Source organism: Phyllobates terribilis, unplaced genomic scaffold (assembly GCF_046119375.1).
Source record: "Phyllobates terribilis strain yellow unplaced genomic scaffold, ASM4611937v1 Scaffold_415__1_contigs__length_1637097, whole genome shotgun sequence".
Taxonomy (NCBI): domain Eukaryota; kingdom Metazoa; phylum Chordata; class Amphibia; order Anura; family Dendrobatidae; genus Phyllobates; species Phyllobates terribilis.
Genome location: NW_027363175.1, coordinates 75,837 through 220,015, shown reverse-complemented (window position 1 = coordinate 220,015; position 144,179 = coordinate 75,837).

Sequence of the window (144,179 nt, the reverse complement as noted above, 5' to 3'; positions counted from 1 at the left end):
GCGCAGATGGACTGCTATGACATCCGGGGGTCTGCTGAAGCCTCCGTGCCTGTCATCATAAAGCTTCATTTGGGCTGTAAAGAAGACCGTGATTTTGCTATATGGAGCATTACTGTGGTATCGCTGTATATAGCACAAGCAATCAGATAATGTATACAAATGCAGTGAAAATTAAAAAAAAAAAGTGTAAAATATTAAAACTCCACACGTTCAACTCACCTCCCACTAAAAATAAAGACAATAAAAATATACACATTTGTGGTATGGTCTCTTTCAGAGAAATACAATCTATCCAAATATAAAAAAAAATAAACTATCAGTGAACACAGAAAAAAATTCAAAAAGCCAAAATTGCATTTTTTTCGTTCGCCACAATACTACAGAAGTCCTCTTGCCCTTCAAAAAATAAGCTCCACACAGCTCCATCAACCCGAAAAATGAAAATGTTACGGGTCTCAGAAAAAATGGTGACACCATAAAAAAAAGTTTTTTTCTTTTGCCAAAACTCTTGGAGAAGTTTGGTCTTGCTGTAATCACACTGAGGAGTAGGATCCTATTACCAGGTCATTTTCACCACACTATGTACGCCGTTAAAACCCTTCCCAGAAAAACAGGGTCAGGCTTTTTTTTTCCTCGCACTTTTACTGCACTTGGACTTTTTTTCCCGTTTTCTAGTCCTATGTGGTAAATGAATGGTGTGATTTATAAGTACCGCTCATCCTACAAAATAACAAGACCTCACACTATGTGGACAGACATGAAAAAGTTATAGCCCTTGGAAAAAGCCAAGGAAAAAACAGAAAAAAACCATCAATTGGTTCTGTTGGGAAGGGGTAAAGCTGAAGAAACGCATGTAAGAGCAGAATATGGAGGAAGGTGAGATATCACAGGCTGGTGGATACTACCTGCTCCATCGCTGGCAGAGTAACCCATCCCCATGGAGGCCGCTGAGATCTTCTCTTGTAGAAACGGATCCAAAATCTATAAAACATGGGGAACAGTCAGCAGAGGGTTTGGTGATTGGCTCATATTGGCGATATACCCAGGGGCATTACTGGGCACAGGGAAGATTGGGAATGAATAGGATTGGCTGTTAGATATGTGATCTCTTCAATTAAAGGGGATGTCTAGTTGGAACAAGTTCTCACTGATCTCTGGATAGGTGATGACTCTTAGATCGGTGGGTTTGGCCGCTATGACCCAATCAGCAGAACAGCACTTATAGATAGAAGTGAGCGAAGTGCAAATGTTCAGCCACCGGTCCGTTCATTCTCTATGGGGGGCGCTGTACTCAGCTTTCTCCTGCATAGAGAATGAATGGAGCGGTGGTCCGGGGAGGGTCTAGCAGGGATTAGTTGGGTTCCCAGCAGATCTAGAAGTTGTCACTTATCATGTGTTGGGGAATAATGACTTCTCCTCTGATAAATGTGCTGATTCCTGTCAGTTGTGGTCGCTGAGTGCGTGTGATGGGATGCGGCTCCGTCCGTTATATTATATCACGTCTTATACCTATAATCTCGCTGATCGCAGGTGTCTGTCTTCACACTCAGATGAGATGGAACAAACTGACCATATAGGACTTTTTTTTTTTTTCTTCTAATTCAAACCGAGCAATCCTATTGGCTGAGTATGAATGCAGTTACCATGGTGACAGAAGTAGCTGCAGATTTAAAGGGACAAGATACTAATATTGTACTAAAGTGTATTTTATTATATACTTCACATAACTGACTGGGTACACCTTGGTGCTGGTGGGATGGCTTTTTTTTTTTTAATCAATAAACATGTTTACTAAGTACCCTATATTATATATATTTCCTATTGCTTTTTACTTACTTATAGCAGGGTATATGTTCATATTGTTTCTATCCTAAGTTTGTCTATTTTCTAATAGATGGTGGCAAACTTCTTCCTGGCCTTTGAAGCACAGCTTTCAATTATTCCTGTCGTAAACAAGGTAAAAAGCTTCGAGCCGAGCGCGATCAGACTCCTTCAGTCCCGCAGCAGGTAAATCTGTGACCATCGCCGGCACTCCTGCTGTTCCTAGTACCGATCCCTCTATGAGCGGCTGTGCAGTAATGAAGGCTGGATTCACCCCAAACTTGCTCGTCTCTTTTTTCGATTTCCAGTTCTGGTAATTAGTGATACACATGTGTATATCCAGCGGTCAACTCAAAACCTATGTATGGAAAATCAATTGTTTGCTGTATGTGTGGCACCCCAGGGGTCTGGTTCCACAGTAACAGCAATGTTATGTCTGAGAGCAGGTGGGAGGTCTCTTGGTCAGGAATCCTATGCATGCCACACCTCCTGCCCAGTCCTGGGAGGGGAAGAACTTCCCCTGTATAAACCTGGGGCTGAGGCAGGGTTAGAGAGTGGAGAGGGAGAGTTCAGCCAGGAGGGCTGACAGGGAGCTGTGGCTCCGGCTGGGCCCAGCTCCTGGGCCATGCCAGAAGTAGAGAAGAAGCAGAGAAAAGAAGCAAATATAGGAAGAAACAACAGGAGCTCTGTGGGAGCAGTGTTACAAGGAGTCAGGGGCTGGCAGCTACAGAGCTCGCCCTGACTGAGAAGTTATCACCGGACCCGGAGTCCGAGGCTGTGGGGACTAACTCCTATCCAGCAGCAGAAACCGACCGGCAGGGGATTGCAGGTCCTCTGGCCCAGAAACCCGAAGGCCCTGAGTCACCGGCCATACGGGTGAGCACCACACGGTACACTCAGGACGTGGGCTACTTATACCCGCCTCTAGCAAGGTAGCCAGAAGAGTATCGTTAGTTTGGGAGGCCTACAACTCCGCCTGGCCAGGGGAGATCCCATCTGCTCAAGGACTGACCAGGCCCCAATCGCTAGCCAGTACTCCGGGAGGGTCTATCTTTGTCACCAGTAAAGACCCTGAACTACACAGTACCGTCTCCGAGTGGTTCCTGCTACCCCCATCATCCACGTCGGCTGCCCTGAGGCCATACCCCTCCCGTTGGGGGTTATACTATCACGCTGCACAATCCTACCACCGGCCTCAGCGGTCTGCCCTGCAGCAGCAGCTCCCTGGCTGCACTCAACGGGTGGCGTAGTCGTCCAACATCTACCGCTAAAACAGCGCCACTTAGTCTGACTCCCTGGGCACGGACCGGATCACCGCCACGAGACTACAACCCTCAACAGATCCGGCTCCGGGTAAGCTCCCGCGTGCGCAATGCAGCGCGACACAGGCCCAGGGGCGCGTCAACTTTTGGCGTAGTCGGCAGGATTTCGTGCCCGCAACCACCAGGTACTGCGTGCCTGAAAAAGACTGTTCAAACTTACCTGTGGTGAAGATTCCCGCCATCCAGCGCCATCTTCCGCTTCCTTCCCGCCATCGGTGGAGTTTTCCCGCCATTCGGCGCCATCTTCGGCCTTCTTTCCGCCAGCCATGGAGTTTTCCCGCCATTGGACGCCATCTTGAGGACGCCGCGCGGGAAGAAGAGGGGCGTGGACTCCGAAAGCGCGCGAGAAACTGAAGCCCCGCCTTGCGTCCGGACGTTGCGTAAGGTCCTGGAAGGAGCCCAGCAGACGCCGACGTCACAGGAGCGCGACGGAAGGTCCTCAACCCTGACGATCCACTGCGGAGCCGCGGCCTACGGAAGAGGATCATCGCAAGGTAGGCCACGGTCCACTAGGGGGGAGGAAGATGTCGGATACGGAGGAGAGCTTCACTGCCTCAACCCCCGCCAGCGCCACCGCTGCTGCAGTCATGCCTTTCACCATGCCCTATATCCCGGGAGCGGCCTGGCTACCCCAGTACTCAGGGGAGTCACATACCCTGCATGACTTTAGAGAAAAGCTGGATAGCCTCTTCCAGGTGTACCCCCTCACAGAGGAGCAAAAAGTGAGCATCCTGGTGGCCCAATTAACCGGGGCAGCCCAAAGGGAGGTAAAGTCCTGGCCACCTGGGAGGAGGACTGTCGCAGAGATACTAACCCAGCTAACCGAGGAGGAGCTGCAGTACTACCAATACGAGGAAAGCCAAGAGGACCCGGACTGGTCTGAGGACTACCCTCAGGAGGGAGCACAAAGAGGACATAGCTACTGAAGGGAAGTAGCGTGAATAAAGAGCTGTAAATAGTTACCCGTAAGGGTACAAGGACTGCTGCTAATTAAAATATGGTCCCCGTTGGGATTAGTGAATTGTTCCCCATGTGCCCCTATCTTAAACCAGGCTGAGGACTGTGAGCAGCCATTCCTTATCCCCACTGGCCGAGGACTGAGAGCGGCCATATCCTGTAAATAATTATGTGTTTCTAGTAATTTATGTGAGTCTTTGGTGGATTTGCCGGGAATCCTTTGTACATAGTTGGAGCGTAACCCAGGACGGACTAAAGACTGTTAAGGACTCGGGGCAGGACAGACCCCTACCTGGTTACGTCTCCCTGTTTTGGTGAAATGGACACCTTGCTTTTCTTCAAAACTGCACCCGGTTGCGGACACGCCGTAACCATCTTTATGTGTTTTTCTTATTGTATTATTATTGTTTATACCTTGTTATGTTTTTCTAAAAATATGTTTAGTCCCGGAGTACTAAATTTCACTAGGGGGGAATGTGGCACCCCAGGGGTCTGGTTTCCACAGTAACAGCAATGTTATGTCTGAGAGCAGGTGGGAGGTCTCTTTGTCAGGAATCCTATGCATGCCACACCTCCTGCCCAGTCCTGGGAGGGGAAGAACTTCCCCTGTATAAACCTGGGGCTGAGGCAGGGTTAGAGAGTGGAGAGGGAGAGTTCAGCCAGGAGGGCTGACAGGGAGCTGTGGCTCCGGCTGGGCCCAGCTCCTGGGCCATGCCAGAAGTAGAGAAGAAGCAGAGAAAAGAAGCAAATATAGGAAGAAACAACAGGAGCTCTGTGGGAGCAGTGTTACAAGGAGTCAGGGGCTGGCAGCTACAGAGCTCGCCCTGACTGAGAAGTTATCACCGGACCCGGAGTCCGAGGCTGTGGGGACTAACTCCTATCCAGCAGCAGAAACCGACCGGCAGGGGATTGCAGGTCCTCTGGCCCAGAAACCCGAAGGCCCTGAGTCACCGGCCATACGGGTGAGCACCACACGGTACACTCAGGGACGTGGGCTACTTATACCCGCCTCTAGCAAGGTAGCCAGAAGAGTATCGTTAGTTTGGGAGGCCTACAACTCCGCCTGGCCAGGGGAGATCCCATCTGCTCAAGGACTGACCAGGCCCCAATCGCTAGCCAGTACTCCGGGAGGGTCTATCTTTGTCACCAGTAAAGACCCTGAACTACACAGTACCGTCTCCGAGTGGTTCCTGCTACCCCCATCATCCACGTCGGCTGCCCTGAGGCCATACCCCTCCCGTTGGGGGTTATACTATCACGCTGCACAATCCTACCACCGGCCTCAGCGGTCTGCCCTGCAGCAGCAGCTCCCTGGCTGCACTCAACGGGTGGCGTAGTCGTCCAACATCTACCGCTAAAACAGCGCCACTTAGTCTGACTCCCTGGGCACGGACCGGATCACCGCCACGAGACTACAACCCTCAACAGATCCGGCTCCGGGTAAGCTCCCGCGTGCGCAACGCAGCGCGACACAGGCCCAGGGGCGCGTCAACTTTTGGCGTAGTCGGCAGGATTTCGTGCCCGCAACCACCAGGTACTGCGTGCCTGAAAAAGACTGTTCAAACTTACCTGTGGTGAAGATTCCCGCCATCCGGCGCCATCTTCCGCTTCCTTCCCGCCATCGGTGGAGTTTTCCCGCCATTCGGCGCCATCTTCGGCCTTCTTTCCGCCAGCCATGGAGTTTTCCCGCCATTGGACGCCATCTTGAGGACGCCGCGCGGGAAGAAGAGGGGCGTGGACTCCGAAAGCGCGCGAGAAACTGAAGCCCCGCCTCACGTCCGGACGTTGCGTAAGGTCCTGGAAGGAGCCCAGCAGACGCCGACGTCACAGGAGCGCGACGGAAGGTCCTCAACCCTGACGATCCACTGCGGAGCCGCGGCCTACGGAAGAGGATCATCGCAAGGTAGGCCACGGTCCACTAGGGGGGAGGAAGATGTCGGATACGGAGGAGAGCTTCACTGCCTCAACCCCCGCCAGCGCCACCGCTGCTGCAGTCATGCCTTTCACCATGCCCTATATCCCGGGAGCGGCCTGGCTACCCCAGTACTCAGGGGAGTCACATACCCTGCATGACTTTAGAGAAAAGCTGGATAGCCTCTTCCAGGTGTACCCCCTCACAGAGGAGCAAAAAGTGAGCATCCTGGTGGCCCAATTAACCGGGGCAGCCCAAAGGGAGTTAAAGTCCTGGCCACCTGGGAGGAGGACTGTCGCAGAGATACTAACCCAGCTAACCGAGGAGGAGCTGCAGTACTACCAATACGAGGAAAGCCAAGAGGACCCGGACGGGTCTGAGGACTACCCTCAGGAGGGAGCACAAAGAGGACATAGCTACTGAAGGGAAGTAGCGTGAATAAAGAGCTGTAAATAGTTACCCGTAAGGGTACAAGGACTGCTGCTAATTAAAATATGGTCCCTGTTGGGATTAGTGAATTGTTCCCCATGTGCCCCTATCTTAAACCAGGCTGAGGACTGTGAGCAGCCATTCCTTATCCCCACTGGCCGAGGACTGAGAGCGGCCATATCCTGTAAATAATTATGTGTTTCTAGTAATTTATGGGAGTCTTTGGTGGATTTGCCGGGAATCCTTTGTACATAGTTGGAGCGTAACCCAGGACGGACTAAAGACTGTTAAGGACTCGGGGCAGGACAGACCCCTACCTGGTTACGTCTCCCTGTTTTGGTGAAATGGACACCTTGCTTTTCTTCAAAACTGCACCCGGTTACGGACACGCCGTAACCATCTTTATGTGTTTTTCTTATTGTATTATTATTGTTTATACCTTGTTATGTTTGTCTAAAAATATGTTTAGTCCCGGAGTACTAAATTTCACTAGGGGGGAATGTGGCACCCCAGGGGTCTGGTTTCCACAGTAACAGCAATGTTATGTCTGAGAGCAGGTGGGAGGTCTCTTGGTCAGGAATCCTATGCATGCCACACCTCCTGCCCAGTCCTGGGAGGGGAAGAACTTCCCCTGTATAAACCTGGGGCTGAGGCAGGGTTAGAGAGTGGAGAGGGAGAGTTCAGCCAGGAGGGCTGACAGGGAGCTGTGGCTCCGGCTGGGCCCAGCTCCTGGGCCATGCCAGAAGTAGAGAAGAAGCAGAGAAAAGAAGCAAATATAGGAAGAAACAACAGGAGCTCTGTGGGAGCAGTGTTACAAGGAGTCAGGGGCTGGCAGCTACAGAGCTCGCCCTGACTGAGAAGTTATCACCGGACCCGGAGTCCGAGGCTGTGGGGACTAACTCCTATCCAGCAGCAGAAACCGACCGGCAGGGGATTGCAGGTCCTCTGGCCCAGAAACCCGAAGGCCCTGAGTCACCGGCCATACGGGTGAGCACCACACGGTACACTCAGGGACGTGGGCTACTTATACCCGCCTCTAGCAAGGTAGCCAGAAGAGTATCGTTAGTTTGGGAGGCCTACAACTCCGCCTGGCCAGGGGAGATACCATCTGCTCAAGGACTGACCAGGCCCCAATCGCTAGCCAGTACTCCGGGAGGGTCTATCTTTGTCACCAGTAAAGACCCTGAACTACACAGTACCGTCTCCGAGTGGTTCCTGCTACCCCCATCATCCACGTCGGCTGCCCTGAGGCCATACCCCTCCCGTTGGGGGTTATACTATCACGCTGCACAATCCTACCACCGGCCTCAGCGGTCTGCCCTGCAGCAGCAGCTCCCTGGCTGCACTCAACGGGTGGCGTAGTCGTCCAACATCTACCGCTAAAACAGCGCCACTTAGTCTGACTCCCTGGGCACGGACCGGATCACCGCCACGAGACTACAACCCTCAACAGATCCGGCTCCGGGTAAGCTCCCGCGTGCGCAACGCAGCGCGACACAGGCCCAGGGGCGCGTCATATGCATCTCATTTGTAGGATGCACACTTTTCATTTCATTATGGAGCGGAGTAGGAGGAGACTTTCATTACTGTTCCCTTTACTTCCTCCCTGCTGATAGGAAATGCCATGCTGTTTGCTTGTGTCCTGTGATTACAGCAGCCTGCAACAGTTTTCAGCGTGCACTCCCCGGCTCAGGCATCAAGCAGTAAATGATAACATTAAAACGCTGCTACCCCTTTGTTAGTCACTTTTTTATCTTCTTCCCCTTCTACGAATGCTATAGTCCATTATTCTAGAACTGCTCTGAAAATGGTTCTCTCTGGAGTGTTGGGATTTGGGTTTAGGGTGGGTTATGGGAATTGAAGTTCAGATACTTTGTTCATATTTTTACTATGGAATTACTATGTCATGTATGTTACTTGAAAGATGGAATATTTGTAGTTGGAGTTTTTCAATAAAAATGATTTGATTAAAAAAAATGAAATTAAAATTCCTCTGTTCTTGAGAAAGCATAGGATTTTACTAAGAGGTAAATTGCACGTTCCTTGTTTTCCAGCCGCTTTACATTTTTGCTAGTTTTGTACGATTACACAATCCCTTTTATAGGCCAGTGCCAGTTGTACATCTCTCCCTAAACTCTTGTTCACACTATATTTTAAGGCAGTTTTATTCTATGGTTTCTAGATGTTGTCCAGCTTTGATAAATAATTAGTATTTATACTTTTGCTTTTAGATAGACTTGAAGAATGCAGATCCGGAAAGGGTGGAGAAACAAATTGAGAAGATGTTTGACGTTCCCGCTAGTGACTGTATCCGGGTACGATGCGCTCCACATCAAAATCATTCCTGTAGGCAAATTTAACTCCGCTGTCTGCACCTTGTCTTTTATTTTTTTCTACAAAATGTGGCTGGAAAAGGGGCAATGTAGCGAGGAATTGACATCAATTTTTGGTGTTAAAAAAAAACAACTTTTGTGATGCATCATTTTTGCGCAAAAATGTGCAGCTTCCTATTTTACGGCACTCTTGCAACTTTTAGAAATTGGGCTTGGTAAGCTACACAGGTCTAAGAACGACCCATTGGGGTTTTAGGTGTTAAAAAAATGATCATATGAAAGATTTTGTGATCTGCGGTTACATGATTGTAATAACAACATTAAAGCCCCATTCAGATGTACAGGTTTTATCCATGAGAAACTGAGCAGAACGATATATAGGTTTGTGGGAGAAGATTCAGTATAAATTGTAATTTATTCATTAGATTTGAGAGTCCTCAGTGGTTGATACCATCTTTTCCGTTAGCCATTAAAAGGTAACAAATTGCAAGCTTTCCAGACTACTCAGGCTTCTTCATCAGGCAGACCTGAGACCTGAGTAGTCTGGAAAGCCTGCAATTTGTTACCTTTTAATGGCTAACGGAAAAGATGGTGTCAACCACTGAGGACTCTCAAATCTAAATACTCTTCTATCTACTGGCTAATACGCTACAAAGATAGATGTTTTTCCTGTATCAATTTATTCAGTGGAATTCTGCTGTTTGTACAGATGAGTCCAGTGGGCGGTCCTACTAGTGATTGACAGCTATCTTTGCCTGCATGGTCATACAGGGAACTGTCAATCACTTAGCTGGACCGCCCACTGGACTAGTGTACATACGGCAGGACTTTTCGCTGCATAAAATGCCAGTTTTGCTGACTCTCTTCCCACAGATTTGTCTATCAGTCTGATCAACTTCTCTGCTCTACAACACCCCCTACAGATCTTATACCATTTCAACATGACAGGTTCCTTTAATCACCTGCAGATGACATAAGTAGCCATGTTCTGTGTGGCTTACGGAGGGGCTTGATTGCTTGTCAGCTTCAAACAGGTTTCATTTCTTCTGATTCGTTGTAGCCGAGTTCTAAACTGTATTAAGAAATTCATTTCTCTGTTTATTTCTATTAGATGTCGGGGAAGCTTGGAACAAATGTGGAAAGTGTTCTTCAAGAAGTTGTCAGGAGGCTTCCACCGTGAGTACGGACTAATGCGGCTCTATCCATCTTCTCTTTTTTAAAGGGAACCTGTCACCTTGGAAAATGCTATGTACCTGCAGGTATAGGGTTAATCTGCAGATAAATATTGTTACAATGCTGCCCGGCCGCCTTATTGATAGTGTAGGTATCGGGAGAAAATTAACTTCTTTCCTCCCTGCAGCCGCCGGCCTTCACTCATTGTTGTGCACGGAGCGGCTACAGTCTTGGATCACAGCACCGCTCGCTATATCAGGGGCGACAGCTGTAAACCCGGCCTGGATTTTGATTGACAGCTTGCTCTGCACAGATGCGCTGCAGAACCACTTAGAATCTGAGTGAAGGGGTAGTATGTTCACAGATAGAGAATATGGCTCATCCACGTGCAGATCTGCTCCACGTCCGATTACATATTTGTGGGAGAAACCCTAGTGGCAGCCTCATATTTCTGACATGGATCCTCTAGCACTATTTGTGAACCTGCGGCTCCCAGCATAACTTGATGAGAGACCGTCAGCCTGCTGGGACCTGTAGTTTCACTACAGCAGGAGTGTCACAAGCTGCGGACCTCTGCTCACTCCAGCACTGGTCGGCATTTTCAGCACGTGAACGTACGCTATGCTTTCTGGAGACACAAGGGTGTAGATAATTTTATCAAACCCTTGACTGTAAGTTTGCTGAACCCTAAGTGGATTATATTGTTCCCACAGTTTCAGTTTTGGACCATTTAAGGGGAATTTAAAGGGTTCTGGCCACTGATTTTCCTTAAAGGGGATCAGTATCCCTGTATGTCTTTGTATATACTTGATAAAGACCTATAACAGGTCGAAACGTTATGTGATGGCGGAATAAACTTTGTCTTTTGGAATTCATCACTCTGGACTGAACGCTGTTTACTTACCTTTATCCCTCTTAACAGGATGTCTTATTCTTGTGTTTTAGTCCCAAGATTGAAAAGGGCAGCCCTCTTAAAGCCCTGCTGTTTGACTCCACGTTTGATCACTACAGAGGCGTCGTAGCAGCATCGCCCTGTGTGGAGGTGACGTGTGTAAAGGCAATAAATCGTGTCTGCCCACTCTGGCAAGTGCTATGAAGTCAATGAGGTTGGCATACTGACCCCAGAGGAAGTGCCAGCCGAAAAACTAAGGTTTTTTTTAATAATTTTATTAGCTTTTCCCTCTGTCTTCACCAATCAGCCCTCTGTATTGATGATCAGATCAAAGATCTAGACAGGGATTGTCTCACGCTGCATCTCCTTCCTGATTGTATCACTGAGAAGACAGAAGCTGCCCCATCCCATTCTCCAAGAAATGCAGAACCCAATGCATCTGCTGTCCGTGATCCGCTTATTGTCAGAGGACATCATTAGGGACTGCATTTTCTCATTGCTTAAGAAATTGTTAATTGCTGAATAATAAAACTGCAGCACCGCTCCATTTAAAGCAGTGTTTCCCAAACTCCAGTCCTCATGGCCCCCAACAGGTCAGGTTTTCAGGATTTCCTCAGTATTACACATGTGATGAAAGTATCATCAAGGAATCAGGAATTCTCTCACCTGAGCAATACTATGGAAATCCTGAAGACATGACCTGTGGGGGGCCGTGAGGACTGGAGTTTGGGAAACACTGATTTTAAAGGGACTGTCAGCACAGAATGACTGTTGAAACCAAGTACAAGCGCTCCGTGGATCACGGCGTGGGCCAATCCTTTATATACACCTTCCCACCTGCTTGTTTTACCTCTGTCTCCTTCCTTCTCTGGTTCTATGAAGCCAGAGCTGTCAATCAAAGAAGAGGAGGGTGTGGATAGAGGGAAAACAAGCAGGTGGGAAGGTGTATATAAATGATTGGCCCCGTCATGAAGCACCGAGAGTTGGGACTTAGTTTGAACAGTCATTCTGGGCTGACAGTCCCTTTAGGTGGACGAGATCCAGATGCAGCTCATTTCACCGCGTAAGGCTGTGTGCCCACTATGCGTTTTTTAAGCGTTTCCACAGCGGCAATTCCGCCGCAGGAACGCTTAAACGCTTGGTAGAAGGTCTGAAATGTTCCCCAATGATAATCCGCATGTGCTGTGCACATGCTGCGGAAATTTCCGCTGCGGATTATCATTGAGGAAAAATCCGCAGCACTACCAATTATTTTGCGTAAGTGCGGCGTTTTTGCCGCCATTGACTTGCATTGAATTGCTTAATATCCGCATGACTACATGTACACATGCGGATATTAAGCGATTCTATGTGCGGATGGTACCTGGGTCTGGAGAAGAGGAGACTCTCCTCCAGACCCGGGTACCATAGTACCTGTTAAAAAACAAAGAATTTAAAATAAAAAATAAACCTTATACTCACCTTCTGATGGCCCCCGGTCTCCTTAGTGATGCGTCCTGGCTCCCCGGCGGCTCGCGATGGTCTAAAAGGACCTTTCATGACGTCATTTAGTCATGTGACTGGTCGCATCGGATAAGGAGACCGGGGGCCATTGGAAGGTGAGTATAATGTTTTTTTACATTTTTTACCATTTTTATTCTTTTTTTTAACTAACTTGGTCACGCTATATAAAATCCATGCCGGTTGCATGGATTTATATAGTGTGACCAAGTTGTCAAGCACTTTTCCATGTGATGCTAAAATCGCTTGGAAAGCGCTTGACAACCCGCATGCGAAATCGTATGTGCAAAACGCGTGACAAACGCTTGTCCCTGGCTGAAAAAAACGCATGTAAAATCCACATGCCAGGGAGATACAGAAACGTTCAGGAAAAAGCCGGAGCATTTCTGCATCGTGGGCACATAGCCTTAGAGTGCCGCTGTGCAGGCAAAGACAGCATCCCCCTCTTTCTGAGAATCAGTGGGGCTTGAAGGGGTACGGCCCCCCATCAGTTATAAAGCCATGTCATATCATCAGTCATATGAGTGTTATGTGGCAATGGCATTGTCTTGACAGCCAAGGATCCTACTGAAGGCCTCCATGTCTTCCATGATTGTACAACTATGAAGCCCGTCCCATAACTGGGATTAATATGAGATTGGTCATTTTACTCTACACTGTAGCGGTAAAGCCATTGGATGTTTTCGGTGACCTGAGCCTGCAAAGTTAAATTCTCCCGTTACATCATTTTTGGCTTCACCACATCTGTTCGTGTTAAAACTAAAAAAAATATCTTCTAGAAATCCTATCGAGTGGATGATGGAATGAAAAAGAAGAAAAAAGATGAAGCGGCAGAATCTCTGGAGTTTATTTTGTTCACTTTGCCTCACCAAGAAAAGTAATAAAAAGATCAGAAAACATTTATAAAAACTACAGCTCTAACTGCAAAAAAAGCCCAGATACAACGAATCTACTGGAAAAAAGCCCAGATACAACGAATCTACTGGAAAAAAGCCCAGATACAACGAATCTACTGGAAAAAAGCCCAGATACAACGAATCTACTGGGAAAAAAGCCCAGATACAACGAATCTACTGGAAAAAAAGCCCAGATACAACGAATCTACTGGGAAAAAAGTCCAGATACAACGAATCTACTGGAAAAAAGCCCAGATACAACGAATCTACTGGGAAAAAAGCCCAGATACAACGAATCTACTGAAAAAAAGCCCAGATACAACGAATCTACTGAAAAAAAAAGCCCAGATACAACGAATCTACTGGAAAAAAAGCCCAGATACAACGAATCTACTGGAAAAAAAGCCCAGATACAACGAATCTACTGGAAAAAAAGCCCAGATACAACGAATCTACTGGAAAAAAGCCCAGATACAACGAATCTACTGGGAAAAAGCCCAGATACAACGAATCTACTGGAAAAAAGCCCAGATACAACGAATCTACTGGGAAAAAAGCCCAGATACAACGAATCTACTGGAAAAAAAGCCCAGATACAACGAATCTACTGGGAAAAAAGCCCAGATACAACGAATCTACTGGAAAAAAAGCCCAGATACAACGAATCTACTGGAAAAAAAAGCCCAGATACAACGAATCTACTGGAAAAAAAGCCCAGATACAACGAATCTACTGGAAAAAAAAAGCCCAGATACAACGAATCTACTGGAAAAAAAGCCCAGATACAACGAATCTACTGGAAAAAAGCCCAGATACAACGAATCTACTGGAAAAAAGCCCAGATACAACGAATCTACTGGAAAAAAAGCCCAGATACAACGAATCTACTGGAAAAAAGCCCAGATACAACGAATCTACTGGGAAAAAAAGCCCAGATACAACGAATCTACTGGGAAAAAAAGCCCAGATACAACGAATCTACTGGGAAAAAAGCCCAGATACAACGAATCTACTGGAAAAAAAGCCCAGATACAACGAATCTACTGGAAAAAAGCCCAGATACAACGAATCTACTGGGAAAAAAAGCCCAGATACAACGAATCTACTGGAAAAAAAGCCCAGATACAACAAATCTACTGGAAAAAAAGCCCAGATACAACAAATCTACTGGAAAAAAAGCCCAGATACAACAAATCTACTGGAAAAAAAGCCCAGATACAACGAATCTACTGGGAAAAAAGCCCAGATACAACGAATCTACTGGAAAAAAGCCCAGATACAACGAATCTACTGGAAAAAAAGCCCAGATACAACGAATCTACTGGAAAAAAGCCCAGATACAACGAATCTACTGGAAAAAAAGCCCAGATACAATGAATCTACTGGAAAAAAGCCCAGATACAATGAATCTACTGGAAAAAAAAGCCCAGATACAACGAATCTACTGGAAAAAAAAGCCCAGATACAACGAATCTACTGGAAAAAAAAGCCCAGATACAACGAATCTACTGGAAAAAAAGCCCAGATACAACGAATCTACTGGAAAAAAAGCCCAGATACAACGAATCTACTGGAAAAAAAAGCCCAGATACAACGAATCTACTGGAAAAAAAGCCCAGATACAACGAATCTACTGGAAAAAAAGCCCAGATACAACGAATCTACTGGAAAAAAAGCCCAGATACAACGAATCTACTGGAAAAAAAGCCCAGATACAACGAATCTACTGGAAAAAAAAGCCCAGATACAACGAATCTACTGGGAAAAAAAGCCCAGATACAACGAATCTACTGGAAAAAAGCCCAGATACAACGAATCTACTGGGAAAAAAGCCCAGATACAACGAATCTACTGGGAAAAAAGCCCAGATACAACGAATCTACTGGAAAAAAGCCCAGATACAACGAATCTACTGGGAAAAAAGCCCAGATACAACGAATCTACTGGGAAAAAAGCCCAGATACAACGAATCTACTGGGAAAAAAGCCCAGATACAACGAATCTACTGGAAAAAAAAGCCCAGATACAACGAATCTACTGGGAAAAAAGCCCAGATACAACGAATCTACTGGAAAAAAAAAGCCCAGATACAACGAATCTACTGGAAAAAAAGCCCAGATACAACGAATCTACTGGAAAAAAGCCCAGATACAACGAATCTACTGGAAAAAAGCCCAGATACAACGAATCTACTGGAAAAAAAGCCCAGATACAACGAATCTACTGGAAAAAAGCCCAGATACAACGAATCTACTGGGAAAAAAAGCCCAGATACAACGAATCTACTGGGAAAAAAAGCCCAGATACAACGAATCTACTGGGAAAAAAGCCCAGATACAACGAATCTACTGGAAAAAAAGCCCAGATACAACGAATCTACTGGAAAAAAGCCCAGATACAACGAATCTACTGGGAAAAAAAGCCCAGATACAACGAATCTACTGGAAAAAAAGCCCAGATACAACAAATCTACTGGAAAAAAAGCCCAGATACAACAAATCTACTGGAAAAAAAGCCCAGATACAACAAATCTACTGGAAAAAAAGCCCAGATACAACGAATCTACTGGGAAAAAAGCCCAGATACAACGAATCTACTGGAAAAAAGCCCAGATACAACGAATCTACTGGAAAAAAGCCCAGATACAACGAATCTACTGGAAAAAAGCCCAGATACAATGAATCTACTGGAAAAAAGCCCAGATACAACGAATCTACTGGAAAAAAAGCCCAGATACAACGAATCTACTGGAAAAAAAAGCCCAGATACAACGAATCTACTGGAAAAAAAGCCCAGATACAACGAATCTACTGGAAAAAAAGCCCAGATACAACGAATCTACTGGAAAAAAAGCCCAGATACAACGAATCTACTGGAAAAAAAAGCCCAGATACAACGAATCTACTGGAAAAAAAGCCCAGATACAACGAATCTACTGGAAAAAAAGCCCAGATACAACGAATCTACTGGAAAAAAAGCCCAGATACAACGAATCTACTGGAAAAAAAGCCCAGATACAACGAATCTACTGGAAAAAAAGCCCAGATACAACGAATCTACTGGAAAAAAAAGCCCAGATACAACGAATCTACTGGGAAAAAAAGCCCAGATACAACGAATCTACTGGAAAAAAGCCCAGATACAACGAATCTACTGGAAAAAAAAGCCCAGATACAACGAATCTACTGGGAAAAAAGCCCAGATACAACGAATCTACTGGAAAAAAAGCCCAGATACAACGAATCTACTGGGAAAAAAGCCCAGATACAACGAATCTACTGGGAAAAAAGCCCAGATACAACGAATCTACTGGAAAAAAGCCCAGATTCAACGAATCTACTGGGAAAAAAGCCCAGATACAACGAATCTACTGGGAAAAAAGCCCAGATACAACGAATCTACTGGGAAAAAAGCCCAGATACAACGAATCTACTGGAAAAAAAAGCCCAGATACAACGAATCTACTGGGAAAAAAGCCCAGATACAACGAATCTACTGGAAAAAAGCCCAGATACAACGAATCTACTGGGAAAAAAGCCCAGATACAACGAATCTACTGGGAAAAAAGCCCAGATACAACGAATCTACTGGGAAAAAAGCCCAGATACAACGAATCTACTGGAAAAAAAAGCCCAGATACAACGAATCTACTGGGAAAAAAGCCCAGATACAACGAATCTACTGGAAAAAAAGCCCAGATACAACGAATCTACTGGAAAAAAAGCCCAGATACAACGAATCTACTGGAAAAAAAGCCCAGATACAACGAATCTACTGGAAAAAAAAAGCCCAGATACAACGAATCTACTGGGAAAAAAAGTTTTATAGCTTTTAGAAGGCAAGGATAAAAAACAATTGTAAAAGTGAAGATTATCCCACATGCACTTTGTCACCCAAGGATCTGCATAAACTGCAGCCGGCCCATCTCAGCACCACTTCTTTTGTTTGTGCTTTTTCCTTATTGCTTTCTGTGTCTTTTTAAAAGGGTTTTTCCATCATTTTTTTAAAGTAATTTTTTCCGATATCCAAAGCATTTAAAATTGTGTACGACCCTGTGCAGGATATAATAGAGCGACATTTTAGCACACTAGGAATATTCTTATAGTGCCACTAGATGGCGCTCTAATCCTGCATGCAGTAGTGATGCTCCTGTCTGCTGCTTTCTAGGAATATACATGGATGTTTGGTGCCCAGGAGAGAGCAGAGCTGAAAGGGGAATCTGTTATTAAAGCAAATAAAATGTCAATATTGTGTTATGGAAAGTTCTGCAAATTAAAATACAATTTTGTGTTTTTATTGCCATTCAATACAAATCTGTTGTGGCCGTATGATGGTTCTCAGCTGGTTACAGTGCGATTAGCAGAGCTCTCTGATGTGGTATTTAGGCTCTGGGAAGTTATAACATATATGTTGATAGATCCAAAATAGTTTTACCTCCAAAATTCAGTGCTGTCTAATGTCACAGCATTTCTGACTTAAATGAATGTAACTAGATGAAATACTATTTTTGCTGCATGCAGCCACCACCAGGGGGAGCTGTTGACATGTGATTATGTACAGCTAGTATTGGACCCACCCGCAGCAGTAGAAGTCTGTCTCCAGTGAGCGCCCTCTAGTGCCAGCTGTATATAGCTGTAGTGAACTCATGCAGTGCTGGGTCTCAGAGCCGTTGCTGCCTTCTTTTATGGTAGATTTGTACCTGATATTCAATGTAGAATTTGATGAATCTGCACTAATTGTGAATATATATTACTCTCATTGTTTCGTAGATATGCTGGGCAAGTAGGTTATCTAATGGCTGGGATGAAGGACGCACAGGAAGCACAAATAGGAGACACTCTGCATTTACTGAAGCAGCCAGTGGCTCTGCCCGGCTTTAAGCCTGCGAAACCCATGGTGTTTGCAGGTGAGTTGAACCCTAATACAAATTAAATGGTCGCTGTACTTGATCTCATTCGATAGATAATGTGCAAAATCCTTTTATAAAGTTCAATTAAGTTGGAGTTACTTTTCAGGGGTTAGATAACCTAAAAGTGTCGGCTGGTAGGGTCTCCCTTCTGTCTAAGTGTAATTTGTCTCTAGCAGCAGAAACCCCCCTATATGGATTACCGGAAGTGGGGCTTGGCCTTCGTCTCTCTGCTCCTGCCTGTCAAACTGTATATGCAGGCATAACAGAGATTCAGTCTTTCAGTTAATTGTAGGCATCTCATTAAGCAATGGCGGAAGCAATACGTGCTGAGTAATGAGAGAAAGGATGTCCCGGGACCTATAGTGCTGACAGAATGCTGATAAAGAGCAATCGTCCACTCCAAAAGAGTGGATGGCAAGTTACAGAGCATGTGTATTGGTACTGTTCCAGGACATACTGTTTTATCTACAGTCCATTTAGAATCAAAACTCTGTTCTACATAATATTGTACATGGAACAGAGTATTATGCCAATGTAACTGCAACACGCATCGAAGTCAAAATCTCAGCAGAATTACACCTATAGCCCCCTCAGACTATGCAAAACACCAATTGAGCTTTAACAACTTCAGCTCAAGTGCTCAAAAACTGTGTAACGGGGTCAGAAAGCTATTGTACAGTATACAGTATATATTTTATTAGCGTAATATTAAAACCTGTATTACAAGAGCACTTAGTTCAAGATTCAGCCTCCAGATGGCGTGACATCAGAGATTAGACACATCTGCAAGAGCGTCCTCAACAATGAATGTATAGTCAATCACAGGGACTAGACGTGTAATGTATCAGTACAACAGTATAACGAGTGTTGTGTAGAGATGAGCGAACCCGAACTGTAAAGTTTGGGGTTCATACCGGACACCTAGTGTCCAATGCTGAACTCCGAACACTGACAAGTCCGTTTTAAGAGTGAGAGACCTCCTAGCCCTTACTACGACCATTTTACAGCATCAAAGTTTGTGTCTGCATTGACTTCTATGGGGTTCGGGTTCAAGTTCTGGAACCCGAACCAAACTTTGGACTAAAGTTTGGTCAAAACCGAACATCCACGGGGTTCGCTCATCCCTAGTGTAGTGTAAATTCTACGTATTTTGCGCCTGAGTACCAGTAATGAGGAGATCCTTACCCATTATGTGCCTGCCACTCTCCTAAACACGCGTTTCACTTTTTTAGCTTCTTCAGAGGGACACAGAGTATACCAAACACTGCCCCCCCAGGCACCAGATGTACCCCACTGTATCCATTCCTTTAAGGCTAAAGTTACAGCTATAGAATAGATTGACCTTGACAATTCAAGTGCTTTCTTGTGGGAAGTATGTGCACCTCCCGATCATTTCAGTGGAGAGCGACCATTCCCAGCCACCTCTATTGAGAATCCATGACCGGCACAGGCGCTGTACCCTCGCCTGTCACACTTTAGTAATCCTACTAATTCCTTGTAACAGCCAGGAACGCCTCCATGATTGGATTAGGAACGGTGATCACAGAGTAGATAAATGCCAGAGAACCTTTATTCTGCAGCCGCATTTTTCATCCCACTAGACTCGGCCTATTTTACAGAAGCCGAGATAATTGAGGAGAGATGTAAGGAAGGAACCTCACGATCCTCCAGGACTAGTCAGCTCAGAGCCGTGACGTGTGGACAAGGTTTTTCTACATTGTGGGGAATTTAGGGAGCGCTGCAGCAAGGGGGTTGGCAATGACACGCCACCCTGATACATAATGCATGGACTGTCTCCTCTCATTTGTTCTTTGAAGCTTGTTTTTCTCGTGAGTGATGCTCGGCGCATGAGAAAAGCCCAAACAATTAACATCAAAAGGGTTTTCTGCGATTTGTAAAATCCTGCGCCCCGCTGATCCCCCGCTGCGGCTCCCCATAGGTGGATTATAATGAGGGCAATCCGGGCTACCGCCCGGGGCCTCGGGTCTCTATGGCCGGATTGCCCTCATTATATGTGCAGCCCCGCGGCACATACCGGCAGACAGTGGCAGGGGGGGGCCCCGGACCACTCCCCCAGCAGCGGTGCACAGCCGCTGCTTCTTCGGCCGGGCCAGCACTGCAGCAGTTAACTTCCCTCTGCTGGCCCGGCCGCGTCACTGCTAGGAGACACGACCCTGTGCGCGGCCGTGTCTCCTAGCTGTGACGTCACGCAGTGCGCGCCCGGCCTGCACTGCTACTTACCACCGGAGAGGAGCAGGAGCCAGGAGGACTGGAGCCGAGCCGGGGGATGGTGAGTGTGTGTGTGTGTGTGTGTGTGTGTGTGTGTGAGTCTGTCTGTGTGTATATGTATGTATGTATGTGTGTGCAGGCAGATATCATTGTGTGATGTCGGTTTATATGTATTTTTGTGTTTCAAATGTGTTTATGCGTGTATGTATATGTCTGTATATGTTTGTGTGTGTGCGTGACTGCGTGCGGCCTCCTGCTGAGTATAGATGGCGCCGTGTGGCCTCCTGCTGTCTCGGGGGGGGCGCCGTGCTGCCTCATGCTGTGTATAGATGGCTCCGTGCGGCCTCCCGCTGTGTATAGATGGCACTGTGTGGCCTCCTGCTGTCTCTGGGAGGGGGCGCCGTGCGGCCTCCCGCTGTGTATAGATGGCTCCGTGCGGCCTCCTGCTGTGTATAGGTGGCGCCGTGCGGCCTCCCGCTGTGTATAGATGGCACCGTGCGGCCTCCCGCTGTGTATAGATGGCACCGTGCGGCTTCCCGCTGTGTATAGATGGCACCGTGCGGCCTCCCGCTGTGTATAGATGGCTACGTGCGGCTTCCTGCTGTGTATAGATGGCTACGTGCGGCTTCCCGCCATGTATAGATGGCTCTGTGCTGCCTCACGCTGTGTATAGATGGCTCCGTGCTGCCTCACGCTGTGTATAGATGGCTCCGTGCTGCCTCACGCTGTGTATAGATGGCTCCATGCGGCCTCCCGCTGTGTATAGATGGCACCGTGTGGCCTCCCGCTGTGTATAGATGGCACCGTGTGGCCTCCCGCTGTGTATAGATGGCACCGTGTGGCTCCCTGCTGTGTATAGATGGCACCGTGCGGCTCCCTGCTGTGTATAGATGGCACCGTGCAGCCTCCTGCTGTGTATAGATGGCACCGTGCGGCCTCCTGCTGTGTATAGATGGCACCGTGCGGCCTCCTGCTGTGTATAGATGGCACCGTGCGGCCTCCTGCTGTGTATAGATGGCACCGTGCGGCCTCCTGCTGTGTATAGATGGCACCGTGCGGCTCCCTGCTGTGTATAGATAGCTACGTGCGGCCTCCCGCTGTGTATAGATGGCTACGTGCGGCCTCCCGCTGTGTATAGATGGCTACGTGCGGCCTCCCGCTGTGTATAGATGGCTACGTGCGGCCTCCCTCTGTGTATAGATGGCACTGTGCGGCTCCCTGCTGTGTATAGATAGCTACGTGCGGCCTCCCGCTGTGTATAGATGGCTACGTGTGGCCTCCCGCTGTGTATAGATGGCTACATGCAGCCTCCCGTTGTGTATAAATAGCTACGTGTGGCCTCCCGCTGTGTATAGATGGCTACGTGCGGCCTCCTGCCGTGTATACATGGCTACGTGTGGCCTCCCGCTGTGTATACATGGCTACGTGTGGCCTCCCGCTGTGTATAGATGGCTACGTGTGGCCTCCCGCTGTGTATAGATGGCTACGTGTGGCCTCCCGCTGTGTATAGATGGCTACGTGCGGCCTCCTGCTGTGTATAGATGGCTACGTGCGGCCTCCCGCTGTGTATAGATGGCTACGTGTGGCCTCCCGCTGTGTATAGATGGCTACGTGTGGCCTCCCGCTCTGTATAGATGGCTACGTGCGGCCTCCCGCTGTGTATAGATGGCTACGTGCGGCCTCCCGCTGTGTACAGATGGCGCAGTGCGGCCTCCTGCTGTGTATAGATGGTTACGTGTGCTCAATATTGAGTCATAAAATTACCTGCCAGGGACATGCGGATGTGAAGCGTTCTTCACATGCATTTCCGCATGCGGGTTGACAAGCGCTTTCCAAGCGATTTTAGCATCACTTGGAAAGTACTTGACAACTTGGTCACACTATATAAATCCATGCAACCGGCATGGATTTATATAGTGTGACCGTAAAAGAATGGTAAAAAATAAATATATAATTACCTTCTGATGGCCTGCCGACGTCAGCGGTCGCGTGACCCGTCACATGACTAAATGACGTCATGGCAGGTCCTTTTCAGACCATCGTGAGCTGCCGGCAAGCCAGGACGCATCGGATAAAGACACCGGGGGCCATCAGAAAGTAAGTATAATATTTATTTTTTATTTTATTCTTTTTTTACAGGTTCTATGGTACCCTGGTCCGGAGGAGAGTCTCCTCTTCTCCAAACCCGGGTACCATTCGCACATTGAAACGCATGGAATCTGCATGTACAGATGCAGTGATGCGGATTCCATGTGTTCCAATGCAAGTCAATGGCGGCGAAAGTGCCACGCTTCCGCAAAATAATTGTTATTGCTGCGGATTTTTCCGCAATGATAATCCGCAGCGGAAATTTCCGCAGCATGTGCACAGCACATGCGGATTATCATTGGGGAACATGGCAGACCTTCTACCAAGCGTTTTTTAAGCGTTTCTGCAGCAGAATTGCCGCTGCGGAAAAGCTTAAAAAACGCATAGTGGGCACACAGCATAAAAAAAATTATTATAATTAATATTGTGCCAAATTAATTTCACGTGAACTATCACATGATCTATCACAGGGGATCATGTGACATGTCATACATACAGGTATATGTGCATGTGTGTGTGTGGTGGGGGGGGGGGGAGGGCCGTGCCTTCTAAACTGCCCGGGGCACTTGCTACTCTTAATCCACCCCTGCGGCTCCCCCACACCCACCACCATGCGGCCATACAATAATATAGTATTCGGACTATAAGACGCACCCCCCACTTTCCTCCAAAATTTTGGAGGAAAAAAGTGCATCTTATAGTCCGAAAAATACGGTAATTATTAAGAATAGGAGATTTATTTTTTTTTTTAAATGTAGGTACGATTCAATTATTCCCAAGATCTCACCCCATGGATGGATCCTTTGTATTTGCAATTGGTGGAGGAAGGGCATTGCTAACAATAGGAATTCCAGAGAATGGAGGACTTAACTACAACTCCCAGTATGTCCTTAGCAATGGTAAGGAGATACTGGGAGTTGTTACCAGTCATCATCAGACTGTGGACCGTATAGGAACCAATGTACTGATTAGATGCAAGCAGTGGAACTATTAAACGTTTAAAAAGTAACTTACATTTTGGGATATATATTACATGATTTAGGTCCTATAATTTTGAGCAGATTAGTGCGAATCTGAGACCCTGATCACTCAGAAGATCTCTTAGAAGTGAAGAGGTGAGGAGACATGACTGTGACTTTCTGCTGCATTTGCTCCGCTCAGTGTACTCTCCTATCTACTGAGCTGCGCTCTTCTAGGAGGTCTTTTAAGCAAAGGAGCAAAGGATTGGGGTCCCCACAAATCTGCTCAGAATTAATGTCCCTAAATCACATTAAAAACATCCCAAAAGTTGATTTACTCTTTAAGGTTAATTTACACACACACACACACACACACACACTGTATACGGCGTACGCACCACACACACACACTGTATACGCCGTACGCACCACACACACACACACTCTGTATACGCCGTACGCACCACCACACACACACACTGTATACGCCGTACGCACCACACACACACACACTCTGTATACGCCGTACGCACCACCACACACACACACTGTATACGCCGTACGCACCACACATACACTGTATACGCCGTACGCACCACACATACACTGTATACGCCGTACGCACCACACATACACTGTATACTCCGTACGCAACACACACACACACACACTGTATACACCGTACGCAACACACACACACACTGAATACTGCGTACGCACCACCACACAAACACACACACACACTCTGTATGCGCCGTTAGCACCACACACACGGTATACGCCGTACGCAGCCTCTTGCGTGGTACCACCAGCAGAACACTGTCGCAAACACGCCGCCGCCGGGATCAGCCGAATGATTCACTGACTGCCGCCATCTTTGTACAGGAGGAGCGCATGCGCAGTTTTAATGTGACCGCCGCTATCTGCCTGCACAAAGATGGCGGCAGTCTGATTTACTGCGAGGGGAGACAGCTCAAACGAGAGAACACATGAGGGAAGAAGACAGCAGAGGGGTGGAGAGAGAGAGCAGACAAGGGGGAGAGCACATGGGGTACACAGGTCAAAGAAGAGATCACATAAGAGGAGAAGACAGCAGATGGGGGAGAGAGAAAGTGCACGGAGGGGAAAGAGACAGAGCACAGGGGGGGAGACAGCTCAAACGGGACAGCACATGAAGGGAGAACACAGCACAGGAAGGAGAGAGACAGCAGATAAGGGGGAGAGCACATGGGGTAGACAGGTCAAAGAAGAGAGCACAAAAGAGGAGAAGACAGCAGATGGGGGAGAGAGAAAGTGCACAGAGGGAGAGAGACAGAGCACAGGGGGGGAGACAGCTCAAACGGGACAGCACATGAGGAGAGAACACAGCACAGGAAGGAGAGAGACAGCAGACAAGGGGGAGAGCACATGGGGTAGACAGGTCAAAGAAGAGATCACATGAGAGGAGAAGACAGCAGATGGGGGAGAGAGAAAGTGCACAGAGGGAGAGAGACAGAGCACAGGGGGGGAGACAGCTCAAACGGGACAGCACATGAGGAGAGAACACAGCACAGGAAGGAGAGAGACAGCAGACAAGGGGGAGAGCACATGGGGTAGACAGGTCAAAGAAGAGATCACATAAGAGGAGAAGACAGCAGATGGGGGAAAGAGAGAGTGGATAGGTGGGTGAGCACATGGGGGGGAGAGATTCTCAGCACTGCAAAGCCTGCCCCCATCGTGACATTACTGCCCTCCCGATGCGATAGCATCGGGCCTCCATCTAGTATATACAGTACAGACCAAAAGTTTGGACACACCTTCTCATTTAAAGATTTTTCTGTATTTTCATGACTATGAAAATTGTACATTCACACTGAAGGCATCAAAACTATGAATTAACACGTGGAATTATATACTTAACAAAAAAGTGTGAAACAACTGAAAATATGTCTTATATTCTAGGTTCTTCAAAGTAGCCACCTTTTTCTTTGATGACTGCTTTGCACACTCCTGGCATTCTCTTGATGAGCTTCAAGAGGTAGTCACCGGAAATGGTCTTCCAACAATCTTGAAGGAGTTCCCAGAGATGCTTAGCACTTGTTGGCCCTTTTGCCTTCACTTTGCGTTCCAGCTCACCCCAAACCATCTCGATTGGGTTCAGGTCTGGTGACTGTGGAGGCCAGGTCATCTGGCGTAGCACCCCATCACTCTCCTTCTTAGTCAAATAGACCTTACACAGCCTGGAGGTGTGTTTGGGGTCATTGTCCTGTTGGAAAATAAATGATGGTCCAACTAAACGCAAACCGGATGGAATAGCATGCCGCTGCAAGAAGCTGTGGTAGTCATGCTGGTTCAGTATGCCGTCAATTATGAATAAATCCCCAACAGTGTCACCAGCAAAGCACCCCCACACCATCACACCTCCTCCTCCATGCTTCACGGTGGGAACCAGGCATGTAGAGTCCATCCGTTCACCTTTTCTGCGTCGCAGAAAGACACGGTGGTTGGAACCAAAGATCTCAAATTTGGACTCATCAGACCAAAGCACAGATTTCCACTGGTCTAATGTCCATTCCTTGTGTTCTTTAGCCCAAACAAGTCTCTTCTGCTTGTTGCCTGTCCTTAGCAGTGGTTTTCTAGCAGCTATTTTACCATGAAGGCCTGCTGCACAAAGTCTCCTCTTAACAGTTGTTGTAGAGATGTGTCTGCTGCTAGAACTCTGTGTGGCATTGACCTGGTCTCTAATCTGATCTGCTGTTAACCTGCGATTTCTGAGGCTGGTGACTTAGATAAACTTATTCTCAGAAGCAGAGGTGACTCTTGGTCTTCCTTTCCTGGGGCGGTCCTCATGTGAGCCAGTTTCTTTGTAGCGCTTGATGGTCTTTGCAACTGCACTTGGGGACACTTTCAAAGTTTTCCCAATTTTTCAGACTGACTGACCTTCATTTCTTAATGTAATGATGGCCACTCGTTTTTCTTTACTTAGCTGCTTTTTTCTTGCCATAATACAAATTCTAACAGTCTATTCAGTAGGACTATCAGCTGTGTATCCACCTGACTTCTGCACAACACAACTGATGGTCCCAACTCCATTTATAAGGCAAGAAATCCCACTTATTAAACCTGACAGGGCACACCTGTGAAGTGAAAACCATTTCCGGTGACTACCTCTTGAAGCTCATCAAGAGAACGCCAAGAGTGTGCAAAGCAGTCATCAAAGCAAAAGGTGGCTACTTTGAAGAACCTAGAATATAAGACATATTTTCAGTTGTTTCACACTTTTTTGTTAAGTATATAATTCCACATGTGTTAATTCATAGTTTTGATGCCTTCAGTGTGAATGTACAATTTTCATAGTCATGAAAATACAGAAAAATCTTTAAATGAGGTGTGTCCAAACTTTTGGTCTGTACTGTATATATATTACATATTCTACAAGCAGGGCTTGTGGATTGTCCATTATTATAATATACAACATATAAAGTGCAGTGCAGGAGGGGAAGGCGAAGGACATGACTAATCCCCCCAAATATTAATGATAGTGTGTAAAATAATCACAGGCTGCAATTACCCACAATGTTTTTTAGTTTTGTTTTTTTAAACAATTAATATCAACTTTTTCTTGTGGTTGTAAATGTGAAATAACAGTGAGAGCCATGATGACATCACAATGCACATGACATCATAGACATGACAGCTGGAGTAGAATGTATGAAGCTCTGCACCAGAGCCATCTTGTGTCACTAGGATCTGACAGCTGGAAGGGGACGAGTCCAGGTAGGGAGCACATTACTTTTAAGCTTTGGTATACTTATAGCGTATCCCCCGGATTTATCATGGATCTCCAGAAACACTCTGTAATAAGACATTTTCAGGACCACCCCTTACCTAAATGAGGAGTCACTGATGATCTGTTGATATGAACAAGTATGGCAGCTAAACCCCCAGCACTGAGCTGCTATATTGCTGGGGAAGCAGCGTTTTCCATGCCCCCTATAGCAGGAGGATGACAATGTGATGATACATATTTGTTGGGGGTCTTCCAGCTCTTTGCACTGGCTCCCCACTATGGCAGACTACAATGGCGCTCGCCCCCTATGTCACCCCTATGCTCTAGTAAGGCATGTAGATAGGGGGGCTCAAGTTGGGACATCTTTATGGGGCTCCATTTTTGGATCGTTTCGCCATTGACGTGGTAGAATTACAGCACTTTGTAACAGAAATTTAGTAGCGTATGCCATCATTCTCTGTTGTCAGCTCTTTTGCTCCTGTGAATTCGGGGGGACATTGGAGTTGTAGGTTACTGGGGTCAGGACTGGCAGGATGGGGTCCGGGGGGTTATTTTAGTACATAGAGCAGTAGGTAATATAGATAAAATAAAAGGCTCCTTTTAAATGTGCCTCATAGAATTATAAAATGAGGTCGGGGTTTTGTCTTTTTATTGAATTAATTTGTTGTTGATGTTGTAAACTGGATCCATAAAAAGCAGTGAGAGTTTTAATGACATCACAGGGCGCGTGACATCATCGACATTCCATGACTTCACAGATGAAATAGAATGTGCACATTTCTAAACCTGAATCATTTTATGTCTTTAACCCCGGACAGCTTGAAGGAGACTGGTCCAGGTAAGCGTCTCTTCACACAATCTTGGGGTCCTGTTTACACATCATGGAGCTGGGGGTGTTTGTGGTGAAGTTCAGCACTGCACCATTTTGCCCCCCAAAAAATCAGAGCCAACACATCTGTGTCATGTGCTTATTGCTGTGATTGTCAAGGTGATGCCTTTAGGGATCGCTGACACTGCTGAGTAGCCGGCATATAACTCGGATGAGTATAGCACTCACTCCAATGTTATACTATGGGGCAGTGCCAACTAGTGTTTATTTTCTCATGCCAAGTCGGCATGAGAAAAAAATTGCTGCATGCTGCAATTGGCAGAGTATATCAGACGACGCGCCCATACAAGTCTATGGATCCGTGAAAAACATCGGACTGCACTCAGATGTCATCCGAGTGCAGTCCAATATACGCCGGCTGACACACAATTGAGAAGATGGAGAAATTAAATGCTCCATCTTCTCCACACCTGTGATCCGAATCTCGCATGCGAGAGAATTGGATCACAAACACAATATTGTTGATATTTTCCATTGAAGTAAGGCCCCCCTAAGGCGAAGGTCTGGACAGTAAGAAACCCTTCCAGTGTCAATGACCACCTAATGGTTCAAAAATATCTACCCCACTTTTTGCTATAAAGTGTAGATTGAGCGTCCCAGAATGCCAAAGGGGATCCAGAAACCAGAATATTTAATACCTTATTTCAATCAGACTTCACCAATCTTTTTTTTTTTTGGTTTGTCCCATAGGGCGGAACGTTAAGTCGTCTGAAGAAACGCAGTGAGAAGGCATTCGTCTTGACTAGCGGAGAGGTTACTCCTTTGCTACAGGAGTCTGACAGGTAAGTGGACATTTTATCTCATCCATCAATTCCTCCCCTTGTAGATTTATTGCAGAATTGCCGTTTTAATCACCCAAAAAGCACATTGACCGGATATTTAACCAACTCACCACTTAGTTCAATCTAGCAATTTTAGGACTTCAATCCTGAAATACTTATTGGGTATAATGGCTTCACCGACTTAATTTCTAATATGTCCATTTTCCAACTTCAACCAAGCGGATATGCTGGTCTTGGAATATTTTCACTAGAACCGGTATAACTACGTCCATCATGCTCCTCCAGTTAGGAGGATAGACTGGGACATTGATGGTTTATCAGCCCCACACTGGCGAATCCAGATCCAACTTCCATTAGGAGGGCAGACTGGTATACGGTGGGGAAAAGAAGTATTTAATACACTGCCGATTTTGCACGTTTTCCCACCTACAATGAATGGAGAGGTCTGTCATTTTTATCGTAGGTCACTTCACCTGTGAGAGACCAAGTTTAAAAATAAAATCCAGAAAAATCACATTGTATGATTAACATTACATAATTCATTTGCATTTTATTGCATGAAATAAGTATTTGATACAATAGAAAAATAGAACTTAATATTTGGTACAGAAACCTTTGTTTGCAATTACAGAGGTCAGACGTTTCCTGTAGTTCTTGACCAAGTTTGCACATAATAAAGCAGGGATTTTGGCCCTCTCCTCCATACGGATCTTCTCCAGATCTTTCAAGTTTCGGGGCTGTTGCTGGGCAATATTGAGTTTCAGCTCCCTCCAAAGCTTTTCTACTGGGATCAGGTCTGGAGACTGGCTAGACCACTACAGGACCTTGAAATGCTTCTTATCGAGCCACGCCTTAGGTTGCCCTGGCTGTGTGTTTCGGATCATTGTCATGCTGGAAGACCCAACCACAACCCATCTTCAACGTGCTTACTGAGGGAAGGAAGATACATGACCCCATCCATCCTCTCTTCAATACATTGCAGTCGTCCTGTCCCCTTTGCAAAAAAAAGCACCTCCGAAGTATGAGGTTTCCCCCGCCATGCTTCATGGTTGGGAGAGTGTTCTTGGGGTTGTACTCATCCTTCTTCTTCCTCCAAACAAGGTGAGTGGAGTGGACACCAAAAAGTTCTATTTTGATCTCATCTGACCACATGACCTTCTCCCATGCCTCCTCTGGATCATCCAGATGGTTATTGGCAACTTCAAACAGGCCTGGATATGTGCTGGGGTGAGCTCTGGACCTTGTGTGCCCTGCAGGATTTTAATCCATGATAGCGTAGTGTGTGACTAATGGTAATGTTTGAGACTGTGGTGCCAGCTCTATTTAGGTCATTGACCAGGTCCTCCCATGTAGTTCTGGGCTGATTCCTGACGTTTCTCAGAATCATCCTTACCCCACGAGGCGAGATCTTGCATGGAGCCCCTGACCGAGGAAGACTTAGTCATCTTGTGTTTCTTCCATTTTCTAATAATTGCGCCAACAGTTGTTGGCGTCTCGTGAAGCTGCTTGCTTATTGTCCTGTAGCCCATCCCAGCCTTGTGTCTTTTATACAGGTAATAAGTTCAAACAAGTGCAATTAATACAGGTAATGAGTGCAGAGTAGGAGGGCTTCTTAAAGAAAAACTAACAAGTATGTGAGAGCCAGAATTCTTGCTGGTTGGTAGGTGATCAAATACTTATTTCATGCAATAAAATGCAATTTAATTATTTAAAAATCATATAATGTGATTTTCTGATTTTTAGATTTTGTCTCTCACAGATGAAGTGACCTACGATAAAAATGACAGACCTCTACACTCTTTGTAGGTAGGAAAACTTGCAAAATCGTCAGTGTATCAAATACTTATTTTCTCCACTGTAGTGCTGTCCAACATGACACCATCAAGCTCATCTTACCACTCCATACCAGGAGGGTAGATTGGGGCATTTACAGTTTAATCACTTTGTGTCCACAAGGCCATCTCTTCCAACTAGGAGCCTTAACTGGACTTACAGTGGTTTTATTCAGCTTATTGCAGCCATGTCCAGCTTGCACCTCCAACAAGGAGAGTAAACTGAAATGTAGATGTTTATCAACTTAAATGCTGAGCAGTCCATCCTATGACACCGGACCAGGAGGAGCAGCTGGACTTACACTGGTTTTGCTCAGCTCAGCCATACCCAACTTACAAATCCAACTTAAAGGATAACCTGGAAACTAAATGGTTAACCAACTTAAACGCCAACCAGTCCAATTTATGACTCCAGACCCCGAATATTAATTGAACTTACAATGATTTCATGTGTCTTATGACCAGTGGCGTAACTAGAGTCTGAATATATATATCCCGAATATGTCCCCCATTCTGCCGCTGTTCTTTATTGTATAAAAAAAAAACTAAGCCATTATACTCACCAGGGGTGTACATTCAAGTCATGGGGCTCCAGAGCATAAGTATAACGCACTCCCCATAGTCCTTCATATAGTATAATGCATCCCATAGTCCTCCATATAGTATAATGCATCCCATTCTCCTCTATATAATATACTGTTCAGCCCATAGTCGTCCATAAAGTATAATGCACAGCTCCTAGTCATACATGTAGTATAATGCACCCCATAGTTTTCAATAAAGTATAAAGCACCTCCACAGTCATACATAGTAGTATAATGCACCACATCATAATATATAGCAGTATAATTCACCCCCATAGTCATATATGGTAATATAATGTACCTCCATAGTCATATAAAGTAGTGTAATGCACCCCATAGTCATATATAGTAGTATAATGCACCTCCATAGTCATATATAGCAGTATAATGCACCCCCATCGTCATATATAGCAGTATAATGCACCTCATCATCATATATAGCAGTATAATGCAAGCCATAGTCCTATATAGCAGTATAATGCACCCCCAGTCATATATAGTAGTATAATGCACCCCATAGACATGTACAGTAGTATAATGCATCCTCATAGTCATATATAGTAGTATAATGCACCTCCATAGTCATATATAGCAGTATAATGCACCCCCATCATCATATATAGCAGTATAATGCACCCCATCGTCATATATAGCAGTATAATGCAAGCCATAGTCCCATATAGCAGTATAATGCACCCCCAGTCATATATAGTAGGATAATGCACCCCATAGACATGTACAGTAGTATAATGCATCCTCATAGTCATATATAGTAGTATAATGCACCTCCATAGTCATATATAGCAGTATAATGCACCCCCATCATCATATATAGCAGTATAATGCTCCCCATCGTCATATATAGCAGTATAATGCAAGCCATAGTCCTATATAGCAGTATAATGCACCCCCAGTCATATATAGTAGTATAATGCACCCCATAGACATGTACAGTAGTATAATGCATCCTCATAGTCATATATAGTAGTATAATACACTTCATAGTCATCCATAGAAGTATAATGCACCCCCATCGTCACATAAAGCAGTATAATGCACTCCATAGTCATATAAGGCAGTATAATGTACCCCCATATAGTTTATAAAGTAATATAATGCACCCCATAGTCATATATAGCAGTATATTGCACCTCCTGGTCATATATAGTTGTATAATGTACCCCCATAGTCATATATAATAGTATACTGCACCCCCATAGTCATATATAATAGTATACTGCACCCCCATAGTCATATACACTAGTATAAAGCACCCCATAGTCATATATAGTAGTATAAAGCACCCCATAGTCATATATAGTAGTATAAAGCACCCCATAGTCATATATAGTAGTATAATGTACCCCCATAGTCATATATAGTAGTATAATGCACCCCACTGTCATATCAGTATAATGCACCCCCATAGTCATATATAGTAGTATAATGCACCCACATAGTCATATATAGTAGTATAATACACCTTCATAGTCATATACAGAAGTATAATGCACCCCTATAGTCATCCGTAGTAGTATAATACAACCCCAATAGTCATCCGTAGTAGTATAATACAACCCCCATAGTCATATATAGTAGTGTAATGCACCTCCATAGTCATAAATAGTAGTATAATGCACCACCATAGTCATAAATAGTAGTAAAATGCACCCTATAGTCATATATAGCACTATATTGCACTTCAGTCATATATAGCAGTATAATGTACCCCCATAGTCATATATAGCAGTATAATGTACATCATAGTCATATATAGCAGTATAATGCACCCTTATAGCCATATATAGTAGTATAGTATACCCCATATTCATATATAGTAGTATAATGTACCCCATAGTCATATAGCAGTATAATGCACCCCGTAGTCATATATAGTAGTATAAAGCACCTCATAGTCATATATAGTGTTACGGGTCCGGGGTGTGGAACCTCTGTGCTATGGTGCAAGGAGGGACCCAGAGGGGCGTAACTAAGTATCAACCCGGACCGACCCTGGTCGTACGGCGGCTAACGACTCCGTGACCAGGGAGGGACCGAGCCGAGGGACCAGGTGCTACTCTGGGGATGACCTTGTAAGGGAGCAGGTGACCTTCACGGTACAGATGGCAGGGACTGACCGGAATAGCAGGTAGGCACAGCAGGCAGGCTGGCGAGCAGGAGTCTCTAGGTGGGCTGGCAGGTGGTCACGGCAAGTAACGGCAGGAGTCTCTAGGTGGTCACGGGAAGTGACGGCAGGAGTCTCTAGGTGGGCTGGCAAGTGGTCACGGCAAGTGACGGCAGGAGCCTCCAGGAAGGCACGGCAGGTAACAGGCAGGTCACAGGCAAGTGCTCCCAGGTGAGCGGGCTGACAGGCACGGCAGGTACCAGGCAGGCAACAGGCAAGTGCTCCCAGGTGAGCGGGCTGGCAGGCACGGCAGGTAACAGGCTGGTGGGCAAGACTGGTAGTCAGGCTAGCAGCGGGACCTGAGGGCTGAAGCAGAAGTCAGAAACACTGTGCAACAACTTTTGCTCGGGCACCTCCATTTTGGAGGAGGTGCCTTATATATGGGAGGACCCTCGGCTATTGGCCGAGGACTCCTTAGGACGGCGCACGCGGCCCCTTTAAGAGGGAGGGAGCGAGCGCGCCCTAAGCACAGTGCCCGGGGAGCTGCGCGCGCCGGCTGCAGGAAGAGGAGCGCTGGTGAACGCAGAGCGGGGAGCGAGGAGGTGAATGGGACGGCGTCTCTGCCTAGCAGGGGGCAGAGACGCCGATGCTACATATAGTAGTATGGCAACTTATTTAAAATAAATATTTAAATACTCTACCCACCTTCCCTTCACTCCCGCTCCGCAAGTCCTGTTGTGAAGCAGGCAGCTGACTTCGGCCTGTGACGGGAGTGCATGACGTTACTGCCATGCGCCCCGTCATGTGCTGGCCTATGATTGGCCGACAGAATGCATTGTCGCTAAAGGACCCAATAGGTATGTCCACAGCAATACACTTCAACTGGATGTGCGTAGGAGGACACACATCTAATTAAAGGTTCTGCTGGTGTCGGCGGGCCCCTGATCCTCCGGGCCTTTGTGACTTGCTGTGACCGCAGTCGTTACTCCCCTACTAATCACAACCATGACCAACTTCAACTAGAAGGATAACTGGGACATAAATATTTTGCTAAGTAAAATGTCGACCAGTCCATTCTGAGACTCCCGACATCAGACTTAAAATAGCTTCATTCTGTTTAAAGCAACCATTTACACCTCCTACCAACAAGAGGCCAAACTGGGACATAGATAGCACATTGAACAGGTCTGCCTTTATCATCTAAGTATGAGGGATGGACTGGAAATTTGTTGGCCTCACCAGCTACCCTCAGGACTGTACTTTATTAAGGCACCTCCTTGTTGTTTGATAGGATCAGCCGTTATCACCCGGAAGTCATTCTTACCAATATCAGCAGAATTGCTAGTTAATGAAGCATTGAGACAGTAAAGAAAACAAGCCTACAAACCACAATCGGCTGACATACTACTGAAAGTAGCCCGGGGCGGGCGGGCCCCACAGTCCGGACCCGGGGCGGGCGGGCCCCACAGTCCGGACCCGGGGCGGGCGGGCCCCACAGTCCGGACCCGGGGCGGGCGGGCCCCACAGTCCGGACCCGAGGCTAGATCCGGGACAGGCGGCCTAACAATCCAGACCCAGGGCGGACGGGCCCCACAGTCCAGGCTCGGGGAGGACGGGCCCCACAGTCCAGGCTCGGGTTGGACGGGCCCCACAGTCCAAGCTCGGGGCGGACGGGCCCCACAGTCCAGGCTCGGGGCGGACGGGCCCCTCGGTCTAGTCTCGGGGAGGACGGGTCCCTCGGTCCAGGCTCGGGGAGGACGGGTCCCACGGTCCAGGCTCGGGGAGGACGGGTCCCACGGTCCAGGCTCGGGGAGATCGGGCCGCACGGTCCAAGCTCGGGCGAACAGGCCCCAAAGTCCAGGATCGGGGCGGACGGGGGGCCCCACACTCCAGAGTCGGGGCGGGTGGGGGGCCCCACAGTCCGGACCCGGGGCAGGCGTGGGTCCCCACTGTCCAGACCTGGAGCTAGACCCGGGGCAGGCGGCCGCAAAGGCCGGACACGGGGCCGATGGGCCCCACACTCAGGACACGGGGCTGGCTGGCCCCACAGTCAGGACACGGGGCGGGCGGGGGGCCCCACAGTCAAGACACGGGGCGGGCGGGGGGCCCCACAGTCAGGACACGGGGCAGGCAGGGGGCCCCACAGTCCGGATGCGGGGCTAGTCCCGGGGCAGGCAGCCCCACAGTCCAGGCTCGGGGCTAGACCCGGGGCCAGCCGGCCCCACAGTCCAGACCCAGGGCGGGCGGGGGGCCCCACAGTCCAGGCTCGGGCGGACGGGCCCCACAGTCCAGGCTCGGGGTGGATAGGCCCCACAGTTCACGCTCGGGCCCCACAGTCCACGCTCGGGGCGGACGGGCCCCACAGTCCAGGCTCAGGGCGGACGGGCCCCACCGTCCAGGCCCGGGGCAGACAGGCTCCCCTTTCCTACTCGGGGCGGGCATGTCCCACAGTCCAGGCTCGGGGCGGGCGTGCCCCACAGTCCAGACACAGGGCTAGTCCTGGGGTAGGTGGCCCCACAGTCCAGACCTGGGGCTAGACCCGGGGCAGGCGGCCCCAAGTGCGGACACGGGGATGGGCCCCACAGTCTGGACTCGGGGCGGGCGAGCCCTACAGTCAGAACACGGGGCGGGCGGGCCCCACAGTCAGGACACGGGGCGGGCGGGCCCCACAGTCAGGACACGGGGCGGGCGGGCCCCACAGTCAGGACACGGGGCGGGCGGGCCCCACAGTCAGGACACGGGGCGGGCGGCCCCCACAGTCAGGACACGGGGAGGGCGGGCTCCACAGTCCAGACCTGGGGCTAGACCCGGGGCAGACGGCCCACAGTCCGGACACGGGGTGGACGGGCCCCACAGTCCGGACACGGAGCAGGCATGCCCCACAGTCCAGACCTGGGGCTAGACCCGGAGCACGCGACCCACAGTCCGGACACGGGGTGGACGGTCCCCACAGTCCGGACACGGGGGGAGCCACAGTCCGGACATATGGCGGACGGGCCGCACAGTCCAGGCTCGAGGCGGACGGGCCCCACAGTCCGGACACGGGGCTAGTCCCGGGGCAGGCGGCCCCACAGTCCAGACCTGAGGCTAGACCAGGGGCAGGCGGCCCCACAGTCCAGACACCGGGTGGACGGGCCCCACAGTCCTGACATGGGGCGGACTTGCCCCACAGTCCAGACCCGGGGCAGGCGACCCCACATTCCAGACTCGGGGCGAGCGGGGGGCCCCACAGTCCATACCCGGGGCGGGCGGGGGGCCCCACAGTCCAGGCTCGGGCGGACGGGCCCCACAGTCCAGGCTCGGGGCGGACGGGCCCCACAGTCCGGACACGGGGCTAGTCCCGGGGCAGGCGGCCCCACAGTCCAGACCTGAGGCTAGACCAGGGGCAGGCGGCCCCACAGTCCAGACACGGGGTGGACGGGCCCCACAGTCCTGACATGGGGCGGACTTGCCCCACAGTCCAGACCCGGGGCAGGCTTCCCCACAGTCCAGACTCGGGGCGAGCGGGGAGCCCCACAGTCCGTACCCGGGGCGGGCGGGGGGCCCCACAGTCCGTACCCGGGGCTGGCGGGGGGCCCCACAGTCCAGACCTGGGGCTAGACTCGGGGCGGGCGGCCACACCGTCCGGACCTGGGGCGGGCGGGGGGCCCCACAGTCCAGACCTGGGGCTAGACCCGATGCAGGCGGCCCCACAGTCCGGACACGGGGCGAACGGGCCCATAGTCCGGACACTGGGCAGCCGCAGTCCGGACATGGGGCGGCCGGGCCCCACAGTCCAAGCTCGGGGCTAGACCCGGGACGGACGGGCCCCACAGTCCAAGCTTGGGGCGGGCGTGCCCCACAGACCGGAAACGGGGCTAGACCCAGGGCAGGCGGCCCCAAAGTCCAGACACGGGGTGGATGAGCCCCACAGTCTGGACACGGGGCGGGCGAGCCCCACAGTCAGGACACGGGGCGGGCGAGCCCCACAGTCAGGACACGGGGCGGGCGAGCCCCACAGTCAGGACACGGGGCGGGCGAGCCCCACAGTCAGGACACGGGGCGGGCGGGACCCACAGTCAGGACACGGGGCGGGCGGGACCCACAGTCAGGACACGGGGCGGGCGGGCCCCACAGTCAGGACATGGGGCGGGCGTGCCCCACAGACCGGAAACAGGGCTAGACCCGGGGCAGGCGGCCCCAAAGTCCAAACACAGTCAGGACACGGGGCGGGCGGGACCCACAGTCAGGACACGGGGCGGGCGGGCCCCACAGTCAGGACATGGGGCGGGCGGGCCCCACAGTCAGGACATGGGGCGGGTGGGCCCCACAGTCAGGACATGGGGCGGGTGGGCCCCACAGTCAGGACATGGGGCGGGCGGGCCCCACAGTCCAGACCTGGGGCTAGACCCGGGGCAGGCGGCCCATAGTCCAAACACGGGGTGGACGGGCCCCACAGTCCGGACACGGGGCGGGCATGCCCCATAGTCCAGACCTGGGGCTAGACCCGGGGCAGACAGCCCCACAGTCCAGACCTGAGGCTAGACCAGGGGCAGGCGGTCCCATATTCTAGACACGGGGTGGACGGGCCTCACAGACCTGACATGGGGCGGACATGCCCCACAGTCCAGACCTGGGGCTAGACCCGGGGCAGGCGACCCACAGTCCGGACACGGGGTGGACGGGCCCCACAGTCCGGACACGGGGTGGACGGGCCCCACAGTCCAGACACGGGGTGGACGGGCCCCACAGTCCGGACACGGGGTGGACGGGCCCCACAGTCCGGACACGGGGTGGACGGGCCCCACAGTCCGGACACGGGGTGGACGGGCCCCAGAGTCCGGACACGGGGCGGACGGGCCCCACAGTCCGGACACGGGGCGGACGGGCCCCACAGTCCGGACACGGGGCGGACGGGCCCCACAGTCCGGACAAGGGGCGGACGAGCCCCACAGTCCGGACAAGGGGCGGACGGGCCCCACAGTCCGGACACGGGGCGGACGGGCCCCACAGTCCGGACACGGGGCGGACGGGCCCCACAGTCCGGACACGGGGCGGAAGGGCCCCACAGTCCGGACACTGGGCGGACGGGCCCCACAGTCCGGACACGGGGCGGACGGGCCCCACAGTCCGGACACGGGGCGGACGGGCCCCACAGTCCGGACACGGGGCGGACGGGCCCCACAGTCCGGACACGGGGCGGACGGGCCCCACAGTCCGGACACGGGGCGGACGGGCCCCACAGTCCGGACACGGGGCGGACGGGCCCCACAGTCCGGACACGGGGCGGACGGGCCCCACAGTCCGGACACGGGGCGGACGGGCCCCACAGTCCGGACACGGGGCGGACGGGCCCCACAGTCCGGACACGGGGCGGACGGGCCCCACAGTCCAGGCTCAGGGCGGACGGGCCTCACAGTCCGGACACGGGGGTAGTCCCGGGGCAGGCGGCCCCAAATCCGGACACGGGGCGGATGAGCCCCACAGTCTGGACACGGGGCGGGCGAGCCCCACAGTCTGGACACGGGGCGGGCGAGCCCCACAGTCAGGACACGGGGCGGACGGGACCCTCAGTCAGGACACAGGGCGGACGGGCCCCACAGTCAGGACACAGGGCGGGCCCCACAGTCAGGACATTGGGCGGGCGGGCTCCACAGTCAGGATACAGGGCGGACAGGCCCCACAGTCCGGACACAGGGCTAATCCCGGGGCAGGTGGCCCCCCAGTCCAGACCTGGGGCTAGACCCGGGGCAGGCGGCCCACAGTCCAGACACGGGGTGGACGGGCCCCACAGTCCAGATATGGGGCGGGCATGCCCCATAGTCAAGACCTGGGGCTAAACCCGGGGCTGGCGTCCCCACAGTCCAGACCTGAGGCTAGACCCGGGGCAGGCGGCCCCACATTCTAGACACGGGGTGAACGGGCCCCACGTTCCGGATACGGGGTGGGCATGACCCATAGTCAAGACCTGGGGCTAGACCCGGGGCAGGCGGCCCCACAGTCCAGACCTGAGGCTAGACCCGGGGCAGGCGGCCCCACATTCTAGACACAGGGTGGACGGGCCCCACAGTCCTGACACGGGGCGGACATGCCCCACAGTCCAGACCTGGGGCTAGACCCGGGGTAGGCTGCCCCAAAGTCCGGACACGGGGTGAACGGGCCCCACAGTACGGACACGGGGTGGACGGGCCCCACAGTCCGGACACGGGGTGGACGGGCCCCACAGTCCGGACACGGGGTGGACGGGCCCCACAGTCCGGACACGGGGCGGACGGGCCCCACAGTCCGGACACGGGGCGGAAGGGCCCCACAGTCCGGACACTGGGCGGACGGGCCCCACAGTCCGGACACGGGGCGGACGGGCCCCACAGTCCGGACACGGGGCGGACGGGCCCCACAGTCCGGACACGGGGCGGACGGGCCCCACAGTCCGGACACGGGGCGGACGGGCCCCACAGTCCGGACACGGGGCGGACGGGCCCCACAGTCCGGACACGGGGCGGACGGGCCCCACAGTCCGGACACGGGGCGGACGGGCCCCACAGTCCGGACACGGGGCGGACGGGCCCCACAGTCCGGACACGGGGCGGACGGGCCCCACAGTCCGGACACGGGGCGGACGGGCCCCACAGTCCGGACACGGGGCGGACGGGCCCCACAGTCCAGGCTCAGGGCGGACGGGCCTCACAGTCCGGACACGGGGGTAGTCCCGGGGCAGGCGGCCCCAAATCCGGACACGGGGCGGATGAGCCCCACAGTCTGGACACGGGGCGGGCGAGCCCCACAGTCTGGACACGGGGCGGGCGAGCCCCACAGTCAGGACACGGGGCGGACGGGACCCTCAGTCAGGACACAGGGCGGACGGGCCCCACAGTCAGGACACAGGGCGGGCCCCACAGTCAGGACATTGGGCGGGCGGGCTCCACAGTCAGGATACAGGGCGGACAGGCCCCACAGTCCGGACACAGGGCTAATCCCGGGGCAGGTGGCCCCCCAGTCCAGACCTGGGGCTAGACCCGGGGCAGGCGGCCCACAGTCCAGACACGGGGTGGACGGGCCCCACAGTCCAGATATGGGGCGGGCATGCCCCATAGTCAAGACCTGGGGCTAAACCCGGGGCTGGCGTCCCCACAGTCCAGACCTGAGGCTAGACCCGGGGCAGGCGGCCCCACATTCTAGACACGGGGTGAACGGGCCCCACGTTCCGGATACGGGGTGGGCATGACCCATAGTCAAGACCTGGGGCTAGACCCGGGGCAGGCGGCCCCACAGTCCAGACCTGAGGCTAGACCCGGGGCAGGCGGCCCCACATTCTAGACACAGGGTGGACGGGCCCCACAGTCCTGACACGGGGCGGACATGCCCCACAGTCCAGACCTGGGGCTAGACCCGGGGTAGGCTGCCCCAAAGTCCGGACACGGGGTGAACGGGCCCCACAGTACGGACACGGGGTGGACGGGCCCCACAGTCCGGACACGGGGTGGACGGGCCCCACAGTCCGGACACGGGGTGGACGGGCCCCACAGTCCGGACACGGGGTGGGCGGGCCCCACAGTCCGGACACGGGGCGGACGGGCCCCACAGTCCGGACACGGGGCGTTCGAGCCCCACAGTCAGGACACGGGGCGGGCGGGACCCACAGTCAGGACACGGGGCGGGCGGGACCCACAGTCAGGACACGGGGCGGGCGGGCCCCACAGTCAGGACATGGGGCGGGCGGGCCCCACAGTCAGGACATGGGGCGGGCGGGCCCCACAGTCAGGACATGGGGCGGGCGGGCCCCACAGTCAGGACATGGGGCAGGCGGGCTCCACAGTCAGGACATGGGGCGGGTGGGCCCCGGGGCGGGTGGGCCCCACAGTCAGGACACGGGGCGGGCGGGCCCCACAGTCCAGACCTGGGGCTAGACCCGGGGCAGGCGGCCCATAGTCCAAACACGGGGTGGACGGGCCCCACAGTCCGGACACGGGGCGGGCATGCCCCATAGTCCAGACCTGGGGCTAGACCCGGGGCAGGCGGCCCCACAGTCCAGACCTGAGGCTAGACCCGGGGCAGGCGGTCCCATATTCTAGACACGGGGTGGACGGGCCTCACAGACCTGACATGGGGCGGACATGCCCCACAGTCCAGACCTGGGGCTAGACCCGGGGCAGGCGACCCACAGTCAGGACATGGGGTGGACGGGCCCCACAGTCCGGACACGGGGTGGACGGGCCCCACAGTCCGGACACGGGGTGGACGGGCCCCACAGTCCGGACACGGGGTGGACGGGCCCCACAGTCCGGACACGGGGTGGACGGGCCCCACAGTCCGGACACGGGGTGGACGGGCCCCACAGTCCGGACACGGGGTGGACGGGCCCCACAGTCCGGACACGGGGCGGACGGGCCCCACAGTCCGGACACGGGGCGGACGGGCCCCACAGTCCGGACACGGGGCGGACGGGCCCCACAGTCCGGACACGGGGCGGACGGGCCCCACAGTCCGGACAAGGGGCGGACGGGCCCCACAGTCCGGACACGGGGCGGACGGGCCCCACAGTCCGGACACGGGGCGGACGGGCCCCACAGTCCGGACACGGGGCGGACGGGCCCCACAGTCCGGACACTGGACGGACGGGCCCCACAGTCCGGACACTGGGCGGACGGGCCCCACAGTCCGGACACGGGGCGGACGGGCCCCACAGTCCGGACACGGGGCGGACGGGCCCCACAGTCCGGACACGGGGCGGACGGGCCCCACAGTCCGGACACGGGGCGGACGGGCCCCACAGTCCGGACACGGGGCGGACGGGCCCCACAGTCCGGACACGGGGCGGACGGGCCCCACAGTCCGGACACGGGGCGGACGGGCCCCACAGTCCGGACACGGGGCGGACGGGCCCCACAGTCCGGACACGGGGCGGACGGGCCCCACAGTCCGGACACGGGGCGGACGGGCCCCACAGTCCAGGCTCAGGGCGGACGGGCCTCACAGTCCAGGCTCAGGGCGGACGGGCCTCACAGTCCGGACACGGGGGTAGTCCCGGGGCAGGCGGCCCCAAATCCGGACACGGGGCGGATGAGCCCCACAGTCTGGACACGGGGCGGGCGAGCCCCACAGTCTGGACACGGGGCGGGCGAGCCCCACAGTCAGGACACGGGGCGGGCGGGACCCTCAGTCAGGACACAGGGCGGACGGGCCCCACAGTCAGGACACAGGGCGGGCCCCACAGTCAGGACATTGGGCGGACGGGCCTCACAGTCCGGACACGGGGGTAGTCCCGGGGCAGGCGGCCCCAAATCCGGACACGGGGCGGATGAGCCCCACAGTCTGGACACGGGGCGGGCGAGCCCCACAGTCTGGACACGGGGTGGGCGAGCCCCACAGTCTGGACACGGGGCGGGCGAGCCCCACAGTCAGGACACGGGGCGGGCGGGACCCTCAGTCAGGACACAGGGCGGACGGGCCCCACAGTCAGGACACAGGGCGGGCCCCACAGTCAGGACATTGGGCGGGCGGGCTCCACAGTCAGGATACAGGGCGGACAGGCCCCACAGTCCGGACACAGGGCTAATCCCGGGGCAGGTGGCCCCCCAGTCCAGACCTGGGGCTAGACCCGGGGCAGGCGGCCCACAGTCCAGACACGGGGTGGACGGGCCCCACAGTCCAGATATGGGGCGGGCATGCCCCATAGTCAAGACCTGGGGCTAAACCCGGGGCTGGCGTCCCCACAGTCCAGACCTGAGGCTAGACCCGGGGCAGGCGGCCCCACATTCTAGACACGGGGTGGACGGGCCCCACAGTCCGGATACGGGGTGGGCATGACCCATAGTCAAGACCTGGGGCTAGACCCGGGGCAGGCGGCCCCACAGTCCAGACCTGAGGCTAGACCCGGGGCAGGCGGCCCCACATTCTAGACACAGGGTGGACGGGCCCCACAGTCCTGACACGGGGCGGACATGCCCCACAGTCCAGACCTGGGGCTAGACCCGGGGTAGGCTGCCCCAAAGTCCGGACACGGGGTGAACGGGCCCCACAGTACGGACACGGGGTGGACGGGCCCCACAGTCCGGACACGGGGTGGACGGGCCCCACAGTCCGGACACGGGGTGGGTGGGCCCCACAGTCCGGACACGGGGCGGACGGGCCCCACAGTCCGGACACGGGGCGTTCGAGCCCCACAGTCAGGACACGGGGCGGGCGGGACCCACAGTCAGGACACGGGGCGGGCGGGACCCACAGTCAGGACACGGGGCGGGCGGGCCCCACAGTCAGGACACGGGGCGGGCGGGACCCACAGTCAGGACACGGGGCGGGCGGGACCCACAGTCAGGACACGGGGCGGGCGGGCCCCACAGTCAGGACATGGGGCGGGCGGGCCCCATGGGGCGGGCGGGCTCCACAGTCAGGACATGGGGCGGGTGGGCCCCACAGTCAGGACATGGGGCGGGTGGGCCCCACAGTCAGGACATGGGGCGGGCGGGCCCCACAGTCCAGACCTGGGGCTAGACCCGGGGCAGGCGGCCCATAGTCCAAACACGGGGTGGACGGGCCCCACAGTCCGGACACGGGGCGGGCATGCCCCATAGTCCAGACCTGGGGCTAGACCCGGGGCAGGCGGCCCCACAGTCCAGACCTGAGGCTAGACCCGGGGCAGGCGGTCCCATATTCTAGACACGGGGTGGACGGGCCTCACAGACCTGACATGGGGCGGACATGCCCCACAGTCCAGACCTGGGGCTAGACCCGGGGCAGGCGACCCACAGTCCGGACACGGGGTGGACGGGCCCCACAGTCCGGACACGGGGTGGACGGGCCCCACAGTCCGGACACGGGGTGGACGGGCCCCACAGTCCGGACACGGGGTGGACGGGCCCCACAGTCCGGACACGGGGTGGACGGGCCCCACAGTCCGGACACGGGGCGGACGGGCCCCACAGTCCGGACACGGGGCGGACGGGCCCCACAGTCCGGACACGGGGCGGACGGGCCCCACAGTCCGGACACGGGGCGGACGGGCCCCACAGTCCAGACAAGGGGCGGACGGGCCCCACAGTCCGGACACGGGGCGAACGGGCCCCACAGTCCGGACACGGGGCGGAAGGGCCCCACAGTCCGGACACTGGGCGGACGGGCCCCACAATCCGGACACGGGGCGGACGGGCCCCACAGTCCGGACACGGGGCGGACGGGCCCCACAGTCCGGACACGGGGCGGACGGGCCCCACAGTCCGGACGGGCCCCACAGTCCAGGCTCAGGGCGGACGGGCCTCACAGTCCGGACACGGGGGTAGTCCCGGGGCAGGCGGCCCCAAATCCGGACACGGGGCGGATGAGCCCCACAGTCTGGACACGGGGCGGGCGAGCCCCACAGTCTGGACACGGGGCGGGCGAGCCCCACAGTCAGGACACGGGGCGGGCGGGACCCTCAGTCAGGACACAGGGCGGACGGGCCCCACAGTCAGGACACAGGGCGGGCCCCACAGTCAGGACATTGGGCGGGCGGGCTCCACAGTCAGGATACAGGGCGGACAGGCCCCACAGTCCGGACACAGGGCTAATCCAGGGGCAGGTGGCCCCCCAGTCCAGACCTGGGGCTAGACCCGGGGCAGGCGGCCCACAGTCCAGACACGGGGTGGACGGGCCCCACAGTCCAGATATGGGGCGGGCATGCCCCATAGTCAAGACCTGGGGCTAAACCCAGGGCTGGCGTCCCCACAGTCCAGACCTGAGGCTAGACCCGGGGCAGGCGGCCCCACATTCTAGACACGGGGTGGACGGGCCCCACAGTCTGGATACGGGGTGGGCATGACCCATAGTCAAGACCTGGGGCTAGACCCGGGGCAGGCGGCCCCACAGTCCAGACCTGAGGCTAGACCCGGGGCAGGCGGCCCCACATTCTAGACACAGGGTGGACGGGCCCCACAGTCCTGACACGGGGCGGACATGCCCCACAGTCCAGACCTGGGGCTAGACCCGGGGTAGGCTGCCCCAAAGTCCGGACACGGGGTGAACGGGCCCCACAGTCCTGACACGGGGCGGACATGCCCCACAGTCCAGACCTGGGGCTAGACCCGGGGTAGGCTGCCCCAAAGTCCGGACACGGGGTGAACGGGCCCCACAGTCCGGACACGGGGTGGACGGGCCCCACAGTCCGGACACGGGGTGGACGGGCCCCACAGTCCGGACACGGGGTGGGCGGGCCCCACAGTCCGGACACGGGGCGGACGGGCCCCACAGTCCGGACACGGGGCGGATGGGCCCCACAGTCCGGACACGGGGCGGACGGGCCCCACAGTCCGGACACGGGGCGGATGGGCCCCACAGTCCAGATATGGGGCGGGCATGCCCCATAGTCAAGACCTGGGGCTAAACCCGGGGCTGGCGGCCCCACAGTCCGGACCTGAGGCTAGACCCGGGGCAGGCGGCCCCACATTCTAGACACGGGGTGGACGGGCCCCACAGTCCGGACACGGGGTGGGCGGGCCCCACAGTCCGGACACGGGGTGGGCGGGCCCCACAGTCCGGACACGGGGCGGACCGGCCCCACAGTCCGGACGGGCCCCACAGTCCGGACACGGGGCGGACGGGCCCCACAGTCCGGACACGGGGCGGACGGGCCCCACAGTCCGGACACGGGGCGGACGGGCCCCACAGTCCGGACACGCGGCGGACGGGCCCCACAGTCCGGACACGGGGCGGATGGGCCCCACAGTCCGGGCTCGGGGCGGACGGGCCTCACAGTCCGGACACGGGGCTTGTCCCGAGGCAGTCGGCCCCAAAGTCTGGACACGGGGCGGATGAGCCCCACAGTCTGGACACGGGGCGGGCGAGCCCCACAGTCTGGACACGGGGCGGTCGGGACCCACAGTCAGGACACGGGGCGGACGGGCCCCACAGTCAGGACACAAGGCGGGCCCCACAGTCAGGACATTGGGTGGGCGGGCTCCACAGTCAGGATACAGGGCGGGCAGGCCCCACAGTCCGGACACAGGGCTAATCCCGGGGCAGGTGGCCCCACAGTCCAGACCTGGGGCTAGACCCGGGGCAGGCGGCCCACAGTCCAGACACGGGGTGGACGGGCCCCACAGTCCAGATACGGGGCGGGCATGCCCCATAATCAAGACTTGGGGCTAAACCCGGGGCTGGCGGCCCCACAGTCCAGACTTGAGGCTAGACCCGGGGCAGGCGGCCCCACATTCTAGACACGGGGTGGACGGGCCCCACAGTCCGGATACGGGGCGGGCATGACCCATAGTCAAGACGTGGGGCTAGACCCGGGGCAGGCGGCCCCACAGTCCAGACCTGAGGCTAGACCCGGGGCAGGCGGCCCCACAGTCCGGACACGGGGCGGACGGGCCCATAGTCCGGACACTGGTCCGCCGCAGTCCGGACATAGGGCGGCCGGGCGCCACAGTCCAGGCTCGGGGCTAGACCCGGGACGGACGGGCCCCACAGTCCAAGCTTGGGGCGGGCGTGCCCCACAGACAGGAAACGGGGCTAGACCCGGGGCAGGCGGCCCCAAAGTCCAGACACGGGGCGGATGAGCCCCACAGTCTGGACACGGGGCGGGCGAGCCCCACAGTCAGGACACGGGGCGGGCGAGCCCCACAGTCAGGACACGGGGCGGGCGAGCCCCACAGTCAGTACACGGGGCGGGCGAGCCCCACAGTCAGGACACGGGGCGGGCGGGACCCACAGTCAGGACACGGGGCGGGCGGGCCCCACAGTCAGGACACGGGGCGGGCGGGCCCACAGTCAGGACATGGGGCGGGCGAGCCCCACAGCCAGGACATGGGGCGGGCGGGCCCCACAGTCAGGACATGGGGCGGGCGGGCCCCACAGTCAGGACATGGGGCGGGCAGGCCCCACAGTCAGGACATGGGGCGGGCGGGCTCCACAGTCAGGACATGGGGCGGGCGGGCTCCACAGTCAGGACATGGGGCGGGCGGGCCCCACAGTCAGGACACGGGTCGGGCGGGCCCCACAGTCCAGACCTGGGGCTAGACCCGGGGCAGGCGGCCCATAGTCCAGACACGGGGTGGACGGGCCCCACAGTCCGGACACGGGGCGGGCATGCCCCATAGTCCAGACCTGGGGCTAGACCCGGGGCAGGCGGCCCCACAGTCCAGACCTGAGGCTAGACCCGGGGCAGGCGGTCCCATATTCTAGACACGGGGTGGACGGTCCTCACAGACCTGACATGGGGCGGACATGCCCCACAGTCCAGACCTGGGGCTAGACCCGGGGCAGGCGACCCACAGTCCGGACACGGGGTGGACGGGCCCCACAGTCCGGACACGGGGTGGACGGGCCCCACAGTCCGGACACGGGGTGGACGGGCCCCACAGTCCGGACACGGGGTGGACGCGCCCCACAGTCCGGACACGGGGCGGACGGGCCCCACAGTCCAGACAAGGGGCGGACGGGCCCCACAGTCCGGACACGGGGCGGACGGGCCCCACAGTCCGGACACGGGGCGAAAGGGCCCCACAGTCCGGACACTGGGCGGACGGGCCCCACAATCCGGACACGGGGCGGACGGGCCCCACAGTCCGGACACGGGGCGGACGGGCCCCACAGTCCGGACACGGGGCGGACGGGCCCCACAGTCCGGACACGGGGCGGACGGGCCCCACAGTCCGGACACAGGGCGGACGGGCCCCACAGTCCAGGCTCAGGGCGGACGGGCCTCACAGTCCGGACACGGGGGTAGTCCCGGTGCAGGCGGCCCCAAATCCGGACACGGGGCGGATGAGCCCCACAGTCTGGACACGGGGCGGGCGAGCCCCACAGTCTGGACACGGGGCGGGCGAGCCCCACAGTCAGGACACGGGGCGGGCGGGACCCTCAGTCAGGACACAGGGCGGACGGGCCCCACAGTCAGGACACAGGGCGGGCCCCACAGTCAGGACATTGGGCGGGCGGGCTCCACAGTCAGGATACAGGGCGGACAGGCCCCACAGTCCGGACACAGGGCTAATCCCGGGGCAGGTGGCCCCCCAGTCCAGACCTGGGGCTAGACCCGGGGCAGGCGGCCCACAGTCCAGACACGGGGTGGACGGGCCCCACAGTCCAGATATGGGGCGGGCATGCCCCATAGTCAAGACCTGGGGCTAAACCCAGGGCTGGCGTCCCCACAGTCCAGACCTGAGGCTAGACCCGGGGCAGGCGGCCCCACATTCTAGACACGGGGTGGACGGGCCCCACAGTCCGGATACGGGGTGGGCATGACCCATAGTCAAGACCTGGGGCTAGACCCGGGGCAGGCGGCCCCACAGTCCAGACGTGAGGCTAGACCCGGGGCAGGCGGCCCCACATTCTAGACACAGGGTGGACGGGCCCCACAGTCCTGACACGGGGCGGACATGCCCCACAGTCCAGACCTGGGGCTAGACCCGGGGTAGGCTGCCCCAAAGTCCGGACACGGGGTGAACGGGCCCCACAGTCCTGACACGGGGCGGAGATGCCCCACAGTCCAGACCTGGGGCTAGACCCGGGGTAGGTTGCCCCAAAGTCCGGACACGGGGTGGACGGGCCCCACAGTCCGGACACGGGGTGGACGGGCCCCACAGTCCGGACACGGGGTGGGCGGGCCCCACAGTCCGGACACGGGGTGGGCGGGCCCCACAGTCCGGACACGGGGCGGATGGGCCCCACAGTCCGGACACGGGGCGGATGGGCCCCACAGTCCGGACACGGGGCAGACGGGCCCCACAGTCCGGACACGGGGCGGATGGGCCCCACAGTCCAGATATGGGGCGGGCATGCCCCATAGTCAAGACCTGGGGCAAAACCCGGGGCTGGCGGCCCCACAGTCCAGACCTGAGGCTAGACCCGGGGCAGGCGGCCCCACATTCTAGACACGGGGTGGACGGGCCCCACAGTCCGGACACGGGGTGGGCGGGCCCCACAGTCCGGACACGGGGTGGGCGGGCCCCACAGTCCGGACACGGGGCGGACCGGCCCCACAGTCCGGACGGGCCCCACAGTCCGGACACGGGGCGGACGGGCCCCACAGTCCGGACACGGGGCGGACGGGCCCCACAGTCCGGACACGGGGCGGACGGGCCCCACAGTCCGGACACGCGGCGGACGGGCCCCACAGTCCGGACACGCGGCGGACGGGCCCCACAGTCCGGACACGGGGCGGATGGGCCCCACAGTCCGGGCTCGGGGCGGACGGGCCTCACAGTCCGGACACGGGGCTTGTCCCGAGGCAGGCGGCCCCAAAGTCTGGACACGGGGCGGATGAGCCCCACAGTCTGGACACGGGGCGGGCGAGCCCCACAGTCTGGACACGGGGCGGTCGGGACCCACAGTCAGGACACGGGGCGGACGGGCCCCACAGTCAGGACACAAGGCGGGCCCCACAGTCAGGACATTGGGTGGGCGGGCTCCACAGTCAGGATACAGGGCGGGCAGGCCCCACAGTCCGGACACAGGGCTAATCCCGGGGCAGGTGGCCCCACAGTCCAGACCTGGGGCTAGACCCGGGGCAGGCGGCCCACAGTCCAGACACGGGGTGGACGGGCCCCACAGTCCAGATACGGGGCGGGCATGCCCCATAATCAAGACTTGGGGCTAAACCCGGGGCTGGCGGCCCCACAGTCCAGACTTGAGGCTAGACCCGGGGCAGGCGGCCCCACATTCTAGACACGGGGTGGACGGGCCCCACAGTCCGGATACGGGGCGGGCATGACCCATAGTCAAGACGTGGGGCTAGACCCGGGGCAGGCGGCCCCACAGTCCAGACCTGAGGCTAGACCCGGGGCAGGCGGCCCCACAGTCCGGACACGGGGCGGACGGGCCCATAGTCCGGACACTGGTCCGCCGCAGTCCGGACATAGGGCGGCCGGGCGCCACAGTCCAGGCTCGGGGCTAGACCCGGGACGGACGGGCCCCACAGTCCAAGCTTGGGGCGGGCGTGCCCCACAGACAGGAAACGGGGCTAGACCCGGGGCAGGCGGCCCCAAAGTCCAGACACGGGGCGGATGAGCCCCACAGTCTGGACACGGGGCGGGCGATCCCCACAGTCAGGACACGGGGCGGGCGAGCCCCACAGTCAGGACACGGGGCGGGCGAGCCCCACAGTCAGTACACGGGGCGGGCGAGCCCCACAGTCAGGACACGGGGCGGGCGGGACCCACAGTCAGGACACGGGGCGGGCGGGCCCCACAGTCAGGACACGGGGCGGGCGGGCCCACAGTCAGGACATGGGGCGGGCGGGCCCCACAGTCAGGACATGGGGCGGGCAGTCAGGACATGGGGCGGGCGGGCCCCACAGTCAGGACATGGGGCGGGCGGGCTCCACAGTCAGGACATGGGGCGGACGGGCTCCACAGTCAGGACATGGGGCGGGCGGGCCCCACAGTCAGGACACGGGTCGGGCGGGCCCCACAGTCCAGACCTGGGGCTAGACCCGGGGCAGGCGGCCCATAGTCCAGACACGGGGTGGACGGGCCCCACAGTCCGGACACGGGGCGGGCATGCCCCATAGTCCAGACCTGGGGCTAGACCCGGGGCAGGCGGCCCCACAGTCCAGACCTGAGGCTAGACCCGGGGCAGGCGGTCCCATATTCTAGACACGGGGTGGACGGTCCTCACAGACCTGACATGGGGCGGACATGCCCCACAGTCCAGACCTGGGGCTAGACCCGGGGCAGGCGACCCACAGTCCGGACACGGGGCGGACGGGCCCCACAGTCCGGACACGGGGCGGACGGGCCCCACAGTCCGGACACGGGGCGGATGGGCCCCACAGTCCGGACACGGGGCGGACGGGCCCCACAGTCCGGACACGGGGCGGACGGGCCCCACAGTCCGGACACGGGGCGGACGAGCCCCACAGTCTGGACACGGGGCGGTCGGGACCCACAGTCAGGACACGGGGCGGACGGGCCCCACAGTCAGGACACAAGGCGGGCCCCACAGTCAGGACATTGGGTGGGCGGGCTCCACAGTCAGGATACAGGGCGGGCAGGCCCCACAGTCCGGACACAGGGCTAATCCCGGGGCAGGTGGCCCCACAGTCCAGACCTGGGGCTAGACCCGGGGCAGGCGGCCCACAGTCCAGACACGGGGTGGACGGGCCCCACAGTCCAGATACGGGGCGGGCATGCCCCATAATCAAGACTTGGGGCTAAACCCGGGGCTGGCGGCCCCACAGTCCAGACTTGAGGCTAGACCCGGGGCAGGCGGCCCCACATTCTAGACACGGGGTGGACGGGCCCCACAGTCCGGATACGGGGCGGGCATGACCCATAGTCAGGACGTGGGGCTAGACCCGGGGCAGGCGGCCCCACAGTCCAGACCTGAGGCTAGACCCGGGGCAGGCGGCCCCACAGTCCGGACACGGGGCAGACGGGCCCATAGTCCGGACACTGGGTGGCCGCAGTCCGGACATAGGGCGGCCGGGCGCCACAGTCCAGGCTCGGGGCTAGACCCGGGACGGACGGGCCCCACAGTCCAAGCTTGGGGCGGGCGTGCCCCACAGACAGGAAACGGGGCTAGACCCGGGGCAGGCGGCCCCAAAGTCCAGACACGGGGCGGATGAGCCCCACAGTCTGGACACGGGGCGGGCGAGCCCCACAGTCAGGACACGGGGCGGGCGAGCCCCACAGTCAGTACACGGGGCGGGCGAGCCCCACAGTCAGGACACGGGGCGGGCGGGACCCACAGTCAGGACACGGGGCGGGCGGGCCCCACAGTCAGGACATGGGGCGGGCGGGCCCCACAGTCAGGACATGGGGCGGGCGGGCCGCCGCCCGGCCCCACAGTCAGGACATGGGGCGGGCGGGCTCCACAGTCAGGACATGGGGCGGGCGGGCTCCACAGTCAGGACATGGGGCGGGCGGGCCCCACAGTCAGGACACGGGTCGGGCGGGCCCCACAGTCCAGACCTGGGGCTAGACCCGGGGCAGGCGGCCCATAGTCCAGACACGGGGTGGACGGGCCCCACAGTCCGGACACGGGGCGGGCATGCCCCATAGTCCAGACCTGGGGCTAGACCCGGGGCAGGCGGCCCCACAGTCCAGACCTGAGGCTAGACCCGGGGCAGGCGGTCCCATATTCTAGACACGGGGTGGACGGGCCTCACAGACCTGACATGGGGCGGACATGCCCCACAGTCCAGACCTGGGGCTAGACCCGGGGCAGGCGACCCACAGTCCGGACACGGGGTGGACGGGCCCCACAGTCCGGACACGGGGCGGATGGGCCCCACAGTCCGGACACGGGGCGGACGGGCCCCACAGTCCGGACACGGGGTGGACGGGCCCCACTGTCCGGACACGGGGGGACGCGCCCCACAGTCCGGACACGGGGCGGACGGGCCCCACAGTCCGGACACGGGCGGATGGGCCCCACAGTCCGGACACGGGGCGGACGGGCCCCACAGTCCGGACACGGGGCGGACGGGCCCCACAGTCCGGACACGGGGCGGACGGGCCCCACAGTCCGGACACGGGGCGGACGGGCCCCACAGTCCGGACACGGGGCGGACGGGCCCCACAGTCCGGACACGGGGCGGACGGGCCCCACAGTCCGGACACGGGGCGGACGGGCCCCACAGTCCGGACACGGGGCGGGCGGGACCCACAGTCAGGACACGGGGCGGGCGGGACCCACAGTCAGGACACGGGGCGGGACCCACAGTCAGGACACGGGGCGGGCGGGACCCACAGTCAGGACACGGGGCGGACGGGCCCCACAGTCAGGACACAGAGCGGGCCCCACAGTCAGGACATTGGGCGGGCGGGCTCCACAGTCAGGATACAGGGCGGGCAGGCCCCACAGTCCGGACACAGGGCTAGTCCCGGGGCAGGCGGCCCCAAAGTCCGGACACGGGGCGGATGAGCCCCACAGTCCGGACACGGGGCGGGCGAGCCCCACAGTCAGGACATGGGGCGGGCGGGACCCACAGTCAGGACACAGGGCGGACGGGCCCCACAGTCAGGACACAGGGCGGGCCCCACAGTCAGGACATTGGGCGGGCGGGACCCACAGTCAGGACACAGGGCGGACGGGCCCCACAGTCAGGACACAGGGCGGGCCCCACAGTCAGGACATTGGGCGGGCGGGCTCCACAGTCAGGATACAGGGCGGGCAGGCCCCACAGTCCGGACACAGGGCTAATCCCGGGGCAGGTGGCCCCACAGTCCAGACCTGGGGCTAGACCCGGGGCAGGCGGCCCACAGTCCAGACACGGGGTGGACGGGCCCCACAGTCCAGATATGGGGCGGGCATGCCCCATAGTCAAGACCTGGGGCTAAACCCGGGGCTAGCGGCCCCACAGTCCAGACCTGGGGCTAGACCCGGGGCAGGCGGCCCACAGTCCGGACACGGGGCGGACGGGCACCACAGTCCGGACACGGGGCGGACGGGCCCCACAGTCCGGACACGGGGCGGACGGGCCCCACAGTCCGGACACGGGGCGGACGGGCCCCACAGTCCGGACACGGGGCGGACGGGCCCCACAGTCCGGACACGGGGCGGGCGGGACCCACAGTCAGGAAACGGGGCGGGCGGGACCCACAGTCAGGACACGGGGCGGGCGGGACCCACAGTCAGGACACGGGGCGGACGGGCCCCACAGTCAGGACACAGGGCGGGCCCCACAGTCAGGACATTGGGCGGGCGGGCTCCACAGTCAGGATACAGGGCGGGTAGGCCCCACAGTCCGGACACAGGGCTAGTCCCGGGGCAGGCGGCCCCAAAGTCCGGACACGGGGCGGATGAGCCCCACAGTCCGGACACAGGGCGGGCGAGCCCCACAGTCTGGACACGGGGCGGGCGAGCCCCACAGTCAGGACATGGGGCGGGCGGGACCCACAGTCAGGACACAGGGCGGACGGGCCCCACAGTCAGGACACAGGGCGGGCCCCACAGTCAGGACATTGGGCGGGCGGGCTCCACAGTCAGGATACAGGGCGGGCAGGCCCCACAGTCCGGACACAGGGCTAATCCCGGGGTAGGTGGCCCCACAGTCCAGTCCTGGGGCTAGACCCGGGGCAGGCGGCCCACAGTCCAGACACGGGGTGGACGGGCCCCACAGTCCAGATATGGGGCGGGCATGCCCCATAGTCAAGACCTGGGGCTAAACCCGGGGCTGACGGCCCCTCAGTCCAGACCTGAGGCTAGACCCGGGGCAGGCGGCCCCACATTCTAGACACGGGGTGGACGGGCCCCACAGTCCTGACACGGGGCGGACATGCCCCACAGTCCAGACCTGGGGCTAGACCCGGGGTAGGCTGCCCCAAAGTCCGGACACGGGGTGGACGGGCCCCACAGTCCGGACATGGGGTGGGCGGGCCCCACAGTCCGGACACGGGGTGGGCGGGCCCCACAGTCCGGACACGGGGCGGACGGGCCCCACAGTCCGGACACGGGGCGGACGGGCCCCACAGTCCGGACACGGGGCGGACGGGCCCCACAGTCCGGACACGGGGCGGACGGGCCCCACAGTACGGACACGGGGCGGACGGGCCCCACTGTCCGGGCTCGGGGCGGACGGGCCTCACAGTCCGGACACGGGGCTTGTCCCGGGGCAGGCGGCCCCAAAGTCTGGACACGGGGCGGATGAGCCCCACAGTCTGGACACGGGGCGGGCGAGCCCCACAGTCTGGACACGGGGCGGTCGGGACCCCAGTCAGGACACGGGGCGGACGGGCCCCACAGTCAGGACACAAGGCGGGCCCCACAGTCAGGACATTGGGTGGGCGGGCTCCACAGTCAGGATACAGGGCGGGCAGGCCCCACAGTCCGGACACAGGGCTAATCCCGGGGCAGGTGGCCCCACAGTCCAGACCTGGGGCTAGACCCGGGGCAGGCAGCCCACAGTCCAGACACGGGGTGGACGGGCCCCACAGTCCAGATACGGGGCGGGCATGCCCCATAATCAAGACTTGGGGCTAAACCCGGGGCTGGCGGCCCCACAGTCCAGACTTGAGGCTAGACCCGGGGCAGGCGGCCCCACATTCTAGACACGGGGTGGACGGGCCCCACAGTCCGGATACGGGGCGGGCATGACCCATAGTCAAGACGTGGGGCTAGACCCGGGGCAGGCGGCCCCACAGTCCAGACCTGAGGCTAGACCCGGGGCAGGCGGCCCCACAGTCCGGACACGGGGCGGACGGGCCCATAGTCCAGACACTGGGCGGCCGCAGTCCGGACATAGGGCGGCCGGGCGCCACAGTCCAGGCTCGGGGCTAGACCCGGGACGGACGGGCCCCACAGTCCAAGCTTGGGGCGGGCGTGCCCCACAGACAGGAAACGGGGCTAGACCCGGGGCAGGCGGCCCCAAAGTCCAGACACGGGGCGGATGAGCCCCACAGTCTGGACACGGGGCGGGCGAGCCCCACAGTCAGGACACGGGGCGGGCGAGCCCCACAGTCTGGACACGGGGCGGGCGAGCCCCACAGTCAGGACACGGGGCGGGCGGGACCCACAGTCAGGACACGGGGCGGGCGAGCCCCACAGTCAGGACACGGGGCGGGCGGGCCCACAGTCAGGACATGGGGCGGGCGGGCCCCACAGCCAGGACATGGGGCGGGCGGGCCCCACAGTCAGGACATGGGGCGGGCGGGCCCCACAGTCAGGACATGGGGCGGGCGGGCCCCACAGTCCGGACATGGGGCGGGCGGGCTCCACAGTCAGGACACGGGGCGGGCGGGCCCCACAGTCAGGAAACGGGGCGGGCGGGACCACAGTCAGGACATGGGGCGGGCGGGCCCCACAGCCAGGACATGGGGCGGGCGGGCCCCACAGCCAGGACATGGGGCGGGCGGGCCCCACAGTCAGGACATGGGGCGGGTGGGCCCCACAGTCAGGACATGGGGCGGGCGGGCCCCACAGTCAGGACATGGGGCGGGCGGGCTCCACAGTCAGGATATGGGGCGGGCGGGCTCCACAGTCAGGACATGGGGCGGGCGGGCCCCACAGTCAGGACACGGGTCGGGCGGGCCCCACAGTCCAGACCTGGGGCTAGACCCGGGGCAGGCGGCCCATAGTCCAGACACGGGGTGGACGGGCCCCACAGTCCGGACACGGGGCGGGCATGCCCCATAGTCCAGATCTGAGGCTAGACCAGGGGCAGGCGGCCCCACAGTCCAGACCTGAGGCTAGACCCGGGGCAGGCGGTCCCATATTCTAGACACGGGGTGGACGGGCCTCACAGACCTGACATGGGGCGGACATGCCCCACAGTCCAGACCTGGGGCTAGACCCGGGGCAGGCGACCCACAGTCCGGACACGGGGTGGACGGGCCCCACAGTCCGGACACGGGGCGGATGGGCCCCACAGTCTGGACACGGGGTGGACGGGCCCCACAGTCCGGACACGGGGTGGACGGGCCCCACTGTCCGGACACGGGGGGACGCGCCCCACAGTCCGGACACGGGGCGGACGGGCCCCACAGTCCGGACACGGGCGGATGGGCCCCACAGTCCGGACACGGGGCGGACGGGCCCCACAGTCCCGACACGGGACGGACGGGCCCCACAGTCCGGACACGGGGCGGACGGGCCCCACAGTCCGGACACGGGGCGGACGGGCCCCACAGTCCCGACATGGGACGGACGGGCCCCACAGTCCGGACACGGGGCGGACGGGCCCCACAGTCCGGACACGGGGCGGACGCGCCCCACAGTCCGGACACGGGGCGGACGGGCCCCACAGTCCGGACACGGGGCGGACGGGCCCCACAGTCAGGACACGGGGCGGGCGGGACCCACAGTCAGGACACGGGGCGGGCGGGACCCACAGTCAGGACACGGGGCCGGCGGGACCCACAGTCAGGACACGTGGCGGGCGGGACCCACAGTCAGGACACGGAGCGGACGGGCCCCACAGTCAGGACACAGAGCGGGCCCCACAGTCAGGACATTGGGCGGGCGGGCTCCACAGTCAGGATACAGGGCGGGCAGGCCCCACAGTTCGGACACAGGGCTAGTCCCGGGGCAGGCGGCCCCAAAGTCCGGACACAGGGCGGATGAGCCCCACAGCCCGGACACGGGGCGGGCGAGCCCCACAGTCTGGACACGGGGCGGGCGAGCCCCACAGTCAGGACATGGGGCGGGCGGGACCCACAGTCAGGACACAGGGCGGATGGGCCCCACAGTCAGGACACAGGGCGGGCCCCACAGTCAGGACATTGGGCGGGCGGGCTCCACAGTCAGGATACAGGGCGGGCAGGCCCCACAGTCCGGACACAGGGCTAATCCCGGGGCAGGTGGCCCCACAGTCCAGACCTGGGGCTAGACCCCGGGCAGGCGGCCCACAGTCCAGACACGGGGTGGACGGGCCCCACAGTCCAGATATGGGGCGGGCATGCCCCATAGTCAAGACCTGGGGCTAAACCCGGGGCTGGCGGCCCCACAGTCCAGACCTGGGGCTAGACCCGGGGCAGGCGGCCCACACTCCGGACATGGGGCGGACGGGCACCACAGTCCGGACACGGGGCGGACGGGCCCCACAGTCCGGACACGGGGCGGACGGGCCCCACAGTCCGGACACGGGGCGGACGGGCCCCACAGTCCGGACACGGGGCGGATGGGCCCCACAGTCCGGACACGGGGCGGGCGGGACCCACAGTCAGGAAACGGGGCGGGCGGGACCCACAGTCAGGACACGGGGCGGGCGGGACCCACAGTCAGGACACGGGGCGGACGGGCCCCACAGTCAGGACACAGGGCGGGCCCCACAGTCAGGACATTGGGCGGGCGGGCTCCACAGTCAGGATACAGGGCGGGCAGGCCCCACAGTCCGGACACAGGGCTAGTCCCGGGGCAGGCGGCCCCAAAGTCCGGACACGGGGCGGATGAGCCCCACAGTCTGGACACGGGGCGGGCGAGCCCCACAGTCTGGACACGGGGCGGGCGAGCCCCACAGTCAGGACATGGGGCGGGCGGGACCCACAGTCAGGACACAGGGCGGACGGGCCCCACAGTCAGGACACATGGTGGGCCCCACAGTCAGGACATGGGGCGGGCGGGCTCCACAGTCAGGATACAGGGCGGGCAGGCCCCACAGTCCGGACACAGGGCTAATCCCGGGGCAGGTGGCCCCACAGTCCAGTCCTGGGGCTAGACCCGGGGCAGGCGGCCCACAGTCCAGACACGGGGTGGACGGGCCCCACAGTCCAGATATGGGGCGGGCATGCCCCATAGTCAAGATCTGGGGCTAAACCCGGGGCTGACGGCCCCACAGTCCAGACCTGAGGCTAGACCCGGGGCAGGCGGCCCCACATTCTAGACACGGGGTGGACGGGCCCCACAGTCCTGACACGGGGCGGACATGCCACACAGTCCAGACCTGGGGCTAGACCCGGGGTAGGCTGCCCCAAAGTCCGGACACGGGGCGGACGGGCCCCACAGTCCGGACACGGGGCGGACGGGCCCCACAGTCCGGACACGGGGCGGACGGGCCCCACAGTCCGGACACGGGGCGGACGGGCCCCACAGTCCGGACACGGGGCGGACGGGCCCCACAGTCCGGACACGGGGCGGGCTGGCCCCACAGTCCGGACACGGGGCGGGCTGGCCCCACAGTCCGGACACGGGGCGGACGGGCCCCACAGTCCGGACACGGGGCGGACGGGCCCCACAGTCCGGACACGGGGCGGACGGGCCCCACAGTCGGACACGAGGCGGGCGGGCCCCACAGTCCGGACACGGGGCGGACGAGCCCCACAGTCCGGACACGGGGCGGACGAGCCCCACAGTCCGGACACGGGGCGGACGGGCCCCACAGTCCGGACACGGGGCGGACGGGCCCCACAGTCCGGACACGGGGCGGACGGGCCCCACAGTCCGGACACGGGGCGGACGGGCCCCACAGTCCGGACACGGGGCGGACGGGCCCCACAGTCCGGACACGGGGTGGGCGGGCCCCACAGTCCGGACACAGGTCTAGTCCCGGGGCAGGCGGCCCCAAAGTCCGGACACGGGGCGGATGAGCCCCACAGTCCGGACACGGGGCGGGCGAGCCCCACAGTCTGGACACGGGGCGGGCGAGCCCCACAGTCAGGACTTGGGGCGGGCGGGACCCACAGTCAGGACACAGGGCGGACGGGCCCCACAGTCAGGACACAGGGCGGGCCCCACAGTCAGGACATTGGGCGGGCGGGCTCCACAGTCAGGATACAGGGCGGGCAGGCCCCACAGTCCGGACACAGGGCTAATCCCGGGGCAGGTGGCCCCACAGTCCAGACCTGGGGCTAGACCCGGGGCAGGCGGCCCACAGTCCAGACACGGGGTGGACGGGCCCCACAGTCCAGATATGGGGCGGGCATGCCCCATAGTCAAGACCTGGGGCTAAACCCGGGGCTGGCGGCCCCACAGTCCAGACCTGAGGCTAGACCCGGGGCAGGCGGCCCCACATTCTAGACACGGGGTGGACGGGCCCCACAGTCCGGATACGGGGCGGGCATGACCCATAGTCAAGACCTGGGGCTAGACCCGGGGCAGGCGGCCCCACAGTCCAGACCTGAGGCTAGACCCGGGGCAGGCGGCCCCACATTCTAGACACAGGGTGGACGGGCCCCACAGTCCTGACACGGGGCGGACATGCCCCAAAGTCCAGACCTGGGGCTAGACCCGGGGTAGGCTGCCCCACAGTCCGGACACGGGGCGGACGGGCCCCACAGTCCGGACACGGGGCGGACAGGCCCCACAGTCCGGACACGGGGCGGACGGGCCCCACAGTCCGGACTCGGGGCGGACGGGCCCCACAGTCCGTACACGGGGCGGACGGGCCCCACAGTCCGGACACAGGGTAGGCTGCCCCACAGTCCGGACACGGGGCGGACGGGCCCCACAGTCCGGACATGGGGCGGGCGGGCCCCACAGTCCGGACACGGGGTGGGCGGGCCCCACAGTCCGGACACGGGGCGGGCATGCCCCACAATCCAGACCTGGGGTTAGACCCGGAGCAGGCGGCCCACAGTCTGGACACGGGGTGGACTGTCCCCACAGTCTGGACACGGGGGGGGCCACAGTGGGGACATAAGGCGGCCGGGCCCCACAGTCCAGGCTCGGGGCTAGACCCGGGGGCAGTCGGCCCCACAGTCCAGACCCGGGGAGGGGGACCCCACTGTCCGGACCCGGGGCAAGCGGGGGATCCCACAGTCCAGACCCGGGGCGGGTGAGGGGCCCCACAGTCTGGAATCAGGGCGGGCGGGGGGCCCCACAGTCCGGACCTGGGGCTAGACCCGGGGCAGGCGGCCCCACAGTCCGGACACGTGGCGGCCGCAGTCTGGATATAGGGCGAGCCCCACAGTCTGGACTCGGGGTGGCCACAGTCCAGACATAGGGTGGGCGGGCCCCGGGTGGGCGGGCCCCGGGTGGGCGGGCCCCACAGTCCAGGCTCAGGGCTAGACTCGGGGCAGGGGGAACACACAGTCCAGGCTCGGGGCTAGACCCGGGGAAGCCGGCCCCACATTTCAGACCCGGGGCGCGGGGCCCCACAGTCCAGGCTCGGGGCGGACGGGCCCCACAGTCCAGGCTCGGGGCAGACGGGCCCCACAGTCCAGACATGGGGCTAGTCCCGGGGCAGGCGGCCCTACAGTCCAGACCTGAGGCTCGACTCGGGGCAGGCGGCCCCACAGTCCAGACACGGGGTGGACGAGCCCCACAGTCCTGACATGGGGCGGACATGCCCCACAGTCCAGACACGGGGCAGGCGGCCCCACAGTCCGGACACGGGGTGGGCGAGCCCTACAGTCCGGACACAGGGCGTCCGCAGTCTGGACATAGGGTGGGCAGGCCGCACAGTCCAGGCTCGGGGCCATACCCTGGGCCAGACCCGGGGCAACCGGCCCCACAGTCCAGACTCGGGGCGGGCGGGGGGCCCCACAGTCCGTACCCGGGGCTGGCGGGGGGTCCCACAGTCCAGACCTGGGGCTAGACTCGGGGCGGGGGGCCCCACAGTCCAGACCTGGGGCTAGACCCGATGCAGGCGGCCCCACAGTCCGGACACGGGGTGGACGAGCCCACAGTCCGGATATAGGGCGGCCGGGCCCCACAGTCCAGGCTCGGGGCTAGACCCGGGGCAGCCGGCCCCACATTTCAGACCAGGGGCGGGGGGCCCCACAGTCCAGGCTCAGGGCGGACGGGCCCCACAGTCCCGACACGGGGCTAGTCCTGGGGCAGGCGGCCCCACAGTCCAGACCCGGGGAAGGCGGCCCCACAGTCCGGAGACAGGGTGGACGAGCCCTACAGTCCAGACACGGGGCAGCCGCAGTCCGGACATAGGGTGTGCGGGCCGCACAGTTCAGGCTCGGGGCCAGACCCGGGGCAACCGGCCCCACAGTCCAGACTCGGGGCGGGCGGGGGGCCTCACAGTCCGTACACGGGGCGGGCGGGCCCCACAGTCCGTACCCGGGGCTGGCGGGTGGCTCCACAGTCCAGACCTGGGGCTAGACTCGGGGCGGGCGGCCCCACCGTCCAGACCTGGGGCTAGATCCGAAGTCAGTACACGGGGCGGACGGGCCCACACTCCAGACACTAGGCGGCCGCAGTCCGGATATAGGGCGGACGGGCCGCACAGTCCAGGCTCGGGGCCATACCCTGGGCCAGACCCGGGGCAACCGGCCCCACAGTCCAGACTCGGGGCGGGGGGCCCCACAGTCCATACCCGGGGCTGGCGGGGGGTCCCACAGTCCAGACCTGGGGCTAGACTCGGGGCGGGGGGCCCCACAGTCCAGACCTGGGGCTAGACCCGATGCAGGCGGCCCCACAGTCCGGACACGGGGTGGACGGGCCCACAGTCCAGGCTCGGGGCTAGACCCGGCACGGACGGGCCCCACAGTCCAAGCTCGGGGCAGACGGGCCCCACAGTCCAAGCTCGGGGCGGGCGTGCCCCACAGTCCGGACACGGGGCTAGTCCCGGGGCAGATGGCCCCACAGTCAAGACCTGGGGCTAGACCTGGGGCAGGCGGCCCCAAAGTCCGGACACGGGGCGGATGAGCCCCACAGTCAGGACACAGGGCTGGCGGGCCCCAAAGTCAGGACACATGACTGGCGGGCCCCAAAGTCAGGACACAGGGCGGGCGGGCCCCAAAGTCAGGACACAGGGCAGGCCCCACAGTCAGGACACAGGGCGGGCCCCACAGTCAGGACATGGGGCGGGCGGGCTCCACAGTCAGGATACGGGGCGGGCGGGCCCCACAGTCCGGACACGGGGCTAATCCCGGGGCAGGTGGCCCCACAGTCCAGACCTGGGGCTAGACCAGGGGCAGGCGGCCCACAGTCCAGACACGGGGTGGACGGGCCCCACTGTCCGGACGCGGAGCGGGCATGCCCCATAGTCCAGACCTGGGGCTAGACCCGGGGCAGGCGGCCCCACAGTTCAGACCTGAGGCTAGACCCGGGGCAGGCGGCCCACAGTCCGGACACGGGGTGGATGGGCCCCACAGTCCGGACACGGGGCAGGCATGCCCCACAGTCCAGACCTGGGGCTAGACCCGGAGCAGGCGGCCCACAGTCCAGACCTGGGGCTAGACTCGGAGCAGGCGACCCACAGTCCGGACACGGGGTGGACGGTCCCCACAGTCCGGACACGGGGGGGGCCACAGTCCGGACATAAGGCGGGCGGGCCCCACAGTCCAGGCTCGGGGCTAGACCCGGGGGCAGTCGGCCCCACAGTCCAGTCCCGGGGCGGGTGGCCCCACAGTCCGGACCCGGGGCAAGCAGAGGATCCCACAGTCCGGACCAGGGGCGGGCGAGGGGCCCCACAGTTTGGAATCGGGGCGGGCGTCGGGCCCCACAGTCCGGGCCTGGGGTTAGACCCGGAGCAGGCGGCCCCACAGTCCGGACACGGGGCGGCCGCAGTCCGGATATAGGGCGAGGCCCACAGTCTGGACTGGGAGCAGTCCAGACATAGGGTGGGCGGCCCCACATTTTAGACCAGGGGTGGGGGGCCCCACAGTCCAGGCTCGGGGCGGATGGGCCCCACAGTCCCGACACGGGGCTAGTCCCGGGGCAGGCGGCCCCACAGTCCAGACCCGGGGAAGGCGGCCCCACAGTCCGGACACAGGGTGGACGAGCCCTACAGTCCAGACACGGGGCAGCCGCAGTCCGGACATAGGGTGTGCGGGCCGCACAGTTCAGGCTCGGGGCCAGACCCGGGGCAACCGGCCCCACAGTCCAGACTCGGGGCGGGCGGGGGGCCCCACAGTCCGTACACGGGGCGGGCGGGCCCCACAGTCCGTACCCGGGGCTGGCGGGTGGCTCCACAGTCCAGACCTGGGGCTAGACTCGGGGCGGGCGGCCCCACCGTCCAGACCTGGGGCTAGATCCGAAGTCAGTACACGGGGCGGACGGGCCCACACTCCAGACACTAGGCGGCCGCAGTCCGGATATAGGGCGGACGGGCCGCACAGTCCAGGCTCGGGGCTAGACTCGGGGCGGACGGGCCGCACAGTCCAGGCTCGGGGCTAGACCCGGGGCGGACAGGCCCCACAGCCCAGGCTCGGGGCGGATGGGCCCCACAGCCCAGGCTCGGGGCGGATGGGCCCCACAGCCCAGGCTCGGGGCGGACGGGCCCCACAGTCCAGGCTCGGGCCCCACAGTCCATGCTCGGGATGGACTGGCCCCACAGTCCAGGCTCGGGCGGACGGGCCCCACAGTCCAGGCTCGGAGCGGATGGGCCTCCCTTTCCCGCTCGGGGCGGGCGTGCCCCACAGTCCAGGCTCGGGGCTAGTCCCGGGGCAGGTGACCCCACAGTCGAGACCTGGGGCTAGACCCGGGGCAGGCGGCCCCAAGTCAGGACACGGGGCGGATGGGCCCCACAGTCTGGACTCAGGGCGGGCGAGCCCTACAGTCAGGACACGTGGCGGGCGGGCCCCACAGTCCGGAAACGGGGCTAATCCCGGGACAGGCGGCTTCACAGTCCAGACCTGGGGCTAGACCCGGGGCAGGCGGCCCACAGTCCGGACAAGGGGTGGACGGGCCCCACAGTACGGATACGGGGCGGGCATGCCCCACAGTCCAGACCTAGGGCTAGACCCGGAGCAGGCGGCCCACAGTCCGGACACGGTGTGGACGGTCCCCACAGTCCAGACACGGGAGGGGCACAGTCCGGACATAAGGCGGGCGGGCCCCACAGTCCAGGCTCGGGGCTAGACCCGGGGGCAGTCGGCCCCACAGTCCAGACCCGGGGCAAGCGTGGGATCCCACAGTCGGGACCCGGGGCAGGCGAGGGGCCTCACAGTCTGGAATCAGGGCGGGCGGGGGGCCCCACAGTCCGGACCTGGGGCTAGACCTGGGGCAGGCGGCCCCACAGTCCGGACACGGGGCGGCCGCAGTCCGGATATAGGGCGGGCCCCACAGTCCAGGCTCGGGGCTAGACCCGGGACGGATGGGCCCCACAGTCCAGGCTCAGGGCGGACAGGCCCCACAGTCCATCCTCGCTGCGGACGGGCCCCGCAATCCAGGCTCGGGGCGGACGGGCCCCACAGTCCAGGCTCGGGGCGGACGGGCCCCACAGACCAGGCTCGGGGCGGACGGGCTCCACAGTCCAGGCTCGGGGCGGACGGGCCCCACAGTCCAGGCTCGGGGCGGACGGGCCCCACAGTCCAGGCTCGGGGCGGACGGGCCCCACAGTCCTGGCTCGGGGCTGACGGGCCCCACAGTCCAGGCTCGGGGCGGACGGGCCCCACAGTCCACTCTCGGGCCCCACAGTCCATGCTCGGGGTGGACTGGCCCCACAGTCCATGCTCGGGGTGGACTGGCCCCACAGTCCAGGCTCGGGGCGGACGGGCCCCACAGTCCAGGCTCGGAGCGGATGGGCCTCCCTTTCCCGCTCGGGGCGGGCGTGCCCCACAGTTCAGGCTCGGGGCTAGTCCCGGGGCAGGTGGCCCCACAGTCGAGACCTGGGGCTAGACCCGGGGCAGGCGGCCCCAAGTCAGGACACGGGGCGGATGAGCCCCACAGTCTGGACTCGGGGCGGGCGAGCCCTACAGTCAGGACACGTGGCGGGCGGGCCCCACAGGCCGGACACGGGGCTAATCCCGGGACAGGCGGCCCACAGTCCAGACCTGGGGCTAGACTCGGAGCAGGCGGCCCACAGTCCGGACACGGGGTGGACGGTCCCCACAGTCCGGACACGGGGGGGGCCACAGTCCGGACATAAGGCGGGCGGGCCCCACAGTCCAGGCTCGGGGCTAGACCCGGGGGCAGTCGGCCCCACAGTCCAGTCCCGGGGCGGGTGGCCCCACAGTCCGGACCCGGGGCAAGCAGAGGATCCCACAGTCCGGACCAGGGGCGGGCGAGGGGCCCCACAGTCTGGAATCGGGGCGGGCGTCGGGCCCCACAGTCCGGGCCTGGGGCTAGACCCGGAGCAGGCGGCCCCACAGTCCGGACACGGGGCGGCCGCAGTCCGGATATAGGGCGAGGCCCACAGTCTGGACAGGGAGCAGTCCAGACATAGGGTGTGCGGGCCCCACAGTCCAGGCTCGGGGCTAGACCCGGGGCAGCCGGCCCCACATTTCAGACCAGGGGCGGGGGGCCCCACAGTCCAGGCTCGGGGCGGACGGGCCCCACTGTCCGGACACGGGGTTAGTCCCGGGGCAGGCGGCCCCACAGTCCAGACCCGGGGAAGGCGGCCCCACAGTCCGGACACAGGGTGGACGAGCCCTACAGTCCGGACACGGGGCAGCCGCAGTCCGGACATAGGGTGTGCGGGCCGCACAGTTCAGGCTCGGGGCCAGACCCGGGGCAACCGGCCCCACAGTCCAGACTCGGGGCGGGCGGGGGGCCCCACAGTCCGTACACGGGGCGGGCGGGCCCCACAGTCCGTACCCGGGGCTGGCGGGTGGCTCCACAGTCCAGACCTGGGGCTAGACTCGGGGCGGGCGGCCCCACCGTCCAGACCTGGGGCTAGATCCGAAGTCAGTACACGGGGCGGACGGGCCCACACTCCAGACACTAGGCGGCCGCAGTCCGGATATAGGGCGGACGGGCCGCACAGTCCAGGCTCGGGGCTAGACCCGGGGCAGACGGGCCGCACAGTCCAGGCTCGGGGCTAGGCTCGGGGCGGACGGGCCCCACAGCCCAGGCTCGGGGCGGATGGGCCCCACAGCCCTGGCTCGGGGCGGACGGGCCCCACAGTCCAGGCTCGGGCCCCACAGTCCATGCTCGGGGTGGACTGGCCCCACAGTCCAGGCTCGGGGCGGACGGGCCCCACAGTCCAGGCTCGGAGCGGATGGGCCTCCCTTTCCCGCTCGGGGCGGGCGTGCCCCACAGTCCAGGCTCGGGGCTAGTCCCGGGGCAGGTGACCCCACAGTCGAGACCTGGGGCTAGACCCGGGGCAGGCGGCCCCAAGTCAGGACACGGGGCGGATGGGCCCCACAGTCTGGACTCGGGGCGGGCGAGCCCTACAGTCAGGACACGTGGCGGGCGGGTCCCACAGGCCGGACACGGGGCTAATCCCGGGACAGGCGGCTTCACAGTCCAGACCTGGGGCTAGACCCGGGGCAGGCGGCCCACAGTCCGGACAAGGGGTGGACGGGCCCCACAGTCCGGATACGGGGCGGGCATGCCCCACAGTCCAGACCTAGGGCTAGACCCGGAGCAGGCGGCCCACAGTCCGGACACGGTGTGGACGGTCCCCACAGTCCAGACACGGGAGGGGCACAGTCCGGACATAAGGCGGGCGGGCCCCACAGTCCAGGCTCGGGGCTAGACCCGGGGGCAGTCGGCCCCACAGTCCAGACCCGGGGCAAGCGGGGGATCCCACAGTCGGGACCCGGGTCAGGCGAGGGGCCCCACAGTCTGGAATCAGGGCGGGCGGGGGGCCCCACAGTCCGGACCTGGGGCTAGACCCGGGGCAGGCGGCCCCACAGTCCGGACACGGGGCGGTCGCAGTCCGGATATAGGGCGGGCCCCACAGTCCAGGCTCGGGGCTAGACCCGGGACGGATGGGCCCCACAGTCCAGGCTCAGGGCGGACAGGCCCCACAGTCCATCCTCGCTGCGGACGGGCCCCGCAATCCAGGCTCGGGGCGGACGGGCCCCACAGTCCAGGCTCGGGGCGGACGGGCCCCACAGACCAGGCTCGGGGCGGACGGGCCCCACAGTCCAGGCTCGGGGCGGACGGGCCCCACAGACCAGGCTCGGGGCGGACGGGCTCCACAGTCCAGGCTCGGGGCGGACGGGCCCCACAGTCCAGGCTCGGGGCGGACGGGCCCCACAGTCCAGGCTCGGGGCGGACGGGCCCCACAGTCCAGGCTCGGGGCGGACGGGCCCCACAGTCCAGGCTCGGGGCGGACGGGCCCCACAGTCCAGGCTCGGGGCTGACGGGCCCCACAGTCCAGGCTCGGGGCGGACGGGCCCCACAGTCCACTCTCGGGCCCCACAGTCCATGCTCGGGGTGGACTGGCCCCACAGTCCATGCTCGGGGTGGACTGGCCCCACAGTCCAGGCTCGGGGCGGACGGGCCCCACAGTCCAGGCTCGGAGCGGATGGGCCTCCCTTTCCCGCTCGGGGCGGGCGTGCCCCACAGTCCAGGCTCGGGGCTAGTCCCGGGGCAGGTGGCCCCACAGTCGAGACCTGGGGCTAGACCCAGGGCAGGCGGCCCCAAGTCAGGACACGGGGCGGATGGGCCCCACAGTCTGGACTCGGGGCGGGCGAGCCCTACAGTCAGGACACGTGGCGGGCGGGCCCCACAGGCCGGACACGGGGCTAATCCCGGGACAGGCGGCTTCACAGTCCAGACCTGGGGCTAGACCTGGGGCAGGCGGCCCACAGTCCGGACAAGGGGTGGACGGGCCCCACAGTCCGGATACGGGGCGGGCATGCCCCACAGTCCAGACCTAGGGCTAGACACGGAGCTGGCGGCCCACAGTCCGGACACGGGGTGGACGGTCCCCACAGGCCAGACACGGGAGGGGCACAGTCCGGACATAAGGCGGGCGGGCCCCACAGTCCAGGCTCGGGGCTAGACCCGGGGGCAGTCGGCCCCACAGTCCAGACCCGGGGCAAGCGGGGGATCCCACAGTCTGGACCCGGGGCAGGCGAGGGGCCCCACAGTCTGGAATCAGGGCGGGCGGGGGGCCCCACAGTCCGGACCTGGGGCTAGATCCGGGGCAGGCGGCCCCACAGTCCGGACACGGGGCGGCCGCAGTCCGGATATAGGGCGGGCCCCACAGTCCAGGCTCGGGGCTAGACCCGGGACGGATGGGCCCCACAGTCCAGGCTCAGGGCGGACAGGCCCCACAGTCCATCCTCGCTGCGGACGGGCCCCGCAGTCCAGGCTCAGGTCGGACGGGCCCCACAGTCCAGGCTCAGGGCGGACGGGCCCCACAGTCCAGGCTCGGGGCGGACGGGCCCCACAGTCCAGGCTCGGGGCGGACGGGCCCCACAGTCCAGGCTCGGGGCGGACGGGCCCCACAGTCCAGGCTCGGAGCGGACGGGCCCCACAGTCCAGGCTCGGGGCGGACGGGCCCCACAGTCCAGGCTCGGGGCGGACGGGCCCCACAGTCCAGGCTCGGGGCGGACGGGCCCCACAGTCCAGACTCGGGGCGGACGGGCCCCACAGTCCAGGCTCGGGGCGACGGGCCCCACAGTCCAGGCTCGGGGCGGACGGGCCCCACAGTCCAGGCTCGGGGCGGACGGGCCCCAGAGTCCAGGCTCGGGGCGGACGGGCCCCAGAGTCCAGGCTCGGGGCGGACGGGCCCCACAGTCCAGGCTCGGGGCGGCCACAGTCCGGACATAGGGTGGGCGGGCCACACATTCCAGGTTCGGGGCTAGACCCGGGGCAACTGGCCCCACAGTACTGACATGGGGCGGACATGCCCCACAGTCCGGACACGGGGTGGACGAGCCCTACAGTCTGGACACGGGGCGGCCACAGTCCGGACATAGGGTGGGCGGGCCGCACATTCCAGGTTCGGGGCTAGACCCGGGGCAACCGGCCCCACAGTCCGGACACGGGGCGGCCGCAGTCCGGATATAGGGCGGGCCCCACAATCCAGGCTCGGAGCTAGACCCGGGACAGGCGGGCCCCACAATCCAGGCTCGGAGCGGATGGGCCCCGCAGTCTAGGCTCGGAGCGGACGGGCACCACAGTCCAGGCTCGGAGCGGACGGGCCCCACAGTCCGGACACGGGGCTAGTACCAGGGCTGGCGGCCCCACAGTCCAGACCTGAGGCTAGACCATGGGCAGGTGGCCCCACAGTCCAGACACGGGGAGGATGGGCCCCACAGTCCTGACACGGGCTTGACATGCCCCACAGTCCAGACCTGGAGCTAGACCCGGGGCAGGCAGCCCCAAAGTCCGGACATGGGGTGGACGAGCCCCACAGTCCGGACACGGGGCGGCCACAGTCCGGACATAGGGTGGGCCCCACAGTCCAGGCTCGGGGCTAGACCCGGGGCAGCCGGCCCCACAGTTCAGACCCGTGGCGGGTGGGGGGCCCCACAGTCCGTGCCCGGGGCTGACGCGGGGGCCCACAGTCCAGACCTGGGGCTAGACTCGGGGCGGGCGGGGGGCCCCACCATCCGGACCTGGGGTGGGGGGCCCCACAGTCCAGTTCAGGGGCTAGACCCAATGCAGGCGGCCCCACAGTCCGGACACGGGGTGGACGGGCCCCACAGTCCAGGCTCGGGGCGGACGGGCCCCACAGTCCAGGCTCGGGGCGGACGGGCCCCACAGTCCAGGCTCGGGGCGGATGGGCCCCACAGTCCAGGCTCGTGGCGGACGGGCCCCACAGTCCAGGCTCGGGGCGGACGGGCCCCCCTTTCCCGCTCGGGGCGGGCGTGCCAGATGCAGTGCGGCCACAGTCCGTACATAGGGCGGGCCCCACAGTCCAGGCTCGGGGCGGACGGGCCCCACAGTCCAGGCTCGGGGCGGACGGGCCCCACAGTCCAGGCTCGGGGCGGACGGGCCCCACAGTCCAGGCTCGGGGCGGACGGGCCCCACAGTCCAGGCTCGGGGCGGACGGGCCCCACAGTCCAGGCTCGGGGCGGACGGGCCCCACAGTCTAGACTCGGGGCGGACGGGCCCCCCTTTCCCGCTCGGGGCGGGCGTGCCACACAGTCCAGGCTCGGGGTGGACTGGCCCCACAGTCCATGCTCGGGGTGGACTGGCCCCACAGTCCATGCTCGGGGTGGACTGGCCCCACAGTCCAGGCTCGGGGCGGATGGGCCTCCCTTTCCCGCTCGGGGCGGGCGTGCCCCACAGTCCAGGCTCAGGGCTAGTCCCGGGGCAGGTGGCCCCACAGTCGAGACCTGGGGCTAGACCCGGGGCAGGCGGCCCCAAATCAGTACACGGGGCGGGCGAGCCGTACAGTCAGGACACGTGGCGGGCGGGCCCCACAGGCCGGACACGGGGCTAATCCCGGGACAGGCGGCTTCACAGTCCAGACCTGGGGCTAGACCCGGGGCAGGCGGCCCACAGTCCGGACAAGGGGTGGACGGGCCCCACAGTCCGGATACGGGGCGGGCATGCCCCACAGTCCAGACCTAGGGCTAGACCCGGAGCTGGCGGCCCACAGTCCGGACACGGGGTGGACGGTCCCCACAGTCCAGACACGGGAGGGGCACAGTCCGGACATAAGGCGGGCGGGCCCCACAGTCCAGGCTCGGGGCTAGACCCGGGGGCAGTCGGCCCCACAGTCCAGCCTCGGGACAAGCCGGGGATCGCACAGTCTGGACCCGGGGCAGGCGAGGGGCCCCACAGTCTGGAATCAGGGCGGGCGGGGGGCCCCACAGTCCGGACCTGGGGCTAGACCCGGGGCAGGCGGCCCCACAGTCCGGACACGGGGCGGCCGCAGTCCGGATATAGGGCGGGCCCCACAGTCAAGGCTCGGGGCTAGACCCGGGACGGATGGGCCCCACAGTCCAGGCTCAGGGCGGACAGGCCCCACAGTCCATCCTCGGTGCGGACGGGCCCCGCAGTCCAGGCTCAGGTCGGACGGGCCCCACAGTCCAGACTCGGGGCGGACGGGCCCCAGAGTCCAGGCTCTGGGCGGACGGGCCCCACAGTCCAGGCTCGGGGCGGACGGGCCCCACAGTCCAGGCTCGGGGCGGACGGGCCCCACAGTCCGGACACGGGTCGGACGATCCCTACAGTCCGGACACGGGGCGGCCACAGTCCGGACATAGGGTGGGCGGGCCACACATTCCAGGTTCGGGGCTAGACCCGGGGCAACTGGCCCCACAGTACTGACATGGGGCGGACATGCCCCACAGTCCGGACACGGGGTGGACGAGCCCTACAGTCCGGACACGGGGCGGCCACAGTCCGGACATAGGGTGGGCGGGCCGCACATTCCAGGTTCGGGGCTAGACCCGGGGCAACCGGCCCCACAGTCCGGACACGGGGCGGCCGCAGTCCGGATATAGGGCGGGCCCCACAGTCCAGGCTCGGGGCTAGACCCGGGACAGGCGGGCCCCACAATCCAGGCTCGGAGCGGACGGGCCCCGCAGTCTAGGCTCGGAGCGGACGGGCACCACAGTCCAGGCTCGGAGCGGACGGGCCCCACAGTCCGGACACGGGGCTAGTACCAGGGCTGGCGGCCCCACAGTCCAGACCTGAGGCTAGACCATGGGCAGGTGGCCCCACAGTCCAGACACGGGGAGGATGGGCCCCACAGTCCTGACACGGGCTTGACATGCCCCACAGTCCAGACCTGGAGCTAGACCCGGGGCAGGCAGCCCCAAAGTCCGGACATGGGGTGGACGAGCCCCACAGTCCGGACACGGGGCGGCCACAGTCCGGACATAGGGTGGGCCCCACAGTCCAGGCTCGGGGCTAGACCCGGGGCAGCCGGCCCCACAGTTCAGACCCGTGGCGGGTGGGGGGCCCCACAGTCCGTGCCCGGGGCTGACGCGGGGGCCCACAGTCCAGACCTGGGGCTAGACTCGGGGCGGGCGGGGGGCCCCACCATCCGGACCTGGGGTGGGGGGCCCCACAGTCCAGTTCAGGGGCTAGACCCAATGCAGGCGGCCCCACAGTCCGGACACGGGGTGGACGGGCCCCACAGTCCAGGCTCGGGGCGGACGGGCCCCACAGTCCAGGCTCGGGGCGGACGGGCCCCACAGTCCAGGCTCGGGGCGGACGGGCCCCACAGTCCAGGCTCGGGGCGGAAGGGCCCCACAGTCCAGGCTCGGGGCGGACGGGCCCCACAGTCCAGGCTCGGGGCGGACGGGCCCCCCTTTCCCGCTCGGGGCGGGCGTGCCAGATGCAGTGCGGCCACAGTCCGTACATAGGGCGGGCCCCACAGTCCAGGCTCGGGGCGGACAGGCCCCACAGTCCAGGCTCGGGGCGGACGGGCCCCACAGTCCAGGCTCGGGGCGGACGGGCCCCACAGTCCAGGCTCGGGGCGGATGGGCCCCACAGTCCAGGCTCGGGGCGGACGGGCCCCACAGTCCAGGCTCGGGGCGGACGGGCCCCCCTTTCCCGCTCGGGGCGGGCGTGCCACACAGTCCAGGCTCGGGGTGGACTGGCCCCACAGTCCATGCTCGGGGTGGACTGGCCCCACAGTCCATGCTCGGGGTGGACTGGCCCCACAGTCCAGGCTCGGGGCGGACGGGCCCCACAGTCCAGGCTCGGAGCGGATGGGCCTCCCTTTCCCGCTCGGGGCGGGCGTGCCCCACAGTCCAGGCTCGGGGCTAGTCCCGGGGCAGGTGGCCCCACAGTCGAGACCTGGGGCTAGACCCGGGGCAGGCGGCCCCAAGTCAGGACACGGGGCGGGCGAGCCGTACAGTCAGGACACGTGGCGGGCGGGCCCCACAGGCCGGACACGGGGCTAATCCCGGGACAGGCGGCTTCACAGTCCAGACCTGGGTCTAGACCCGGGGCAGGCGGCCCACAGTCCGGACAAGGGGTGGACGGGCCCCACAGTCTGGATACGGGGCGGGCATGCCCCACAGTCCAGACCTAGGGCTAGACCCGGAGCTGGCGGCCCACAGTCCGGACACGGGGTGGACGGTCCCCACAGTCCAGACACGGGAGGGGCACAGTCCGGACATAAGGCGGGCGGGCCCCACAGTCCAGGCTCGGGGCTAGACCCGGGGGCAGTCGGCCCCACAGTCCAGCCTCGGGGCAAGCGGGGGATCCCACAGTCTGGACCCGGGGCAGGCGAGGGGCCCCACAGTCTGGAATCAGGGCGGGCGGGGGGCCCCACAGTCCGGACCTGGGGCTAGACCCGGGGCAGGCGGCCCCACAGTCCGGACACGGGGCGGCCACAGTCCGGATATAGGGCGGGCCCCACAGTCCAGGCTCGGGGCTAGACCCGGGACGGATGGGCCCCACAGTCCAGGCTCAGGGCGGACAGGCCCCACAGTCCATCCTCGCTGCGGACGGGCCCCGCAGTCCAGGCTCAGGTCGGACGGGCCCCACAGTCCAGGCTCGGGGCGGACGGGCCCCACAGTCCAGGCTCTGGGCGGACGGGCCCCACAGTCCAGGCTCTGGGCGGACGGGCCCCACAGTCCAGGCTCTGGGCGGACGGGCCCCACAGTCCAGGCTCGGGGCGGACGGGCCCCACAGCCCGGACACGGGGTGGACGAGCCCTACAGTCTGGACGCGGGGCGGCCACAGTCCGGACATAGGGTGGGCGGGCCGCACATTCCAGGTTCGGGGCTAGACCCGGGGCAACCGGCCCCACAGTCCGGACATGGGGCGGCCATAGTCCGGATATAGGGCGGGCCCCACAGTCCAGGCTCGGGGCTAGACCCGGGACAGGCGGGCCCCACAATCCAGGCTCGGAGCGGACGGGCCCCGCAGTCTAGGCTCGGAGCGGACGGGCACCACAGTCCAGGCTCAGAGCGGACAGGCCCCACAGTCCGGACACGGGGCTAGTACCAGGGCTGGCGGCCCCACAGTCCAGACCTGAGGATAGACCATGGGCAGGTGGCCCCACAGTCCAGACACGGGGAGGATGGGCCCCACAGTCCTGACACGGGCTTGACATGCCCCACAGTCCAGACCTGGAGCTAGACCCGGGGCAGGCAGCCCCAAAGTCCGGACACGGGGTGGACGAGCCCCACAGTCCGGACACGGGGCGGCCACAGTCCGGACATAGGGTGGGCCCCACAGTCCAGGCTCGGGGCTAGACCCGGGGCAGCCGGCCCCACAGTTCAGACCCGGGGCGGGTGGGGGGCCCACAGTCCAGACCTGGGGCTAGACTCGGGGCGGGCGGGGGGCCCCACCATCCGGACCTGGGGTGGGGGGCCCCACAGTCCAGTCCAGGGGCTAGACCCAATGCAGGCGGCCCCACAGTCCGGACACGGGGTGGACGGGCCCCACAGTCCAGATGCAGTGCGGCCACAGTCCGTACATAGGGCGGGCCCCACAGTCCAGGCTCGGGGCGGACCGGCCCCACAGTCCAGGCTCGGGGCGGACGGGCCCCACAGTCCAGGCTCGGGGCGGATGGGCCCCACAGTCCAGGCTCGGGGCGGACGGGCCCCACAGTCCAGGCTCGGGGCGGACGGGCCCCCCTTTCCCGCTCGGGGCGGGCGTTCCACACAGTCCAGGCTCGGGGCGTGCGGTGCCCACAGTCAGGACACGGGACGGGCGGGCTCCACAGTCAGGACACGGGGCGGGCGGGCCCCACAGTCCGGACACGGAGCTAATCCCGGGGCAGGCGGCCCCACAGTCTAGACCTGGGGCTAGACCCGGGGCAGGCGGCCCACAGTCCGGGCAGGCGGCCCACTGTCTGGACACGGGGTGGACGGGCTCCACAGTCCGGACACGGGGCGGGCATGCCCCACAGTCCAGACCTGGGGCTAGACCCGGAGCAGGCGGCCCACAGTCCGGACACGGGGTGGACGGTCCCACAGTCCGGACACGGGGGGGACCACAGTCCGGACATAAGGCGGGCGGGCCCCACAGTCCAGGCTCGGGGCTAGACCCGGGGGCAGTCGGCCCCACAGTCAGGACACAGGGCGGGCTGGCCCCACAGTCAGGACACTCTGCGGGCGAGCCCTACAGTAAGGACACGGGGCGAACGGGCCCCACAGTCAAGACACGGGGTGGGCGGGCCCATAGTTAGGACACGGTGCTAGTCCTGGGGCAGGCGGCCCAACAGTCCAGACCTGCGGCTAGACCCGGGGCTGGCGGCCGCAAAGTCCGGACACGGGTCGGACGGGCCCCACAGTCCTGACACGGGGCGGGCATGCCCCACAGTCCAGAGTTGGGGCTAGACCCGGGGCAGGCAGCCCCACAGTCCGGACACGGGGTGGACGGGCCCCACAGTACGGACACGAGGCGGCCACAGTCCGGACATAGGGCGGGCGGTCCCCACAGTCCAGGCTCGGGGCTAGACCCGGGGGCAACCGGCCCCACAGTCCAGGCTCGGGGCGGACGGGCCCCACAGTCAGGACACAGTGTGGGCGGGCCCATAGTTAGGACACGGGGCGGGACCCACAGTCCGGGGACAGGGCTTGTCTCGGGACAGGCGGCCCCACAGTCCGGACACAGGGCGGACAGGCCCCACAGTCCTGACACGCTGTGGGCATGCCCCACAGTCCAGACCTGGGGCTAGACCCGGTGCAGGCGGCCCCACAGTCCAGACACGGGGCGGCCACAGTACGGACATAGGGCGGGCGGGCCCCACAGTCTAGGCTCGGGGCTAGACCCGAGGGCAGCCGGCCCCACAGTCCAGACCCTGGGCGGACGGGGGGCCCCACAGTCCAGGCTCGGGGCGGACAGGCCCCACAGTCCACGCTCGGGCCCCACAGTCCAATCTCGGGTTGGACGGACCCCACAGTCCAGGCTCGGGGCGGATGGTCCCCACAGTCCAGGCTCGGGGTGGACGGGCCCCCCTTTCCCGCTCGGGTCGGGCGTGCCCCACAGTCCAGGCTCGGGGCGAGCGTGCCCCACAGTTCGGACACGAGGCTTGTCCCGGGACTGGTGGCCCCACAGTCCAGACCTGGGACTAGACCCGGGGCAGGCGGCCCCAAAGTTCTGACTCGGGGCGGATGGGCCCCACAGTCTGGAGTTTGGGCGGGCGAGCCCCAAAGTCAGGACACGGGGCGGGCGGGCTCCACAGTCAGGACACTGGGCGGGCAGGCCCAACAGTCTGGATACGGGGTGGGCGGGCCTCACAGTCAGGACACGGGGCGGGCGGGCCCATAGTTAGGACAAGGGGCGGACGGGCCCCACAGTCCTGACACGGGGTGGGCATGCCCCACAGTCCAGACCTGGGGCTAGACCCGGGGCAGGCGACCTCACAGTCCGGACATGGGGCGGCCACAGTACGGACAGAGGGCGGACGGGCCCCACAGTTCAGGCTCGGGGCAGACAGGCCCCACCGGCCACGCTCGGGGCGGACGGGCCCCACAGCCCACGTTCTGGCCCCACAGTCCACGCTCGGGGGCGGATGGGCCCCACAGTTCACGCTCGAGGCGGTCGGGCCCCACAGTCCACGCTCGGGCCCCACAGTCCAGGCTCGGGGCAGACGGGCCCCAAACTCCAGGCTCGGGGCGGACGGGCCCCACAGTCCAGGCTCGGGGCGGACGGGCCCCACAGTCCAGGCTCGGGGCGGACGGGCCCCACAGTCCAGGCTCGGGGCGGACGGGCCCCACAGTCAAGGCTTGGGGCGGACGGGCCCCACAGTCAAGGCTCGGGGCGGACGGGCCCCACAGTCCAGGCTCGGGGTGGACGGGCCCCACAGTCCAGGCTCGGGGCGGACGGACCCCACAGTCTAGGCTCGGGGTGGACGGGCCCCACAGTCCAGACACGGGGATAGTCCCGGGGCAGGCGGCCCCACAGTCCAGACCTGGGGTTAGACCCAGGGCAGGCGGCCCCAAAGTCCAGACACAGGGCGGATGGGCCCCACAGTCCAGACCCAGGGCAGGCGGCCCAACAGTCCAGACCCAGGGCGGGCGGACCAACAGTCCAGACCCTGGGCGGGCGGCCCAACAGTCCAGACCCTGGGCGGGCGGCCCAACAGTCCAGACCCAGGGCGGGCGGCCCAACAGTCCAGACCCAGGGCGGGCGGCCCAACAGTCCAGACCCGAGGCGGGCGGCCCAACAGTCCAGACCCGAGGCGAGCGGCCCACCAGTCCAGAACCAGGGTGGGCGGCCCAACAGTCCAGATCTGAGTCGGGCGGCCCAACAGTCCAGACATGGGGCCAGACCCGAGGAGGGTGGCCAATTGGTGCAACATGTGCAGTTCCACAGGGACCCAAGATGTAAAGGGGCCACCACCACCTCCTAATCAGGTGAATTGTGCATTATGATGAGCTATGCCAATATACTGATAGAGGGGAACTGTCCAGACCCGAGGCGGGCGGCCCAACTGTCCAGACCCGAAGTGGGAGGTCCCACAGTCCAGACACGAAGCCAGGCCCGAGGTGGGCGGCCCAACAGTCCAGACACGGGGCCATGCCCAAGGCGGCCCGCCCAACAGTTCAGACACGGGGCTAGATATACTGTTCTGATAGAGGGGCCCTCTTCTGGCTGTGTCTGCCCCTGACGTACAGATATACAGCAATATGTAGCAGGAGAGACAAGATCCAGGGAGATATCCGATCGCCAGAACTGGGGTCAGGAAGGAATTTTTTTCCCCCCTAGGGGGTTTTCTTCGCCTTCCTCTGGATCTTTGGTTCCAGTGGCTCTCATCAGGTCTGCACTATCCGCAGCAAGTTCTGTAGTCTCTATCGGGCCTGACCTGAGAGTCATTGTGAACTTTAATTTATTAAAGGGCCAGTAATATTTTTATTACAATGTGGCTTATTGCTATTCCAATAAAAAAATTAATAATAATATATTGTGTTGTGTGTTTTATTTGTGTGGACTTCACCCTACAGAAACAATGATGAGAGTGAATGCTGACGCTCAATATTCCAGAACTAGAACCAGACTTGGCTCATCCGGCATATAATAAAGTGTCTGTCTCATCTGCTGTATACATGATGGCAGCTGCTGCAGGACCAGGGAGTATAGAGGGTGCTACATACAGGAGCATCTCACAAAATTAGAATATCAAAAAGTTAATTTCAGTTCTTCAATATAAAAAGTCAAAGTCATATATTATATAGAGTCATTACAAACAGAGTGATCTATTTCAAGTGTTTATTTCTGTTAATGTTGATGGTTATGGCTTACAGCCAATGAAAACACAACCGTCATTATCTCAGTAAACTTAAATAATTAACAAAAAACACCTGCAAAGGCTTCCTAAGCATTTAAAAAGTCCCTTAGTCTGTTTCAGTAGGCTCCGCAATCATGGGGAAGACTGTTGACTTGACAGATGTCCAGAAGGCAGTCATTGACACACTCCACAAGGTCCCAGAGTTCCAATTTTAATTTGTTTCATTTCATTTGTTTAGCTGCTGGAGGTCTAGTGTGAAGTTTCCACCATCAGTGATGGTTTGGGGAGCCATGTCATCTGCTGGTGTAGGTCCACTGTGTTTTATCAAGACCAAAGTCAGCGCAGCCGCCTACCAGGAAATTTTAGAGCACTTCATGCTTCCCTCTGCAGACAAACTTTTGGAGATGGAAATGTCATTTTCCAGCAGGACTTGGCACCTGTCCACACGGCCAAAAGTACCAATACCTGGTTTACACAACAGTATCACTGTGCTTGATTGGCAGCAAACTCACCTGACCTTAACCCCATAGAGAATCTATTATAGAGAATCTATGGGGTATTGTCAAGAGAAAGATGAGAGACACCAGACCCAACAATGCAGACGAGCTGAAGGCTTCTATCAAAGCCACCTGGGCTTCCATAACCCCTCAGCAGTGCCACAGGCTGATCGCCTCCATGCCACACCGCATTGATGCAGTAATTGATGCAAAAGGAGCCCCGACCAGGTATTGAGTGCATTTACTGAATATACATTTCAATAGGCCAATATTTCGGATTTTAAAATAATTTTTCAAGCTGTTATAAAGTATTCTAAATTACTGAGATAATGACTTTTGTGTTTTCATTGGCTGTAAGCCATAATCATCAACATTAACAGAAATAAACACGTGAAATAGATCCCTCTGTGTGTAATGACTCTATATAATATAGGAGTTTCACTTTTTGTATTGAGGAACTGAAATAAAGTAACTTTTTGATAATATTCTAGTTTTGTGAGATGCACCTGTAATAGAGCAGGTCACATATAACTCCAGCCCAAGTGACATCACCAGTGTTTTGGGGGTCGGTCTCTGTGATGGGGGCACTTATATTGTATTGGTCCTATAAAACACACTACCTGAAAGACTGATGACCAGATCACAGCAAAGCAGAATGCAGGAAACCCAGGAAAATGGCTAAATAGGTGTCACAGGGTGCAATAAGTAGCCATGGGCCCCAAGACAAAACTAGGGCCTCACTCAGAAATGACCACAATAGCCCATTTACCAAGGCTGGCTATAGGGAGGAAAGCAGATACTTGGAGGGATTTGTGCCAAATTTTCCACCTATTTATTAGAACGAAGAAAATAGTGTTACAGGGTCAGGATAGGGTTAAAAATCTTGTGAGTTTATTTGTAGTAAAAAATATATAAAAACATCACCATAGGTCGCGATCCTAACCAGAATAATGTTTAACCGCAAATGCGTTTCCGACTTGCATCTATAGTTATTGCAATAGGATAGGACAGATACACAATTCCAGTTAAAGGGAATCTGTCAGAAGGTTTTGCTACGTAATCCGAGATCAGCATGATGTAGGGGCAGAGAGCCTGATTCCAGCGATGTATCACTTACTAGACTGCTTGGTGCAGTTTTGATAGAATCCCTGCTTTCTCTGTTGTAAATGAAGCAGTGCTCAGAATGTTAAGCCCTGTGTAACCCCGCCCACGCGGGCAGATTCCTGTGTACAAACTGCAAATCAGTGGTGAGGGCGGGGTTACACAGATTAGCCTGACTAGCCTGTACCTGAGACCTAGTCAGGCAGTGATCATCTCCTGTTGATAAAACATGGATTGTATTGAAACTACAACACACAGCCTAATAAGTGACACATCCCTGGAATCAGGATATCTTGCTCTACATCATGCTGCTCTCAGATTAAGTAGCAAAAATCTGCTGACAGATTCCCTTTAATAAAGTACATGTCCTGTTTTGTATCTCCCAGAGCAATGTCATCAGTGTCGCTCACCACCAATGCAGATGTGAGTGGCGCCGGACAACCTCTTTATGTCAAATAATTACCTGCAGAGCTGGCATCCATCTGAGGAGATGTAACATATCTGTCTGACAGGTGGGTGGAGATGAATTGGTTGATATATCCCACTCTTAGTCCACTTGGCTAAAAAGATGATTTACATCCAGGGAAGAGGGACAGAGGGGCAGGAACACAAGAAAAGCAACGCCGTATTCAGAACAGGGGCATTTACACCAGGTACAAAATTACATCGTTATGGAAAGTGACAGGTTCTCTTTAAAGGGATTTCAGAAGACTGAGAACACCTACAACACCTGAAATGGGTGACCCACATCTCTGGTTCACTCTATTATGACCGGCTATTAATGGAAAAAGTATGGAAATGGGACCAGTCGTGTGCAGGGTCCTCACATACAAAGGTTGAAAAAAAGATGATGGGGCTGGTATCTACTATAGACAAGTTGTGGGGCCGCACATCAACTAGTCCATAAACCTCCTGCAATCAGCAGCAAACCAAAGACAAGTGCGAAGCATCATGCTCCGTGTGCATTACCTAATTCCCTATTAGTTATTAATTTGTGGGGATAATTTGGGACATTAATTTGACTGCTGGTTCTATTAGCTCAATAGGTCCACAGGAATCCTTGATTAGTTTAGGAAAGGGCATCCACTATGGTTACTGGACACATGAAGTCCCCCACAACCACCATACCCATACACAATAGATACAAGGTAGAAAGTCTTGCCCTGTTGAACACTACACCTGACTTGAGGCCACCACCTCTTGGTTGTCCAATGTTCTTGCTTCTCTAGGGCTCTTCTCAGATATTCATTATACCAGCTCCCCAGAATACCAAAGCTAGGGTGGGTGACCGCAAGCCCTGGTGGTGGTCATAACTGCGGCCACCCAGGGGCAATACTCCATAACAACAATCCCCTGAGGTGGTGTAGGATGTAAGGACCTATTCACACTACATTCAGCGCTGCATTCAGGTCTTTACACAAGGCTTACAACTGAATCCCTGAAATACAGGATTGTGCTGTCTGAAATGAGACATCTGAAAGCAGAGCAAATGGAGCCTAAAGATTCATACTTTAGGCTCGGTTTGCCTTTGTTCAAATCAATGGAAAAAATCCCCATCTCTACATGTCTGACAGCCATTCCATTCCAGCGTCAGTTGAATTCCAACCACAGTCCACCTCATTCTACTTAATGTGCTTCTGATTAGGTGATCACCTGAACCAAATCTTATGTAACCAGGGAAAGTATAAAAAACACTGCTGTGGTCTTCACAATCCTCTTGCAATAGGACAAGCTGGATGGCAAAACAAGTGCTAGGAATAGCCCAAAAGTAATTTGAATGAAAAACTAACTTTTAACCATGCCAAAGGAGTTGAAAAGAAAAGTCTTGAGTGAGGAAAAGAAGGGCTCAATTATGGCTTCACTAGCAGAGGGATACAGTGAGCGTCATGTTGCCTCCATCCTTAAAATTTCAAAGACGGCAGTCCATTACAACAAGGTCAAGCAGCAGACATTGGGGACAACAAAGCTACAGACCGGCAGAGGGCGAAAGCGACTCTCCACTGACCGGGATGACCGTCATCTTATTCGAATGTCACTCAGCCACCGCAGGATGACATCAAGTGACCTACAGAAGGAATGGCAAATGGCAGCTGAGGTGAAGTGCACGGCAAGAACAGTTCATAACGGGCTCCTAGAGACCTCAAGTCATGTAAAGCTAGAAAAAAGCCTTTCATCAATGAGAAGCAAAGGAGAGCCAGGCTGAAGTTTGCCAAAGACCATAAGGATTGGACCATAGAGGACTGGAGTAAGGTAATCTTCTCTGATGAGTATAATTTTCAGCTTTGCCCAACACCTGGTCTTCTAATGGTTAGACGGAGACCTGGAGAGGCATACAAGCCACAGTGTCTTGCACCACTGTGAAATTTGGTGGAGGATCGGTGATGATCTGGGGATGCTTCAGCAAAGCTGGAATTGGGCAGGTTAATCTTTGCGAAGGACGTATGAATCAAGCCGCATACAAGGTTATCCTTGAAAAAACACTTGCTTCCTTCTGCTCAGGCAATGTTCCCCAACTCTGAGGACTGTTTTTTCCAGCAGCACAATGCCCCATGCCACACAGCTAGGTCAATCAATGTGTGGATGAAGGAGCACCACATCAAGACCCTGTCATGGTCAGCCCAATCTCCAGACCTGAACCCTATTGAAAACCTCTGGAATATAATCAAGAGGAAGATGGATAGTCACAAGCCATCAAACAAAGAAGAACTGCTTACATTTTTGTGCCAGGAGTGGCGTAAGGTCACCCAAAAGCAGCGTGAAAGACTGGTGGAAAGCAGCCAAGACGCATGAAAGCTGGGATTAAAAATCATGGTTATTCCACCAAATATTGATGTCTGAACTCTTCCTGAGTTAAAACATGAGTATTGTTGTTTCTAAATGAATAAGAACTTGTTTTCTTTGCAGTATTTGAGGTCTGACAGCACTGGTTCTCTGGTTCTCTGTTTCTTTTTTATTATTTTGACGATTTCTCATTTGCTGCAAATAAATACAAAATTTTTAGCTTTGAATTTCGGAGACAAGTTGTCAGTAGTTTATAGAATAAAACAACAATGTACATTTTACTCAAAAATAGACCTATAAAGAGAAAAATCAGAGAAAATGAAAATGAGCTGTGTATATATAGATATATATAGATATATACACACACACATTATATACATACACACATATTATATACACACACACATATATATGTGGCGCCCCTGAGGGTTCGGTCACCACAGAGGTACTGCATCTCACCCAGAGGTGTGGTATCTCACTCTCAGGTAAGGAAGGAGTACAGCTCAGGACCCTAACACCTGCATTCATTACACCACATTTCCGGGGGACAGGGCGAGATTGCTCCTACGGGAGAGCACAGTCCCTGGTCCCTGGCTGGAGTGGGGGGAACCTAGTAAAGGGGTGTGGGTGGAGGACGTAGTTAAGGGGAGCACATAGAAGGAAGATATAAAAAGAGAAACCATCTTAGAAAGACAGATTAGTCTGAGGAGGAAAGTGCCAGGAGCAGAGGCTCTGTAGGAGCTCTTTTCCAGAGGCGGGCCTAGCCAGTGAGGCCCAAGGCTGAGAGGAAGAAGAGAAGGAGAGGAGAGGGGCGGCCACAGTCCGGACATAGGGTGGGCCCCACAGTCCAGGCTCGGGGCTAGACCCGGGGCAGCCGGCCCCACAGTTCAGACCCGGGGCGGGTGGGGGGCCCCACAGTCCGTGCCCGGGGCTGACGTGGGGGCCCACAGTCCAGACCTGGGGCTAGACTCGGGGCGGGCGGGGGGCCCCACCATCCGGACCTGGGGTGGGGGGCCCCACAGTCCAGTCCAGGTTCTAGACCCGATGCAGGCGGCCCCACAGTCCGGACACGGGGTGGACGGGCCCCACAGTCCAGATGCAGTGCGGCCACAGTCCGTACATAGGGCGGGCCCCACAGTCCAGGCTCGGGGCGGACGGGCCCCACAGTCCAGGCTCGGGGCGGACGGGCCCCACAGTCCAGGCTCGGGGCGGACGGGCCCCACAGTCCAGGCTCGGGGCGGACGGGCCCCTCAGTCCAGGCTCGGGGCGGACGGGCCCCCTTTCCCGCTCGGGGCGGGCGTGCCACACAGTCCAGGCTCAGGGCGTGCGGTGCCCACAGTCAGGACACGGGACGGGCGGGCTCCACAGTCAGGACACGGGGCGGGCGGGCCCCACAGTCCGGACACGGAGCTAATCCCGGGGCAGGCGGCCCCACAGTCTAGACCTGGGGCTAGACCCGGGGCAGGCGGCCCACAGTCCGGGCAGGCGGCCCACTGTCCGGACACAGGGTGGACGGGCCCCACAGTCCGGACACGGGGCAGGCATGCCCCACAGTCCAGACCTGGGGCTAGACCCGGAGCAGGCGGCCCACAGTCCAGACACGGGGTGGACGGTCCCACAGTCCGGACACGGGGGGGGACCACAGTCCGGACATAAGGCGGGCGGGCCCCACAGTCCAGGCTCGGGGCTAGACCCGGGGGCAGTCGGCCCCACAGTTCTGACCCGGGGCGGGGGGCCCCACAGTCAGGACACAGGGCGGGCTGGCCCCACAGTCGGGACCATAGTTAGGACACGGTGCTAGTCCTGGGGCAGGCGGCCCAACAGTCCAGACCTGCGGCTAGACCCGAGGCTGGCGGCCGCAAAGTCCGAACACGGGTCGGACGGGCTCCACAGTCCTGACACGGGGCGGGCATGCCCCACAGTCCAGAGTTGGGGCTAGACCCGGGGCAGGCAGCCCCACAGTCCGGACACGGGGTGGACGGGCCCCACAATACGGACACGAGGCGGCCACAGTCCGGACATAGGGCGGGCGGTCCCCACAGTCCAGGCTCGGGGCTAGACCTGGGGGCAACCGGCCCCACAGTCCAGGCTCGGGGCGGACGGGCCCCACAGTCAGGACACAGTGTGGGCGGGCCTATAGTTAATACATGGGGCGGGCCCCACAGTCCGGGGACTGGGCTTGTCCCGGGGCAGGCGGCCCCACAGTCCGGGGACTGGGCTTGTCCCGGGGCAGGCGGCCCCACAGTCCAGACACGGGGCGGACGGGCCCCACAGTCCTGACACGGGGTGGGCATGCCCCACAGTCCAGACCTGGGGCTAGACCTGGGGCAGGCGGCCCCACAGTCCAGACACGGGGCGGCCACAGTACGGACATAGGGCCGGCGGGCCCCACAGTCTAGGCTCGGGGCTAGACCCGGGGGCAGCCGGCCCCACAGTCCAGACCCTGGGCGGACGGGGGGCCCCACAGTCCAGGCTCGGGGCGGACAGGCCCCACAGTCCACGCTCGGGCCCCACAGTCCAATCTCGGGGTGGACGGGCCCCACAGTCCAGGCTCGGGGCGGATGGTCCCCACAGTCCAGGTTCGGGGCGGACGGGCCCCCCTTTCCCGCTCGGGTCGGGCGTGCCCCACAGTCCAGGCTCGGGGCGCGCGTGCCCCACAGTCCGGACACGGGGCTAGTCCCGGGACTGGTGGCCCCACAGTCCAGACCTGGGGCTAGACCCGGGGCAGGGGGCCCCAAAGTCCGGACTCGGGGCGGATGGACCCCACAGTCTGGAGTTGGGGCGGGCGAGCCCCAAAGTCAGGACACGGGGCGGGCGGGCTCCACAGTCAGGACACTGGGCGGGCAGGCCCAACAGTCTGTATACCGGGTGGGCGGGCCTCACAGTCAGGACACGGGGCGGGCGGGCCCATAGTTAGGACAAGGGGCGGACGGGCCCCACAGTCCTGACACGGGGTGGGCATGCCCCACAGTCCAGACCTGGGGCTAGACCCGGGGCAGGCAACCTCACAGTCCGGACATGGGGCGGCCACAGTACGGACAGAGGGCGGACGGGCCCCACTGTCCAGGCTCGGGGCGGATGGGCCCCACCGTCCAGGCTCGGGGCGGACGGGCCCCACAGTCCACGATCTTGCCCCACAATCCACTCTCGGGGCGGATGGGCCCCACAGTTCACGCTCGAGGCGGTCGGGCCCCACAGTCCACGCTCGGGCCCCACAGTCCAGGCTCGGGGCAGACGGGCCCCAAACTCCAGGCTCGGGGCGGACGAGCCCCACAGTCCAGGCTCGGGGCGGACGGGCCCCACAGTCCAGGCTCGGGGCGGACGGGCCCCACAGTCCAGGCTCGGAGCGGACGGGCCCCACAGTCCAGGCTCGGGGCGGACGGGCCCCACAGTCAAGGCTTGGGGCGGACGGGCCCCACAGTCAAGGCTCGGAGCGGACGGGCCCCACAGTCCTGACACGGGGTGGGCATGCCCCACAGTCCAGACACGGGGATAGTCCCGGGGCAGGCGGCCCCACAGTCCAGACCTGGGGTTAGACCCAGGGCAGGCGGCCCCAAAGTCCAGACACAGGGCGGACGGGCCCCACAGTCCAGACCCAGGGCGGGCGGCCCAACAGTCCAGACCCAGGGCGGGCGGCCCAACAGTCCAGACCCAGGGCGGGCGGCCCAACAGTCCAGACCTAGGGCGGGCGGCCCAACAGTCCAGACATGGGGCCAGACCCGAGGAGGGTGGCCAATTGGTGCAACATGTGCAGTTCTACAGGGACCCAAGATGTAAAGGGGCCACCACCACCTCCTAATCAGGTGAATTGTGCATTATGATGAGCTATGCCAATATACTGATAGAGGGGAACTGTCCAGACCCGAGGCGGGCGGCCCAACTGTCCAGACCCGAAGTAGGAGGTCCAACAGTCCAGACTCAAGGCGGGAAGTCCCACAGTCCAGACACGAAGCCAGGCCCGAGGTGGGCGGCCCAACAGTCCAGACACGGGGCCATGCCCGAGGCGTCCCGCCCAACAGTTCAGACACGGGGCTAGATATACTGTTCTGATAGAGGGGCCCTCTTCTGGCTGTGTCCGCCCCTGACGTACAGATATACAGCAATATGCAGCAGGAGAGACAAGATCCAGGGAGATATCCGATCGCCAGAACTGGGGTCAGGAAGGAATTTTTTTCCCCCCTAGGGGGTTTTCTTCGCCTTCCTCTGGATCTTTGGTTCCAGTGGCTCTCATCAGGTCTGCACTATCCGCAGCAAGTTCTGTAGTCTCTATCGGGCCTGACCTGAGAGTCATTGTGAACTTTAATTTATTAAAGGACCAGTAATATTTTTATTACAATGTGGCTTATTGCTATTCCAATAAAAAAATTAATAATAATATATTGTGTTGTGTGTTTTATTTGTGTGGACTTCACCCTACAGAAACAATGATGAGAGTGAACGCTGACGCTCAATATTCCAGAACTAGAACCAGACTTGGCTCATCCGGCATATAATAAAGTGTCTGTCTCATCTGCTGTATACATGATGGCAGCTGCTGCAGGACCAGGGAGTATAGAGGGTGCTACATACAGGAGCATCTCACAAAATTAGAATATCATCAAAAAGTTAATTTCAGTTCTTCAATATAAAAAGTCAAAGTCATATATTATATAGAGTCATTACAAACAGAGTGATCTATTTCAAGTGTTTATTTCTGTTAATGTTGATGGTTATGGCTTACAGCCAATGAAAACACAACAGTCATTATCTCAGTAAACTTAAATAATTAACAAAAAACACCTGCAAAGGCTTCCTAAGCATTTAAAAAGTCCCTTAGTCTGTTTCAGTAGGCTCCGCAATCATGGGGAAGACTGTTGACTTGAAAGATGTCCAGAAGGCAGTCATTGACACACTCCACAAGGTCCCAGAGTTCCAATTTTAATTTGTTTCATTTCATTTGTTTAGCTGCTGGAGGTCTAGTGTGAAGTTTCCACCATCAGTGATGGTTTGGGGAGCCATGTCATCTTCTGGTGTAGGTCCACTGTGTTTTATTAAGACCAAAGTCAGCGCAGCCGCCTACCAGGAAATTTTAGAGCACTTCATGCTTCCCTCTGCAGACAAGCTTTTGGAGATGGAAATGTCATTTTCCAGCAGGACTTGGCCCCTGTCCACACGGCCAAAAGTACCAATACCTGGTTTACACACAACAGTATCACTGTGCTTGATTGGCAGCAAACTCGCCTGACCTTAACCCCATAGAGAATCTATTATAGAGAATCTATGGGGTATTGTCTAGAGGAAGATGAGAGACACCAGACCCAACAATGCAGACGACCTGAAGGCTTCTATCAAAGCCACCTGGGCTTCCATAACACCTCAGCAGTGCCACAGGCTGATCCCTCCATGCCACACCGCATTGATGCAGTAATTGATGCAAAAGGAGCCCCGACCAGGTATTGAGTGCATTTACTGAATATACATTTCAATAGGCCAATATTTCGGATTTTAAAATAATTTTTCAAGCTGTTATAAAGTATTCTAATTTACTGAGATAATAACTTTTGTGTTTCTATTGGCTGTAAGCCATAATCATCAACATTAACAGAAATAAACACTTGAAATAGATCCCTCTGTGTGTAATGACGCTATATAATATAGGAGTTTCACTTTTTGTATTGAGGAACTGAAATAAAGTAACTTTTTGATGATATTCTAGTTTTGTGAGATGCACCTGTAATAGAGCAGGTCACATATAACTCCAGCCCAAGTTACATCACCAGTGTTTTGGGGGTCGGTCTCTGTGATGGGGGCACTTATATTGTATTGGTCCTATAAAACACACTACCTGAAAGACTGATGACCAGATCACAGCAAAGCAGAATGCAGGAAACCCAGGAAAATGGCTAAATAGGTGTCACAGGGGGCAATAAGTAGCCATGGGCCCCAAGACAAAACTAGGGCCTCACTCAGAAATGAACACAATAGCCCATTTACCAAGGCTGGCTATAGGGAGGAAAGCAGATACTTGGAGGGATTTGTGCCAAATCCACCTATTTATTAGAACGAAGAAAATAGCGTTACAGGGTCAGGATAGGGTTAAAAATCTTGTGAGTTTATTTGTAGCAAAAAATATATAAAAACATCACCATAGGTCACGATCCTAACCAGAATAATGTTTAACCGCAAATGCGTTTCCGACTTGCATCTATAGTTATTGCAATAGGATAGGACAGATACACAATTCCAGTTAAAGGGAATCTGTCAGAAGGTTTTGCTACGTAATCCGAGATCAGCATGATGTAGGGGCAGAGAGCCTGATTCCAGCGATGTATCACTTACTAGACTGCTTGGTGCAGTTTTGATAGAATCCCTGCTTTCTCTGTTGTAAATGAAGCAGTGCTCAGAATGTTAAGCCCTGTGTAACCCCGCCCACGCTGGCAGATTCCTGTGTACAAACTGCAAATCAGTGGTGAGGGCGGGGTTACACAGATGAGCCTGACTGGCCTGTACCTGAGACCTAGTCAGGCAGTGATCATCTCCTGTTGATAAAACATGGATTGTATTGAAACTACAACACACAGCCTAATAAGTGACACATCCCTGGAATCAGGATATCTTGCTCTACATCATGCTGCTCTCAGATTAAGTAGCAAAAATCTGCTGACAGATTCCCTTTAATAAAGTACATGTCCTGTTTTGTATCTCCCAGAGCAATGTCATCAGTGTCGCTCACCACCAATGCAGATGTGAGTGGTGCCGGACAACCTCTTTATGTCAAATAATTCCCTGCAGAGCTGGCATCCATCTGAGGAGATGTAACATATCTGTCTGACAGGTGGGTGGAGATGAATTGGTTGATATATCCCACTCTTAGTCCACTTGGCTAAAAAGATGCTTTACATCCAGGGTAGAGGGACAGAGGGGCAGCAACACAAGAAAAGCAACGTCGTATTCAGAACAGGGGCATTTACACCAGGTAAAAAATTACATCGTTATGGAAAGTGACAGGTTCTCTTTAAAGGGATTTCAGAAGACTGAGAACACCTACAACACCTGAAATGGATGACCCACATCTCTGGTTCACTCTATTATGACCGGCTATTAATGGAAAAAGTATGGAAATGGGACCAGTCGTGTGCAGGGTCCTCACATACAAAGGTTGAAAAAAAGATGATGGGGCTGGTATCTACTATAGACAAGTTGTGGGGCCGCACATCAACTAGTCCATAAACCTCCTGCAATCAGCAGCAAACCAAAGACAAGTGCGAAGCATCATGCTCCGTGTGCATTACCTAATTCTCTATTAGTTATTCATTTGTGGGGATAATTTGGGACATTAATTTGACTGCTGGTTCTATTAGCTCAATAGGTCCACAGGAATCCTTGATTAGTTTAGGAAAGGGCATCCACTATGGTTACTGGACACATGAAGTCCCCCACAACCACGATACCCATACACAATAGATACAAGTTAGAAAGTCTTGCCCTGTTGAACGCTACACCTGACTTGAGGCCACCACATCTTGGTTGTCCAATGTTCTTGCTTCTCTAGGGCTCTTCTCAGATATTCATTATACCAGCTCCCCAGAATACCAAAGCTAGGGTGGGTGACCGCAAGCCCTGGTGGTGGTCATAACTGCGGCCACCCAGGGGCAATACGCCATAACAACAATCCCCTGAGGTGGTGTAGAATGTAAGGACCTATTCACACTACATTCAGCGCTGCATTCAGGTCTTTACACAAGGCTTACAACTGAATCCCTGAAATTCAGGATTGTGCTGTCTGAAATGAGACATCTGAAAGCAGAGCAAATGGAGCCTGAGGCTGTGTGCCCACGTTGCGGATTACAAGCGTTTTTGCTGCGGATTTTCCGCAGCGGAAACGCTTGTAAAACGCTTGGTAATCCGCATCCCATGGTCCCCAATGAGAATCCGCAAGTTCTATGCCCATGCTGCGGATTTTTCCGCAGCGTTTATGCTGCGTTCAAAAATCCGCAGCATGTCCATTAATTTTGCGTTTCCGCATGCGGAATTGCCTTGTGCAATGCATTAAAAACGCAAGGCAATTCCGCATGTGGAAAACGCGCGATAAACGCGCAATAAACGCGTGCGGAATTCCGCATGCGTTTTTCCGGGAGAGGACATGCGGAAATGAAGCAGAAATTTTCTGCTTCATTTCCGCAACGTGGGCACATAGCCTAAAGATTCATACTTTAGGCTCGGTTTGCCTTTGTTCAAATCAATGGAAAAAATCCCCATCTCTACATGTCTGACAGCCATTCTATTCCAGCGTCAGCTGAATTCCAACCACAGTCCACCTCATTTTACTTAATGTGCTTCTGATTAGGTGATCACCTGAACCAAATCTTATGTAATGAGGGAAAGGATAAAAAACACTGCTGTTTTCTTCACAATCCTCTTACAATAGGACAAGCTGGATGGCAAAACAAGTGCTAGGAATAGCAAAAAACTAATATGAATGAAAAACTAACTTTTAACCATGCCAAAGGAGTTGAAAAGAAAAGTCTTGAGTGAGGAAAAGAAGGGCTCAATTCTGGCTTCTCTAGCAGAGGGATACAGTGAGCGTCATGTTGCCTCCATCCTTAAAATTTCAAAGACGGCAGTCCATTACAACAAGGTCAAGCAGCAGACATTGGGGACAACAAAGCTACAGACCGGCAGAGGGCGAAAGCGACTCTCCACTGACCGGGATGACCGTCATCTTATTCGAATGTCACTCAGCAACCGCAGGATGACATCAAATGACCTACAAAAGGAATGGCAAATGGCAGCTGAGGTGAAGTGCACGGCAAGAACAGTTCATAACAGGCTCCTAGAGACCTCAAGTCATGTAAAGCTAGAAAAAAGCCTTTCATCAATGAGAAGCAAAGGAGAGCCAGGCTGAAGTTTGCCAAAGACCATAAGGATTGGACCATAGAGGACTGGAGTAAGGTAATCTTCTCTGAGGAGTCTAATTTTCAGCTTTGCCCAACACCTGGTCGTCTAATGGTTAGACGGAGACCTGGAGAGGCATACAAGCCACAGTGTCTTGCACCACTGTGAAATTTGGTGGAGGATCGGTGATGATCCGGGGATGCTTCAGCAAGGCTGGAATTGGGCAGGTTAATCTTTGCGAAGGACGTATGAATCAAGCCGCATACAAGGTTATCCTTGAAAAAACACTTGCTTCCTTCTGCTCAGGCAATGTTCCCCAACTCTGAGGACTATTTTTTCCAGCAGGGCAATGCCCCATGCCCAGGGGTGGATTAAGAGTAGCAAGGGCCCCGGGCAGTTTAGAAGGCGCACCCCCCCCCCCCCCGGGCCCCACACACACACACACACCTGATTTATCACATGACATGTCACATGATCCCCTGTGATAGATCATGTGATAGTTCACGTGAAATTAATTTGGCACAATATTAATTATAATATATTTTTTTTAGGCTGTGTGCCCACTATGCGTTTTTTAAGCGTTTCCGCAGCGGCAATTCCGCTGCAGAAACGCTTAAAAAACGCTTGGTAGAAGGCCTGCCATGTTTCCCAATGATAATCCGCATGTGCTGTGTACATGCTGCAGAAATTTCCGCTGCGGATTATCATTGCGGAAAAATCCGCAGCATTACCAATTATTTTGCGGAAGCACGGCGTTTTCGCCGCCATTGACTTGCATTAGAACGCATGGAATCCGCATCCCTGCATCTGTAGATGCGGAATCCATGCGTTTCAATATGCGGATGGTACCCGGGTTTGGAGAAGAGGAGACTCTCCACCGGACCCGGGCACCATAGAACCTGTAAAAAAAGAATAAAATAAAAAATAAATATTATACTTACCTTCTGATGGCCCCCGGTGTCTTTATCCAATGCGTCCTGGCTTCCCGGCAGCTCGCGATGGTCTGAAAAGGACCTGCCGTGACGTCATTTAGTCATGTGACGGGTCACGCGACCGCTGACGTCGGCAAGCCATCAGAAGGTAAGTATATATTTTTCATTTTTTACCATTCTTTTACGGTCACACTATATAAATCCATGCCGGTTGCATGGATTTATATAGTGTAACCAAGTTGTCAAGCACTTTCCAAGTGATGTTAAAAGCGCTTGTCAACCCACATGCGGAAATGCAAGTGAAGAACGCTTCACATCCGCATGTCCCTGGCAGGAAAACGCTTGTACAATCCGCATGTACAATTCGCATGTGTTTTTTCTGCCAGGGAGATGCAGAAACGCTCAAAAAAAATCCGGAACATTTCTGTATCGTGGGCACATAGCCTTACATTAATTGTATGACTCAATATTGAGCACACGTAGCCATCTATACACAGCGGGAGGCCGCACGTAGCCATCTATATACAGCGGGAGGCCGCACGTAGCCATCTATACACAGCGGGAGGCCGCACGTAGCCATCTATACACAGCGGGAGGCCGCACGTAGCCATCTATACACAGCGGGAGGCCGCACGTAGCCATCTATACACAACGGGAGGCCGCACGTAGCCATCTATACACAGCGGGAGGCCGCACGGCGCCATCTATACACAGCGGGAGGCCGCACGGCGCCCCCCCACCCAGAGACAGCAGGAGGCCGCACGGCGCCATCTATACACAGCAGGAGGCCGCACGTAGCCATCTATACACAGCAGGAGGCTGCACGGTGCCATCTATATACAGCAGGGGGCCACATGGCACCATCTATACACAGCAGGGGGCCGCACGGTGCCATCTATACACAGCAGGGGGCCGCACGGTGCCATCTATACACAGCAGGGGGCCGCACGCAGTCACGCATGCAGTCACGCACACACACAAACATATACAGACATATACATACACGCATAAACACATTTGAAACACAAAAATACATATAAACCGACATCACACAATGATATCTGCCTGCACACACATACATACATACATACACATACACACAGACAGACTCACACACTCACCATCCCCCGGCTCGGCTCCAGTCCTCCTGGCTCCTGCTCCTCTCCGGTGGTAAGTAGCAGTGCAGGCCGGGCGCGCACTGCGTGATGTCACAGCTAGGAGACACGGCCGTGTCTCCTAGCAGTGACGCGGCCGGGCCAGCACAGGGAAGTTAACTGCTGCAGTGCTGGCCCGGCCGATGAAGATGTAGCGGTGGCCGCTGCGATCTGTGATCTTCTATGGGGAGGGTCCTGCAGACATATTACTGGATATAAACACGGCTGGTAATAATCTCCATATATCAGACGACCTGAAAACTGCGACCAGGACAGAAATAACACAGAATCGTCCAGAAACAGCAAAGAGATTCCAGTATTATCAGGTGATGAGCAGGAGGTGATTTACCTCAGGACATTACTGGGATGTGGAGATCAGTGGATCATGGGTATGGCAAGTGGGGATGTGTTATCCCAGTATAGACAGGAGGGGGGATCAGTCATACATTGGAAATAATAACAAGTCCTGGTGTTTACATGTAGGGGGGTTGTATAATAATCAGTGTTCAGTGAGACATGACAGTAAAGAGATCCAATTGCCTGACGAGATCTCCAGTAATAGAGTCAGGATATATCTGGATAATGAGGCCGGGCAGCTGTCCTTTTATGAGCTGTGTGACCCCATCAGACACTTACACACCTTCACTGCCACCTTCACCGAGCCCCTTCATGCTGTATTACATGTATGTGATGGTTCTATAAAGATATCAGGGGGAGCAGCAGGTGGGAAAACTGAAAGAATCTGATTGATGGAGAACGTGGCCTGTTGGATGCAGCAGGTTTTAGGAATGTTCTTCTTTCCCTTCTTATTTGACAATTATAGGAGTTTTCATAAAATTACAGCACATTGATCTCTTCTATTGGATCAGGTTAAATAATGAAAATGTTCTTTCTAACATCATTAAATAGAATGGAACCTACAGAACCCGGAGAAGGTTATTAAAGGGTGTTTTCCTGGACTGTATAAATAAGGCATACATAATAGGTTCAAACATGTCTGTTTTCTATGTAAAAACCAAACCTGCCCATGGGTTATGCCGAATATTACAGGCTGGCTCCATTAAAAAGAATAAATCTGAGTTGCAATACCACATACAACCTGTGGTCAGGTGTGGTGCTGTTTCTATTAAAAAAAAAAAAAAGTAGCCTTGTTTTTCTAATTATGGACAATATTCTTAAAATGTAAAATAATTAAATATTTATTTTGCGCCATTCATTGCTGATCCCCGACCTTTCTCATTACAATCTGTAGATAGAAATTGTGGCGTCTTACGCTCTAATGGCCAGTGTTCTTGTGGTGTCACATTATTGACCGCATGTCATCACACAGCATTTTATAAACCGGAAGGATCTCAGACTAATGGGATCAGTCGTGCCAGAAGGGACTCAGTAAATTAAAGGACAAATACAGTGATTTTTTTTATTTGCCCCTTTGTTAGGTATCATGTCCTATGTAAGTGTCATGAAGGCAGTAACATACTCAACGATTGCCGTTTTCTGCCGGTGTTAGTGGTGCTGCAGTCACGTGATACAGAAATGGATCAGACACTGGGAAAGGACAGCGACCGGTGAGTTTGTTACGAACTTTATGACAGGCAGAAAGTTGCCAATTAGTGGTGGGGACGTGGTTGGACTACCTGGCAGCAGGCCAAGTTCTCCTCTATTGATAATCTCCTGATTTTATTAAAACTACATTTAGCAGCCAAGTAAGTGACACTTCACTGGAATCAGGGTCTCTGCCCCTACATTGTGCTACTATGAGATTAGGTAAAAAAAAACAGAGAAAAAATCCCTTTAATTTAAGTAAGGTATTTTACTGCAAACAAATTCAGCAATTGTTACAAACATATAATTTTCATTTTGTTGTTGCTAGTGTTGAGCGAGCATGCTCGACACTGCTCGGTACTCGCCTGAGCATCACGCTACTCGGGATGTTCAGCGAGCACCGAGCATTTCTGGGTTACTTGGGCGGGAGCTCGGGTCTCCGCCCTGCACGTTTGGCGCTCTTTACAGAGCCAGTGAACATGCAGGGATTACCAGCCAGTCACTACAATGCCGCAGCCATGTTGTTTGTGGGCATTACAGTGATTGGCTGGCTGCACAGCGTCACCTCGAGTATTTAAAACCGGGCGCCGCCATCTTGGACACAGTCGCTCCGGATCAGACAGTGTAGGGAGAGTGCTGCTGAGTTAGGGAGAGAGATATAATGCGAAATAGCTAGTCTAGGTTCTCTAAAGCCTGCCAAATCAAACAAACAGTCCTTCTCAGGACTAATATCCATCCCAGATATCAGGCAGGCAGGCTGTATAGGAGACGCAGTGGTTATACCAACAAACACTGCATTACAGTCCTGTGTGCTCCTGCTGGTCAAATTGCTAGACTTATCCCCCGGTCTCAGGGGCCAAGAAAAATCCCTTTTTTTCATCTAAATCCTGTATTTTTTTTTCCTCAGTCAGACTGTACAAATACGAGTCTCATTAACCTTTTGGTATCCCCCCCCCCCCCCCCCAAAAAAAAAAAAAAAATTGAGTGTGTCTGTGACTGTTCAGACACCAATATATCTGTTTAAAAGATTCTGGTGTAGGCCAGAGAAATAGAACTGCGGTTTTCCTCTTCCACGGTTCAAATCTCCTTTTTATTACCCTTTTTCCATTGATAGTGTGAGTGTAAGCTATTTTACTTCATTTACAATGGGCAAGGCGCGTGGCAAGGGACGTGGAACTGGACATTCTGGTGATGGTGCGTGTAGAGGACGGGGCCGTGGCCAAGGTGAAAATGTGCCACAACCAACAGCCACATCTTCTCGCTCCCACTTCTTGACCGAATTACTAGGGAAGCACACTACAACACCAGTATTGCGAACTGATCAGTGTGAACAGGTTATTAATTGGATAGCAGATAATACTTCCAGTTACCTGGGCACCACCACCTCCGGTCTGTATTCCACACGGTCAACTCTTAGTAGCCGTGAGTCTCGACCGCATACTACTCCTCACCCTGATGCTCCTTCCTGCCACCATGCCGAGTGTCGTCAGACAGCAACTGATCCCACAGTTGGACACTCTGAAGAGCTTTTCACTGGTCCATTTCCATATTTGTGCCCCTCGCCTGCTCCGCTTGAAGTGGCGGAAGAGGAGATCCCATGTAGCGATGCCCAAATATTTGAACAGCCACGGCCAGAGGAAGTCGATGCTGGCAATTTGTCACAAGAGGTGGACGATGACGAGACACAATTGCCACGAAGTGAGGTGGAGGATCGTGGTGCGCAAGTGGAAGAGGAGGAGGTGGTGGATGATCTAGTAACTGACCCAACGTGGCAGGAGGACAAGCATAGCGAGGCCAGCAGCACACAGGGGGAGGGAGGCAGAGTACCCCAACAGGCAGAAAGAAGCAGTGTGGTGGCCGCACACAGAAGGCGGGCAACAGTTCCCCGTAACACCAACATGAGGGACGCTGCCAGTACAACCGGCAGGTCTTCCAGAGTCTGGAATTTTTTTAAAGACTATGCTGATAACCCCAAAAAGGCCATTTGTACCACCTGCCATGCCAGCATCAGCAGGGGTGACAAAAATACGAGCCTGACCACCACCAGCATGATCAGGCACATGTCAGCAAAGCACCTGACTTTGTGGGGCGAACCCCAGGGTCCACGACCATTGTCAGTGTGGCGCCCCTGAGGGATCAGTTGCCACAGAGATACTGCACCTCACCCCGAGGTGTGGTGTCTCCCTTCTCTCAGGTAAGGAGGGAGTGCTGCCCGGAACCCCAACCACCTACATCCAACACAACACTGCTCCAGGCCAGCAGGAGGGGCAAGACGCAATGTCGTTTTCTGCTGAGCCCTGGCCCTGGCTGGAGTAGGGGGGAACCCAAAGGTAGGAGGAACCAATAGTGGGTGTGGGTAGAGGAAACGGTTACACGGAGCACATATACAGTAAGTATATAATAGGAAGCCATATTAGGTTTAGGTGTGGAGTTGAGTCAAGTATAGTCAGGGAGCAGAGGCTCAGTCAGAGCTCTGCTACACAAGTTAGGGCCCAGGATAGAGGCCCCGGAGGGGAGCAGGGAGCAGGCTCCATTCTACTTAAAGGATACCAGGGGGTACGGCACGTGCAGGACGGCATCCGTATGCCCCGCTCCTGCCAGGTGATCAGGAGGGATCGGTTGCTACATTCAAAACCCCAGGGGGTCAGGTTGGTCCCAGATCCGACGTACAGGAAGGATTTCAGCATACCCGAACGGGAATGAGAGTGAGCAGCGTAGGGCAGCGGTGAGAAGGACCGAGTGTGGAAAAGGTCAAGATGGATACATATGAAAGTGGGGTTCCGCTAGGCATTCCTAAATTTGCTGAGAAAGGACTGAACCCCTGCCCGGTGAACGCAGCGCGACGAGAGAGGCCTTCACCTGCAAAGTGCATTTGTGACTTGCCTAAGGACTGTAAGTAAAACCTTGGACGACTGCTTCGAATGGCCTCTGTCTGTTTCTTCATCGGCATCGCTGATACTCACCGCACCACAATGCCCAGCACACCATACCACCATCTTTCTACTCTTCTACACTGCCCTGAGGCCTGCTCCACCTGTGGGGAGCCGTCCCATCATAGTTGCCCCTAACATCAGCCTCAGTGGACTGCCGCAGCGCTGGTAACCTCTTACCAGAATCCACAGGTGGCGTCACGAGAAACCCCCAAAACCCCATATAAGAGGAGTTCGCCTTTTCACTGACCGCCCTGGGTCACGGACCGGGCCAGCCACCGTGATATCCCCCCCAAGAGCAGCCATAAGGCCCGGCTGCCGAGAGCCCCACGGCCCTGGGAGCGCGTCATCAGCAGGTGTCACCACTGCTTCTTCCGCTGTTGTGCGTGTAAGAGAACCCTCTGTTGTGCGTGCAAGGCAATCCCCTGTCCATACTGCATGCAAAGATGCCCCCTCCTCTCAGTCTTCACTTGTTATGGCAGTTTCTCAAGAAACAGCATCAACGTCCACATCCACGTCCCACCGCAGTGTTCAATTGTTCATATCCCAGACCTTTGAATGAAAGCCTATATTCGCAGCCAACGCCCCACAGGCCACAGTCCTAAATTCGCACATTTCACGACTGCTTGCGTTGGAAATGCTGCCTTTTAGGCTGGTGGAGACGGAATCCTTCCGCAAACTTATGGCGGTGGCCGTCCCTCAGTACTCGGTCCCCAGCCGACACTATTTTGCCCGGTGTGCCATCCCCACACTACACAAGCACGTGTCTCAAAACATCTGCCGTGCCCTCAACAACGCAGTTACTGGGAGAGTCCACCTGACAACGGACATGTGGACAAATGCTTGTGGCCAGGGACGGTACATCTCCCTGACGGCACACTGGGTAAACATGGTGGAAGCCGGGACCCAGTCGGACCTTGGGACGGAACACATCCTCCCCACACCGAGGATTGCGGGCCCTATGTCAGTCCGAGTTGCCCCCACAGTGTACCGCTCCTGCGCATCATCCTCCTCCTCATGCTCAGCCTCCATCTCAGATATCACCACATCAGTTACAAGCTGGAAGCACTGCAGTACTGCCTCAGCCAAGCGGCAACAGGCTGTGCTGAAACTCATAAGCTTAGGTGATAAACCTCACACTGCTTGTGAGTTGTGGACAGCTGTGAAAGATCAGGCAGATCTGTGGCTGAGACCGCTGAACCTACATCCAGGCATGGTCGTGTGTGACAATGGCGAAATCACACACATACCATGCCTGGCTCATGTGCTTAACCTTGTGGTTCAGCGGTTTCTTAAATCGTACCCCGAGTTGCCAGATCTGCTCGTCAAAATATGCCGCCTGTCAGCTCATTTTCGGAAGTCGGCTACAGCTTCCGCTGCCGTTGCTGTGTTGCAGCAGCGTTTGCAGCTTCTGGCACACCGACTGGTGTGTGATGTCCCCACACGTTGGAACTCTGCGCTCCACATGTTGCAAAGGATTTGTGAGCAGAAGAGATCAGTTGTGGAGTACCAGCTGCAACAAGGCCGTCGATATTCAGGTCAGACTCCACACATAAGATCTCAGGAGTGGACCTGGATGTCTGACATATGTACCATCCTGACAAACTTTGAGGAGTCCACCAAGATGGTGAGTGGCGATGACGCCATCATAAGCGTCAGCATCCCACTTGTCTGTCTTTTGCAATGCTCTCTGCAGAGAATTAAAGTGGAGGCATTGCAGCCAGAGTATGATGAGATGGATCAAGAAGCCGTAATGGGCGATTACACACAGCCCAGCCTCATCTCATCCCAACGTGCATTGGGGGACAATGAGGGAGAGGAGGAGGAGGAAGAACAGGAGCTGGTATCATGCGCTGTAGACGGTAGTACCTGTACAACTGTCATACAGTCGGTTCAGCATGGGTGGCCAGAGAACAGGAGGAGGAGGAGGAGGAGAGCATGGTCAGTCGTCATCTTGGTGAGGACACGGAAGTCTTGCCCGTTACCAGTTTGGCACGCATGGCTGACTTTATGTTACGCTGCCTTAACCGTGACCCTCGCGTTGTCAAAATGTTGGGTGACAGTCATTACTGGTTGGTGACACTTTTAGACCCCCTCTACAAGTAGAACTTTTACTCTCTTATTCCTGAGTGGAGAGGTCTACAAAAATGGGGCAGTACCAGAAGGCCCTTGCTGCAGAACTGTTAAAAAATTTCCCATCTGAACACTCTAGCGGCAGAGGTCACAGTTCGTTGCCCAACCAAGGCGTATAGGCGAGAGACGCAACTCCAATCCAGCAGAGGCAGGGGAACACTGTCAATGTTCTGGGACAGTTTTCTGAGACCCACCCAGCTTACAAGCCCTGAGGCGCGGGGTATTGTCACAAGGAGTGGAAAGTTTCAAAAGATGGTGAGGGAGTACCTTGCCGACCGTACCAGCATCCTCCGTGATTCCTCTGTGCCTTTTAATTATTGGGTATCCAAGCTGGACACTTGGAATGAACTCACTCTGTACGCCTTGGAGGTCCTGGCCTGCCCTGCCACTAGCGTGTTATCGAAGCGTGTTTTTAGTGCTGCTGGGGGAATTATAACTGATAAGCGCACTCGCCTGTCAACTGACAATGCTGACAAGCTGACCCTTATCAAAATGAACAAGGGCTGGATTGGGCCAGACTTCTCATCACCACCAAATGACAGCAGAGTAACAAAGTCAAATCCACTGTGTTATTTCGGGAGGTGTATTCCCATGAACCGCTTCACACCCACACATGGGTATTCGCTTCCTCATTTCGGCTGTATTTTGCTCTTCTCCTTATCCCCAGCCTCCACCACCACTATACCACCAGGGTGACCGTGGTCCATGTTGCCAGCATTGCAAGTTCCTCCGTCCTAATTTTTGGCAGCTTTTGCTTGGAAGGCATAAGCAAATACTATGGGAGACCCACTCCCCAATAATGGGAATAATGTTTTTAATATGCTGTACTGCTTAGCTCTTGTAAGGGGCATTGCAAGTTCCTCCATCCTAATTTTTGGCAGCTTTTGCTTGGAAGGCATAGGCAAAGACTATGGGAGACCCACTCCCCAATAATGGGAATAATGTTTTTAATATGCTGTTCTGCATGGCTCTTGTAAGGGGCATTAAAATCGTCTTGTTTAGCTACGGTGACCTCCACGTCTCTTCCAAAGGTCATTGATATTGTCTTTTTATTCCACTGCGACCTCCACGTCTCTTCCAAGGGGCATTGATATTGTCTTTTTATTCCACTGCAACCTCCACCACTCTTCCAAGGGGCATTAAAATCATCTTGTTAAGCTACTGTGACCTCCACGTCTCTTCTAAGGGGCATTGATATTGTCTTTTTATTCCACTGTGACCTCCACCACTCTTCCAAGGGGCATTAAAACAGTCTTGTTAAGCTACTGTGACCTCCACGTCTTTTTCAAGGGTCATTGATATTGTCTTCTTATTCCACTGCGACCTCCACCACTCTTCCAAGGGGCATTAAAACCATCTTGTTAAGCTACTGTGACCTCCACCACTCTTCCAAGGGGCATTGATATTGTCTTTTTACTCCACTGCGACCTCCACGTCTCTTCCAAGGGGCATTAAAACCGTCTTGTTAAACCACTCTGAACTCCACAGCTCTTCCAAGGGGCATTGAAATGTTGTTTTTAATTACCTCTAACCTGCACGACTCTTCCAACGGACATTGCATTTCCTCCTAATTTTAGGCAGCTTTTGCTTTTCAATGCATAGGCGAAAACTAAGGGAGAACCACTCTCCAATAGTGGGTAGAAGGTTTTTAGTACACTGTAATCTACGTCTGTTTCAAGGGGCATTGCAGTTCCTCATTATTTTTGGAAAGCCTTCCATTCACTGCTTAGGCCAACAGTGTACAGGAGTCCCAGTTGCTATAAATGGAAAAAACGGTTTAGTTAAGGCCCTCTGACTTCCATGTCACTTCCAAAGGGCATTGGAGTGCCTCGAAATTTTGGTAGGCATTGCACTCACTGTATAACTGTGTAGCCGAGCCACTCCTTTTGGTACAGAAACATATCCTACAAGACATGTGTGGTTGACTGGCCTGATATTGATGTGAATGGTCCCTGTTCCTTCTGCTCTGTCTCCTTTGCCACCACCTCATCCATCATTCATCTCCTGAAGCTTTGTTTTAATGGGAGTCATAGAACTGGGATAGTAGCAGGAAAACATCCAGCAATCCTCGGAGGAGGTAGGATATGCGCCAAAACGCTGACCACCTCAGGCCTAGCCACTACTACATACATTCCAAGGAACAGAAAGCTAAGGAGATGGATGGCCTCATGATCATGAATAATTTACTCGTTGTGTAGGAGGCCGACCACTGCTGCTGTCTACCTTCTGAACTTTGTGTTGAAGCCTGATTGACCCAGTTCCCGCAATCCTCTATGTCTGGAGGACGTGTTGCATCCCAGTGTCCAACTGTGTCCCGGTTTCCACAATATTAACCCAGTGTGACGGCATCAGTCAGATGGACCATCCCTGACCATATTCACTTGCCCACGTGTTTGTGGTTAGGCTGTCCTTCAAATAGGGGCGGCTGTGGACCGTTTATGGACACCCGGTCGCCCCCAGTCGGCTGGGGACCGTGTGTGGGCACCCGGCCGCGAGGCGGCTGGGGACTGAGTATGGACACCCGGCCGCCCCCTGGCGGTTGGGGACCAAGCGTGGACACCCGACCTCGGGGCGGCTGGGGACTGAGTATGGATACCAGGCTGCCGACGCAGCCATGACGTGGTGGCCAGATTCCGCCTCCACATGCCTAAAAGGACCAATTTCAAGTGCAAGCAAGCAGTATGGTATTGCAGCCTGGGGGTGGGTGGGTGGTTGGCTGCATACTTGCGCTTGCATTGCAAAGAATGAGGGAGGTACAATTGAACACTGCCCTGGGACAAGGACTTGCAAGTCTGATGCGGCAAGAATCACTTCTGATGGGCACACTTTTAGGCAGTGACCTGGGTGTCAGAGATGCTTCCAGGGGTCTTCCCCATGCTGTTCCCATGTCTTTTCAGCACTGTATGCATGTGTCACACAGCACATGGCCAGATAAGGTTGTAAAATGTTAAAATGACATTTCCCGGTGAATGCATTTGTCACGGTTGAAAGCAATACAAAAGTGCAAAAACGCATACAAAAATGCTACTTGTGAACATAGCCCAAGGTGTGGAGGAGTATTTTTCTTTTTGGTTATTTATTTTACCTTATACACAAGTCTTTACCCTGGAAAGGAAGTTCCTTAACATATTTCACAGGAAAGCAGTTTCAGTTTCGTTTCTGAACGTTTTATTGTGAGCCTGTAAAAGTGGCTTAATACCTCTGACCACGTTGTTGACAGCAGTGACCTGGGGGTCAGAAATGCTTCCTGGGGTGATCCCCATGCTGTCCCCATGTCATTTTGTGGCGCCCCTGAGGGTTCAGCCGCCACAGAGGTACTGCACCTCTCCCAGAGGTGTGACATCTCCTTCTTTCAGGTAAGGATGGAGTACTGCCCCGGGACCCCAACACCTGCACTCAACACTACACTACTCCAGGCCGGCTGGAAGGGCCTTATGCACTTCTTCGGCTGCCCTGTCCCTGGCTGGAGTGGGGGGGAACTAAAGTGAGGGGGAACCAGTAGTGGGTGTGGGTAGAGGACATAGAACAGAGGAGCACTTAGAGAATAGATATATAAAGGGAAGCCATCTTGGGTAGGAGTGGATTCAGAAAGAGAGGAGAGGAGCTGTCTGAGGAGCAGAGTCTCTTCAGTAGCTCTGCTCCGTATTGAGGCCTAGTAAGAAAGGCCCAGGAGTGAGAGGGGAGTCAGGGAGGAAGGCTTCGGTAATAGAAGGGATCCCAGGAGGTACGGTGAGTGCAGGACGGCACCCGTATGCCCGAATCTGCCAAGCGTCAGAGGGATCAGGCAGCAGGAAGGGAACCAGTCCCTGGACCAGCCGTGTTACTCCAGGTCTCGGCTGGAAAACCGGAGGCTTCTGCACTTCCATGGTGCAGTTGCCACAACCTCACCCAAGTCACCGTGAAGGGCACCAAGTAGGTCCGGGAACTCCAGGTTGCCCAGAGGGATCTCAGAGTACTCTATCGGGACTTTGTGTGGGGGAGCGCAGGGTAGGAGGGAAAAGACCCAACGTGGGAAGTCAGTCAAGGAAAGAACATAAAGAAACTGGGTCCCGTTAAGTGCTTCTGATATACTTGAGGGAGTGCTGGACCACTGCCTGGCAAACGCAGTGCGACGCGGGAGGCTGACACCTGGACAGTGTACCCGAGGAACCTAAAAGAACTGTGAGTAAACTCAGACGACTGCACTTAACTGTCTCCGTCAGTTATTTCTACCACGCTACGGCGCCTGCACTACAACGCCCAGCATTACCATCTGCATCCCTTTCATCAACACTGCCCCAGGGGCCCGCTCCACCTGTGGGGAGCAGAAACATCCCAGCTGCCATCCCATCACCCCCGGAGGTCTGCAGCAGCGCCGGTACTCATTACCGGGAACCACAGGTGACCCCAGGGTACGGGCCCGGGAGCCGACAGCCATGACATGCCACAGAACGTAAAGGCCCAGGTACCAAGTAACCCCCATATCCCCCCCTGGGCGAGTCAATTTGAGTACTGTCACTATCGTTTTGGGCACTTTTTAGGCTTTCTACAGACTGCCGGGGGTGCCGCCGCAAAAATGCTCGGGTCTCCCATAGACTAACATTGGGCTCGTTGCTCGGGTCGAGCACCCGAGTATCACGGTGAGCTCGGCCCAAGCTTTGAGCACCCGAGCATTTTAGTGCTCGCTCAACACTAGTTGTTGTCAATTTTTAGTTATTATTATTTTTAGTTATTATAATGTGGAAAATGTTATTGGATTACTATAAAACACATTTAGATCTTTGTAGTATTGTCATTTACAGCTTACATTATGGCAATGATCACATGCGTCCTTTTTACCAGCTTAAAATTGACAAGAAAATATGTCACCTTTACAATAGAAAACAGCATAAACCTCACGTGAACACTGCCTATAACTAACAATAATAGGAAATGTATTTACACCTGATATTCCTTTCTGGTCATTTTACTGATAATTATTTATACCCAGTATGTAACAATGGTCATATATTACTGATCAGACGATAAATCCATACACAAGATTGTAAATTCAGATTCTGATACTTAGAGATATTGGGACAGTCATTGCGGCTGCCGCAGGATCCACTGTATGTTGGTTTGTCATCAGTTGCCAAGAATCTACCAGAAAAGTGACAACCAAAATAGAGGTGGATTCAGTTTTTGTATTTTTGAAAAAAAAAAAAAAATGGGCGCCACCAAGAAATAATTTTGCTTGGTTTTGGGTGAATGTATAAATTGTGAATTTAATGACTTCATAATAATGAATATATTAATGAAAATGATGATTTGTGACTAATAAATATTAATTTCTTCAGCAATTATCATATAATTATTAAATTATTTTGGCTCGTTGGTATTAAGGGGGTTGTCCAAAACTAAATTTACTGAAGTGATCACATGTAGTACATCCATGTGACCCAGAGGTGTAGCTAGGGGTTCAGCTCAGGAGGGTGTGAGGGGGGCGAAACGTCTGAGTGGGCCCCTAACCAGGTAACCTGATTACAACTATGGTGGTGGAACCTAATAGTGGTTATAGGTGAACCTCAACAGATGACCGCGCTGTTACTGAAAATAATCTCTATACAAAGGCCAACACTGATATTACTGCCACATGGTGACCATATAGTAGTAGATGCCCATGATGCAGAATATGTAAGAGACTACAGTACAATTATAGATAGTGACTTACAGGTGACGTTGCTTTTGGTGGAGTTGATCACTTTTCCCGTCTTTTCCATCTGTCCCAGACCGACATGACAACTTCTCCAACCACAACTCGTCTGCAGAGATTACAACAAAGACACATCTGTCTCCTGACATTTCCAGCCCCTTCCCCATCTATACCCAACCTGCACAAACTCCTCATCCTGCTGATACCCCAATGCTGAACCGCTGCTGCCGTATGTGTCCCTATTACTGCACCTGCTGTGTGGCACAAAAACAGCGCTCCTCTTACTGCCCCACATAATAATGCCACCACTGTGCCCCTTACATAGTAAAATGCCTCCTTTTTGCCCTCTAGATAGGAAAATTGCTTCCTAGAAAATATTAATGCCCTGTGCAAGTGCCCTAGAAAAGTGTCCACATTTTTCCTCTAGAAAGTAATAATGCCCCTGTGCAACTTATGACTATCACAATGCTCTGAGTGCCACTACAAGAATAATGCTTAAGACCCCACTTAACATTTAATAATGTCCCGAGTCCCCCAATGTACAGCTCCTTATTCACAGTATGATGGGCCCACAGCTCCCCTATACACAGTATAATCCCTCCACAGCTCCCTTATACACAGTATGATTGCCCCCCTCTTCCTTATACACAGTATGATAAGCCCACAGCTCCCCTATACACAGTATGATGGGCCCACAACTCCCTTATACAGAGTATGATTGGCCCCTTCTCTTCCTTATACACAGTATGATGTTCCCAAAGCTCCCTTATACACAGTATGATGGGCCCAAAGCTCCCCTATACACAGTATGATGGGCCAACAACTCCTTAAAACACTGTATAATGGCCCTGACATTAGTTACCACATTGTAGTAGTTCCCACACTTTAAGGGTCCCCACATTAGCTCCCATACTGTATGAGGGCCCCCAAAATAGTCTCCACACCATATGGTTGACCCCCACATTAGCTACCGTGCTGTATAATGGCCCCTACAGTAGCTCCTACAATGTATGATGCCCCACAATCACACGAAAAGTTTTAAGTATAATAAAAAAAAAACATCATATACTCACCTAATCCATGATCCCAATGATTGCTCCGTTTGGACCAAAGCATTGATGTCATGGTGCCAGCGTACACACAGGTCATCACGGTCCTGGAGCAGCACGATGATGTCACCACGACGGGATCCTGACTAGTGTTGAGCCACCCCCGTAGTGTTCGAGTTCGGTTCGGTTCGTCGAACACCCGTGTGTTCGCCGAACTGTTCGTCGAACTGTTCGTCGAACACCTTCGAACACCGTTAAAACCAATGGCAGGCAAACAAAAACACATAGAAACACATAGAAAACACCTTCAAAGGTGTCCAAAAGCTGACAAACTGCTCAGAAGACACAACTAACACATGGAAAAGTGACAAGTACATATAGTCATGCGAAAAGAAAAGAGGTGGAGGAGTAAAAGGAGGGGGAGACACAGATATAGGCATGTCATGCCCTTCTAAAATCCAAAAAGTGAGAAGCCGACACGGCCAGTCCGCTCCTGCCCGTGCCACCTCCGTGTCGCCGGGTTTGTGCCAGAGCCGCGGTGAACCCTGACGGCCAGCCCCCCTCTCCCAATACTGGTGCCTGTCCGCTGGTGGGTCGAGAGAGCCCCCCTGTGGTGGAGGCAGCTCTAAGCTTTTTAATTTAAATTGTCCCTCTAATTTGAATGAATACACTTTAAATCCATTTACAAGGATCTATTGGAGGGCAAGTCTCATGCCAGCAGCCGCGTAATTCCAGCTCCAGTAGCGTCCACTAAAGCTGCTGCAGTTAAAAAGCTTTTATAAGGATCGAGCTCGGCTGTCCACCGCAAGGCATCCTAGTGCCAGTCCCAGCCCCTATGCCTTGGGGTGCCTCCTGATGCTCTTCACTGAGTATCCCGTGGTCCCGAAGCATTTCCTTTGAAAAAATTAAGTGTCCAAACTACAGGTGGTGTAGCTTGCTTAACAGCCGGGATAATCCGCTGACTAGCAGACACTGCTACTAGGCACAAAGTATTTCCTGGGCTAGATGCAGTTAAAAATTTGTAAGTAGATACTCTCGTTGGATGCCGAGAAAGCATTCCATAGAGTCTCCTGGCACGCCATATATGATTCTCTTAAAAAGCTTGGGGTAGGGGTCTAGGGGACCCTTTTATAGCCAAAATCACGGCCCTGTATCACAATACGTCACCTAGGCTGAAGATAAATGGAACTGTAGCACCGAGGGCTCGGTTGCTACAGACGTATTGCACCTCACCCAGAGGTGTGATATCTCACTCTCAGATAAGGATGGAGTGTGGATCAGGACCCGACACCTGCATGCATTACACCACATTGCCGTGGGGCAGGGCGACCAATATGCCCCTGAGATGGGCACGACAGTCCCTGTCCCTGGCTGGAGTGGGGGGAGGGAACACTGAGGAAGGGGAACCCTGCAGTGCAGGAGCAGGGAGGAAGCAGTTCCTGGGTGCATTGAGAAGGGAGTATAAAAGGTGGGCACCATCTTAGTTCAGTGCAGAGAAGTCTGAGCAGAAGTGGCAGGGAGCAGGGGCTCTGCATGAGCTCTGCTCCGGAGGCGGGCCTAGTAACAGAGGCCCAGGCCTGCAAGAGGGAGAAGGAAGGAAGAGGAGCGGAGAAGGCTCCAGGAACGAGGAATGAAGGGATCCCAGGGGTGCGGACGGGCGAGTCGCCACCGCACGCCCGAATCCACCTGCGTGGAGGGGTCAGGCCAAAGGGGGAGACCGGTCCCCGAACTAGTGGAGGCAGGAAACGACCCTCAGCTAGAAACCGGAGGCTCTGACATTTTATGTGGCGCAGCCCCTTGCTCCACCGGCTAGGAAGGCACCACATAGGGTCAGGGAAACTGGCGCCAAGTTTACCAAGAGGAGGCCCGAGGCAGCCGGACAGAAGTGTTGGTAAGAAAGGCCAGACAAAGGACACACAAAGGGGGTCCTGTGAAGCGCTCCAAAGTTATCTGGGAGTTGTCTGAGCCCCTCACCTGGTGAGCACAGTACGACGTGGGCAGCCGTTACCTGCAGACGTGGTCTGGATAATAAGAACTGTGAGTAAAGGCCCTGAACTGCATCACTGACTCCGTGTCGTTACTGCTGCTGCCCTGCACCATCACCCCCATCCTCCGCATACACTGCCCTGAGGCTATACTCCTCCCGTGGGGAGTTATGCTACGCTCTGCTGCACCCACAACACCAGCCTTAGCGGTCTGCCCTGTAGCGGCGGTTCACTCTGACCGCAATCCACGGGTGGCGTAGTCGGACATTTAAACATCAAAACCACATAAATAGTTCCGCCACTGGTTTGACCGCCCTGAGCCACGGAACCGGATCGCCGCCACGAAGACTACAACCACCAGCATCCACCAAAAAGGGTCCGGCTCCGGGTGTCCCAAGGCCCAGGGGGCGCGTCAGAACATTTTCATCACCTTTCACAATCACCAATGGGACAAGGCAGGGATGTTCTCTGTCCCCTCTCTTATACATCCTAGTGACGGAGCACCTGCTCTCATCAATTCGCCATAACCCCAATATTAGGTGGATTGAGGTGGGAGGCACCGAGTACAAGTGCTCTCTATTTGCTGATGATGTCCTAGTATATATCACTCAATCACATATATCCATCCATGCTGTTATGGCTGAAATAGATCACTTTGTTACATGGTCAAATTATAAAATCAATGCAGCGAAGTCTGAGGCCCTCGATGTCTCCCTCCCCAAATCCATATAGGATTCCATCCAGTCCAACTTTCCCTTTGCCTGGCCCTCACAGGGTATCAAATACTTAGGAATTCCTATTCATAGAGACCTCTCCCATCTATGTTATCTTAATTTTGGGCCCTTTATTGAACAACTCCATACAGACCACGGTTGGCAAGTTAGAACTGTAAGATTCACTACGTGAACCACTGGTGTTTTGTGGAAAAGCACATGTACACTGTGTTCCAAATTATTATGCAAAAAGTGTTTAGGAGTGATAAGGGAAGAATTTGTTTGTTTGTCAGTTAAACTCATTGATGGTGATGTGTGTCAGGGCTCTTTATATCACTGTAAGCAATTGCAGACACCTGTGCTAATTAGTTTGGCAGGTGTGTCCAATGAAAGGCAAGACTACTTAAGAAGGCTCTCTCACATTATTAAGCAGCCTACATTTTCTGCCAAAATGGGAAAGAAAAAGGATGTGTCGGCTGCTGAGAAGCAACAAATTGTGGAGTGTTTAGGTCAAGGCATGACTACAATCAACATTGTGCGATGATCAGGATGAAGTGTCTTGGCAATCAAGAAGTATGTAGCTGATTCACAGTACACACGTGTGCGTGCTGATAAGGGCAAATTGAGGACTCTTTCCTACAGGCAATTACGTCAGGTTGAAAGAGCAGCGGCAAAAAAGCCTTGTCATAGCAGCAGACAAGTTTTTGAAGCTGCTTGTGCCTCCAACGTCCCCCGAACAACAAGATGCAGGGTCCTTCAGAGGTTTGCAGCTGTGCATACGCCATCCTGTCGACCTCCTCTATCCACTTCACACAAGCAGAAATGGCTCCAGTGGGCCAAACATTACATGAAGACTGATTTCAAAACAGTTTTGTTCACGGATGAGTGCCGTGCAGCGCTCGATGGTCCAGATGAATGGAGTGGAGGATGGCTGGTTGATGGACACCCCACGCAAACACGGCTACAGCGCCAACAAGGAGGAGGTGGAGTAATGTTTTGGGCTGGAATCATGGGGAGAGAGATTGTCGGCCCCTTTAGGATCCCTGAAGGCGCTAAAGATGAACTCCATAATGTATGTGGATTTTCTCAAACAGCACTTCCTGCCATGGTTCAAGAAGAAGAACCGTGTATTTCACAGCAAGATCATTTTTCTGCATGATAATGCACCATCTCATGCTGCACATAAAACATCTGCATCTCTGGCTGATATGGGCATAAAAGGGGACAAACTTATGGTGTGACCCCCATGCTCCCCTGACCTCTACCCCATTCAGAACCTTTGGAGCATCATTAAAAGGAGTGTCTATGATGGCGGGAGGCAGTTCACATCTAAGCAACAGCTCTGGGAGGGTATTCTGTCCTCATGCAAAACAATTGAAGCAGAAACCATCCAAAACCTGACAAATTCAATGGACGAGAGAGTTCAGAAGCTCCTTTCGAACAAGGGGTCCTATGTGAAAATGTAACATCACCTAGAATAAAGTTTTGAGTTGAAAACTGTTTGATTTCAGTTTCTAACAACCTGCTAATGCTTATAATTTCAAAAATGACCATTTTTTTGGTCTTTATTAAAATGAAAAGGTTGATCGAAAAGTTTGGGGGATCTAAGAGTGTGGCAACCCAGTAGTCATGATTACTTCGAATTCTGACAATATGAGGGTCATGCTGCAGGTAGTGCAGCAAGAAGGCACTTATGTGCCTTGCGCATCTCGGAGCCCCAAAATTATTTTCCGGGCTAGATGCAGCTAAAAATTATTTTTAATTTTAAATCTGGTGAAGCTTTAGTATAGATGGCCTAATAGGATCAGTGCTGCACACTGCTACAAAGCCCAAATTATTTTCCAGTCAAGATACAGATAAACATGATTAGTAATTTGAAAGCTTAAAACGGTTGGTAGGGTGATTTTAACCAATCATCAAGCTTTTACTCTCCCCAGGATGACACAGGGGTAGAAAAGTCGTTTCGGATCCATGATTTGTTCATCTTTATGAACGTGAGTCTGTCTACATTATCAGTGGAGAGCCGCGTGCGCTTATCTGTCAGCACACCACCAGCAGCGCTGAACACACGTTCAGACAGAACGCTGGCTGCGGGGCATGACAAGATCTCCAAGGCGTAAGTGGCTAGCTCCGGCCATTTATCCAGATTGGAAGCCCAAAAAGAGCAAGGGTCCAGTGACACAGTCGTGGCTTCAATGTTTACTTGGAGATACTCCTGTACCATCGTCTCTAGGCGTTGACTATGTGTCAGACTTCTTGTCTCCTGTGGCCTTGCAAAGGATGGGCTAAAAAAGTGGTGAAATGATTCCGCAAAATTGATGTTACCAGCAGATACTGTGGTTCTGTTACGGTTTGAGTGCTGAACACTTGACGGTCCCACGGTTGGCAAGTTGGAACTGTGAGATTCACTACGTGCACCACTGGTATTTTGTGGAAAAGCACATGTAAGATTCTGCAACAGTCTCTGCTGATACTCCTGCATGCGTGCATCCCTTTCTATGGCAGGAATAATTTCTGCAAATTTACTTTTGTACCGGGGATCTAACAGTGTGGCAACCCAGTAGTCAGGATTATTTCTAATTCTCACAATTCGAGGGTCATGTTGCAGGTAGTGCAGCAAGAAGGCACTCATGTGTGTTGCGCATCCAGGAGCACCAAGTCCCTGTTGTGTTGGTGGCGAGGTAACAATCATGCTTCCTTCCTCTGTCCTCTCCCCCCAACCTCGCACAACAGAAATGTGATCAAGGTCTCCCTCATCTGATGAGTCTTCCATCAGTTCGTCCTCCACTTCTTCCTGGGCTCCTGCACCTTCCTCACTAGTTTGGCTGCTACCATGCGCCCTGGTAAAATCATCTCCCCCACCCTCACATGCCTGCCGCCTTGGTGCTGCCGACCGTCTGGACCTTGCAGATGTTAGCCCTTCCGCATACAACTCCTCCTCCTCTACTTCCTCCACCTCCTCTTGTGCCACCACCTGACTCCGAATTCTGTTTAACATGTGCTCCAGCATGTAAATCACCGGAATAGTCATGCTGATAATGGCATCGTCAGCACTAAACATCTTCGTCGCCATTTCAAAACTGTGCAGAAGGGTGCATAGGTCCCTGATCTGAGACCACTCCTCCAGCGTGATTTGCCCCACCTCTGAATCTCGTTGGCCCAGGCTATACGTCAGAACGTATTGCACCAGGGCTTGTCGGTGCTGCCACAGTCGCTGCAACATGTGCAGAGTTGAATTCCACCGGGTAGGCACATCGCATTTTAGCCGGTGAAGTGGCAGGCCCAACGACTTCTGTAGAGATGTAAGTCGCTGAGCTGCGGGATGCGAACGGCGGAAGTGAGCACACAGCGACCGTGCCCTCTGCAGAAGGCCATCTAGTCTGGGATAGTGGGCTAAAAATTGCTGGACAACCAGGTTCAACACGTGAGCCATACAAGGCACGTGTGTGACATTGCCCCGGCGAAGGGCCGCACCCAGGTTTGCAGCATTGTCGCACACGGCCTTCCCTGGTTTCAGGTCCAGTGGAGACAACCATTCATGAAATTGGTTCTCCAGAGCTGACCACAACTCCTCAGCTGTGTGACTCACATTTCCCAGACATTTCAATGTAAAAACCGCCTGATGACGTTGAGCCCTACTGCCAGCATAGTAAGGAGGTGTGCAGGATCCCTTCTGCGCAGTTAGAAAGCTTGTGGCATGACCAGACAGGCTTTGGGTGCAGGTGGAAGACCGAGAGGAGGTTGAGGAGGCAGAAGCAGTGGAGGAAAAATGACATAAAGAGGATTGACGCACAACTCGTGGGGACGGCAAGACTTGGACAGCAGCCCCTTGTCCTGCTGTCACCATAGTTACCCAGTGCCCAGTCAGCGACATGTAACGCCCCTGTCCATGCCTACTCGTCCAAGTGTCTGTGGTGAAATGCACCCTGTCACACACAGAGTTTCTCAAAGAAGCGGTGATGTTGTGTGCGACATGCTGGTGGAGCGCAGGCACACCTTTCTTTGAGAAGTAGTGCCGACTGGGCATCTGGTACTGGGGCACTGCGACGGACATAAGGTCTCGAAAATCCTCTGTGTCCACCAGGCGGAAAGGCAGCATTTCTGTAGCCAAGAGCTTGCAGATGGTGAAATTCAACCTCTTAGCTTTCTCATGGCTAGGAGGAAATGGTCTTTTACTTGTCCACATCTGAGGGACCGAGGGCTGGCTATTGTGCTTAGACGGGGTTGATAAGGGTGTCCCCGGCAAACTGCCGGTCTGTGAGGAAGATGCAGGCGGACATGTTAGGTTGCCTTGATCCAAAGGTGGTGCTATCGATGTCGGACAGCGCTCAAGACCAGCTGGTGTTACCACCTCCAAAGAAAATGATGACCTGCCAATCACGCTGGCTGTTGCGGGTAAAGAGGTGGCAGGTCTGCGCCCCAAAACAGGTGTGACTGCTGTCCCCCCAGTCACAGAGGATGAAGAGGCCGCGGATGCACAAGATATGGCAGACGGTGGTTGGCCCGGCCGGCTAGGCCGCATTGTAGCACACTGAGCTTCCCACTGCAACTTATGCTTCATGTCCATGTGCCGGTTCATGCATGAAGTACTCAAACTATGTATTTTTTGGCCTCTACTTAGCTTTTGCTGACAAATGTTACAGATAACACGAGTTGGGTCATCTTTATCGATCTGAAAAAATGCCCAGGCTATGCAAGGCTTAGCACCCATGCGACCTGAAGAGCCACCATGACTTGTGGTGAGAGGCAGAGTTGTGTTTGAGGATGCAGTTGTTGACGTGCTTCCAGTACTACGTCTCTGTCCAGGAAGGCGCAACCTGACCTCGTCGTCACTAGCATCTTCCTCCACCTCCTCTGCTGACCTCATCTCTTGGCTGACTGTGGGTTGACAGTAAGTGGGATCTCCGACCTCATCATCATCACCCTGTGCGTTATCACACCCGTCGTCCTCAGAGCCAACCTGTTCCTGCCCTGACAAAAAACTAAAGTTGTCGCTCCAATCAGGTATTTGAGTCTTATCATCGTCTTCCTCATTGTCTCCACCAACAGGAGTTACAGTTTGGGAATGAGGGTCTACATTATGGTCAGAACCTTCTGCGTCTGGTCCTGGATCCGACTCATAAAGATTCTGGGCATCAGTGCAGATCATTTCCTCGTCTGGATTCACAGAAGCGCTGGAGTCGACCTCTGATTCCCAGGCTATAGTATGAGTAAACAGCTCTGCAGACTCAACCATCTGTTCTACCTCATACTCAGACGGGCAGCTGGAGATTTGGGAGCTGTGAGGAAGCAAGTGCGATTTGGGTGACACCTTTGAGGACTGGAGTATTTGTGATGTTGAAGTTGATGTGGAGGAGAGCCCACTTAAAGGAGCACTTGATATCCGTTGAAGCACCTGCTGTTTTTGTGCCTCATCTGGAATTTGTAGCGATTGGCGTGGCCGTAAGAAAGGGATCTTATCACATTGTCCGCTAAAAGAAGTAGACATTTTAGTTTGGCTGGAAGATGGTCTTTCTTCTGCACCTACCCCACGGACACAACCTTTTTTCCCCTTCCCAACACGCCTATTCCCCTTTCCACCAGCAGCAGGCCTTTTTCCACTCATTTTGGTGGTTAACTAATTCACAACTCTGGAGTTGTTTGCACAAAAAAACAATGGATGGTAACCGAGCAGAGCTGAGTGGCCAAACTGTGGTATTAGGCCAAAACTATTGGCTGGGTTAGATGCAGAAAAAAATTATTTTTAATTTGCAACCTGATGGAGGTCAGTATAGATGGACTAATAGACCAAGTCCCACACACCGCTAGAAGCCCAAATATTTTTTCAGAGCTAGATGCAGAAATTTTTTTTATTCAATTTGCAACCTGATGGAGGTCAGTATAGATGGACTAATAGACCAAGTCCCACACACCGCTAGAAGCCCAAATATTTTTTCAGAGCTAGATGCAGAAAATTTTTTTATTCAATTTGCAACCTGATGGAGGTCAGTATAGATGGACTAATAGACCAAGTCCCACACACTGCTAGAAGCCCAAATATTTTTTCAGAGCTAGATGCAGAAAAAAATTATTTTTAATTTGCAACCTGATGGAGGTCAGTATAGATGGACTAATAGACCAAGTCCCACACACCGCTAGAAGCCCAAATATTTTTTCAGAGCTAGATGCAGAAAAAAATTATATTCAGTTTGCAACCTGATGGAGGTCAGTATAGATGGACTAATAGAATGATGCTATGCCCAAAAGATTTTACTTCACTAGGTGCAGTAAAAAAATTGGTATTCTATACACAGGTGGTATATCTTGCAACACAGATAGGCTACTCCACTGACTAACACACTCTGCAATAGGCCAAAAAGGATTAGCTTTGCTAGATTCAGCCAAATGCTGTGAAAAAAACTTGCACAGCACTGGCACAGACCTGCCTGGCAAAAACTGATAGGAACTGATGTAACCTAGTCCTGAAAAGGACTCCAATTGCAATTAGTCTTTACTCCCACAATCTATCTATTTAAGAGCACAGACCTGCTTGATAAAAGTCGTAGGAAATGCTGTAACCTAGTCCTTAAAAGGACTGCAATCACAACTATTCCCTACTCCCAAGCTATCTGTAGATTTGTGCGAAAATTGGCTTGAAATTAACAAGGTATAGCGCACACAGCAACAGCGGTGCCATCTAACACGCAGCTGCAGCAGTGAGAAAATGGTGGCGACGGGGAAAATGGCTGGGTCTTATAGGGCAAGGACATGTGACATACACTGCCAATGACACATGCCCTTGCTTGTGTGAAAAAAAGCACTTCGCTCCGTGTGTGCGCTGCTGATAGGCTGACAGATTGCACCTCCCCACTGTAAATGCGGGAAAGAGAAAAAAAAATGGAGATCTTCATTGTTCCTGCAGAGATCCATCCCCTGCCCCTCCCCCCACCCCGCTGTACACTCAAACTGCGTATTAACATTAATTTTCATCATTACTGAGAAAAAATCCAGTTATGATTTTGGTGCACGAACAGTTATCGAACATAACCTCGAACAGCCGAATTTTTATCAAATTGTTCGTGTTCGCCGACCGGCTCGAACACCGCCCAAAACAGCTCGAATTTGAGATTGGCGAACAGTTCGAGTAGAACAACGCTCATCTCTAATCAGAACTGAGACCGGTCCGATTTCCATCCGATTTGTAGATAAAGATCATCTATTGAAGTCAATGAGTCTGTCAGAAAAAATGGCCAGAACCAACCATGTTGCCTGTACTGCCTGTTCTCCAGTGTCTATAGGCCGGGCAAGCGAGGCCAGGAAACCTTTAGCTTTTTACTTTACATATAAAAAAATATGCCCCACTGAGGAGAAAAACTGCCACACTGACCAAAATCAGATGAAAATTAGAAAAAAAACACTGATTAAAACCTGACATGTGAACGGGGCCTTAGGCCTTAATCAGATGTCAGCAGGGTCGGACTGGGGTGTCTGGGGCCCACAGGGGACATTGACTCTAGGGGCCACCTACAGCAATATGCAGATCTCTTTTCTCTGCTCTCCCTGTTATAGTGGAGCAGTGACCGGCGGCTCCTCACATCTACTGTGCACAGACTAGAACAGGGATGGACAATTTCTGGAGTTTGCATGAAAGAGCTTCTTTGGTTAAAACAAGTGATCACAGATTCATGGGCTACACAGGATAGGTGATCACTTATTGATTGGAAGAATGGGGAAGTTTTATCCCTGACAGGACACTTATCCCCATTTTAAAATGCAGCGACAGGTGGGACGTCTGACCACAGCCTCATTCGTTCTCTTGGGGGCTTCCAAAAAAGAGCAGCGCTCGCAGCCTCTGAGGGAATGAATGGATCAGTGGTCGAGTCGCACATGAGCTCCAGTCTAATGGGGAGAAAAGCTCCACATTCTGCCGATCGGTGCAGGTCCCAGTAGTCAGACCCCCGCCAACCAATAAGTTATCACTGATCCTGTGGAGAGGTGATTACTTGTTTTCACCGGAGAACCCCTGTAAGTGCATCTCTGACGCTCTGCTCCAAGTATTTCATCTCTAAGGCCACAGCCCCACTATCAGTATTCAGTCAGGATTATTCTCAGGAGAGGGAGCCAAAACCAGGTGAGGAACAATCAGAGAAAAGGGAGAATAGAAACAAGTCACCAATTCTGTATTTATCACCCACTCCTGCTTTTGCCTCTCACTACTGAGAAAAAATACTGACCAAATACTGATAGTGAAGCCGTGGCCTCATGGAAAAAAATCTTTTCCTAGTTAATCTCAGCGAGAACAAATGACCGCCATACACAACATAATCCACTATAATAACACCAATAATACCACATACAAAAGGGACAAATATCGCCACACCATGACCAGACCACATAGTGACCAAATACTACAATACTGATCAGGAATACAAACCACAATACTAACAACACTGTCACTATACATATGAGCTCTGTATATAGTGTCAGTGTACAGGTAATACAGTGATCACCGGTGACATTATACACAGGAGCTCTGTATATAGTGTACAGGTAATACAGTGATTACCGATGACATTATACACAGGAGCTCTGTATATAGTGTATAGGTAATACACTGGTCACCAGTGACATACACAGGAGCTCTGAATATAATATATAGTGTAAGTGTACAGTAATACACTGACTCACCAGTGATGTCTCTAGGTGAAGTTCTTCATCTTCGCTTTTCTTCATCTGGCACAGTCCGCCATCACTTCTTCCAGTGAGGAATCATCTCTGCAGAAAATAACACACAGTTATCAATAACTGATCTCTTTTAGAGCACATTCCCACTTTTCCCCAGGCTTCTACACTACACCAGTTGAAGAAATAAAGCGACATAGTGGCGCCCTGCACAGTAACAGGACCCCCCTTTTGTCCCCTCTTATGGAAAACAGTTTCCTAAAAAGTAAATTATATTACAGAAGTAATAATGTCCCTAATTGGACTTTAAAGTAATAATGTTCCCCACTCGCCATCATAAACTAATAAAGTTCCTCAATCTGGCCACTAAACAGTAATAAAGTCCCTTGTCCAGCGAGGCCACCCATCTATCCATCCTGACCCCCCCATCCATATATCCATTCTGGTCTCCATGTGTCCAGCCTGCCCCTCCCATATATCCATCCGGGCCTCCATGTGTCCAGCCCGCCCCCTTCATATATCCATCCTGTCCCCCCCATATATGCATCCCACCCCATATATCTATCCAGGTCCCCATGTGTCCAGCTTGCCGCCCTTCACCTCCATGTGTCCATCCAGGTCCCCAACTTGGCCACCTTCACCTCCATGTGTCTCCCCATGCGTCCAGCCAGCCCCCTCTTCAGCCCCGTGCCTCTATCCATAAGTCCCCCCATGCGTCCAGCCAGCCCCCCCTTCAGCCCCATGCCTCAATCCATGTCTCCCCATGCGTCCAGCCAGCCCCCCTTCAGCCCCATGTCTCCTTCCATGTCCCCACGGGTCCAGCCAGCCCCCCCTTCAGCCCCATGTCTCCTTCCATGTCCCCACGGGTCCAGCCAGCCCCCCCTTCAGCCCCATGTCTCCATCCATGTCCCCACGGGTCCAGCCAGCCCCCCCTTCAGCCCCATGTCTCCAGCCATGGCCCCATGGGTCCAGCCAGCCCCCCCTTCAGCCCCATGTCTCCATCCATGTCCCCATGGGTCCAGCCAGCCCCCCCTTCAGCCCCATGTCTCCATCCATGTCTCCATCGGTCCAGCCAGCCCCCCCTTCAGCCCCATGTCCCCATGGGTAAAGCCAGCCCCCTCTTCAGCCCCATGTCCCCATGGGTCCAGCCAGCCCCCCTTCAGCCCCATGTCCCCATGGGTCCAGCCAGCCCCCCCTTCAGCCCCATGCCCCCATCCATGTCCCCATGGGTCCAGCCAGCCCCTTCAGCCCCATGTCCCTATCCACGTCCCCATGGGTCCAGCCAGCCCCTCCTTCAGCCCCATGTCCCCATCCATGTCCCCATGGGTCCAGCCAGCCCCCCTTCAGCCCCATGTCCCCATCCATGTCCCCATGGGTCCAGCCAGCCCCCCCTTCAGTCCCATGTCCCCATCCATGTCACCATGGGTCCAGCCAGCCCCCCCTTCAGCCCCATGTCTCCATCCATGTCTCCATCGGTCCAGCCAGCCCCCCCTTCAGCCCCATGTCCCCATGGGTAAAGCCAGCCCCCTCTTCAGCCCCATGTCCCCATGGGTAAAGCCAGCCCCCTCTTCAGCCCCATGTCCCCATGGGTCCAGCCAGCCCCCCTTCAGCCCCATGTCCCCATGGGTCCAGCCAGCCCCCCCTTCAGCCCCATGTCCCCATGGGTCCAGCCAGCCCCCCCTTCAGCCCCATGTCCCCATGGGTCCAGCCAGCCCCTCCTTCAGCCCCATGTCCCCATCCATGTCCCCATGGGTCCAGCCAGCCCCCCCTTCAGCCCCATGTCCCCATGGGTCCAGCCAGCCCCCCCTTCAGCCCCATGTCCCCATGGGTCCAGCCAGCCCCCCCTTCAGCCCCATGTCCCCATGGGTCCAGCCAGCCCCCCCTTCAGCCCCATGTCCCCATGGGTCCAGCCAGCCCCCCCTTCAGCCCCATGTCCCCATGGGTCCAGCCAGCCCCCCCTTCAGCCCCATGTCCCCATGGGTCCAGCCAGCCCCCCCTTCAGCCCCATGTCACCATGGGTCCAGCCAGCCCCCCCTTCAGCCCCATGTCCCCATGGGTCCAGCCAGCCCCCCCCTTCAGCCCCATGTCACCATGGGTCCAGCCAGCCCCCCCCCTTCAGCCCCATGTCACCATGGGTCCAGCCAGCCCCCCCCTTCAGCCCCATGTCCCCATCCCTGTCCCCATGGGTCCAGTCAGCCCCCCCTTCAGCCCCATGTCTCCATCCATGTCCCCACGGGTGCAACCAGCCCCCCCTCCAGCCCCATGTCTCCATCCATGTCCCCACGGGTCCAACCAGCCCCCCCTTCAGCCCCATGTCTCCATCCATGTCGCCACGGGTCCAGCCAGCCCCCCCTTCAGCCCCATGTCTCCATCCATGGCCCCTTGGGTCCAGCCAGCCCCCCCTTCAGCCCCATGTCTCCATTCATGTCCCCATGGGTCCAGCCAGCCCCCCCTTCAGCCCCATGTATCCATCCATGTCTCCATGGGTCCAGCCAGCCCCCCCTTCAGCACCATGTCCCCATGGGTAAAGCCAGCCTCCCCTTCAGCCCCATGTCCCCATGGGTCCAACCAGCCCCCCCTTCAGCCCCATGTCCCCATGGGTCCAGCCAGCCCCCCCTTCAGCCCCATGTCCCCATCCATTTCCCCATGGGTCCAGCCAGCCCCTTCAGCCCCATGTCCCCATCCACGTCCCCATGGGTCCAGCCAGCCCCTCCTTCAGCCCCATGTCCCCATCCATGTCCCCATGGGTCCAGCCAGCCCCTCCTTCAGCCCCATGTCCCCATCCATGTCCCCATGGGTCCAGCCAGCCCCCCCTTCAGTCCCATGTCCCCATCCATGTCACCATGGGTCCAGCCAGCCCCCCCTTCAGCGCCATGGGTCCAGCCAGCCCCCCCCTTCAGCCCCAAGTCCCCATCCATGTCTCCATGGGTCCAGCCAGCCCCCCCCTTCAGCCCCATCCATGTCCTCATGGGTCCAGCCAGCCCCCCCTTCAGCCCCATGTCCCCATGGGTCCAGCCAGCCCCCCCTTCAGCCCCATGTCCCCATGGGTCCAGCCAGCCCCCCCTTCAGCCCCATGTCCCCATGGGTCCAGCCAGCCCCCCCTTCAGCCCCATGTCCCCATGGGTCCAGCCAGCCCCCCCTTCAGCCCCATGTCCCCATGGGTCCAGCCAGCCCCCCCTTCAGCCCCATGTCCCCATGGGTCCAGCCAGCCCCCCCTTCAGCCCCATGTCCCCATGGGTCCAGCCAGCCCCCCCTTCAGCCCCATGTCCCCATGGGTCCAGCCAGCCCCCCCTTCAGCCCCATGTCCCCATGGGTCCAGCCAGCCCCCCCTTCAGCCCCATGTCCCCATGGGTCCAGCCAGCCCCCCCTTCAGCCCCATGTCCCCATCCCTGTCCCCATGGGTCCAGCCAGCCCCCCCTTCAGCCCCATGTCTCCATCCATGTCCCCACGGGTGCAACCAGCCCCCCCTTCAGCCCCATGTCTCCATCCATGTCCCCACGGGTCCAACCAGGCCCCCCTTCAGCCCCATGTCTCCATCCATGTCGCCACGGGTCCAGCCAGCCCCCCCTTCAGCCCCATGTCTCCATACATGTCCCCACGGGTCCATCCAGCCCCCCCTTCAGCCCCATGTCTCCATCCATGTCCCCATGTGACCAGCCTGCGACCCCTCCATATATGGATGATGACCAATGCTGGTAACACTCACCCAGAAAAACGTGGATATTGCACTTGACTTGAAGTTGAAGCAGGGAGAGCTGTAGCCGGGGCCGGCAGCCTTGTTTCCAGGGTGATGGTGAGAGAGCAGAGTGCAGGTCACCGCATACTCAGCCCAGGAGCCGGCTTAAAAGGCCAAGAGAGCAGGAGAGAAGAGGGCGGTGCGCGGTGCTGGTGCGGTGTTACATACCCGGACGGGAGCCGGTGTTACAAGGCCAATTCCAAGGGAGCAGGAGCCGGGACTGGAGAGCAGAGCGCGGCGTCGGCGTATCAAAAACCGGCAGGGGAGCAGGGAGAGGAGAGCGTGACGTCCGCGTGTCACCTGACACCACACAACTGCCAGCCACCAGCGGGAAAGCAGAGCGCGGTGCGTGTCACCGCCCACCAAGATCACGTCCTCCTGTCATGTGACTATGCGCGTCACCAGCTGTCACCACTGAATAGTAGGAGCGCCGCACGCGACGCTACATTTCCTTCGGCTGCGCTTTTAAAGGGTCCCCACTTTTTAAGAGCCCCCGCTACCAATTCTCTCACTCTCTCATCGGGGCCCACCGGGAATTTTTCGCGCTATCACACCAGGCCAGTCCGACCCTGCATGGGCCCATCAGGTAAAGTGATGGAATGACGTTTTCTCTCCTCATGTTGAAAAATGACATCTTCTGCCACCTATTGATGAGAGAAAAAAAGTGATGAAGATTTACAAACTTCTAACATTAGTCAGTGAAAAACATACAGAACAAGGATGCAAATGGATCTTTTTTTGGCAATCCAATCATTTGAATGGGCCAGCTTTATCTGCAAATCAGATTACAATCAAACATGTCTCAAATTTCTTTTGTGAACCATCAGCATCAGAAAAGGTCCATAGACTATAATTATTATGTTTTTATAAGCAAAGAAAAGGAACACAATGCAAACTCTAAAATCAGACATTTAAATGGATCAGTTTGGTGGGCAAACAGGGTCTGACTGGAGCACCGGGACACTGGACGATTATCCGGTGGCCCAGGGTCCTTGGCAGGACCCTGAGCAGGACGTAGAGGGGGCCCACTGGTTTCAACTGAATGTGCGTCCGAGGACATTTCATTAATGATCAGTATTGTAATATTCGGTCACTATGTTGTAATATCTGGTCCGGTCATGGTGTGGTATTTATCCCTGTATGTGTTATTATTTGGTCACTATGTGGTGTGGACATGGTGTGGTGGTATTTCTCCCTTGTATGTGGAATTATTTGGTCGCTATATGTTGGTAATATCTGGTCTGGTCATGGTGTGGCGATATTTCTCCCTTTTACAGTATGAGGTATTGTTCGGTCACTATGTGGTGGTCATATGTGGTCTGCTCACGGTGTGACGGTAGTTCTCCCTTCTATGTGGAATAATTTGGTCGCTATATGCTGCTAAAATCTGGTCTGGTCATGGTGTGGCGATATTTGTCCCTTATACAATATGTGGTATTGTTCGGTCACTATGTGGTGGTCATATGTGGTCTGCTCACGGTGTGACGGTAGTTCTCCCTTCTATGTGGAATAATTTGGTCGCTATATGCTGCTAAAATCTGGTCTGATCATGGTGTGGCAATATTTGTCCCTTATACAATATGTGGTATTATTCGGTCACTATGTGGTGGTAATATGTGGTCTGGTCACGGTGTGGCTGTATTTCTCCCTTCTACGTGGGATTATTTGGTCGCTTTATGCTGGTAATATGTGGTCTGGTCACAGTGTCATGTTAGTTCTCCCTTGAATGTGGTATTATTGGTCTTGAAAAAGTGGAGTGTGTTGTGTACAGCAGTCAATTGTTCTCTCTGATATTAGGAGAATAATCTTTATTTAGATTTGTGATTAAATACTTGGAACAAGATGCACTTATAGGAATTCTACTGTGAAAACAAGTAATCACCTTTCCAAAGGATAAGTGATAAGGTATTGATTGGTGGGGGTCTGACTGCCGGGACCCGCACCGATTGGTAGAATGTGGAGCTTTTATCCCCACTAGACTGGAGCAGCATGTGCGACTTCACCACTGATCCATTGATTTCCTCAATGGCTGCGAGCGCTGCTCTTGTTTTTTTCTGGAAGCCCCAAAGAGAATGAATGGATCTGCGGTCAGACATCCCACCTGCCGCTGCATTTTAAAATGGGGATAAGTGTCCTGTCAGGGATAAAACTTCCCAATTCTGATCAGTGCAGTTTCCAATGGTCGGACCCAAACGATCATTAAGTTATCACCAATCCTGAGGAGCCCATGGATCGGTGATAACTTGTTTTCACCAAAGAAGCCCTTTAATGCAAACGACCGTAATTGTCCATCCCAGTTGTGCTGTGCGCACAGTAGATGTGCAGGAGCCGCCTGTGTTTTACAGTCGAGGTCCCACTATAACGGGGATAACGGCTATCAGGTATCTGCATCTAGCTGTAGGGTGGGCCCCAGTCTCCCCAGTCCGACGCTGTGGGCAAATATAACCTGTCTGGGCAATTGTAGCCAATTTTGCTGCAAAAAAAGAAAAGTCTTTTTACCTTTTTAACCATAACTTTCAATGTCTTGGATAAATGTGTAACCCTTTATTAAATTCTGCCTTTATTATGGGGATCTCATGGTAGTAGAGAATACCAGAGGTTGACTATATTTTATTTTTTATTTCTCTTTTACAGAAAGATCCACGTAAAGAAAAAAAAAAAGTAAAAAAAAAATGGAAACCGAAAGAAAATAAACAGACCACACCTTTTTGGTAAATGTTTATACTTTGAGCAGCCCCATGATATAAGCTGGTGCAGGTCACTAATCAGACAAATCCACATGAATGAGTGTAAGAAGTGAATGCAGCACTCACCGCTATAATAAAACATTGTATTCCATCATTAATAACCATCAGCTTCTCACAGAGGGAGGTCGGCGAGTGGTAGATACAGCGCATTGTGAAAGGATTTGGCCCCCTTGAACTTTTCTACCTTTTGCCACATTTCTGGCTTCAAACATAAAGATATAAAATTCACATTTTTGGGAAGAATCAACAAGTGGGAATGAAATTTATTGGATATTTTAAACTTGTTAAAAAAAAATAAAAAATGAAAAGTGCAATATTATTCGGCCCCTTTACTTTCAGTGCAGCAAACTCACTCCAGAAGTTCAGTGAGGATCTCTGAATGATCCAATGTTGTCCTAAATGACTGGTAATGATAAATAGAATCCACCTGTGTGTAATCAAGTCTCCGTATAAATGCACCTGCTGTGTGATAGTCTCAGGGTTCTGTTTCAAGTGCAGAGAGCATCATGAAGACCAAGGAACACACCAGGCAGGTCCGAGATACTGTTGTGGCGAAATTCAAAGCCGAATTTGGATACAAAAAGATTTCCCAAGTTTTAAACATCTCAAGGAGCACTGTGCAAGCGATCATATTGAAATGGAAGGAGTATCAGACCAATGCAAATCTACCAAGACCCGGCCGTCCCTCTAAACCAGTGTTTCCCAAACTCCAGTCCTCACGGACCCCCACAGGTCGTGTTTTCAGGATTTCATTAGTATTGCATAGGTGATGGAAGTATCATCAAGGCATCAGGAATTCTCTCACCTGTGCAATACTATGTAAATCCTGAAAACATGACCTGTGGGGTCTGTGAGGACTGGAGTATGGGAAACACTGCTCTAAACTTTCATCTCCAACAAGGAGAAGACTGATCAGAGATGCAGCTAAAAGGCCCATGATCACTCTGGATGAACTGCAGAGATCTAGGGCTGAGGTGGGTTAGTCTGTCCATAGGACAACAATCAGTTGTACACTGCACAAATCTGGGTTTTACGGAAGAATGGCAAGAAGAAAGCCATTTCTCAAAGATATCCATAAAAAGTCTCGTTTGAAGTTTGCCACAAGCCATCTGGGAGACACACCAAACATGTGGAATAAGGTGCTCTGGTCAGATGAAACCAAAATCGAACTTTTTGGCCACAATGCAAAACGATATGTTTGGCGTAAAAGCAACACAGCTCATTACCCTGAAAACACCATCCTCACTGTCGAACATGGTGGTGGCAGCATCATGGTTTGGGCCTGCTTTTCTTCAGCAGGGACAGAGAAGATGGTTAAAATTGATGGGAAGATGGATGGAGCCAAATACAGGACCATTCTGGAAGAAAACTTGTTGGAGTCTGCAAAAGACCTGAGACTGGGACGGAGATTTATCTTCCAACAAGACAATGATCCCAAACATAAAGCAAAATCTACAATGGAATGGTTCAAAAATAAACATATCCAGGTGTTAGAATGGCCAAGTCAAAGTCCAGACCTGAATCCAAACGAGAATCTGTGGAAAGAGCTGAAAACTGCTGTTCACAAACGCCCTCCATCCAACCTCAATGAGCTCGAGCTGTTTTGCAAGGAAGTATGGGCAAGAATTTCAGCCACTCGATGTGCAAAACTGATAGAGACATACCCCAAGCGATTGCAGCTATAATCGCAGCAAAAGGTGGCGCTACAAAGTATTAACTCAAGGGGGCCGAATAATATTGCACGCCCCACTTTTCAGTTTTTAATTTGTTAAAAAAGTTTAAAATAGCAAATAAATTTCATTCCACTTCACGATTGTGTCCCACTTGTTGTTGATTCTTTCCCCAAAAAATAGAATTTTATATCTTTATGTTTGAAGCCAGAAATGTGGCAAAAGGTAGAAAAGTTCAAGGGGGCCAAATCCTTTCACAATGAAGTGTATAGGCGACGGCAGTGCTGTGTATCTGCAGGATTCCAGGCCAGTATCTGCCACCCGCTGTATCTCCCATGTGAGAAGCTCTGGGATTTTATTACAGGGAAACTGTCATCAGCTTTTTGCTATGTAATCTAAAAGCAACAAGTCGGGGCAGAGGACCTTATCCCAGCGATGTGTCACTTGCTGGTCTGCATGATGGCATTTTGATATAATCCCTCTTTTATCTGCTGCAGATCTAGCAGTTCCCTGAATTCACAGATCATGTAGAGACCAATGCGGGAAAGTTACCCCAAATGTTATAGAAGTCAGCATTGGATTTTCTGCTTTCAGATCACCTCACAGACCAATGTAAGTTAAGGGACAAGTTCAGATCACTGTTTATCCCACTGTTTTTTGAAAGAAATTCGCCATTAAAACTCATGCATACAGTACAAAAAGAAATAGATGCCACAACCAGGGCCGCTCCAGGATTTCATGGGCCCCGGGCAAAAGTCTCAGTGGGCCCCTTTCACACCTACCACGATTCATGATGCACAGAAATATAGGTATAGTACAATGCTAAAGATTTCACTTACTTCTCACATTACATGAGTGATATCTATTGTAAAGTCTACAACAGCTCAGAAACCGGCGAATCCTCCCAGCGCACAGTTCAGACCAGACAATATAGTCCTCTATACAGTATTATGGGCCCCACGTAGTCCTCCATATACAGTATTATGGGCCCCACGTGGTCCTCCATATACAGTATTATGGGCACCACGTGGTCCTCCATATACAGTATTATGGGCCCCACGTGGTCCTCCATATACAGTATTATGGGCCACACATAGTCCTCCATATACAGTATTATGGGCACCACGTGGTCCTCCATATACAGTATTATGGGCACCACGTGGTCCTCCATATACAGTATTATGGGCACCACATGGTCCTCCATATACAGTATTATGGGCACCACATAGTCCTCCATACAGTATTATGGGCACCACATGGTCCTCCATACAGTATTATGGGCACCACATGGTCCTCTATACAGTATTATGGGCACCACGTGGTCCTCCTTACAGTATTATGGGCACCACGTGGTCCTCCATATACAGTATTATGGGCACCACGTGGTCCTCCATATACAGTATTATGGGCACCACGTGGTCCTCCATATACAGTATTATGGGCACCACAAGGTCCTCCATATACAGTATTATGGGCACCACATGGTCCTCCACACAGTATTATGGGCACCACATGGTCCTCCATACAGTATTATGGGCACCACATGGTCCTCTATACAGTATTATGGGCACCACATGGTCCTCCATACAGTATTATGGACACCACATGGTCCTCCATACAGTATTATGGGCACCACATGGTCCTCCATACAGTATTATGGACACCACATGGTCCTCCATACAGTATTATGGACACCACTGTAACATACCTGGCGGCGTCCTTGCATAGTGGTCCATCTCCCACTGTGCAAGAGCGCGCACTTGATCTCCAGTCCAGAATGTCTCTCTGGCTTCCCTCCATGCTGTCTGTTTGTGTCTGTTTCTGCTGCTTAAGGGCGGCGCCCGATCACTTCCTGCTTTTTGTACCTGCTGTGGGTCACACCCCTTGTGCGTCCTCAGCCTTTTGCTGTCTGTCACCTGGTATATAGCTCAGCTGCTCCCATCTATCCCTGCCTGAGCATAGTGTTTCATTCAGTGTGTGCTTGCACTCTGAAGGTGCCAGGTCCCGTTCTGTGTTCTCTTTTCTGCCTATCCTGGAGGCTGTATTTCCAGGCCTGTCTGAACACGCTCCTAGCCTGTTCCTCCTGCCTTCTAGAGGCCGATTACCTAGACCTGTTCCTGTATCTTGTCTGACCTGTCTGAACACGCTCCTAGCCTGTTCCTCCCGCCTTCTAGGGGCCGATTACCTAGACCCGCTCCTGTATCTTGTCTGTCCTGTCTGAACACGCTCCTTGCCTGTTCGTCCTGCCTCTCTGGGGGCCGTATTCCCAGACCCGCTCCTGTATTCTGCTGCAGTGTTGGTCTCCTCCGTACACTCAGTTCAAGTCTGAACTCTCTCCTATCCTTTACCTGTTTTGCCTCTATGTCCGTTCCCTTCCTTTTTCTGCAGAGTCTGAACTCGTACCTAACTCCTGCTTGTTGTCTCTGTACTCCCGTTTGTGATTTTGTGGTCCACTCGCTACTTCTCTGCAAGTACTCTGAGTATCTGGCTCTGCCTTTCCCTTCCTGTCTGTTCCGTGTGAACAGAGCCCTGTCCCCCCTGCTCAGCCTTGCCAGCTCTGACTCCTTTGCTCACCACTCCGGCGGTTCTAGCCTGCTCTGACTCCTTTGCTCACCACTCCGGCGGTTCTAGCCTGCTCTGACTCCTTTGCTCACCGCTCCGGCGGTTCTAGCCTGCTCTGACTCCTTTGCTCACCGCTCCGGCGGTTCTAGCCTGCTCTGACTCCTTTGCTCACCGCTCCGGCGGTTCTAGCCTGCTCTGACTCCTTTGCTCACCGCTCCGGCGGTTCTAGCCTGCTCTGACTCCTTTGCTCACCGCTCCGGCGGTTCTAGCCTGCTCTGACTCCTTTGCTCACCGCTCCGGCGGTTCTAGCCTGCTCTGACTCCTTTGCTCACCGCTCCGGCGGTTCTAGCCTGCTCTGACTCCTTTGCTCACCGCTCCGGCGGTTCTAGCCTGCTCTGACTCCTTTGCTCACCGCTCCGGCAGTTCTAGCCTGCTCTGACTCCTTTGCTCACCGCTCCGGCGGTTCTAGCCTGCTCTGACTCCTTTGCTCACCGCTCCGGCGGTTCTAGCCTGCTCTGACTCCTTTGCTCGCTGCTCCGGCAGCCTTGCTCCGCTCTGACCCTTTTGCTCACTGCTCCGGCAGTCTCGCTCCGCTCTTATCCTTTTGCTCACTGCTCCGGCAGTCTTGCTCCACTCTTGCTCACCGCTCCAGGCGGTCTCGTCCTGCTTTACTCTTGCTCGCTGCTCCGGCAGTCTCGCTCAGCTCTGATCCTTTGCTCACCGCTCCAGGCGGCCTTGTCCTGCCCTGTTCTCGCTCACCTCTCTGGGCGGCCTCACTCTGCTGTGTTTGTCCGCCACATCTGTGGTTCTGTTCCTGAGTCTCAGTGTGTACTGGGTCCTATCCCGCCTGTGTTCCTACCTGCTAGTGCCTCCCTGTCTGCACTCTAGCTGTGCTTGCCTGTACCCCCCGGCCTGCATACCCGCCTGCCTGCATACCAGTCGTGCCTGCCTATACCCACCAGTCTGTGTGCCAGCCTACCAGTCTGTTCCTATATTCCCCTGTGTGGGTCAACAGCCATGTCCGGGGTCTGTCCTGGAGTAGCACCTGGTCCCTCTGCTCGGTTCCTCCTTGGTGCACTGGCGTCGTATGCCGTCGTGCGACCCTGGTCGGATCGGGTGAATACCTAGTTACGCCCCTCCAGGCATTCACTCTCCGGCACGGTCCAGTGGAATCACTACAATCACACGCACACGCCGCTCAGCCCGGGCGTGTGCATAACAGCATGCTCAGGCCATGGTTCCCGTTGAGCCCCACGGCCTTCGCTCAGAGAAGTTTTCCAGCGAATACATGCATTAAAATAAATAAATAAATATTTTTTTTTCCTTTAGCTGAGTTCCAGGCGAATTACGCACCCGTCCAGATGGATCTATCTGCTCTCGTTCCCGCGGATCCGCTATGTTATTATGGGGGTCCTAGACAAAGTCGTGCATTTGTGGAGCAATGCATGCTACACTTCAAGTTCTACCCTCTATGTTTTCCCACCGATCGGGTTAAGGTGGCATTCATTATGTCTTACCTGGCGGGTGATGCCTTGGAATGGATCAACCCCCTATATGAAACACAGGATCCGATCCTCCTGGACCTAATGGCCTTCCTGGTGGCCTTTCTAATGGTCTTCGATGATCCTAACCCGGAGGCTCCTGCTGAAGCTTCACTTCCCAATATCCCGGAGCAGCCCCAATGGGTAATGTGTGTGGGTAGCGCAATAGTCCTCCAGCCCAATGAGACTACTGCCCACCCAGAATCCTCACAGGGTGACTACGCTTTCCGGAATACTTCTCCCAACCTCAAGAGGCTGTCCAGACGTGCTAAACGTAGAGGCAAGCCGTCACGCCAGGGTCTGTCCTCCCTGAGACCTCCTGACCCCCAACCTTGAAGTCCCTACTGAAGCTTCATCTCCCTGTATCCCGGAGAAGCCCCAACGGGTAATGTGCGTGGGTAGTGCACCAGTTCTCCTGCCCGAAGAGACTTCTGCCCATCCAGACTCCACACAGGAGAACTTCCTGCACCCGGCATCAGATGCTTCACCCACTTTAACCGGTGTGCATGTCCAAGGATGCTCCAAAGCTGTCGTTACCTCAGAGTCTGTGCACCTCTACTACCTGGCGGAGGACCCCCTGTTGCCTCCTGAATCCTCCGGGATACCACTCGATGACAAATGGAGAGAGAATTCTCTACACCCGGTACTCGATACTTTGTCCGCTTCGTCCTGTGAGCCTGACAATGGGTACCCCAAAGTGGTAGTTACCCCCGAGTCTCTACACCCCTCCGACCAGGCGGAGGACCTCCAGTTGTCTCCTGAACCCTTCGGGGTGCTACCTGGTAGCGAAAGGACAGAGACTCTCCTATACTCTGTACCTGATACCTCGCTCGCTTCGTCCAGTGAGTCCAACCTAGTGTACTCCGAAGCAGAGGTTACTCCCGAGTCTCTACACCCCTCCGACCAGGCGGAGGACCTCCAGTTGTCTCCTGAACCCTTCGGGGTGCTACCTGGTAGCGAAAGGACAGAGACTCTCCTATACTCTGTACCTGATACTTCGCTCGCTTCGTCCAGTGAGTCCAACCTAGTGTACTCCGAAGCAGTGGTTACTCCCGAGTCTCTACACTCCTCTGACCAGGCGGAGGACCTCCAGTTGTCTCCAGAACCCTTCGGGGTGCCACCTGGTGGTAAATGGACAGAGACTTTCCTATATCCTGGATCTGATACCTCGCTTGCTTCGTCCAGTGAGTCCGACCTAGTGTACTCTGAAGCAGAGGTTACCCGTGAGTCTCTACACCCCTCTGACCAGGCGGAGGACCGCCAGTTGTCTCCAGAACCCTTCGGGGTGCCACCTGGTGGAGAATGGACAGAGACTTTCCTATACTCGGTACCCGATACCTCGCCTGCTTCGTCCAGTGAGTCCGACCTAGTGTACTCTGAAGCAGATGTTTTCTCTGAGCCTCTGCACTCTTCTGACCCGGCGGAGGACCTCCAGTTGTTTCCTGAATCCTCCGGGGTACCACCAGATAACAAAGAGACAGTGACTTTTCCTCATTATGTACCTGATAACCCGTCTATTTCTTCCTGTGAGCTTGACAAGATGTACCTCGAAGCAGAGATTACCCCCAAGTCTCTGTCCCCCTCCAACCCGGTGGAGGACTTCCAGTTGTCTCCTGTACCCTCTGGGGTGCCACCTGAAAATATGTGGAGAGAGACTTCCTTGTGTGCTGTTCCTGGTACTCCACCCGTTTCGTCTGTTGCTAAGGGTGGCTGGATGGGAGGTAGCATCCTAGCTACCCAGAGGAGACCAGTTTTTCCGGTGGACAGTGGAAGTGATCTCTTCGAAGTGAAGAATTGGCCCTCGAATTCCCTGCGGAAGATTCTGGCAGGCCTGAAGAAGAGGGGGCGTAAGGGGGGGGGGTACTGTAACATACCTGGCGGCGTCCTTGCATAGTGGTCCATCTCCCACTGTGCAAGAGCGCGCACTTGATCTCCTGTCCAGAATGTCTCTCTGGCTTCCCTCCATGCTATCTGTTTGTGTCTGTTTCTGCTGCTTAAGGGCGGCGCCCGATCACTTCCTGCTTTTTGTACCTGCTGTGGGTCACACCCCTTGTGCGTCCTCAGCCTATTGCTGTCTGTCACCTGGTATATAGCTCAGCTGCTCCCATCTATCCCTGCCTGAGCATAGTGTTTCATTCAGTGTGTGCTTGCACTCTGAAGGTGCCAGGTCCCGTTCTGTGTTCTCTTTTCTGCCTATCCTGGAGGCTGTATTTCCAGGCCTGTCTGAACACGCTCCTAGCCTGTTCCTCCTGCCTTCTAGAGGCCGATTACCTAGACCTGTTCCTGTATCTTGTCTGACCTGTCTGAACACGCTCCTAGCCTGTTCCTCCCGCCTTCTAGGGGCCGATTACCTAGACCCGCTCCTGTATCTTGTCTGTCCTGTCTGAACACGCTCCTTGCCTGTTCGTCCTGCCTCTCTGGGGGCCGTATTCCCAGACCCGCTCCTGTATTCTGCTGCAGTGTCGGTCTCCTCCGTACACTCAGTTCCAGTCTGAACTCTCTCCTATCCTTTACCTGTTTTGCCTCTATGTCCGTTCCCTTCCTTTTTCTGCAGTCTGAACTCGTACCTAACTCCTGCTTGTTGTCTCTGTACTCCCGTTTGTGATTTTGTGGTCCACTCGCTACTTCTCTGCAAGTACTCTGTGAGTATCTGGCTCTGCCTTTCCCTTCCTGTCTGTTCCGTGTGAACAGAGCCCTGTCCCCCCTGCTCAGCCTTGCCAGCTCTGACTCCTTTGCTCACCGCTCCGGCGGTTCTAGCCTGCTCTGACTCCTTTGCTCACCGCTCTGGCGGTTCTAGCCTGCTCTGACTCCTTTGCTCACCGCTCCGGCGGTTCTAGCCTGCTCTGACTCCTTTGCTCACCGCTCCGGCGGTTCTAGCCTGCTCTGACTCCTTTGCTCACCGCTCCGGCGGTTCTAGCCTGCTCTGACTCCTTTGCTCACCGCTCCGGCGGTTCTAGCCTGCTCTGACTCCTTTGCTCACCGCTCCGGCGGTTCTAGCCTGCTCTGACTCCTTTGCTCACCGCTCCGGCGGTTCTAGTCTGCTCTGACTCCTTTGCTCACCGCTCTGGCAGCCTTGCTCCGCTCTGACCCTTTTGCTCACTGCTCCGGCAGTCTCGCTCCGCTCTTATCCTTTTGCTCACTGCTCCGGCAGTCTTGCTCCACTCTTGCTCACCGCTCCAGGCGGTCTCGTCCTGCTTTACTCTTGCTCACTGCTCCGGCAGTCTCGCTCAGCTCTGATCCTTTGCTCACCGCTCCAGGCGGCCTTGTCCTGCCCTGTTCTCGCTCACCTCTCTGGGCGGCCTCACTCTGCTGTGTTTGTCCGCCACATCTGTGGTTCTGTTCCTGAGTCTCAGTGTGTACTGGGTCCTATCCCGCCTGTGTTCCTACCTGCTAGTGCCTCCCTGTCTGCACTCTAGCTGTGCTTGCCTGTACCCCCCGGCCTGCATACCCGCCTGCCTGCATACCAGTCGTGCCTGCCTATACCCACCAGTCTGTGTGCCAGCCTACCAGTCTGTTCCTGTATTCCCCTGTGTGGGTCAACAGCCGTGTCCGGGGTCTGTCCTGGAGTAGCACCTGGTCCCTCTGCTCGGTTCCTCCTTGGTGCACTGGCGTCGTATGCCGTCGTGCGACCCTGGTCGGATCGGGTGAATACCAAGTTACGCCCCTCCAGGCATTCACTCTCCGGCACGGTCCAGTGGAATCACTACAATCACACGCACACGCCGCTCAGCCCGGGCGTGTGCATAACAACCACATGGTCCTCCATACAGTATTATGGACACCACATGGTCCTCCATACAGTATTATGGGCAGCACATGGTCCTGCATCCAGTACTATGGGCACCATATATTGCTCCATACAGAATAATGGACCGCATATAATGCTCCATACAGTATGATCCCCATATATTGCTCCATTCAGTATAATGGACCCCATATATTACTCCATAAAGTAAAATGAGCCCTATATATTGCTCCATACATAATGGGTACCATATAATGCTCCATACAGAATAATGGAGCCCAAATATTGCTCCATACAGTATGGGCCCCATATATTGCTCCATACAGTATGGGCCCTATATATTGCTCCATAAATAGTGGGCCCAATATATTGCTCCATAAAGAATAGGCCCCATATAATGCTCCATACATAATGGGCCCCATATATTGTTCAATAGATAATGAGCCCCATATAATACTCCATACATAATGAGTCCCATATATTGTTCAATAGATAATGAGCCCCATATAATACTCCATACATAATGAGCCCCATATATTGTTCAGTAGATAATAAGCCCCATATATTGTTCAATAGATAATGATCCCCATATATTACTCCATACATAATGATCCCCATATATTACTCCATACATAATGGGCCCCATATATTGTTCAATAGATAATGAGCCCCATATAATACTCCATACATAATGAGCCCCATATATTGTTCAATAGATAATAAGCCCCATATAATACTCCATGCATAATGGGCCCCATATATTGTTCAATAGATAATGAGCCCCATATAATACTCCATACATAATGAGCCCCATATAATGTTCCATAGATAATGAGCCCCATATAATACTCCATACATGAGCCCCATATATTGTCCAATAGATAATGATCCCCATATATTACTCCATACATAATGAGCCCCATATATTGTTCAATAGAAAATGAGCCCTATATAATACTCCATACATAATGGGCCCCATATATTGTTCAATAGATAATGAGCCCCATATAATACTCATTACATTAAAAAAAAAAATCAAATACTCACCGCTCCTTGCTGGAAGCAGGCCTGTCTCATCAGGGTCTTCCGACTCTCTGCACTGGGACTGCTTAGCAGAGGGTGCTCTGTAGTGACGTCATCGCGCCCTCTGCCCTGAGATGTCACAGAGTAAGAAGACGCAGAAGACAGAGGAGCAGAAGAGGAACAGGGAGAGGTAAGTATTGCAAACAGTTTAAAGCACTGGGGAAGGCCCAGTGCACGTGCCCATTCGCTGGCATCAGGCCCCGCTGACTCATGGGCCCCATAGTGCGCTGGTGTCCCAGAGGGTGAGTGGGCCCCCTGCTCGCTCAGGGCCCAGGCACTTGCCCGGGTGGTGATGCCGGCCCTGGGTACAACACATACGGCACCCGTTTTTAACTGATCCGCTGCAATGATTATGTAGGAAACTGTATTCATTTACAATCATCCACAGCGTGAGAGAAAACAGCTACAACATTACTGAATAAACAGAAACCCTGCAAGTATAAGAAAATGATTTTATTAAAAATATTTTGCATATCAATCCAGTTTGAAAAAAAATAACTTATTAAGCATTTTTTGCAACATAGCAGTCCACATCTGACAGAGTCCTGTAACTCTGGACACAGTATAATAGTGTGGCCGCTGTTCTCTAGCAGGACCCTCTAATGATAGAAGCAGGACGGCATACTGGATCTCGCACAACGCTACCTGCATGCCATCTGATTGGCTACTGTAAGTGCTCCAGCCGTATAAAGATCACTATGTACACAATATACTCCGAAAAGATGTCAGTGATTACTGTGAAGTCAAAATATTGTGGCCCCCATTGAGCAGGAATGATTAGAGATGGACAAGCTCCAGTCTGCAGACAGTCAGTGATGGCGGAGAGCTGATCATCTTTACTCGCTGCTCATTAGGAAAGTGGTCGCTTTCTGAAACCATTTGACTCTGAACTCGGCGTCAGACGCCATTATGTAAGAGGCCAATGTCTGAGTGGTTTTTGTCTCCATTTGTCCTTCCTCTGTTCTTTCTGCCAAAAGATCCTCACCCATAACCTAAGGATTAAAATAAAGTTGAATTGTTACTAATATTTTTTTAAATTTATCACATGAATTGAATTTCATAAATTAAAAGAAAACTTTCCCTCCGATGTCCACAAAACTGAGCGCCACTACATAAGCCCCAAATAGTCTCCCCTCTCTCTTCCAGTCTGTGCAGCGGACGGGAACCATTTAAATGGGTGCAGGGCCGATTTTAGATAAAGTGGGGCCCTGGGGAAAAGTTTAAAGTGGAGTCCCAAATGCTGACATACAGCACCACACAAACATTTAGCTTGTATGTACATGCGCTGAGATCAGGCCGCTAAACGAGCGCAATCCACAATACTGAAGCCGTTCAACGCTTGTTTCCCGACCTCTTTACACCAGCTGAGGAAGAATGATGGATACAGAACAATCACTAATAGATCAATCTGTCCCCATACAGCATCATGTTCTCAGCAGCACATCTGCAGGTTACACCGGGCGATGTGCTGCTGAGAACAAGGATTTTTGTTCTGGCATAAACAATCCAATTACTCGATGAATAGGCAGCATTTTGCTTGTTTAGTATAATACATGCCATAGTCCTCCATATTTTATAATGTGCCCCACAGCCCCCCATATTGTATAATGAGGCCCATAGTCCTCCATATAGTATAATACACTCCCGATAGCCCTCCATATAGTATAATGCACTCCCCATAACCCTCTATATAGTATAATATACTCCCCATAGTCCTCCATACAGCCCTCCATATTGTATAATGTGGCCCATATTCCTCCAAATAGTATAATGCACTCCCCATAGCTCTCTATATAGTATAATGCACCTCATAGTTCTCCATATAGTATAATGCACCTCATAGTCCTCCATATAGTATAACGCACCTCATAGCTCTCCATATAGAATAATGCACCTCATACTTCTCCATATAGTATAATGCACCTCATAGTCCTCCATATAGTATAACGCACCTCATAGCCCTCCATATAGTATAATGCATTCCCCATAACCCTCTATATAGTATAATATACTCCCCATAGTCCTCCATATTGTATAATGTGCCCCACAGCCCTCCATATTGTATAATGTGGCCCATATTCCTCCAAATAGTATAATACACTCCCCATAGCTCTCTATATAGTATAATGCACCTCATAGCTCTCTATATAGTATAATGCATCTCATAGTTCTCCATATAGTATAAAGCTCCTCATAGTCCTCCATATAGTATAATGCACCCCATAGTCCTCCATATAGTATAATACACTCCCAATAGCCCTCCATATAGTATAATGCACTCCCCATAGCCCTCCATATAGTATAATACACTCCCTATAGTATAATGCACTCCCCAAAATCTTCAATATTGTATAATGTGCCCCACAGAGCTCCATATTGTATAATGTGACCCATATTCCTCCAAATAGTATAATACACTCCCCGTAGCCCTCCACATAGTATAATACACTCCCCATAGCCCTCCATATAGTATAATGCACTCCCCATAGCCCTCCATATAGTATAATGCACTTCATAGTCCTCCATATAGTATAATACTCTCCCCATAGCCTTCTAAATAGTATAATGCACTCCCAATAGTCCTCCATATAGTATAATGTGCCCCACAGCCCTCCATATTGTATAATGTGACCCATATTCCTCAATATAGTATAATACATTCCCCATAGTCCTCCATATAGTATAATACACTTCCCATAGCCCTCCATATAGTATAATGCACTCCCTATAGCCCTCCCTATAATATAATGTACTCCCCATAGTCCTCCATATTGTATAATGTGCCCCACAACGCTCAATATTGTATAATGTGGCCCATATTCCTCCAAATAGTATAATACACTCCCCATAGCCCTCCACATAGTATAATATACTACCCATAGTCCTCCATATAGTATAATGCACCTCATATTACTCCATATAGTATAATACACTCCCCATAGTCCTCCATATAGTATAATGCACCTCATAGCCCTCCATATAGTGTAATGCACTCCCCATAGCACTCCATATTAGTATAATGCACCTCATAGTCCTCCATATACTATAATACACTCCCCATAGCCCTCCATATAGTATAATGCACCTCATAGTCCTCCATATAGTATAGTACACTACCCATAGCCCTCCATATAGTATAATACACTCCCCATAGCCCTCCATATAGTATAATACACTCTCCATAGCCCTCCATATAGTATAATGCACTTCATAGTCCTCCATATAGTATAATACACCCCCCAAAGCCCTCTAAATAGTATAATGCACTCCCCAAAGTCCTCCATATAGTATAATATACTCCCCATAGTCCTCCATATAGTATAATGCACTCCCAATAGTCCTCCATATAGTATAATGCACCTCATAGACCTCCATATTGTATAATGTGATCCATATTCCTCAATATAGTATAATACATTCCCCATAGTCCTCCATATAGTATAATATACTCCCCATAGCCCTCCATATAGTATAATACACTCCCCATAGCCCTCCATATAGTATAATGCACCTCATTGTCCTCCATATAGTATAATGCACCTCATTGTCCTCCATATAGTATAATGCACTCACCATAGCCCTCCATATAGTATAATATACTCCCCATAGTCCTCCATATAATGGAATGCACCTCATAGTCCTCTATATAGTATAATGTACTCCCTATAATCCTCCCTATAGTATAATGCACTCCTCATAGCCCTCCCTATAGTATAATGCACTCCCCATAGCCCCCCATATAGTATAATGCACTCCCTATAGCCCTCCCTATAGTATAATGCACTCCTCATAGCCCTCCCTATAGTATAATGCAATCCCTATAGCCCTCCATATAGTATAATGCACTCCCTATAGCCCTCCCTATAGTATAATGCACTCCTCATAGCCCTCCCTATAGTATAATGCACTCTCCATAGTCCTTCATAGTGTATAATGCACTCCCCATAGTCCTTCATATAGTATAATGCTTTCTCCTCAGTCCTTAATAGAGTATAATGCAGCCTCCCTATAGTATAATGCAGCCAAACATACAGTACATATAATATAATGCAACCCATAGATCTCGATAAAGTATAATTGGGCCCCAACCATAGAGTATAATTCCATATGCCTATAATGAATTAAATAAACCATTTTCTGGTCTCCATGGGAATCAAACCCACAACCGCTATCATTGCCGGTAACAACTAAAGCTATGAGCAACAGCCTCTGCTGATATCACTGGGAGGATTTTCGATATTTGCACACTCTGAACCCACAGGCAAATGCTACTGATACATAGAGATACATCTATACATAGCAGTGTATTTTTGTCCCTGTATTATAGAGGGAAATTAAAAGATTTTTTTCCTATAACATTACTAAAAAATAATGAAAAACAATTACAATAATGGCATTTTCATTGAGCTTTTTTAGATAATAAACATCACAAATCAGCAAATACCATGGACATATGTGTTCCTGTACCTATAACGACCCGCACAACACAGCGATCAGATGATTTATGGCAGGGATGGCAAACTCAAATACACAGATGGCCAAAATTAAAAACTTAGACAAAGTCGCAGGCTAATGTTCATATTTAAAAAAATGTCTAGAATTGCAGACGTTTTTCCTTATCAAATATAATGATGATACTTTTCTTAAAGGGGTTGTGCCACGAACCAAGTACATTTTAATTAATAGATCTTAGAATAAAATAAAACACAATCACAAATAGGGCATACTGGAATAATATAATGTTATGTAAGAGCAGTAAAAAGCAAATGGCCCAATGGCCTAATTTAAATATGTAATAACAAAGGATAAAAAACTTTGACTTAATAAATAATACAGATAATAAAGTATGATGCAAACAAAAGTGCCTCCCAAACACAGTATGATACCCTCACAGTGAATTCCTCCACTGTATCATCCATAAACACGGTATGATGACCCTACTGTGACGCGAACACAATATGATGCCGCAACTGTGATCTGCACAAAGTCCTCCATACAGTATAATGGGCCCCATAGAGTCCTCCATACAGAATAATGTGCCACCTCATAGTCCTCCATACAGAATAATGGGCCTCACATAGTCCTCAATACTGAATAATGGGCCCACATAGTGCTCCATACAGTTTATGTGCCACCTCATAGTCCTCCATACAGTATAATGGGCCCCACATAGTCCTCCATACAGAATAATAGGCCCCACATAGTCCTCCATACTGAATAATGGGCCCACATAGTGCTCCATACAGTATAATGAGCCCCTCATAATACTCCATACAGTATAATGGGACCCTCATAATCCTCCATACAGTATAATGGGCCTCATATAGTCACCCATACAGTATAATGGGCCCCACATAGTCCTCCACACAGTATAATGGGCCTCACATAGTCATCCATACAGTATAATGGGCCCCACATAGTCCTCCATACAAAATAATGGGCCCCACATTTTCCTCCATACAGAATAATAGGCCCCACATAGTCCTCCATACTGAATAATGGGCCCACATAGTGCTACATACAGTATAATGTGTCCCACATAGCCCTCCATACAGAATAATGAGCCAACTAATTGTCCTCCATACAGAATAATGGCCCCCACATATTCCTCCATACAGAATAATGGGCCCTAGATAGTCCTCCATACAGAATAATGGGCACCACATATTCTTTCATACAGAATAATGGGCCCTAGATAGTCCTCCATACAGAATAATGGCCCCACAAAGTCCTCCATACAGAATAATGGGTCCCACATAGTCCTCCATACAGAATAATGGCCCCACATCGTCCGCCATACAGAATAATGGCCCCACATAGTTATCCATACAATGTAATGTGCCACCTCATAGTCATCCATACAGTATAATGGGCCTCACAGTCATCCATACAGAATAATGGGCCCCACATAGTCCTCCATACAGAATAATGGGCCCCACATATTCCTCCATACAGAATAAAGGGCCCTAGATAGTCCTCCATACAGAATAATGGCCCCACATACTCCTCCATACAGAATAATGGGCCCCACATAGTCCTCCATACAGAATAATGGCCCCACATCGTCCTCCATACAGAATAATGGCCCCACATAGTTATCCATAAAATGTAATGTGCCACCTCATAGTCCTCCATACAGTATAATGGGCCTCACAGTCATCCATACAGAATAATGGGCCCCACATAGTCCTCCATCCAGAATAATGGGCACCACATGGTCCTCCAAACAGAATAATGGGCCCACATAGTGTTCCATACAGTATAATATGCCACCTCATAGTCCTCCATACAGTATAATGGGCCCCACATAGTCCTAGATACAGAATAATAGTCTCCACATAGTCCTTCATACTGAATAATGGGCCCACATAGTGCTCCATACAGTATAATGGGCCCCTCATAATCCTCCATACAATATAATGTGCCACCTCATAGTCCTCCATGCAGTATAATGGGCCTCACACAGTCATCCATACAGAAGAATGGGCCCCATATAGTCCTCCATACAGTATAATGGGCCTCACATAGTCCTCCGTACAGAATAATGGGCACCACATGGTCCTCCGTACAGAATAATGGGCACCACATAGTCCACCATACAGAATAACAAGCCAACTTATTGTCCTTCATACAGTATAATGGGCCCCACATAGTCATCCACCCAGAATAATGAGCCCCTCATAGTCCTCCATACAGAATAATGGCCCCAAATAGTCCTCGATAAAATATAATGTGCTCCACATAGTCCTCCATAGAGAATAATGGCCCCACATAGTACTCCATTCAATATAATGTGCCACCTCATAGCCCTCCGTACAGTATAATGGGCCTCACATAGTCCTCCATACAGAATAATGGGTCCCACAACTTCCTCCATACAGTATAATGGGCCCCACATAGCCCTCCATACAGAATAATAGGCCCCACATAGTCCTCCATACTGAAAAATGGGCCCACATAGTGCTCCATACAGTATAATGAGCCCCTCATAATCCTCCATACAGTATAATGGGCCCCTCATAATCTGCCATACAGTATAATGGTCCTCACATAGTCACCCATACAGTATAATGGGCCCCACATAGTCATCCATACAGTATAATGGGCCCCACATAGTCCTCCATACAGAATAATTGGCCCCGCATCTTCCTCCATACAGAATAATAGGCCCCACATAGTCCACCATACAGAATAATGGGCCCCACATAGTCCTCTGTACAGAATAATGGGCCCCAGATAGTCATCCACACAGAATAATGGGCCCCTCATAGTCCTCCATACAAAATAATGGCCCAAAATAGTCCTCTATACAATATAATGGGCCCCACATAGTCCTCCATACAGAATAATGGCCCCACATAGTCCTCCATACAATAAAATGTGCCACCTCATAGTCCCCCATACAGTATAATGGGCCTCACACAGTCATTCATACAGAATCATGGGCCCCACATAGTCCTCCATACAGTATAATTGTCCACACATAGTCCTCCATACAGAATAATGGGCATCACACAGTCCTCCATACAGAATAATGGGCCAACTCATTGTCCTTCTTACAGTAAAATAGGCCCCACATAGTCCTCAATATTGAATAATGTGCCACCTCATAGCCCTCCATACAGAATAATTGGCCCCACATATTTTTCCATCCCGAATAATGGTCCCCACATAGTCCTCCATACAGAATAATGGGACCCACATAGTCCTCCATACAGAAAAATGGCCCCACATAGTCCTCCATACAGAATAGTGGCCCAACATAGTCCTCCATACAATATAATGTGCCACGTCATAGTGCTCCATACAGTATTATGGGCCCCACATAGTCCTCCATACAGAATAATAGGCCCCACATACTCCTCCATACTGAATAATAGGCCCACATAGTGCTCCATACAGTATAATAGGCCCCTCATAATCCTCCATACAGTATAATGGGCCCCTCATAATCCTCCCTACAGTATAATGGGCCTCACATAGTCACCCATTCAGTATAATGGGCCCCACATAGTCCTCCATACAGAATAATGGGCCTCACATAGTCCTCAATACTGAATAATGGGCCCACATAGTGCTCCATACAGTTTAATGTGCCACCTTATAGTCCTCCATACAGTATAATGGGCCCCACATAGTCCTCCATACAGAATAATAGGCCCCACATAGTCCTCCATACTGAATAATGGGCCCACATAGTGCTCCCTACAGTATAATGAGCCCCTCATAATCCTCCACACAGTATAATGGGCCCCTCATAATCCTCCATAAAGTATAATGGGCCTCACATAGTCAATCATACAGTATAATGGGCCCCACATAGTCCAACACACAGTATAATGGGTCTCACATAGACATCCATACAGTATAATGGGCCCCACATAGTCCTCCATATAGAATAATGGGCCCCACATCTTCCTCCATACAGAATAATAGGCCCCACATAGTCCTCCCTACTGAATAATGGGCCCACATAGTCCTCCATACAGTATAATGTGCCCCACATAGTCCTCCATACAGAATAATGGGCCAACTCATTGTCCTCCATACAGAATAATGGCCCCCACATCTTCCTCCATACAGAATAATGGGCCCTAGATAGTCCTCCATACAGAATAATGGGCCCCACATATTCCTCCATACAGAATAATGGGCCCTAGATAGTCCTCC